Genomic DNA, 144179 nt, shown 5'->3' with positions numbered 1-144179 from the left:
TTGATAAATTAATAAAATGTCCAAAATTAGGTTATGTTTCTACTGTAAAACGTTCAAGTTCAATTTTCGTCCAAAAATATATACAAGCTATTCTTGATTGAATGCTATGAGACCCGATCAGAGAAGGCTTTTTATAGAAGAAGTATTTACAGATTGGTTCCAGTGGCGATTAATCTCTGTTAAAATTCAACAGAGTTTTGTGCAACCGGGCCTTCAACAATCAGAGTGTAGTATCACAGAATAAGCGTATTATAGAGGTATTCTCTGTAGTATTTCAAATTCAAATTCAAATTCAAATTTATTGATTCTCGAAAAAATATACAACACTTTCAAGACAAAAAAATATATATATATAAGAATCTACACCTGCAAAGAAACCCTGTGCGCAGGGTATTTATCTTCCATAACGTAATAATATCACAAAATATACAACCTATTCTCTTTCTAATAATTTATTGATAGTATCGCAGAATAAAGAAGTACTCATTTCTCTTATCTGTTATGCGTTGTTCTTTAAAAATCCATGGTAATATCGTATTCGAGCCTCACAAGTTGAACAAACATGATTATTTTCAGATCTAGAGGTCAACGTTTCAGTTGTCTTGTTTAAATGTTTGTTCGTGCCGATAGATTAATGAAAAGAAGCATTTTGGATTCACGCGTGCAAGGACTGTGCTTTTAAATTAGCTAAATACGATTTGTTTATTGACCTAAAAGCGTATAGCCTTCCGGATCGGATTAGGAAGAATGTGTGTGTTATTATAGGATACTGATCTTGAGAGTGAGAGTGAGAGAGAGAGAGAGAGAGATATTAAACAGATCTTGTGAGATCTTACATAGTAGATAGAGATAGGATTATGGAGCAAATGGAAATGAGAGAGAGATTAGATTGGTTCTTAATTCATACAAGTTACAATATCTATGATTAATTGATTGATTGTTTATATGGCTTTATTAGGACGGAGTTAGAGTTCCAGGTCGACTCTGCCACACAAACCTGGATTGATTGATTGATGAGTACTTTATTTATGTAGATTACAATATATACTGGCTTATACACTTATAGACAATAGCTTACAATACAGCAAAGTTTTAGATGAATTTACACAACATAAACTAAGAAAACAATTATTGAACTGTACAATGATATGGAAAAAAAGCAATTTGGAATAACAATACAAGATAATATTTAGATGCATCTACATAAATTGGCGGAGCTTTCGACATATCAATGTCCATTCTTCGGGAAGAATATAAAAAATATCCTTCCCAGTAACTCTCTACCAAAAGAGAGAGTGATGAGACTCTCTGGAGAGAGAGACAGAGAGAGAATGAGATTTATTGATTCATTGATTATTTGTCTCGATTAGGGTGGAGTTACTCCAGTGGAGGACTCCTGGTCCTCTCTGCTACACAACCATAGAGAGAGAGAGAGCGAGAGACAGAGAGACAGAGAGACAATGAGTGAATGAGTAAGCGAGAGAATTGATGCTACTGTATTAAAAAAAATGTATTATCGGAAGTGAGTAGAGAAATAGATACATCGAACGCACAGGTGATAAAGAAAGGTTGAGAAACAAGGAGAGAGTGATAGAGTGAGCGTATGAGAGAAGCAGAAATAGAAAGAATGTGTGAGAGAGAGAGAGAGATGTGAGAGAAAGTGAATGATAAAGCAAGAGATTTTATATTGGAAGTGTATTATCAGAAGTAGTAGAAGAAGAATAACGATGTAGATGTAGAAAAAGGAGCGTACAGGTGATAAAAAGAGAGTGGGAAACAAGGAGAGAATAAGAGAATGAGTAAGTGGGAGAATGAGAGAATAAGATAATGACAGAATGAAAGAATGAGAGAAAGAGAGAATGAGAAAATAAGAGAATAGAAGAATGAGAGAGTGTGAGAATGAGAGAATGAGAGGATGAAAGAATGAGAGAATAAGAGAGTAAGAAACAAATTGAGAAAGAGAGGAGGAAGTGACCAACGATCAGAGATCGAGGTTGCAATACACTTGTCACGCTGACTAGAGAAAAGTCAAGGGCACTTCAGTTTCAAGTCTATTGAGAATAAACTCCGGTGTTTACGATGAGAACAAATAGCCATTGATTTTACAACTTAGTGGACAGAGTTTGGATCTTTAATTGCTTCAAATTCACGAATTACGTATGTTAATCGAGGTTAAATAAGCAGAGGCAAATAATTATTTGTTCAGAGGTTTGTGGGATTACTTTGGAATTTTGTTTTCCATGTATTTGTGAATTATTTGTAATTATTTGTTAATCGAGGTTAAATCAGCAGAGAACAAATAATTATTTGTTTGGAGGTTTGTGGGATGACTTTGGAATTTTGTTTTCCAAGTATTTGTGAATTATTCATATGAATTTGGCAATAAAATTGATTTTATTTGTTGTTAATAAATTAATTGAATCGGAACTATCCCAAGTTATAAGAAATTAAACTCATCAACCAATCCGATATTTGTGAGAGGCTTTTAAAGGTTTTTCCTCTCTAATATTATTATTAGTATTATTATTATTATTATATTATTATTTTATTATTATTATTATTATTATTATTATATTATATATATTATTATTATTATTATTATCTATAAATGAAGGTAATCTCCATAAGGACAACTTTCCGTCTGTCATCAATTTAGAACTGATTGGGTCTCCAGTTTTTTTTTTTGGAGTGTGACTACAGCGTATAGTACTAGAATTTTAATTATTTGTGTCACACTCCAAACCCCACTGAACTCACAATCTTGATATTAATTTAATATGATTATAAATCTCATCTGAAAAATGAAGGTAGACCTCATGAGGACAATTTATCATCTGTCATCAATTTAGAACAGATTGGGTCTCCAGTTTTTTTTGGAGTGTGACCACAACGGTTAGTATCAGAATGATAATTATTTGTGTAACACACCAAACCCCACTAAACTCACAATCTTGATATAAAGTTAATATTGATTATAAATTGGTTATTTATGCAAGGAAAATCGAGAGTCTCAAAAAGGGTTACATCATTGGTTGAAAAAACGTATCCTATACACATTCAACTACATCAAATTGATATCTACTATGATAAGATACCTATAAATTTGAAATTGGATAAAGTTTACCTACAACCTCAGTCTCTTCTTAAAGTCGTGAAAAATCGAGCTGATAGAATGAAATCCACATTACAATGGACAGTGTTTGATCAACATTGGTGTTGCTATCCTTGTCTATCATTCGACAAAGCAGATAGCACTATCCTTATCTAACTCCGCAACTTTGCCAGATTTGTTTCCAACAATGTAAAAATAGGCTATAATTAATAACAAAGTATTCTATCTTAATCATGAACATCATTCATTGGAAATTATATTCTCTTGACAAATAAAATATAATTGATAATTTCACACAAGAATGAACAGTCTATATTAGATATTATTGAAAATATTTATCTATTATCAGAACCAAAGACCTTAAAGAGATCTTTAAGGTCTTTGATCAGAACAATATTATTGAGGTTAAGTGGTATCAGGTAGAAAGCAAAAATAGAAACAGATTGTCCTTTTTTAATTTCGACCATATGATTTTGTGATTTTTCTATGAAATCGTATGTACCATTAATGAAATTTGAACAATCTAAAAGAATAATTATTATTGAAATTTGGGCTTCCCGGTACACGAGATTGATATTTTTAGAATCTATGTGCAAAATTTGGAGATCTAAATCATTGCCGTTTTTCCGGTATGCAATCCACAAGTTGACATGTTTTGATGCGAACAAACGAACACACCAACAAACACAACCCTACTCTCTCTTATTATATAGAACTAGCCGTCAGGCTCGCTTCGCTCGCCATATCCGTCTACCACCCTTAGAGTTAAAATATTGCCAAAAGATTTCTTAGTGCGCCTCTAAAGGGCCAACTGAACATACCTACCAAATTTGAATGTTTTTGGTCCGGTAGATTTTTAGTTCTGCAAGTGAGTGAGTGAGTGAGTGAGTCAGTCAGTCAGTGAGTGAGTGCCATTTCGCTTTTATATATAGATACAGGCATAAGATATCCTCTATGAAAGGCAGTGGCAAGGCAGAGAATCATCAACGCTGTTGTCCCATCCTTCTCGACTACCATTATAACGTGGACCTCACTATAGACTTCCTGCAACAAAAATTACACATTAAAGAGCTTTTAAAACCAAAACAAACTTCTACATCCGCATATTTTAACACAAATCTAATAAAATTGCTATTAGAGGATGCAATAAAATTCTTCTCCGTGAACCAATAAATTCTTGAAAATGATCAGGTCGTCATTGAATTGAATCCAGGTTTCAAATTTAAATAAGACTGCTTCAAAAGATTTTGCTATTGGCTAGAATATTTTTTTAGTTATGAATTGCTCAAGAATTCAAATTGTAAAGTATGAGACTGTATCCAAAGAATTTGTTATTGACTAGAATGAGACAAGTATGAGACTGTATCCAAAGAATTTGTTATTGACTAGAATATATCTTTAGTTCTGAATTCACAAGAATGTGTACAAGATGGGTTTATAAGAGGTTATAAGTCTTCACTACTTTTAATTTCCGGATCAAGGAGACCCAGTCTTAGTAGGATCTTCTCGCTAAGGCTTCAAACACAAACTTATCACTGTACTAACAAACATTCCATAAATGTACCAAAGAAAGACAGACTAACTTGGTCATCATAGTTCAAGTTTTTTTCTTAATTGCCTTGAACGAACGCGATGCGTAGTTTTTTTTCTCTTGTGCGTGTGAGAAAAATTCTATTGGTGTCAAATTGATGATAAATACTGTACAATCATGCGTTATTTACTACCTGAGAAATACATAATCACATAGTTTGTGTTTGCTTAATAATGAATTATTGTTTTTTATAACATGCTATCACGTTTTTTTAATGAGAAAGTGATATTTTTTGTTTGAAGATGTTTGACTACTTTTAATGAGGTTTCAGTAACTAAGTTCATCTCAACAATGTGGCTATTTATCTTCATTCATTTGTTGTTATTTTCACAAGATATTTCTTTGCTGACTTTATTCTCTGAACTTTGCTGAACTTTTTTCATACGTGTAACACTTTGTAGAATGCATCAATGCATTCTACAAATAAATCTAACTCTATTACAGAGTTAATAGATTAATAAATGTTGTGCCTAGTAGAATTATTAAAATAAGCTGTAAGAAACATAACTCTAAGAAGTGGATAATTGGAAAAACAATGATCTTATTGTATGGTGATCTGAGTTTGTCAGGTACCTATTTCTTGTCTACCGATTTTTTAAGAGTTGTGGAGTATTTCCGTTGTGTTTCTGTATTGAACTTACTTAATTTTCAAAACTCAATATTTCATTTTGTAGTTTGTGTATTTCTGCCTGTCTGAAGTGTTCTCATAACTATGTCTTATTCTATTTGTAGGAATACTTAATAATGAAAAAAATATAAGTAATATATATATAATATAAGTGAATATATAAATGTTGAAATATATTTCACATAAAAAATAAACAAATAGTTTATGCATTGTTTTTGCTTAGAATAGTTCGCCTTCTTGCTGCTTTGTTGTGATCATAATTATATAGACTCCTTCCTGCGCTCAGGTTTTTACCTTTGCAGGGAGATATTTCTTCATAGACTAATGTAATATTTCTGTTTCTGTGAATGCATTTTTTTGAGGAAATAAATTTGATTTTGATCATAAATTCGCATCCAAAGATCCAAGTTTAGTGATAGTCATGTTATGTGAATCCATTTGAATTAATTTATTTTCAATATCATCTTTCCTTCCAAAATACTTCATGAAAATACTGATCAATCATTGTGAATACTAATAAATATTTTGTATAATTCTCAGGCGGTGAATGTTATCGTCTAAGGTTTTTTATTAGTTTCAAGTTTGTTTAGTTAATTCTTCGCCACAGTCTATTGACTAGGGAATTGTCAGATTAGTGTTCCACTCATAATTTTGTGTTTCTGTGGTGACCAAGTATGATCAACTGGTCATTGCGCTTAAAACCTTGAGGGACTATCTCAAATGCTGAAACGTATTTGTTAACAAAATTTTGTAAAATTACTGAAAAATTTTCAATTTGTAGAGATTTGAGTGAAATATTTTTGTTGTTAATTAGTTTTAAAAATCAAATTCAAAATTTTTAGTTTAGTCATTAGTTTTGAAGTGTAAATGGACTTTTTGAAGTGAAAAGTGAAATCTAACCTCATTCTTTTTTGAAACTTCTATTTGTAAAAATTTGGGAGAAGACAGTTTTGGGCTATGCCTGTTATCTTCTCCCAATCATATTTTAATTATGATTTGTGATTGTGAATAAAATAGATAAATAGATAAATATAATTATTCTTGAACATATTCCGAAATTGTGTAGTGGAGGTTTTACGATAGATAGTGTTTCAATTTTGAAATCAACAATTCATTTCAAAAGCTTTAATTATTATTATTATCATCTCAATGCTTATTATCTCAAGCGCTGAAAAGTATGTGCTTGAACATCTTCCGAAATTATATATTAATAAGATTCCTGTAATAGATATAGTGTTTCAATTTTGGAATTAACAGACGTCTGCTATAATATGGATTGAGGTATGAAAGGCGGCACAAGGTTGAAAAGCTTATAGTCAGTTGTTAGAAAATAATAGTGAGTTAATATTATTGAACTATTATTTTATATTATTCGTTCAAATTCAAATACACTGTTTTTCCTATGTTGGCAATGACAACAGCTGTTTTGTGTGTGTTAAATGAACGATGGAGATGTGTATTTTTTTACTGCCTTTCCAAAGAATAAACTATGTCGTTTTTTACTAAAGCTATCCTGTTCTACCGTAGTGCGAAGTATTGAAATTAACATCAGTTACACCATAGAGAAACATTAGCATAAGTAGATATACCATGGTACAGGGCGTTTATGTCGCAACTTTTACTGTTATCTCAAGCCTATAGTCCACGTAGTTCTCTCCTGTGAAGCTTTATGACGCAGCTAGTCTCTCATATTGTGAAGTTCGTACATTCTTATCCGGTCAAAACAGTAAAAATCGTCAATAATCGACAGTAATCGGCTTGAGATAAGAGTAAAAGTTGCGACATAAAAGCCCTATACCATGGGATATCTATTTATGCTATTGTTTCTCTATCATTATACTCACATTGATTTTTGGGAATACGATTTTTCGCCACAGATGATATTTGTCAATTTCCATTCACAACAGGATTAACAGCTGGATGGAAATTCGATGAGAACTACTATCCAAAAATTAGTTGCCAGCCCGGGAATCGAACCCGGTATCTCCCAATTGCTAGTCAGGAATGCTTACCCTTTACACCAAACTGACAATCTCTGGATAGCAGCGCTCATTTTATACGAAGCCATTGTATGAAATGACTTCGATGGCTTCGTATAAAATGAGCGCTGCTATCCACAGATTTTCAGTTTGGTGTAAGGGTAAGCATTCCTGACTAGCAATTGGGAGTACCGGGTTCGATTCCCGGGCTGGCAACTAATTTTTGGATAGTAGTTCTCATCAACTGGTCATAGCGCTTGAAACCTTGAAGGACTATCTCAAATGCTGAAACATATTTGTTAACAAAATTTTGTAAAATTACTGAAAAATTTTCAATTTGTAGAGATTTGAGTGAAATATTTTTGTTGTTAATTAGTTTTAAAATATCAAAATTCAAAATTTTTAGTTTAGTCATTAGTTTTGAAGTGTAAATTGGACTTTTTGAAGTGAAAAGTGAAATCTAACCTCATTCTTTTTTGAAACTTTTATTTGTAAAAATTTGGGAGAAGACAGTTTTGGGCTATGCCTGTTGTCTTCTCCCAATCATATTTTAATTATGATTTGTGATTGTGAATAAAATAGATAAATAGATAAATATAATTATTCTTGAACATATTCCGAAATTGTGTAGTGGAGGTTTTACGATAGAATAGTGTTTCAATTTTGAAATCAACAATTCATTTCAAAAGCTTTAATTATTATTATTATCACAATGCTTATTATCTCAAACGCTGAAAAGTATGTGCTTGAACATCTTCCGAAATTATATATTAATAAGATTTCTGTAATAGATAGTGTTTCAATTTTGGAATAAACAGACTTCTGCTATAATATGGATTGAGGTATGAAAGGCGGCACAAGGTTGAAAAGCTTAAGGTGCGTACAGACATACGCGCCGCGAACATGAGCAATTCACTTTTAATCATCTGATTATATCTGTATTTTTACAGAAACGGTAAGATACAGATATAAAAAGCTTGGCATCAGCTGATTAAAAGTGAATTGCTCATGGTCGCGGGGCGTAAATCTGTACTCACCTTTATAGTCAGTTTTACACTCACATTGATTTTTGGGAATACGATTTTTCCGCCACAGATGATGTTTGTCAAGCTCTATTCAATCCAGACACCTTAAAGAGATATAGACCCACAATGCCTATGCCTTCCCAATGATAGCTTTCACTTGAAATTGAAGGCCGCCATTGGGGTATTTTAGTACGAGATATTATATCTATATATTATTCGTAATATTATAGATTACAAAGGCATCGGTATGTAATAATCTTATAGGTTTCCCCCTCAATGGCCGATTTCAATTCCAAGTACGACACTAGCGCTGCATGTGAGTCTATGCATCTTTAAGGTCTTGATTCAATCTAATATTTATAAGGACGGCAAAATATCGTACGTCCAAAAATCAATGTTTGTAGCTAGTGGAAAATCGGATAATTTTTGTGTTTGTTCAGTCAAGGAAGATTCATATTATTTTTGTTTCTTGTGTGGATGTTGTGAATGAGCATTGTTTGCTAGGCACACGAGAATCTCCTGCAATACCTAGAACTGTATCACATTCTTGAGTATTATAAATTCATCTCCTCTGCACTCTCTCGGCTACATGATCTCCTAACTCTCTACAACGTGACTGGAAGCCTCATTAGCTGTCAACTCCGTTTGGTTTCTCCTCCTCCTTCTTCTTGATTTTCCTCTTCTTCCTCCGCATCTCCTCCTCCTACTTCTTCTTCTTCTTTTGCACCCCCTTCCACCCTCTGTTTCTATTTCTTCTCCTTTTTCTTCCTTTTCTTCTTCTTCTTCTTTTCTCCCCTTCTACCTCTCATTCTTCCCCTTCTTCTTCCTTTTTTTCTCTTCTTCTCCTTCTTCTTCTTCTTCTTCTCCTGCTTCTTCTTCTTCTTTTGCACCCCCTTCCACCCTCTGTTTCTATTTCTTCTCCTTTTTCTTACTTTTCTTCTTCTTCTCCTCTCGCTCCTTCTTCTTTCTCTCCTTCTCCCTCTCATTCTTCCTCTTCTTCTTCATTTTTTTCTCTTCTTCTTCTTCTTTTTCTTCTTCCTCCTTATCCTTCTTCTTCTTCTCCTCCTTGTTCTTCTTCTTCTTCTTCTTCTTCTTCTTCTTCTTCTCTTCTCTTCTTCTCTTCTTCTCTTCTTCTTCTTCTTCTTCTTTTGCACCCCCTTCCACCCTCTGTTTCTATTTCTTCTCCTTTTTCTTCCTTTTCTTCTTCTTCTCCTTTCGCTCCTTCTTCTTTCTCTCCTTCTCCCTCTCATTCTCCCCCTTCTTCTCCATCTTTTTCTTCTTCTTCTTCTTCTTCTTCTTCTCCGTTCTTCTTCCTCTCCTTCTTCTTCTTATTTTGCACCCCCTTCCACCCTCCTTCTTCTTCTTATTCTGCTTCTTCTTCTTCCTATTATAATCTTCTTCTTCTTTCTTCTTCTTCTTCTCCTTCTCCTTCTCTTTTTCTTCTCTTCTTCTTCCTCTTCTCCTTCTTCTTCTCCTCCTGTCTTCATCTTTCCTTCTTCTCCTTCTAGTCTTCTCTCCTGGCTTCATCTTTCCTTCTTCTCCTTCTTCTTTCTCCCTCCTGTCTCATCTTTCCTTCTTCTCCTCCTTCTTCTTCTTCTTCTTCTTCTTCTTCTTCTTCTTCTTCTTCTTCTTCTTCTTCTTCTTCTTCTTCTTCTTCATGTACAAGAAACTCAGTGCAACCACACTAATGCACCTCTATAGTCGTTATACTCTATACTCTATTACTCTATATTACAGTAACTATATCACCCATTGAGTAATATAGTTACTGTACTCTATATCTACTTGTATGAAACACACTATACTCTAATACTCTATTCTCCAATGTTGATTCCTAACTGCTCCAATTTATGCGGGAATAATTCAGTGGGAATTGCCTCGATCAAGGTGCATTTCATTAATCCCATTTGGTCAATTCAACCCAGATTCAGTTACTTCTTGGTGTGAGGAAAGGAGATCACCACATTTCTGGAATCCTCGACCATCTGGTTATAATCAAGCAATAAAGTATGTCTTTTGTCTACAATTCACATTTGAAATCTATATACTATACAATACTATACTACCACATATATTTACTATCTATATACTACTTTTCATATAATATATTGACTTTAAAGTCAACTATAGTCAATTAACTATTAACTGTATTTTCTTTATAGACGAAGCTCTTCATTGTTAGAAGAGATTCCTAAACTTATGTAGAAGTATTAAGTAGAAATAGAAATATTATGTATTCTCTACATATTATGTAGAAGAAGAAGAGGCATTATGGAGAGGAGAAGAAGGGACGATGAAGAAAAAGAATAGATGAAGGAGAACACAACATGATGGAGGAGGAGAATAGGGAGGTAAAAAGAAGATGAAGACGAAGAAGAAGAAGGTCAACAAGAACAAGAAGAGAAAAATAATAAAATGGAAAGGTGGATGATGAAGAGGAGGAGAAGGAGGAAGAGCATGATGGAGAGGGGAAGAAGGGACTATGGAGGAGAAGATTAGAAGAAGGAGAACACAACATGATGGGGCAGAAGAACAAGAAGATAAATAGAATATGAAGAAGAAGAAAAAGAAGAAGAAGAAGAAGAAGAAAAGAAGAAGAAGAAGAAGAAGAGAAGAAAGAGAAGAAGAAGAAGGAAAGATGAAGACAGGAGGAGAAGAAGAAGAAGAGGAACAAGAAGAAGGATGGACATTTATAGCATGCTACGATTATAGAGTGCTATGATCGGCAAGAAGACAGAGCTACGTCACATGTGCTGGCTTCTGATTGGTGCAATGTCACTGCCACAATGTCAGCTGGCTCCTCCCATTCAGAGGCAAGTGGGAGTTGTTTCCACCAATCACAAGTCTGATACACACTATTTGATACGCAACACTTGAGCTTGTTCTGTATCATCATTGAAGGACGGCTTTTTTGTTCAGAAGAGAAAAAGAAGAATATTAAGGAGCGAAAATGAAAGACTAAGAAGAACAAGGAGGAGAAGAAGAAGAAGAAAAACAGCGCAAAATTGCACCTGCCAGAAGCCAGTTAAGCGCTGCACACACACATCGGTATTTTGCCATCCTTATGAATTCTATCAGATTAAACGGAACTTGACAGACATCATCTGTTTGAAATCATCTGTCCAATCCAATAGAATTTAAAAGGACATAAAAAATCGTAGTACAAAAATTGATGTCGGGCTTAACTAGACTCAGACGACACTAACAAGACATCTATATAGGACAAATTATTATTACAAATAGAGATAAAAATCACAGTTCCCTTTCTGGTGAATTATTCAATCACAACATGTTTTAACATTTTTGCCATTTTCAAGTCCTGAAAAGTCATTTTAGACTTGAAAGTGGCATGAATGTTAAAACATGTTGTGATAAAATAATTCAAAAAGGGTACTGTGATTTTTATTTCTATTTATATTACAAGTAGCCCTATACAAAAAAGAGAGGACAATTATTATACTGTATTTAGTTAATTTCACAGTGAAGAGTCACTAGTTAATAATGACTAATTCCATCTCAAATATATTTCATTCACCAACGTATCTTTTCATAAGTTGATCAAAGATTTTCATAATTGATACTAAATATTCTGCTAGCTCGTTACATTTCTTCACAGCATACAACGATTTGGCAACAGTGCGGAGCTAGGAAAGGATAGAGCTATCTGCTTTGTCCAATGACAGACAAGGATACAAGGATAGCAAGCCAATGTTAATCAGTTGCTGACTCTATAACATAAATCTTACTATAGATATAGCGGCTTTATACAGAAGCGGCCACTCAGTTCTCTTGGGTCACTTTTCCCACGACTATATATTATATAGTATATAGTATATACACAGAAGAACTAACTTATTCTCTCTACATACAAATATAGTTGAAAGTACTATTTATATAGTTGAAAGTACTATACTATTATATAGCTGCTCTACTATAATATGTTTAGAAGAACAGGCCGCATCAACAAAAGGACGAGATTTCACTTTCTTACTATGGGTCATTAAACGTTGTTTTACCTTGAAGATAACTGTTTACATTATTTACTTCATGGGAGCGGTGATGCATTTTTTGTCGGTTTGTGTAATTTGGAGAGAAAAGTAAAAGCTGCCTTTAGAATATTTGAGGATCGTTCAGGCTAGTTAGAATTTAAAGATATGTTTTGAATTCCATCAGAATATTTGAGAATCTTCAGGTTGATTGGTTAGATCTTGAGAATTCGGAGAGTATTAACTTCTCAGATTGATCACTGTAGGTTCATCAAATCAATCAAATTAAATTAAAATCGAATTAATTACAGTAGATTGATCAAATTAGATCTAATTCCAATGGAATTGATGTCATCATCAATGAAATGCTGTTCAATCTCATTGAAATTAGATCTTGAGACTTTGGAGAATATGAACTTTTCAGATTGATCACTGTAGGGTGCGGTTGATTGTTATGAAATTTCTCTGTTTAGTTTAAGTGGAATTTGAAATTCAACAGGCTCTTTGCAACCGGGCATTTGTATTGATAGTTGGAACTTTTGCCATTTTGATGATCACGAGTTAGAACTGCAATAATTTGGGAACTTCTCTGGATTTTTTTTCATTACCTAAATAGAATAAGTCCCATTTTAAACTTTGAGAAATTCATGACTGTGTACTGGAATCTGAGGAGTTAGAAGGATGAAGGAGTTGAGTGAGATTTCTCAACTTCATAATGCATCTAGTGCTAGTCTTTGAATAAAACTATCGTTGACATTGCACAATAATTTGAAATTGCAAAAAAAATTTCAAACACCACTTCTATCAGACCTATATAATCTCTATTATCACCCCGCAAGCAGTAGGCAACAATTCGAAATTCTGTATTCAAATAGTTCGAACAAACCAGTTTCAAAAGTAGAGAAAAGAGCATAGAGAAAAGATATAAGAAGAGATCTCATGGTTTGTAGAATTCATTCAAAGTTTGGAAGTAACAAATTTGGTGTTGTGTATCAAGTTGAGATGATACTGTATCATATTGTGTTCATACTGTGTGGTGTTACAGTATCATTTTGTGGTGATAATGTATCATTTATGGTGATACCATAGAGAAAAGTTATCATAATAAGATATCCCATGGTTTGTAGAATTCATTCAAAGTTTCGAAGTTTTGTAACAAATTTTGGTGTTGTGTATCAAGTGAGATGATACTGTATCATATTTTGTTCATACTTTAATATGTGTAATATTACAGTATCATTTTGTGGTGATAATGTATCATTTACGGCGATACCATAGAGAAAAGATAGCATAAGAAGATATCCCATGGTTTGTAGAATTCATTCAAAGTTTGGAAGTTTTGTATCAAATTTTGGTGTTGTGTATCAAGTTGAGATGATACTGTATCATATTGTGTTTATACTGTATCATGTGTGGTGTTACAGTATCATTTTGTAGTGATAATGTATCATTTATGGTGATGCCATAGAGACAAGATGGCATAAGGAGAGATCCCATGTTTTGTAGAATTCATTCAAAGTTTGGAAGTTTTGTAACAAATTTGGTGTTTTGTATCAAGTTGAGATGATACTGTATCATATTGTGTTCATACTGTAATATGTGTGGTGTTACAGTATCATTTTGTGGTGATAATGTATCATTTATGGTGATACCATAGAGAAAAGTTATCATAATAAGATATCCCATGGTTTGTAGAATTCATTCGAAGTTTCGAAGTTTTGTATCAAATTTTGGAGTTGTGTATCAAGTTGAGATGATACTGTATCATATTGTGTTCATACTGTAGTATGTGTGGTGTTACAGTATCATTTTGTGGTGATAATGTATCATTTATGGTGATACCATAGAGGAAAGATAGCATAAGTAGATAACTCATGGTATAGGGCGTTCATGTAGCAAATTCCACTGCTAACTCAAGCCGATATTGTGTGGTCCACGTTATAATGGCAGTGAATAAAGATAGAAGAATAGCGATGACAATTCTCTGCATTAATTAATTATATTTTTACACTGTCAAAAACATATTGTCATCGTTGTGGACCTAGAAAATGATAGTACCACCGGCTTTGTCGAATGATAGACAAGGATAGCAAAACCAAAGTTGATCAAATACTGTCATTATAACGTGGACCTCACTTTGGTACTTCTTTTCCGTCAAGCTATGTGACGCTGGTAGTCTCTCATACTGTGCTGTTCTTACACTCTCACCTGGCCAAAACAGTGATAATAGACAGTTGTCAACAGTAATTGGCTTGAGCTAACAAAAAATTTGTTTGGAGTTTGGGAAATAAACTACTTTTACCATGGGATATCTTCTAATGCTATCCTTTCTCTACGGTATCACCATAAATGATACATTATCACCACAAAATGATATTGTAACACCACACATGGTACAGTATAAACACAATATGATACAGTATCATCACAACTTGATACACAACACCAAAATTTGATACAAAACTTCCAAACATTGGCATAGGATAGTAGAAATATCGTGGGCTTAGGAGGAATTCAGACTATAAGACTATGAGAATGAGGCTATCAAAAAATTACGGACGGGGAATAGCAAAAAAGATAAAGAGGGAAAGAGAAATTCTGGTCATTCAAGAGAAATAGAAAGTCCAAAATTAGGAGAGCAGAAAAGAGTATTTATTATGGGCGAAATTTACAAAGTTTACAAGTTATTATTAGCGAAGCTGAGCTACCTCTTCATCTCAAATTATTATAACATTTCGATTTATCCTCAACATAATAATATAGCCATTATCATGTCTACTCTAAAGACCTCTTCAGGATGCATAATTTTATAAATGACAAACACTTTGCCAAAGAGATCCATAGATAATTTTCACAGAGAAAAACCAGATAATGATAGCCAAAAACAAATTGAGGCAGTTGAGTAAGTTTTCGTTGATGGAAACTGAGAATCTGTAGCCCAGGATAATGATAGCCAAAAACAAATTGAGGTTTAAATCACGGCAGTTGAGTAAGTTTCCGTTGATGGAAACTGAGAAGCTGTAGGCGATGTTGAGTAAACATTACTTTTTGTTCATAAAATAGGTTACAGCGTGTCAGATTATTGTCATAAATCAAACAAAATAGAATTGAATAAACATGAAAGGAGTACAACAAAAAGTGAAATGAAAATGTCAGCTACTTTGTCATTTCATGTACTCTTTTGTATATTCTGTACTGTGGTGGTATTACATAATGTAATAGCCGGTGGTAATATTATCAATGTGACATAAATTACGATCACATGATGACATATATACTGTAGATTAAATATTGAACTGATCTTTAGGCTATGTCTATTCAAAAAATCTGGTGTGGCGCACTCACACAACTTTCCTTGCCGTTATGAAAATTGATCACCTGACGCTAGTGTACACGCGCATCTCAAGTCTACTATTCAAAGATCTGGCAGCTGGTGACAGAACAATAACGCTGGAGACACACGAAGTCTTCTATCTCTTCATAGTGAATGATTTAATAGAATCAACAGTTGTCAACAGTTTGCATTATTGAATAAAACACATTTTCTCGAATTTCGAGCTTATTTTTAATTTTAGGTGAAAATGTTATTGAACATTAATTGTAGAGATTCTCATGCTCAATCTTTTCCACTCAATTTTTTGATTAATTTTTTGTTTAAATTGCATCTGACGCCTGATAATTGAGAATCTAAAATCAAACTTTGCATAGATGGGGCGGAGCTCCTGAAATTTTCACAGATATGGGACTTGTGGCAGTTGCTAGAGCTTATCAATGACTATTTTAGGTATAAATTTGATCAAAATCGTTGGAAACGTTTTCGAGAAAATCGCGAGAAACCCTGTTTTTGACAAAATTTTCATCATTTTAGCCGCCATCTTGAATCGCATTTGATCGGATTTGTTATATTGTAAGGACCTTGAGTTCCATATTTCAAGTCATTTCGTTAATTGGGAGATGAGATATCGTGTACACAAACGCACATACACTCATATACACACACACACACACACACACACACACACACACACACACACACACACACACACACACACACACACACACACACACACACACACACACACGTTATAATGGCAGTATTTGATTAACATTGGTGTTGTTATTCTTGTCTATTATTCGATAACGCAGATAGCGTTATCCTATCCGTTATCCTAGAGTTTGCAAATCCTGCTTCATAATGTTACTGTACTGTTGCTATACTTTACTATATCCAAATTTCTATTTTCTGAATTTCCATCCAAGTATGGGGAAGGAACAGTTTTGGGCTTTAAGCCTGTTGTCCCTTTCCCAATCATCCATAGTTGAGAATGATACGAATGAAGATACATAATAATGATGATACATAAGATACTTCGTCTATGAATGTTGATAAATAAATATAAAATATTTTCATTTTCTGTCTACTGTTTCGTTCACTGTGTATTATAACTGTATTCTGCTGAGGAACTATTCATTGTAATAGATAGACTTGTGACATTTGTAAACAAGATTAGGACGCTGTACGAAATGGAACTTCCGTTGCTCCATTTTGATACGGACGTTCAATCGGTTGTATCTCCTGTGACGAATTTGTGTCATTGAACATTGCTTTCTGTATCAATCTACTGCTTTTGCAATCATATACAGCTGAACTAAACTGCAGATACAATCATCGTTGGGTTGTATTTTTAGATAATTATTTTGGTACGGAGACAATACTGGGAGATCTATTCGTCGAGAGGAATTAGGCTTAATTAGTTTATCTCTTTTTGACAATAGAAGGTCAATCACTAGATCTCTTCTCTCGCCATTAATGTCTTATTGTTTTTCTTCTTCTTCTTTTTCTTCCCCTTCTCCTTCTTCTTTCACTTGTTTTGCTTCATCTTCTCCTTTTTCTAATAGTGAAGTTGTGTTTCTTTTCTGGCTCAAAATTTTCCAAAATTACTCAATAATTCCCAATTTGTAGAGATTTGTGTGAAAATATTTTTGTTTTTGAATATCAAAATTTTAAATTTGTAGTTTAGTCATTAGTTTTGAAGTGAAAATTGGACTTTTTGGAGTGAAAAAGTTAAATCTTAACCTTATTCTTTTTTTGAAACTTTTGTTTGTAATAATTTCCAAAACAGTTTTAGGCTATGCCTGTTGTCTTCTTCCAATCATATTATATATTATAATTATGATTTGTGATTGTCAATGAAATAAATTCTTCATTTTTTCTTCCGAAAAAGATAGCAGTGATTCAATGATACAGAGGAAGTTCAAGTTTGTTGCGTATCAACTACTGTGTATCAGACTTGTGATTGGTGGAAGCAACTCCCACTTGCCTCTGAATGGGAGGAGCCAGCTGACATTGTAAGAGTGACATTGCACCAATTACAAGCCAGCTGTGACGTAGCTCTGACTTCTTGTCAGTCGATCATTATAGTCCATAATCATAGCACGCTGAGAATGTCCATTCTTATTTTTGATCATCTTCTACTTCTTTCCCCTCTTCCACTCCTTCTTCTCCTCCTTCTTCTTCTTCTTCTTCTTCTTCTTCTTTTCCTCATTCTCCCTCTTCATCATCTTCTTCCTCTTTTTACCTCCTTGTTCTTCTCCACCATCATTTGTGTTCTCCTTCTTCTATTCTTTTCCTTCATCGTCCCTTCTTCTCCTCTCCATCATGATCTTCCTCCTTCTCCTCCTCTTCCTCATCCACCTTTCCATTTTATTCTTTTTCTCTTCTTGTTCTTGTTGTTGTTCTTCTCCTTCTTCTTTTTACCTCCTTGTTCTTCTCCTCCATCATATTCTTCTATCCTTATCATCTTCTTCTATTCTTTTCTTTCATCGTCTTTTCATCTCCTTGCCATCATGCTCTTCCTCATCCACCCATTCCTTTTTCTTCTTTTTCTGTTCTTGTTGTTGTTCTTCTTCTTCTTTCTACCTCCTTGTTCTTCTCCTCTATCATGTTGTCTTCATCTTCTTCTTCTATTCTTTTTCTTCATAGTCCTTTCTTCTTCCCACCATCATGCTCTCTCTCCTCCTCCTTCTCTTCCTCCTCCACCTTTTCCTGTTTCTTCTTTTCATCTTCTTGTTTCTTCTTTTCATCTTCTTGTTCTTGCTTTTCTTCTTCTTCTTTCTACCTCCTTTTCTTCTCCTCCATCTTGTTGTGTTCTCCTTCTTCCATTCTTTTCCTTCATCATCCCTTCTTCTCCTCTCCTTCATGTTCTACTTCCTTCTCATCTTCTTCCTCATCGACCTTTCCCTCTTTCTTCTTTTCCTCTTCATGTTCTTCTTCTTCTTTCTACCTCCTTGTTCTTCTCCTCCATCATGTTGTGTTCTCCATCTCCTATTCTTTTTCTTCATCGTCATTTCTTCTCCCCTCCATTATGCTGCTCTTCCTCCTTCTCCTCTTCCTCATCCACATTTTTCTTTTTCTTCTCCTTCCACATCATGTGTTCTCCTTCTTCTTGTTCTCCTTCATCTTGTGTACTTTCCCTTCTTCTTCTTCCTCATCCGCCCCTTTCAATGATTACTATTCAGTATTAAGTAATAATAAATATTTACATACCTAATTATTTCAAACAGCAATCATAATAAACATAATAACAATACTACGAGGGACTATTCCTGGGTTAATTAATCGTTTAATACAAGAGTGGAGCATTCTCATTGCTGAGATTATGTTTGACGAGAAAATTCACACGCAACTAACTACAGTACTCCAAATCTGAACTGAACCTATTCCCAGGGAAGTGAAACTACTAGTGCCCCATCGTCCGAGTTTAAAACTAGGCTAAACTCCCAGCTGATGTAATAATGTTTATTTACTGTAACTCAGGGCAGATTCAAATTAGCCTGTTGATTTGATAGCCTACTATGGAGTGGGCAGAGAACTCTTATAGGAGGAGCTTTATCCGATCTTGCTTTCAACGTCTGCTGGGATCTAGTTTCATTAGCGAATACTAGGCTATAGTGAGGTCCACGTTATAATGGCAGTGTTTGATTAGCAATAGTCTTGCCATCCTTGTCTATCATTCAACAAAGCGGGTAGCTCTATATCTTTCATCCTTTGCTCTGTTGCCAGATCGTATTTTAGCAATGTAGAATTAATAATTGATTAACTGAATATTTGACCGAACGAAGTGAGGTCTAAGATTAAATAATAATCATCTCTATAATAATCTTCAGCATAATCTTATAATCTCAATAGCCTTCTCATAATCGCCTACACTTTCATCTTCTTAAATGCCTATCTCATATTCTGTGATGGCTATCTTTATATCGGATAGTTATCTTTTGTATTTATTCGTTCATAGGAATAATGGTGATATATATCATGGTTGAATCTAAAAAGAGTTTTGTAGTTCTCAATTATTGGTTTTGATCGTTTCTGGTATGGTTCCCCTTACTCAAACGAATTAGTTGAGACATTTTAATATGAGCAAAAGGTGAAAAGCTACTCCAGACTAGATTCACCTTTTTTGAAGCATTTGCTTCAAGAGTTGAGCAAATGCTCCAGTTTATACATACAATTTCGAGCATAAGCTTTTACTTTTGAGCAAATGCTTGTTTTTTGATGAGCATTAGCAAAAGATTTTGCTCACGTTTATTCATAGAGAATGAAGCATATGCTCCAAATTTTAGAAGTATAAGCAAATGCTCAACTTTATTCATATGACCCTATAAACCTGTATCAACTAGGTACCGTCTATAGAACTCATTGACAAGACAGAGGATCGGCAACGCTGTTCTCCTATCTTTCTCCACAGCCATTATAACGTGGACCTCACTACAGTATTCTCTAATGAAACTAGACGTTGAAAGCATACTAGATAGAAGGAAGTGGCAAGGCAGAGAATCGGCAACGCTATTCTCCTATCTTTCTCCACTGCCATTATAACGTGGACCTCACTATAGTTTGTTGATTTGATAGCCGAAGCGAACTATGGGTGTTCTATCGGCGGGAGGTGTTCTATTATGCTTTCAACGTCTGCCTGAAGCTAGTTTCATTAGCGAATACTGTAGTGAAATCCACGTTATAATTGAGGTCAAGAAAGATAGGTGAACAGCGTTGCCGATTCTCTGCCTTGCCACTTCCTTCTATAGAGGAAAACTGATACCGGTATATCTGATGTAATATTGAATGTTCTATCTAGTGAGAAATTATCAATATTAATTGTAAAAACAAATATTTTTTTCAATGATCTATAGCCGTGTCCACACTTATTAAATTTTCAACAAACATGTTTGTTGAAACAGTTTGAGCGAATTGTATCATGATTGACAAAAAATGTTTGCCCGTGGCCTGTGTGGACGCGTCACCAAACAAATTATTGTAAGTGGGGAGTACAGGTTTTTATGTTTCACAGCAAGCACTGAAAATGTTTGAAAAAACTGTAATTTTTTTGTTTGACAAACAATGATTGTCAAAACGTTTTAAAATGTTTGTCCCTGAGCTCCTCAACAAACATGTTTGCCGAACATTTGTTCAGTGTAGACACGGCTTAATGATGAATTTCCATAAAAGGGATTGAGTATTTTGTCAATTAATAATACTTCTACATTGTTGATACACGATCTGGCAACTTTGCGGAGCTAGATGAGGACATAGCTATCTTTTTTGTCGAACTATAGACACTGTTATGGAGGTTAGATAGCACTGATACCTGTATATCTGATGAATATTAACCTTCCGGCAGTCGCGCTGTTGTAAAAAGTACAACAGTGTCAGTTTTGTAGCTGCACAAACCTATTGAATGGGGTGGTGTCAGTGGATGAGTCACCTATGCATTCCAAAACTTTCCCCCCATCACTCCACTGAGTTGCAGTATCAACCGAGCAATGGTTCAGTCCTTAGGTGCCATTTAGTTGCGACAGTACATAAGTCGCACTGTGCATAAGATAGGGAAAGAGACTGCCAACGAACCAATAACACAGAATTGTTGGCTTTGCTTGGTGTACCTTATTGGGCTACAAAAAGGTAATCTTGCAAATGATCATAGGCGTAAAATAATCCAATGAGATAGAAATATTGATTATACAATTGATTAATATGTTTTGACAGTAAACAGAGTACATAACACATAAAAAATATAGGATGTTGTAAAAATTACAACACGCGACTGTTAGTGTGATTGAGTACGGCGCGACTTCCAGAAGGTGGTTAACTGTCCATTCTTGTTAAAAAAAATTATTCGTCAAGAATAAAATCATATTAAAATCTTATTGTTTCGTCAAGAAAATAAATTTTTTAATGATTAATTTCCATGAATGAGATAAGATATTTTGTTAATCAAGTATGTTTCTTCATTGTTAGAAACACAATCTGGAAACATTGCGGAGCTAGAAAAGGATGATTCTATCTGCCTTGTCAAATTATAGACAAGGATAGCAACATCAATGTTAACCAGATACTGCCATTATAACGTGGACCTCACTATAGAAAGATAAGGAATATAGGAAGATGAGGAAGATAGGAACATTGCGGAGCTAGAAAAGGATGATTCTTTCTGCGTTGTTGGATGATAGACAAGGATAGCAACACCAATGTTAACCAAATACTGCCGTTATAACGTGGACTCCACTATGGGTAGGATACCTGATGTAACAAGATGCTGGGAAAACATGTTATAATTAGTATTTTATTGGTCGTTGTATTGTTTTTAGTCAGGTGTTGGTTATTCACACTGCGATTGATTGTCAGACAAATTCACGCTTGCAGTTTTATGTTGCATGAGAACCTGGGTGAATGAATGCAGTTCGTCAATGTACTTTCCTGCACTATATTATATTTGCACTATCGTGCTAATTGTGGTAGGGTAAAGCAGGATAACCAGCCTTTGTAAATTGACCAAATGTACTTTAACCAAACAGATAAATTGAACGAGGCCCTAGATTTATTGTAGAGTGAGTTAGCAAATTCTTGTCTAAGTATCAATTATGAATCATTACGATAAAGAAATATTACGATAATTTGAGAAATATTATTTGAAATTGATTTTTTTTAATGTTGTAATTTTGAATCAAGTAATTGAATAATACTAAGTGTATTGTTAGTGCAGTAGTTTATATTTTTCTACATAAATGCGTCATTTATATAAAATAACGATAATATATGAAAAACATATGAAACAGAAAGAAGCACAACAAAGTCGATCTCAATTTCACAAATAGTATATGGCATACGTATATAAGGATAGTATATCCTATACTATTAAACGAGCAATTTCTGTTTATATGTTTAGATGTTTGGATGTTTAGATGTTTGTATTTCACCGGATCTCGAAAACGGCTCTAACGATTCTCACAAAATTCAGAACATAGCAGGTTTATAATATAAAAAATTCGATTGCTCTAGGTCTCATCCCTGGGAAAACTCGCTGAAGGAAATCAAAATGATATTAATTATTAATCATCCTTGGAAAAACAGCTGATAATAATATTATTTCGTCGACTGTTGATGATGGAAGTGAGTGAACACATGTGTGTGGGACTGTGTCAAAATTATGACTCAGCTGTTGAACTTTTGTAATCATTCAATCAGGTACTTAGTGCCGGTTGCAAATAGCCGGGTTATTTTCAATACTGATTAATTCCAGTCGATCCATCTTTTTGAAATGGTTCTGATTTGGTGCATGTGAAGTTAATCAGGATTAAAATTTAATCAGCTTTGGTGCAACCGGGTCTTTGTGAGGGAAATTTTTGCATTCCACTAGGAATTAATCTCAATTTACTTTGATTAGATAGAACATTTCTGTATGAACTATGAATGTGATTATAATATTTCTTCTTTCGTGATAAATTTTATTCCAGAGCGAAGCTCGGACCACGATATTTACTATAGTGCGGTAGGGAAAAATGTTGCCGATCCTCTAGATCATCTCTATAAACTCTGATCATTCTCTGAGAAAATATTAACTTTTCTAATAATTACTTTTTCCCTAATCTAGAGAATTAAGCCTCTATAGTGAGGTTCACGTTATAATGGCAGTGGAGAAAGATAGGAGAAAAACGTTGCTGATCCTCTGTCTTGACAATGCCCTCTATAGACGGTAGCTGATACAGGCTTATTGATGTAATATTAATTGTTCATTCCCGTTTAAAACAATCAATTATATTTCATTAAGCTGGAAATCATATTTTTCAATAATTTCATAATGAATTTTCATAATATTTTGTTAATCAATTATGAATTCTACATTGTTGCAAGACGATCTGGCAACAGAGCATAGTGAGAAAGAGATAGCGTTATCCGCTTTGTTGAATGATAGACAAGGATAGCAATACCATTTCTAATCAACATTGCCATTATAACGAGGACCTCACTATAGCCTTGATATAATAATAATAATAATATCGAGTGACCTGGCTGTCTCAGGTCTGGTGATCAATTTCAGGGCCTCTGACATGACCTAACGACTGCTTTTTAGGCAGCCGGGACCGACGACTTGACGTGTCCATCCGAAACACGGGAGTGGCCCGAGAAAATATCTTGCCCGGGCCGGGATTTGAACCCGGGCCTCTGAATCATGAAGCCAGTATCTGATCCACTCGACTACGGCCACTCGCCTAGATATCATAAAGCACAAACATCCTTCCTTACAGGACTACAAAGCTCATCTTCTCTCCATTCAAATCCCAGTTACTTTCTCCCAGTCTTTGAACCGGTATGTCACACAAGAAAGTCCCATCAAATTCTAGTTTATAGATGATGACAATGTCACTGTGAGGTTTATATATTCAAGCTACTTTCTTCCAGTTTTTATTCATCTATTGTAGTCACTTTCTACCAGTATGTCAACCTGTATGAACAAGAATTTTGAACCAGTATGTCACACAAAAAAGCCTGATCAAATTTCAGTTTAGATCATGACAATGACACTGTGCAACGGTAACATATTCAGTCTATTCTCTAGCGTGAAGCCATCCTTTTCAAATCTCCCACAATACTAAAAAGTCTGTATAGTAGTGCATATACTATACTACTAGTATAGTAACAGTATACTAGTAATACTAACCCAGTAGCTGTTTAATTCAAGTTTGCGAGCGAATCTCTAAACAGCATCTTCACTTTCCAACATGCTTTTGCCCTAAATAAAATTGGCTTTTCAATTTTGAGTTCAGTGTCACGAACGTTTCTACTTTCTAATATAGTATTCCACCTCGAGTTATCTATTTTCAAACCTAGTTTTCCAATGAAGGTTTACCGTCAATGTACCTAGAATACATTGTAATATATTCATTCTAGATACATTGGTTACTATGATTTCAATTCAATTCATTTCACCAAAACACAGAAAACAGTACAAAGATGTGATAAAGACAGTGATAAAGATGTGACAAAGATGTGTGTGTGTGTGTGTGTGTGTTGATTTACAATGCTATAGTGAGGTCCAAGTTATAATTTCTAGCTAATATATATTCTTGAACAGAACTTTGAACTTTAAATTTCCTCAGTAAGAACATATTAACCTATTTTTTCGGACACTTCATTATTTATCAAAATTCAGGAATAGAATAGTTTTGGGCTACGCCTGTTGTTCTATCCCGATCATATTCATATGATTTGTAATTATATCAACGAATAAATAAATAAATAATTGAAGTTCTAAGACGCGCCGCGAACATAACCAATTCCTTTTTAATCAGCTGGTATTTTTGCAGAAACGGTAAGATACAGATATAAAAAAGCTTGGCATCAGCTGATTGAAAGTAAACTGCTCATGTTCGCGGCGCGTCAATCTGTACGCACCTTCAGATTTGCAATGTTATTGCTTTTATTGTCTATCATTCTACAAAGCGGATAGCGCTATCTCTTTCTCGCTTTGCTCTGCTGCCAGATCGTCTTTCAACAATGTAGAATTAATAATTAATTAACGAAATTATTTATCCTTATTATGTAAATTCATAATGTTATTATTGAAAAATAACAATTCTTGCTTAATGAAATATGGTTGATTATTTCAAACGGGAATGAACAGTTAATATTACATCAATAAACCTGTATCAACTACCGTCTATAGAAGGCATAGACAAGGCAGAGGTGCGGCAACGTTGATTTTCTATCTTTCTCCACTGTCATTACAACGTGGAGGGCAAAAATGACTCAGGGCTAAGTGAAAATAAATCACATGTTCCCATAAATTAACTTGAACTGATTGTCTTGATTTATGAATTGTTTGTTCCAGACATTGAATCAATTAATAAAATGTATAATGAATTGATATAAATCATTATGAGGATTGGATTTGATTAACATTCAATAATAATTATTGATAACGTTGAATAATATTTCAACTCACTATTTCTTATTTCTTAAGTACCGAGAAGCAGACACTTATTTGAAGTAGTGAACAATATTTGTATATTTACATTTGTTTACTGTGTTGATACATCGCAGTTTGAAATGAATCAAGAAATCATCATTTTTACTTTCCTTGCCCTACTACCATAGGTAAGGAAAGTATTGCTTTCGAAAAAAAATTAAGGTACCCAAATTTCCAAATATCTATACGTTTCAAGGTCCCCTGAGTCCAAAAACATGATTTTTGGGTATTGGTCTGTGTGTGTGTATGTGTGTGTGTATGAGTGTATGTGCGTCTGTGTATACGATATCTCATCTCGCAATTAACGGAATGACTTGAAATTTGGAACTTAAGGTCCTTACGATATAAGTATCCGACACGAACAATTTCGATCTGATGCAATTCAAAATGGCGGCTAAAATGGCGAAAATGTTGTCAAAAACAGGGTTTTTTGCAATTTTCTCGAAAACGGCTCCAACGATTTTGATCAAATTCATACCTAAAATAGTCATCGATAAGCTCTATCAACTGCCACAAGTCCCATATCTGTAAAAATTTCAGGAGCTTCGCCCCATCAATGCAGATAGATTCACAATTATCAGGCTTCAGATACAATTGAAACGAAAAAAATCAAGTGGAGTAGATTGAGCATGAAAATCTCTACAATTAATGTTCAGTAACATTTTCACCTAAAATTGAAAATAAGCTTCAAATTCGAGAAAATGTGATTATTCAATGGCAAATTATTGTTGATTCTATTAAATCATTCACTATGAAGAGATAGCAGACCTCATGTGTGTCTCCAGCGTTATTGCCCTGTCACCAGCTGGCTCAAATCTTTGAATAGTAGACTTGAGATGCGCGGGAACACTAGCGTCAGGTGATCAATTTTCATAACGGCAAGGAAAGTTGTGTGAGTGCAAAGTTAGTAGACAGAAGTTAGTAGACAGTTTGTAGACAAAGTTAGTAGACAGTTTGTCTACTAACGTTGGTGTGAGTGCGCCACACCAGATTTTTTATTCATATTTTCACTATCTGAGGGTTGGAGAACGTGACTGCAATAGATAAATAAATACCGGAAGAAAGTAGCTTGAATATATAAATTGCACACAGTCATTAACAAGATCTAAATGAGATTTGATGGGACTTTCATATAATGCATGAAGTGTAGCATCGGTTTAGATACAATATTATAATGAGAATAATGTTAAAATCCAGTACGACGGTATATCTTCACTAATTCCGTTATTCCGTTAATATTATAATGAAAATAATGCTAAACTCCAGTACGACGGTATATCTCCACTAATTCCGTTATTCCGTTAATATTATAATGAAAATAATGTTAAAATCCAATTCGATGGTATTTATCTTCACACATTCAAGTTGGCGTTGAATTGTCAATACATTCGTGGTACCACTCACATATATTTTTTTTTGTGTTCAAGCTGACAGTTTTCCCCATCTTATAAGTGTGTATAACCTCACATATTCATTTATACAATAAGTACATTATCAAAATGAGAGGAAAAATAAGGTAACCTTGTGCTATTCCTCTCCCAAATTTAGATAACACATAGTCCGAAATAGGTTTAGTCTTGTAGTTCTTCAATTCACAAAATTTTCAGTTCTCAAGTATTTCCACAAAGTAGATTCTGAAATTTAGATGCTCCAAAGTGAAACATAGAAGAAATATTTCACATTATTATTGTTTTAAAATTACATTAAATTTATTACATTCCTTAATCACAACATCAAATTAATGATTGGGAGAGAATCAACAGGATAAACCCAAAACTGTTCCTCTCCCTAATTTTGATAAAAATAGTCCAAATGAGGTTATGAAAACACTTTTATAAAGATCACAAAAATTTACAGTCCAAATATACATTATACTAAAAATTTTATATCTCGGTTGATCAGAAAGATGTAAGATTATAACTAAAATAGGAAATATCCACATATTAAAAATATAATTTTGAAGAATTACCGGAAACAAACTTAATTCTTATTACATATACAATCTTATATTATATTAAAGCTTCATTGTTTTCTTTTAGACCTTTTCACATTGGAAGCTTAAAAACTAAACTTCACAGTTTCTGAGTGTTGTAAAGGTGATATTGTCCTTGTAATCCGTATACCGATGGATAAAAAGACTAGTTATTGTCAAACAAAAGATTTATTCAAAATCTAGATACCGATTTCAATTGGTTACAACATTATCAACCTCTGGTGAACTAAAACTAGAGTTAAGAGCTGCGGTAGTATTAACGGCCGAGCACCGTTATTGATGAAAGCCGTGACCTTTCAAGGTTAACGTCTGGCATTGGACTAGACAAGCTCCTCCCCAATCAGCTGTTCATTAGGATTGATTAATTTGATTGATTGATTTTGATCCAAGTGTTTTAGATCATCACATACAGCTTGCAAGGTGAATAAAATAACATTATTTTGCTGGATTGATCACGAGATCTTCCACATTCAAAGTACACACTCACTACTTTCTCCGATTTCCTGATAATTCGATGAGTTAACAACCATGTCTGTGACGTCTGCACTCATCTCCGCATTCTTTGTACAATTTCCTGCAATTGAATATTACCAATATTTTTATAATACGCTATTCGATTGAGGAAAGTAATTTCACATAATAATAACGAACTGAAAACTATTTCCCATCAAAGCAATTGTTGAGAATAATAGATTTTTCAAACACGGATGTTGATAAAAATTCGATTTGAATTATTGTTTATCGCTATTTTCTCATCTCAAGGAGGATCAAAGATGTTTTATTTCCTTGTTTTCCTTTATTTGAAAGGTTCTTTCTCTCATGACCGCTGTGTATAGCTTGTTAAAGAAATGAAGCTTCGAAATGAATGATTTCTACAGTGTATGAAGCGTATATTCGAACCTATGTTTTTGTATGAGACATGAAATTTGAAATTGTGTGTACAATGTTATCATGAACAAATCCAATTAATTCTTTATTTATGTATACAATAATTACATTATAACTAGTAGTTCTGTGAACAGTAGACTTCACGCAGTATTCTCATCCACAAGTACCTGATTGAAACTATAGACCTTATGGAAATACAGCAATAGACTGGCTTCTCCACACATCTGTGTGATCACTTGTCAGCTGATATATGATGAATAATTCTATAGTCTGATTTTTACTCTAATATTGGCGTATGAAGGAGGCTCCTTTTTCCTTTTATATTATCCTTGAAATGCAAAATTTCCAAAAACCTTGTATATACGTCGACGCGCAATTAAAAAAGGAACTTACCTGTCAAATTTCATGAAAATCTATTACCGCGTTTCGCCGTAAATGCGCAACATAAAAAATTTAAACATTAAGAGAAATGCCAAACCGTCGACTTGAATCTTAGACCTCACTTCGCTCGGTCAAAAATGACAAATTTAAATTTAAATTATAAAATTCGATCGAAAGATAATTTAATCGGATTGAACGTTGGTCAATGTTTGGAAATTGGAGGTTTTGATAAGAGTCTAAACATAGTAAAGCGTGCAGGTAAGAAACGACATCTGGAAAGAGAGATAGGAACTCACACACTGAACGCTTGCACTTGCTGGTTGCGTTCAGTGTGAGCAGCTACATACAAGTCACAACGTGTTTCTATGGCACTTTCCAGATTTTGTTTTTCGGGTCATGCATGATTCAACGTGCACTTGCACATATACGCTGTCAATGTGATCATATAAATAAATACATAATTGAATATTTATTCAATGACCAGTACATTACAGTATAACAATAATCAAATATTGAATTCAACAAAAATGAAAAACAAAAATATTGTTCAAATTCATTCGATATTCTAAGGCTAGCTTCACACGCATTCGGTTTCATTCGGTTCGGTGCGTTTTCGGTTCGGTTCAGTTCGTTACCGAAAACGAATGAGGCATGTCAGGTTTTAATTCGTACGGTTCTAATTAATTAGGTATTTTCTTCTCAAACACAGCTCTGTTTGGTTTTTCACAGTTAATGCTGGTATATTTAATATAACAGCTGGTGTTTAATTGTAAGATGTTATTTCTTGAACAACAAAATTTTAAAGTGAAAAAAATTGTGAATTATTTGAATAGTTTCTTTTTGATTATGTTAATTTTAGGTGTTCAGAGAGATTATTTTTTTAAATTGGAAATTTGTTCCTTGTTTTGACACATGGTACTGTATATACTTCATCCCTTCTCTCCATTGATGAAATCATATTGTAATATTCGTGGAAAAAAAATTCTCTCTGAGTTTTAATTGACATCTTTCATATTCTTTTAGCAAACTATTCATTGAGAAAAAAATGTTCCTTTGAACTAACAGAAATGAATTGATCATATGATTTTGACTTGGAAAATTTTGAAACAGATAATCACGATATCAGGTTAAAATAAAAACAAAAAAGGCAAGCGTGTGTAAAAGACTTTATTTTTTCCTGTTCCCCTAGCAACGAATTCAAATATGATGAAATCTATTCGTGTCGAGGGGGCGTTCGGTGCTATGCGGTTGCTATTCGGTACCGAATTCAAACCGAATCATCGTTTCACACTTATCGGAATTTGCTGAAAACGAAACGAACCGAAAGTGTGTGAAAGTAGCCTCTTGCTAGCAACGAATAGAAACCTGATGGAATTTATTAGAGTCAAGTGGGCGTTCGGTTCTATGCGGTTTCTATTCGGTACCGAATTCTAACCGAATTACCGTTTCACACTTATCGGAATTTGCCGAAAACGAAACGAAAACGAAACGAACCGAGAGAGTGTGAAACTAGCCTTAGAGTCAAGTGGGCGTTCGGTTCTATTCGGTACCGAATTCTAACTGAATTACCGTTTCACACTTATCGGAATTTGCCGAAAACGAACCGAAATCGAAACGAACCGAATAAGTGTGAAACTAGCCCAAGGGTCATAGCGAAACTTGAGGGTAGCGGAGAAAAACATGAGCTGAAAAAACTCCACACAGACACCAAGTCAAAAAATAAGAGATGTTTTTAAAGATCTTGTCTTGAAGCTTAGAGGATCTCTATTACCAACAATTACGCTTGTAATCAGATCTCTTAGTAGCTTCTTTAATTGCGAAATAATTACATGTTTCGGCATCATACACAGCAACACGCAAAGAGCAAGGTTTTGTCGGCTAATTAAAAATATGGAAACAAACAGGAAGGAGAATCCAACATCCTACTTCCACTTGCACAAGATATGTTCAGGTCGGAGAAAGCTTCTTCTCATTTTCAGGTTACGCTAATTAAACGCACCCACATATCTCATCAATCTGCGAATCGATTCTCCTGCTTTGAATATTATTGTTATTGGGAAGCTCCAGTCCCATAGATGGATTCACATAGAACTGTCATCATCTCTTATCAATTACATTGATACTTCCCATTCGATGAATGCTTCTATGGTGAGGTCCACGTAATAATGGGAGTATTTGATTAATATTGGTGTTGCTATCCTTGTCTATCATCCTTGTATCATCTTCCTATAGTGAGGTCCACGTTGTAATGGCAGTATTTGATTAATATTGGTGTTGCTATCCTTGTCTATCATCCTTGTATCATCTTCCTATAGTGAGGTCCACGTTATAATGGCAGTATCTGATTTACATTGATGTTGCTATCCTTGTCTATCATCCTTGTATCATCTTCCTCTAGTGAGGTCCACGTTATAATGGCAGTATTTGATTCACATTGGTGTTGCTATCCTTGTCTATCATACTTGTATCATCTTCGTATCATCTTTGTATCATCTTCCTATAGTGAGGTCCACGTTATAATGGCAGTATTTGATTCGCATTGGTGTTGCTATCCTTGTCTATCATACTTGTATCATCTTCGTATCATCTTTGTATCATCTTCCTATAGTGAGGTCCACGTTATAATGGCAGTATTTGATTTACATTGATGTTGCTATCCTTGTCTATCATACTTGTATCATCTTCGTATCATCTTTGTATCATCTTCCTATAGTGAGGTCCACGTTATAATGGCAGTATTTGATTCACATTGGTGTTGACTTGGAAAATTTTGAAACAGATAATCACGATATCAGGTTGAAATAAAATCAAAAAAGGCAAGCGTGTGTAAAAGACTTTATTTTTTCCTGTTCCGTAGCAACGAATTCAAATATGATGAAATCTATTCGTGTCGAGGGGGCGTTCGGTGCTATGCGGTTGCTATTCGGTACCGAATTCAAACCGAATCATCGTTTCACACTTATCGGAATTTGCCGAAAACGAAACGAACCGAACCGAACCGAAAGTGTGTGAAAGTAGCCTCTTGCTAGCAACGAATAGAAACCTGATGGAATTTATTAGAGTCAAGTGGGCGTTCGGTTCTATGCGGTTTCTATTCGGTACCGAATTCAAACCGAATCATCGTTTCACACTTATCGGAATTTGCCGAAAACGAAACGAACCGAACCGAACCGAAAGTGTGTGAAAGTAGCCTCTCGCTGGCAATTAATTGAAACTGATGGATTTTATTAGAGTCAAGTGGGCGTTCGGTTCTATGCGGTTTCTATTCGGTACCGAATTCTAACCGAATTACCGTTTCACACTTATCGGAATTTGCCGAAAACGAAACGAACCGAATAAGTGTGAAACTAGCCCAAGGGTCATAGCGAAACTTGAGGGTAGCGGAGAAAAACATGAGCTGAAAAAACTCCAACACAGACACCAAGTCAAAAAATAAGAGATGTTTTTAAAGATCTTGTCTTGAAGCTTAGAGGATCTCTATTACCAACAATTACGCTTGTAATCAGATCTCTTAGTAGCTTCTTTAATTGCGAAATAATTACATGTTTCGGCATCATACACAGCAACACGCAAAGAGCAAGGTTTTGTCGGCTAATTAAAAATATGGAAACAAACAGGAAGGAGAATCCAACATCCTACTTCCACTTGCACAAGATATGTTCAGGTCGGAGAAAGCTTCTTCTCATTTTCAGGTTACGCTAATTAAACGCACCCACATATCTCATCAATCTGCGAATCGATTCTCCTGCTTTGAATATTATTGTTATTGGGAAGCTCCAGTCCCATAGATGGATTCACTTTAAACTGTCATCATCTCTTATCAATTACATTGATACTTCCCATTCGATGAATGCTTCTATGGTGAGGTCCACGTAATAATGGGAGTATTTGATTAATATTGGTGTTGCTATCCTTGTCTATCATCCTTGTATCATCTTCCTATAGTGAGGTCCACGTTATAATGGCAGTATTTGATTTACATTGGTGTTGCTATCCTTGTCTATCATACTTGTATCATCTTTGTATCATCTTCCTATAGTGAGGTCCACGTTATAATGGCAGTATCTGATTTACATTGATGTTGCTATCCTTGTCTATCATCCTTGTATCATCTTCCTATAGTGAGGTCACGTTATAATGGCAGTATTTGAATATTTTCTTTTTGATCATGTTAATTTTGGATGTTCAGAGAGATTATTTTTTTAAATTGAAAATTTGTTCCTTGTCTTGACTCATGGTATATAAACTTCATCCCTTCTCTCCATTGATGAAATCAATAGCAAACTATTCATTGAGAAAAAAATGTTCCTGTGAACTAACAGAAATGAGTTGACCATATGATTTTGACTTGGAAAATTTTGAAACAGATAATCACGATATCAGGTTAAAATAACAACAAAAAAGGCAAGCGTGTGTAAAACACTTCATTTTTTCCTGTTCCCCTAGCAACGGATTCGAATGTGATGAAATCTATTCGTGTCGAGGGGGCGTTCGGTGCTATGCGGTTGCTATTCGGTACCGAATTCAAACCGAATCATCGTTTCACACTTATCGGAATTTGCCGAAAACGAAACGAACCGAACCGAACCGAAAGTGTGTGAAAGTAGCCTCTCGCTGGCAATTAATTGAAAACTGATGGATTTTATTAGAGTCAAGTGGGCGTTCGGTTCTATGCGGTTTCTATTCGGTACCGAATTCTAACCGAATTACCGTTTCACACTTATCGGAATTTGCCGAAAACGAAACAAACCGAATGAGTGTGAAACTAGCCCAAGGGTCGAAGCGAAACTTGAGGGTAGCGGAGAAAAACATGAGCTGAAAAAACTCCAACACAGACACCAAATCAAAAAATAAGAGATGTTTTTGAAGATCTTGTCTTGGAAGTTTAGAGGATCTCTATTACCAACAATTACGCTTGTAATCAGATCTCTTAGCAGCTTCTCTAATTGCGAAATAATTACATGTTTCGGCATCATACACAGCAACACGCAAAGAGCAAGGTTTTGTCGGCTAATTAAAAATATGGAAACAAACAGGAAGGAGAATCTAACATCCTACTTCCACTTGCACAAGATATGTTCAGGTCGGAGAAAGCTTCTTCTCATTTTCAGGTTACGCTAATTAAACGCGCCCACATATCTCATCAATCTGCGAATCGATTCTCCTGGTTTGAATATTTTTGTTATTGGGAAGCTCCAGACCCATAGATGGATTCACTTTAAACTGTCATCATCTCTTATTAATTACATTGATGCTTCCCATTCGATGAATGATTCTATAGTGAGGTCCACGTAATAATGACAGTATTTGATTAATATTGGTGTTGCTATCCTTGTCTATCATCCTTGTATCATCTTCCTATAGTGAGGTCCACGTTATAATGGCAGTATCCGATTAACATTGGTGCTGCTATCCTTGTCTATCATACTTGTATCATCTTCCTATAGTTAGGTTGTATAGTTAGTTCTAGGAAACCATAATCTCCAGATATTAGATTATTTGTCAGTCAGTACTGTATACCAATATAGACGGAAGTCAGCTTATGGTGGAAACATAATGATAATTCACTTATCTGGGTTACATGCCATCAAGTAGTAATTAACAATAACCATCATTCCAGGTCTTCATAACCGTATCAAATTGGAGGATAATACATGTGTAGAAAAGGGAAAAGAGCTATTATCTATTGAACTCTTGTTCTACCTGAAAAGCATCATGTTAGATCTTCTCTAGGAATAGTTTTGTGCTAAATTGCATGCTAGATCCTCATGCATGTTATCTTCTCATGCCACTGCTCATGCCGATATGTTTTCGTTTTTTTCTGTGATAAAACTGAAACTTCCTTTAGATAAAACTTCCAAGTTAGATAAAACTTCCAGGCCGTCCACTGGAACCGATTTCGTCCGAACTAGCATCGGCCGATATCTACTGAACTCGTCCGAACGAACCCCCAACAAGAGTGTAGAAAAGGGAAAGAGCTATTATCTATTGAACTCTTGTTCTACCTGAAAAACATCATGCTAGATCTTCTCTATCTGTATAGATCTTCTCTTAGATCTCTTTATAGGAATAGTTTTGTGCTAAATTGCATGCTAGATCCTCATGCATGTTATCTTCTCATGCCACTGCTCATGCCGATAAGTTTTTATTTTTTCTATGATAAACTGAAACTTTCTTAGATAATACTACCAAGTTGGATAAAACTTCCAGGTGGACCGTCCACTGGAACCGATTTCGTCCGAACTAGCATCGGCCGAAAACTACCGAACGATCCCCCAACAAAGAAAGTTATAGATGCTCGTCCATTGCAACAGGTTCATACGTCCGTGTACGGCCGTCTCTGGCCGTTCGGCCGTTGGATCGGACGAATCTTCCGTCCGTACACGGCCGTCTCCGGTCGATCAAGTTTTCGATCCGAATTGAATGGGACTTTCCGGCTCTATCCGGCCGAAGTCGAGCTGAAAAAACATCATCCTAGCCTTAAAATTGTTTCACAGTCTTGTCTGTTTTTGTTTTTTGAACTTGTTCTGTTTTATAAAGTTGTAACTATGGACAATGAAAACATGATAAGTTCAAAATTGTTTCACAGTCTTGTCTGTTTTTGTTTTTTGAACTTGTTCTGTTTTATAAAGTTGTAACTATGGACAATGAAAAGTTGATAAGTTTGGTTCAAGAGCATGTTCCATTGTGGGATATGCGAGACAAAAGATATCATCGTCGTGATGTTCAAAGGAATCTGTAGACAAAGATTACTGAACAAATAGGTTCTGAAGGTAAGATTATTGTAATGAATAACTAATTTAGTGGATATTTGTTTATTCAATTTTCAAAATCTCAATATAATCATTGTTTATGAAAAATTTTGGTGGCTATGATAGCAGTTAATTCAATATTCAATAGTTCAGCCAACTGCTTAACTAGACCAATGATGACCATATTCGGCCGAATTAACGGCCGGAAGATTCGTCCGTTCCAACGGCCGAACGGATCGGTTGAATACGGTTCCAGTGGACGGTTACCCTTAGACTAGGCTATTTGAAACCACAATTTTCGCGAGTAAAGAGTTCATGAAAAATACTACAATATTCAGTATCTCTTCCAGTAATTTAGCATGCTACGAAAACAACATATTTTTCTCTCTCAATAAGTTTCTATAATATTCTATGATTGGATCAAGGTATCCAGAATACAATGTATTCTAGGCACATTGAATTGGATTATTATTTGTAAATTTTTACCATAGAGAAACAATAGCGTAAGTAGATATCCCATGGTATAGGGAGTTTATGTCGTAACTTTTACTGTTATCTCAAGCCGATTACTGTCGATTATTGTCGATTTTTACTGTTTTGTTGGGGTGAGAGTGTATGAACGGTACAATATGAGAGACTGCCAGTATCACACAGCTTCAAGGGAAAGAACTAGGTGGACTATCGGCTTGAGATAACAGTAAAAGTTACGACATAAACACCCTATACCATGGGATGTCTTCTTAAGCGTATCAAATTGGAGGATAATACATGAGTGTAGAAAAGGGAAAGAGCTATTATCTATTGAACTCTTGTTCTACCTGAAAAACATCATGCTAGATCTTCTCTATCTGTATAGATCTTCTCTTAGATCTCTTTATAGGAATAGTTTTGTGCTAAATTGCATGCTAGATCCTCATGCATGTTATCTTCTCATGCCACTGCTCATGCCGATAAGTTTTTATTTTTTCTATGATAAACTGAAACTTTCTTTAGATAATACTACCAAGTTGGATAAAACTTCCAGGTGGACCGTCCACTGGAACCGATTTCGTCCGAACTAGCATCGGCCGAAAACTACCGAGCTCGTCCGAACGATCCCCCAACAAAGAAAGTTATAGATGCTCGTCCATTGCAACAGGTTCATACGTCCGTGTACGGCCGTCTCTGGCCGTTCGGCCGTTGGATCGGACGAATCTTCCGTCCGTACACGGCCGTCTCCGGTCGATCAAGTTTTCGATCCGAATTGAATGGGACTTTCCGGCTCTATCCGGCCGAAGTCGAGCTGAAAAAACATCATCCTAGCCTCAAAATTGTTTCACAGTCTTGTCTGTTTTTGTTTTTTGAACTTGTTCTGTTTTATAAAGTTGTAACTATGGACAATGAAAACATGATAAGTTCAAAATTGTTTCACAGTCTTGTCTGTTTTTGTTTTTTGAACTTGTTCTGTTTTATAAAGTTGTAACTATGGACAATGAAAAGTTGATAAGTTTGGTTCAAGAGTATGTTCCATTGTGGGATATGCGAGACAAAAGATATCATCGTCGTGATGTTCAAAGGAATATGTAGACAAAGATTACTGAACAAATAGGTCCTGAAGGTAAGATTATTGTAATGAATAACTAATTTAGTGGATATTTGTTTATTCAATTTTCAAAATCTCAATATAATCATTGTTTATGAAAAATTTTGGTGGCTATGATAGTAGTTAATTCAATATTCGATAGTTCAGCCAACTGCTTAACTAGACCAATGGATGACCATATTCGGCCGAATTAACGGCCGGAAGATTCGTCCGATCCAACGGCCGAACGGATCGGTTGAATACGATTCCAGTGGACGTTTACCTTCAGACTAGGCTATTTAAAACCACAATTTTCGCGAGTAAAAGAGTTCATGAAAAATACTACAATATTCAGTATCTCTTCCAGTATGTACCATACTACGAAAACAACATATTTTTCTCTCTCAATAAGTTTCTATAATATTCTATGATTGGATCAAGGTACCTAGAATACAATGTATTCTAGGCACATTGAATTGGATTATTATTTGTAAATAGTTGCAGTGTTTTACCATAGAGAAACAATAGCGTAAGTAGATATCCCATGGTATAGGGAGTTTATGTCGTAACTTTTACTGTTATCTCAAGCCGATTACTGTCGATTATTGTCGATTTTTACTGTTTTGTTGGGGTGAGAGTGTATGAACGGCACAATATGAGAGACTGCCAGTATCACACAGCTTCAAGGGAAAGAACTAGGTGGACTATCGGCTTGAGATAACAGTAGAAGTTACGACATAAACTCCCTATACCATGGGATATCTTCTTAAGCTATTGTTTCTCTATGGTTTTACTGTGAGCAGAAACGATTAAGTTGACTTCTGCAAGTTTGCTTTGGACTTGAGAAGAAGGAAAGCCTTCAAATGTCCATAAAAGTTAGTTCCTGTTCTTAATCAGAATGGAAACATTCGTCTCTGATGTAGAATCTAATTGAAATTCCTGCAATGACTCGAACGATGTAATTGATTGAATATACACACAGGATCAAGTGAATCAAGAATTGGGTCTAGGCTTGTTGTGAAGTCTACTTGAATCGAAGTGATTGGAATAAAACAGTGAAGGAATAATTATTATTAAACGAAAATCCCAATCAAATAATAATTTGTTCATTAATTAGCATTTGGACAAATGCAATTTCCAATTTATTTCCATCTGTAAAGTGGAGGGAGTTTCTGCAATTTATGTATTGTTCCACAATTCCGGGTGCTGTAGCTTTGCCCATCGGTGGAGGGTCACTAGACTACAAATATACTACCCGTTCAAAAACATCTAACATTTTCTAGGGTATCTGAAGCCTGATGTTTCTGCAATGCCATGAATATCACCCGCGAACCATACCTTGTCAATATGTCATTTCAAAGTCACGGAGGCGAAGCTATTGTTTCTAATAGAAATTTGATCAGAATTATTGTGGTCGGGGAACATGCAAATAAAAAATGAGAGCAATAAGATGTGTTTACAGATTGCACTCCCACAGTTTCATCTATACAGTGATTCTATGGAGAGTTGTACAGTCACTGTATTCATCAAGTTTTCAACTCAACAATTTCTCAATTGCTTCGAATATTCTCAACCTTTTATTTTCTCACACGGAAAAACTAACTCGAAACATCAAAACAAACCGTTCAGGTGAAACTCTTCACATTGCCTTGTTTTTTACTCGATATAATGAATGTAGTCTCCCACTATTTTTGTTGCATTTCGATTCGAACTAACTGAAAACCAACCAACAACAGAATCGTGAGAAAAACTACTAGAAAAATATAACCAATAACCACTTTCACTCTCATACCAGTACAACCGAAATTGTTCTTACATCCTAGACTGACAGTGTATACTGGAAACTGTGTGTTTTTCCTATAGTGAGGTCCACGTTATAATGGCAGTATTTGATGAAGGTTGGTGTTGCTATCCTTGTCTGTCATTCTACAAAGCAGATAGCGCTATCCTTTTCTAGCTCTGCAACATTGCCAGATCGTTTCAAACATTATAGAAATATAATTAATTAACAAAATATTCCATCTCAATCATTGAAATATAATTTTCTTGGTGTAACAAATAAAATTGATTATTTTGAACAATCATGAATAGTTAATATTACCAGTCACCAGTTAACAGTTAGGGCCGTTTGCACAGTGTAAGTTTAAGCTAAATCTTAAACCAAATCTGGATTTTTTTTGGTTTAAACTAAAACTCCATTTGCACAGTATCAGTTTGAACTCTGTTTTAAGTTTAAACTCTGGGAAAGTTTAAACCTCCAAAGCAGGAGGTTCAAACCAAATAATTTGGATTAACTTGACATCTTTAAAGATTTGATGGGGAAACAACTTTCGCCTTTTGTCGAAACTTTTTCGACAGGTGTTTTTATTGCTTCTGTAGACGATAATAATTATTTAGGTTATAGTGATTCATTATTTGAATGTAAAAATAATTATAATGGAGCAATTGATAGAAGTTTTTAATGCGATTGAAGAAGATGACTGCGATGAAATTTTGAAACAGAAAAATTGGACAAAGACGAATAATAAATTGAAATTGCTGGGATGATAGAGAATTTTGTTTACGGTTTTGCTTGAGTAAAGCAACCGCCAATTATTATTTGATTGAATAAACCACTTGATAGAAATTGAGACAATTTTTAACAGAGGTATTTTATTAGAAAGCATGTTTTTAATAACACATAACTGAGATATTTTGCTTCCGAGAGATTTCTAATAAACGAGAAAGACCGTAGTAGATTCAAGAGTAACAATATAACTTTTTCATCTTACATTCTAAAATATATTTTTTGGTGCCAGCTAAACATAAGTTTTTAAAAAAATTCTTGATCGCTTTTCACTTCTATTGCCGTACAGCTTTCAGCTCTGTGGATTTTGAACAAGAACATAGAAGGTACATAACCTCAATTTACTGATCGTTTGTCAACAAATAACAAATTTCCTGAAAAAATCAGTCTTCCTGATATTATAAACAATGACATTCTATTACAAACTTAACGCTAAACTAGTTTAACTTAAACTGGATTAGTAAATGCACTGTGAAAACCGATTCAAGTTTGAACTTCAGTTTAATTTAATCTGAACTTAATTTGAATTTAATTTTAACTTAATCGAGTTTAGCAATCTATACTGTGCAAACGGCCCTTAATATGGTATCAGCTATCCTCTATAGAAGTGAGAGGATCGGGGAACGCTGTTCTCCTATCTTTCTCCACTGCCATTATAACGTGGACCTCACTACAGGAACCATCCCGTGTTCTCCTGTAGTAGACCTTGGTCAGTCATCTTAACAAAAAGTAGCATTGTTCAACTAATCAGTTTCGTGTTTCAAGCTAAGATAATGTTCGCACACTTTCTCTTATTTAAAACCCATTGTTTGTCAAAACGTAGGTACCTCGCCTGTACATATTTGATGTTTGAAGAGCGTATATGAGCTCACGGTTACTTACTTGTCCCCTATTGTCTGGCTATTTCACGTTCAACTTCTCATTTTTACTTTCCTTGTCCTATTACCATAGGTAAGGAAAGTATTGCATTCTGAAAAAAATTAAGGTACCCCAATTTCTAAATTTCTATACGTTTCAAGGTCCCCTGAGTCCAAAAACATGGTTTTTGGGTATTGGTCTGTGTGTGTATGTGTGTGTGTGTGTGTGTGTATGTGTGTGTGTGTGTGTGTGTGTGTGTGTGTGTGTGTGTGTGTGTGTGTGTGTGTGTGTGTGTGTGTGTGTGTATGAGTGTATGTGCGTCTGTGTACACGATATCTCATCTCCCAATTCACTGAATGACTTGAAATTTGGAACTTAAGGTCCTTATGCTATAAGGATCTGACACGAACAATTTCGATCAAATCCAATTCAAGATGGCGGCAAAAATGGCGAAAATGTTGTCAAAAACAGGATTTTTCGTGATTTTCTCGAAAACGGCTCCAACGATTTTGATCAAATTCATACCTAAAAAAGTCATTGATGAGTTCTATCAACTGCCACAAGTCTCATATCTGTAAAAATTTCAGGAGCACCGCCCCATCAATGCAAAGTTTGATTTTAGATTCTCAATTATCAGGCTTCAGATATAATTTAAACGAAAAATTTCAAGTGGAATTATTTAGCATGAAAATCACTACAAATAATATTCAGTAACATTGAGACTCATGTCAGTTGATAGGGCTTATAAATAGCTATCCAGGGTATAAATTTGAAGAAAATCGTTAGAGCCGTTTTCGAGAAAACCGTGAAAAATATGATTTTTTAGCCATTATCCGCCATTTTTTCCGCCATTTTGAATTGAAATTTATTGAATTTCTTTCTGTCGGATCCTCATGGTATAAGGACCTTGAGTTTAAAATTTCAAGTGAATCGGTTAATTAGGAATGGAGTTATCGTGCTCACAGACACACACACACACACAGACCAACACCCAAAAATCATGTTTTTGGACTCAGGGTATCTCGAAACGTATAGAAAACATGAAATTAGGGTACCTTAGATTTTTTTGGAAAGCAATACTTTCCTTACTTATGGTAATAGGGCAAGGAAAGTAAAAAACTGGCATTTACCCTTCAGTAGTCATGTCATTCAGCTGGCATTCATCTTCTATCATGTCTCAATAACTCATGCAAACAGGATACAAAGTGAAATTAATTCATACTGATTAAAAGGGTCTCAATAATATATTGAGATGTGCTTCAACATGATGAAAATACAATAAGTGTAAACTACGGGAAACAAGAACGCGTAGATCGTCATTGAAATTTGAAGTTGAATTTCATCCATCAACTTTTTTCATACATCAAGCTTTTAATTGAAGCTAATAGACTCCTGAACTGCAACTGTTCCATCCCGATCTCTGATAATGATATGTGATATCACAAGCTTGTGAAAGATTATACACTCATTATTTTTGACATTTGAAAAAATTGATATCCTGGCCTCGGAAAAATTGTAAGTTTGGGTCTTTAACACTGCAGAGTTTAGAATGTGCAGCATGCTTGCTTATCGATAAATTGTGTATCTACGATTTTAGCAATTTAAAAGTAATTTGCCTCTCTCTTCCACAAAATTTGAGGGTGGTCCTGATATCAGGAGAGTATTTGGTATTTCATAATGAATTATTTGTTGATTATTGTTGTAATTATTCTCTCATGACTATTCTCATTTTACTGTCTCATTAGTCAGCTATCTTTCTCATAGGCTCCTCCATGACTTCATTCACTTTTCAATTAAAGTATTTTTGATTCAGAGTTCCAAAGTAGTTCTATAAAGCACTCTAGACATATCTCTACTTAGAACCAAGTGAGAATAGAAAAGCTTGTTTTGTTATGAAGACATTGGCATTAGCAGAATTGTGCATTGTTTCTTGACATATCAATCTTCAATTTTAGAATTTATACATTGGTAGACATTGATATTGAATGAAACGACTTGGCTTAGTCAAAGCCACTAATTTATCAGCTATTACAGTTTGAGATACTAGCTTAGGTTGTTACAAAAATATCAATTTCTATTAAACTTGAAGCTTGGACATTGAGCATCAGAATTTAAATATAGAGATGGTGCAGGCCTATGATTGAGCATTAGCTATTGATAAATGAAGTTTGAGCACTACTGTCATTATTAGACTAGTAACGCTCAAGTATTGTGGGTATTGGAATGTGAACCGTACTTGGGTGTGTCTAGCTCTCGGCCAATAACAGTGGAGCTCAACGTTCATTGGTCAACCAATCGTACGGCTTCCCCACACTATAGTGAGGTCCACGTTATTACGACAGTGGAGAAAGACACGAGAACATCGTTTCCAAATCGCTGCCTTGTCACTGCCTTTCATTGAGAATAGCTTATAATATATCATTTTAATTGTTCATTCTTGTTTAGAATAATTTATTATATTTTATTATTCAATAATATTTATTTTTCAATAAAAAAATAATAATTTATCATGATTGATTTTGGATACCTATTTTGATGATTGATCTTATTTCTACATTTGTAGAAAACAATCTGGCAACGTTGCAGAGCAACTAAGAGATAGCGTTATCTGCTTTGTCGAATGATAAGAAAGGATAGCAGCACCAATGTTAATCAAATTCTGTCATCATTACATGTTCCTCACTACAGTAGATTTTTATAATTTTCGTCTCTGAACTTAAAGCTGGGTTTACACCAAAGTTATTAACAAAATGTTAACAACTTAATCCTTATAGATTCTATTAGATTAAACGGAACTTGACAAACACATATGTTCATCATGATTGTGTATGATAAGTTATGTTCAATCTAATAGAATCTATGAGGATTAAGTTATTAACATTTTGTTAATAACTTTGGTGTAAACGCAGCTTTAGACCTGACATAACAACTGTAATAATCTGATTGGAATTATTCCCAATTTACGTAGAACAACAATAATTTTGTAGTGGAATCAAGATGTCAAACTATCATGTAAAAGATAAACATGAACTTTAACATCAATCCCACTTGACATAGTTTAAGGTAAAAGAGAAATAATTCAGTAGTATCATCATAACAATTTGAAGTAAATTCAGACTCCAAGGAGCTTTGACATTTTTCTAATGGAATCATTGTCATTGTCATTAATGGCTAGAGTGTTTCCCCACAAGTAATGACAGACACTACTCTACCAGAAAAATCTCTTGTAATATTATGGGAAATCACTCAAAATCATTTCCACAACACTGTCAATTTTAGATTGATATGTCATAAAACTTCACCTTTCTTACTTTTTAAATTGTGACCCACACGTTCCATGACATCATTTTTTTATCATTGAACTTTTCACTTTTCAAAGTGACCTCACTGTACCTCTTACAAAACACAATTGATTGAGAAGAGAGACTCAAATTGTCATACACTTAAAAAAAGTTCAGAATGATTAATTAATCAAGTATGAACTTTGTGAAGCACATTCTCTGATGCGATTTAATGTTATTTGATGGAGTGCTTTCTCTTTCTATCCTGAGTAATCTAGGATGACATTTTCCTTCTATCTTGAGTGGTCTAAAATGGCACTTCAAGAATGTAACGTGTTGAGTTGAGCTCGACTCTCAGCACACAAAAACACAATTGGCTCTCAATCTTTTTAAAAGGACACACTGCATCTACAATAGGACTGTTGAAGAGATTCTAGAATGCGAATCAGTGAGAAAGTAGCAGACCTTAAAAGGAGAGTTTCCTCTTATGTTTTGCTATTCATCCGTTACAATAGATTAGGCCGTAGACTATATTTAACAATTCATTCGAATAATTAGTCTGACTGAAAGTGATTGGGAAAAAGACTGGTGTTTGTTTTTTTTCACGATCAATTACTTTTTGGCTCCATAGAAAAGGTTGAATCTAGAAATTAAAGAACTTGTACAAGATTCTAGATTGGTATTTTCATTTTATGTGAACAAGGTTTCAAAATAGTAAGTAGGTTTTTGATTTTGTATTCAAATTTTTTAAATAAGTGCAATATTTCTAAAGTTTTTAATTCATTGTGATTCATTAAGAGTATAAAATCAACCTTCAAAATTTTAAATCATCATTTCTGGACCGAAAATCAAGTGACGAAGCAGTGTGTGACTATTATAACCTTATCTTTTGGACAACATTAACATTTTATCAAAACTTTTGAAGAGAAATAGTACAGGCCTAGCCTAGTTTTTCCTCCAATGTCATAATTGTATTATGATTATAGTATTTTATACAATAAATAAAAAAAATAAAATAAAAAGGTACTTTTGGAGAACATTCTGAACTTTCTAAGATGATTATTGTCAAGCCTCCCTCATTCAGTATGAGCCTGACAAATGAATGGAAATATAAGTACTGTGTTGTTATCTACGTGTAGCACAGAATAGGTACAGAATGGAAACTTGTAATCAAACGCCTATCTAACCAATGCTTTTTACATAACGCAAATACTAGACACGTCACGTGACCTTAGGAAGTTCCAATCCTGGTCTTCTGATTGGCTCGTGGCAGTGAACGAGATCAATTGATCCGGATCATTAGAGTGATCCGAACCTACCATCAATACTATTACAATGCGGCGCTTCCTAACAAGATGGCGGATTTTTGCGTCAGGGTACTAGCCAAGTTTCCATACTGTATGTATACTGTGCTAGTAGTTCTGTGATCAGTAGACCTCACGCAGTTTTTTCATCCACAAGTATCTGGTGTCACCTGTTCACCGGCTTCTTCAGGAATCTGTGTAATGCATGCAATGAATAATCCACTTATCAGCTGATTGATTATGAATAATTCTGATTAATCCTATCTTCAAAGTAGATGATATATATAGTGATATCGGAGTATGGAGGAAATTCCTTTTTCTTTCATATTATCCTTTAAATTCAAAATTTCAAAAAACCTTGTGTATACATCGACGCGCAGTTAAAAAATAAATATTCCTGCCAAATCTCATAGAATTCTATCAACGCGTTTGGCCGTAAATGCTTCAGATACATACAGACAGACGAATGAAAATCCGAGTTAAAACAAACCTCACAGCGTTCAGTCAATAAAGGGAAGAATATTGGCTTATATACGTACGTAGGGATGACAATCCCGGGACTGAATTCCAATCCCGGTATTTCGGGATTATCCAATATCAATCTCGGGATCCCGGGACTGATCCTGGGATTGGAAAAAATCAGTTTCATGCACTTTTAACCAATTGTTTCTCCTCAATTACATGTTCAGAATCAGTGTGTGGAGATGAAAAAGGGCTCATAGAGGGAGAGGATATTATTGAAATGGAGAAATACTTAGCAATACTATTAAAATGAAACATTCTATTCCTATAAATGTTTTCAAGATTAGGAGTAACTTTTTTAAAAAGCTGAACCACTACTAAATGAAGTTTTGTAAAATCAACTATATTCATATCAACTGAATATTCTGCTTATGATAGTGAAAGAGAAGATATGAGAAATAATTGGACAGAGAGTGAATAGATAGCTTGTTTATTTCTGATCTCTGAACTCTTTTTCAAGTTCTGAGTGCATTTTAAGGAAATGACATCAGCACTATTGCAAATATTTCCGTATCTAGACCAGTGAATATAGAATGTAATAGAGAATAGAATTTTAAATATAGAATAGAATTCTTAAAGAATTATTTCATTGTATACTAACTGGTCTAGACTGGTAATTGTGGTGCTGTGTAAACAGAAACAAACGTAGAGGCATAACAACCGATCAACAACCATTCTGCGAATGATGCGAACCGATAATGCCAATTCTATTTGGCCAGTACAGAGCACAGTATATTATTATGTAAATAAAAGTGTAGGCTGTGCCTGTAGAATGAATTATTCAAACACTTAGAACAATAAATTAGTCATTCGAAACTCATATTCATCACTGTAGAATTCTATAAATTGAATTGTTTTTGTTAAAATACCATTCACAATTTCAGGTTTTCTAATCCCGAAAATCCAGGGATTGTCGCTGAGAAATCCCGGGATTGTTAGGTATCAGAAATTGACCGGGATCCCGGGATTCGGGATTGACATCCCTATACGTACGGGATAGGAAATTAACGAATGATGCATCATCACGTCTGAACTACAGGACTGATTAAATTGAAATTTTGCATTTAAATTCTCAATTTACCGAGGATGGTTATGAGCGTATGGCCGTATAGTGAGGTCCACGTTATAATGGCAGTGTTGAATTAGCATGGTATTGCTATCCTTGTCTATCATTCAACAAAGCGGATAGCACTATCTCTTTCTCGCTTATCGTCAATGTAGAATTGATAATCAATTAACAAAATATTCCATCTTGATGATGGAAATTCATTATGGAATTATAGAGAAATATAATTTCTTGCTTAATAAAATATAATTATTGATTACTGGCCGTCAGGCTCGCTTCGCTCGCCATATCCGTCTAGCCAGGGGGCTCCGCCCCCTGGACCCCCGACTGGATCGTCCAAGAATGAGATCAGCAGGCTCGCTTCGCTCACCTGCATTTTTCATTTGAGCATTTTTATCATATGTTAGGACGATCCAGTCGGGGATCCAGACTAAACGTCTGGCTAAACGGATATGGCGAGCGAAGCGAGCCGTACGGCTAGTAATAATAATATTCCTAGGGATAGCTCTGATTGAAGTAGCAGTGCCCAATCAATTTTTCCGCCATAACTTAAATGCATTTCAATCTTCAACTTGGTGCCACCTAACAAAGTCAATTCAACTTAATGCCACCTGACAAAATTATTAATTTAGTTACCAGTTAACAACTGTTTCGAAGAGGTACTCTCTCTAGATTATAGTTCTATATTAACATATGGTATGGGCATTTTTCAATTATAATTAAGAGAATAAGAAGAATATACATGCTGTAAGAATATACATATGTAATTCATTTACGGTAGAAGTTAAAGACTGATGCACATCTAGAAATATTTAATAGTGACGAATTGGATATTATCCATTCATCAATTTCTTTGATCAACTTTTTTGTTATTCTACTTTGAATGAATTTAGTTGGAATGTAGTTAACCAATCTGAGTTGTCTATCGCAAACCAACAGTCTAGATCTAGCAGCTGAAAACGTTATGGATGTTTCTCTTAAACTGTAGTATGTTCTTCGTAGATGGAAGTTATCTTTATATCTATTCATATAAAGAATAATATTTTTAATGTATAACTGTTTTATTGTGAGTACACCAAACTCATAGAAAAGGCATTGCTAGGATAGCGCCTTGGTTTACCCAATATGGCTTTAATGAGATATTTTTGAACAACGTGTAGTTTATTTAAATGCGCGTTCAAAGCTCCACCCCAGGCTTTGATGCCATACTGCAGGACTTTGTGCATAGGCATAATAAATCATTTTTGCAAGCTCTAGATTTTTCAGTCTTCTGATACTATAAAACTTGTAAATAAGAAACTTGAGCCGATTACATAAATTATTTATATGTGCATCCCATCTCAAGTGAGGGTCCAACATTATGCCTAAAAATGTACTTTTTTCCGCATTTATTATTTTTGAACAATTACAAATATTATCTCTATTGCATGATAATGAATGGATACGTAAAGTCTCGTTTCTATCAGGTTGTCCTGCCAAGTTGGGTGAGAAAGTAATGAAGAGGCTTTTTTTAGAATTTAGTGTTAATGTGTGTCTATCTAGAAAGGATTTTATTTTGTTTAACCCCGATTCACTACTTTTGATTATATCATGCCAAGCGTTTCCAGTGAAAATAAGCGTTGTGTCATCAGCATACGATATTACTTCACAATCATTAATTTTTAATTTCAGTATATCGTTCACGTAAATCAGGAACAGAATTGGTGAGAGTACGGTCCCTTGTGGCAATCAGTAATCAGTTAAATACATTTTACTGTTTTTTAGAATTTGTGAACGGCCCTTTAAATAATCATCGAATAGCTTTAGTGGTATGCCGCGAATGCCTAAGCACTGCAACTTGTGTAAAAGTTTGGAGTGTGGTATGGTATCATATGCTTTACTTGAATCCAACAGCACTGCTAGGGTTTTTCTATTGTTATTGAAATTATTATTTATGATATTGGTTAGTTTGATAATAGCATCATCCGTGCTCTTACCTTCCTGAAAACCATACTGATTACCGCTGATTAAATTATATTTTCCTAGGTAATTCATTAGTCTACATTTTATTATTTTTTCCATTATCTTTGAGAAAGCACTCAATAGACTAATTGGGCGATAATTTGAGGGATCGTCTGGGTTTCCACCTTTGAATAAAGGGACAATATATGCTACTTTGAAGTGTTCCGGAAATACGCCTTCACTGAAACATTTATTTATTATGCAGGCCAGAGGTCTTGCAACAAACAAAGCAAATCTTTCAAGCATACATTATTCACTTTGTCAAATCCAGGAGCAGAGTTGTTTTTTAGTGCGTTAATTACCGCAACTATTTCATTCTCTGTAGTCGGGAAAAGAAAAAACGATGCTGGAGAAGTAGTTTCAGTAAGATTTCTACAATCCTCTGTACTGTTAATACCGCCCAGTTTATCTGCTAGAGTCTTACTGAGTTATAGAGTTATATGGTGCGTATGGGCCTTAATGAAGTAATTACACTTTTTTGTATGGATCGTATCCAGATTGAACACAGCACTGAAAACACATGAGAATCAAAAATCAGAACAATAATATCATCGTGTTTATGATATTGTAGTCACAAATACGATATTTCACAGTTTCAAATGCGAAAAGCGAAGTGAGCAAATTGGCTACGGAAGATTTGATCGAGGCACACACCGGAAGACAGGAAGAAATCTCCGGCAAGTGCAAAGATGCACAGCATTAGGCATTAGCCTACAATGAGGCGTGTCGGTCGTGAAGTTGCTGTGATAATGCACCGTTTCATCGACAGACAGGCAAATCATGGTTAATACCTGCGCAAAGAGTACTGTATACTGTACATGATTGTATCTACAGATATACCTTCTATCCAGTAATAGTAGAATCGTCTCCTGTCTTCTTCTTCTTCTCTTCTTCTTCTTCTTTTTCTTCTTCTTCTCCTCCTCATCCCACTTTTCCTCCTCCTCCTCATCCTCTTCTTCTACTTCGTCTCCTATCTTCTTTTTTTTCTCCTTCCCCTCCTCCTTCTTCTTTCCATCTCCTCCTTTCTCTTTTTCCTTTACTTTATCTTCTTCTTGTTTCACTTCTTCTCCTCCTTCTCTTCTTCCTCCTTTTCCTTCTCCTCCTCCTCCTTCATCTTTTACTCCATCTCCTATTTTCAACATCTTCTTTTCTTCTTCCCCTTTCTCTTCTTCTTCTACTTTATCTTCTTCTTCTCCTTCGTCTTCTGAGTTCTTCTTATCCTGTCACCTCCTCCTCCTCCTCCTCCTCCTCCTCCTCCTCCTCCTCCTCCTCCTCTTCTTCTCTTCATCATCTTCTTCTTCTTCTTCTTCTTCTTCTTCTTCTTCTTCTTCTTCTTCTTCTTCTTCTTCTTCTTCCTCTTCTCTTTTACCCGATTCCTCTTCATCCACTGAACAAGAAAAGCCGTGATTCAATATGATACAGAGCAAGCTCAAGTGTTGCGTATCAAATAGTGTGTATCAGACTTGTGATTGGTGGAAGCAACTCCCACTTGCCTCTGAATGGGAGGAGCTAGCTGACATTGTGAGAGTGATACTGCACCAATCACAAGCTAGCAAAGTGATCTAACTCTGTCTCAGCCGATTATAGTAGCTCCTTGTCACATTTTAAAATTCTAAATATTTTTAAAATATGGATTGATATGATAAATCCTTTATGGCGTAATAGAAAACTAATAAAGCTATCACTGTTTTATCTCTAACAATCAGAACAATCTTCAAGTCAAACATCAATATTCTATTGAAGTTTTCATTCGACTTTTTCTTCTTCCCCTCCTCCTCCATATTCTCTCATTCATACACTCTTGGAGAAGAAAAAGAAGAAGAAGAAGAAGTTGACAGGAGAAGGAAAAGGAAGAAATAGTAGGAGGAGTAGAAGGTGGAGAAGTAGGAGGAGAAGAAGAAGATGAAGAAGAAAAAGAAGAAGATAGGATACGAGGTAGAAGAAGAGGAAGGATCAGGAGGAGGAGGAAAATGAGGATGATGAGGAAGGAGGAGGAGAAGTGGAAGAAAGAAGAAGAAGAAGAAGAAGAAGAGGAAAATAAAAAGAATGAAAGAAAGAAGAATAATGAGAAGAAATCTGTAACCTCCATAGAAGAAAGTGGCTGATGTACTTTTAATATCATCTATTGGCTCTCAGAGACAACAAAAAGAGTATCGATGGTACCAGAGACAAATCATTGCAACTGTTCAAACATGATCGCTCCATGTTTATCTTGAACCGATCATTGGTCAGCTACTGAGTTATTACACTTTCTCTCCGTTTTCACGTGGCTTCTTTCTTCCATGTTTTGATGGCACTGAAATTGGAAATCAAGTGCCGTTTGAAGAGTTTTCAGCTTCAACGTTATTCTTCTGTATAATAATATCATATTGAAACATTTATCAGCTTGAAAGGAATAAATTGACATGGAAATTACTGATATATTGCAATTATTCAAATGCTAATGAATGGACAATGAATTCCCATCCATCTGTTTACCCTGTTATATTATTTGCAGTAGTGTAGCAGAAGTCGTCGGGGTGATTCACAGCATTCAATTTGGATTTCCGTTTAATGATAGCTAAAACTTACATTATTTTTCCTCTCTGAATTGAGATTATTGTGTTTGAATTTGGTTGAGCTCGTTACTCATGGTTCACGAAGAAACCGTTCCAAGTTAAGGCTGCATAATTATGCGATTAGTCAAAATAGTATCTCTATCCAAAACAATAAATCGTAGCTATTTGTATCATTTTTACTTTCCTTGCCCTATTACCATAGGTAAGGAAAGTATTGCTTTCCGAAAAAAATTAAGGTACCCCAATTTCCAAATTTCTATACGTTTCAAGGTCCCCTGAGTCCAAAAAAGTAGTTTTTGGGTATTGGTCTGTATGTGTGTGTGTGTGTGTATATATGAGTGTATGTGCGTCTGTGTACACGATATCTCATCTCCCAATTAACGGATTGACTTGAAATTTGGAACTTAAGGTCCTTACAATATAAGGATCCGACACGAACATTTTCGATCTGATGCGATTCAAGATGGCGGATAAAATGGTGAAAATGTTATCAAGAACAGAGTTTTTCGCAATTTTCTCGAAAACGGCTCCAACGATTTTGATCAAAGTCATACCTAGAAAAGTGATTGATAAGCTCTATCAACTGCTACAAGTCCCATATCTGTAAAAATTTCAGGAGCACTGCACCATCTATGCAAAGGTTGATTTTAGATTTACAATTATCAGGCTTCAAATACAATGTAAACAAAAAATTTCAATTGGAAAAGATTGAGCATGAAAATCTCTACAATTAATGTTCAGTAACATTTTCACCTAAAATCGAAAATAAGCTCGAAATTCGAGAAAATAAGATTATTCAATTGCAAACTGTTGATTCTATTAAATCATTCACTATGAAGAGATAGCAGACTTCGTGTGTCTCCAGCGTTATTGTCCTGTCACCAAACCAGCTGGCTCAGATCTTAGAAAAGTAGACTTGAGATGCGCGGGAACACTAGCGTCAGTTGATCAATTTTCATAACGGCAAGGAAAGTTGTGTGAGTGCTCCACACCAGATTTTTCTTCTGTATAATAATATCATATTGAAACATTCATCAGCTGGGGAGAAATTTACATTATTCTTCTTTTCTAAATTTAGATGATTGTGTTTTGATTTTGGTTAACCTCCTGGTTTATGAAGGTTTAAGAAGAAACAGGAGGTTCCAGAAATAGTTATTTGTGCAACTAGTGCGCAAAGTGACAGTTTGCTGCACCGAAAGAAACGTTTACGCCCGAGCCGTAGGCGAGGGCGGAATGGTTTCTTGAGTGCAGCAGAGGAACTTTGCGCACGTATTTCACATTAAGTTTTTCCTACAGTTACCATTGAATATGAAAAGTGGGTAATTATGGGTAAAATTGCCTGAATAATGTATGTGTGTTTGAATGGCGAGGCGGCTGTGTGGTGTGTGCTGTGGTGGCACTGTGCTGTCGTTGTCCTTGGTTATAATATATGACTAATAATTAGCGCGTTGTGCTTCGTTGCACCTCTGCTCACTATAGCAGCCACAGCAGTCACTGTTACCAACTTCATTTTGAGTTTGCTGCACTGTTGCTCCATATAACCTACTAAGTATTTTGCGTTGCCATGTTGCAAATCTGGAGTGCAGAAAAATTTTTCCCGCACTAGAGCGGAAAAGTGATTCTTTGCGTTCTGTAATCAGTGCAGCAATGGCCACTTTTCAACGTAACTGTAGGAAAATATAATTTTCTCATTCCTGTCACACTCCACACATTCCAATGGAAGCATATTTGCACCTTCTATAGTAGCACACAATCCATTTCCTCAAGAACAGCATAGACATACATTCTTCATGGAAGACACTTACCATAATTCGTATACACCGGGGACGCTTTTTAATAAATGTAGAGCTGTGATTCAAAAACAATCATTCTCATCCACGTCTCACTCCACACATTCAAATATATCGTATCACCTCCTAATATCGGGGCACCGAGCTTCGCTTGCTATTTTTATTTATTGATAAACAGAACACAAATCTCTAAAATTATCGTGTTTATATTATATTTTACAACTGGCTATATGTCAGCTCATGAATTTCGGGGATGCGATACTTTGATTTTCCACAGAATCACTCGCTCACTTTTTACTATCCACAGACGAAGAAAGTCTCAGCTGTTTCAGCCAAGGATGAATTATCCCTTTTATGTCGTTCAGAGAGTTTTCTCAGGGATGAAACCTAGTGCAATCGAATTTTTATATCATAAACCTACTATGTTCCAAATTTCAAGAAAATCGCTACAGCCGTTTTCGAGATCCGTTGAACATAAATAACCAGATATAAATCCTATTATATTAAGCGAGCAATTACTGTATATCTGTTTATATTTTTTAATTTCTATATCTGGTTATTTATGTTCAACGGATCTCGAAAACGGTTTAGATGTTTATATGTTTGTATGTTTGTATTTCACCGGAAACGGCTCTAACGATTTTCACGAAATTTGGAACATACAGTAGTAGGTTTATGATATGAAAATTCGATTGTACTAGGTCTCATCCCTGGAAAAACTCGCTGAACGACATTAAAAGGATAATAAATTCATCCTTGGCTGAAACAGCTGAGACCTTCGTCGTCTCTGGATAGTAAAAAGTGAGCGAGTGATTCTGTGGAAAATCAAATTATCGCATCCCCGAAATTCATAAGCTGACGTATAGCCAGCTGTAAAATATAAACACGATCATTTTAGATAATTGTGTTCTGTTTTTCAATAGATAAAAAATATCGGGGACCGAGCTTCGTTCTGGAGTACAAAAGCATAAAAAATATTACGAAAGAAGATATTATAATAACATTCATACAGAAATGTTTTATCTAATCACAGTAAATTGAGATTAATTCCCAGAGTAATGCAAAAATTCCCCTCACAAAGACCCAGTTGCACAAGCACCGGTTAAATTTTAATCCTGATTAACTTCACTTAAACCAAATCAGAGAAGACCATTTCAAATAGATGGATCTACTGGAATTAATCAGGATTTAAAATAACCCGGCTTTTTTGCAACCGGTACTAAGTACCTGATTGAATGATTACAAAAGTTCAACAGCTGAGTCATAATTTTGACACAGTCCCACACACATGAACTGCTCACTCACTTCCATCACTAACAGACGACGAAATAATTATTATCAGATGTTTTTCCAAGGATGAATAATAACTATCCTTTTAATGTCCTTCAGCAAGTTTTCTCAGGGATGAGACCTAGTGCAACCGCATCTTTATTATTATAAACCCACTATGCTCTGAATTTCGTAAGAATTTCGAGATCCGGTGAAATGGTGAAATGATGATCCTGAAAATGGAATGGATACTGATTGATACGTCTTGAAAGCCATACGCTAAATAAATAATAATCCGGTGAAATACAAACATATAAACATCCAAACATCCAAACATATGAACATAAGTTGCTCGTTTAATAGTATAGGATAACGAGCGAAGCTCGGTGCCTCAATATTATAAATAACCATATATAAAAATACAGAAATTTCTCGCTTAATATAATAGGATAGTAACATACAATCTACTTCCTCAAGAACAACGTGCGCCTACATTTTTCATGGAAGATACTGATCATGATTCGTGTAACTAATACAACAATGAATGCAATGCTGTAACGGTCAGTGTGTGGATTGTAAACGTGGCTGGAACATATTTCGTTCAAGAAACTGCACATGTAAGCCAGCATTGGCCAGGAAGTAACACATTCGACGTCTGTCATGTAAGATGTGTAAAACAACCGGTCATATCGAACAATAACATTAATTTCTCTCACAGTAGACCTACACCAATGTATGAAGAATTTCCCTGACATTAGGTAGACGTAGAGTTATGTATTCGAAAATAGTTTGATTCCTCAGCAACTTGAGAATTTTTTCCAAAACTAGTATCTATACAGTATGCCCATTGTTCAATTTGTTGCCTGAGATAATGTGATGAGCGTTCAGTAGTTTTATAACCAACTAGCCGTCAGGCTCGCTTCGCTCGCCATATCCGTCTAGCCAGGACCCCCGACTGGATCGTCCAAAAATGAGATCAGCGGGCTCACTTCGCTCGCCTGCATTTTTCAATTGTGCATGCTTCATTCCATCTGAAAGTCAAAGTACTGAGTAAACGCAGAAAAGCTGAGAAAAACTCTGATTTTGGGCGTATCTTGACCGTTATTTCAAATTCGTCCTAACACAACACTATTACACTCTAGCTGAGCTTCTGTACTGAATTTGAACAATTTCTGTTCATTTGTTCTCGATAATTCTGAGAAAAAGCAAAAAAAAAAACGCTAATTTTGGGCGTATCTTTGACGTTATTGCAAATTCCTTTCAACACAACATTGTTACACCCTAGCTGAGCTTCTGTACTGAATTTGAACATTTTCTGTTCATTATTTGTTCTCGATAAAGCTGAGAAAACGCTAAAAAACACCGGAAATACTCAGATTTTGGGCGTATCTTTGGAAATTTTTCTTAATCCGTTCTCAGTGCGCCTCTAAAGGGCCAACTGAACATACCTACGAAATTTGAACGTTTTTGGTCCGGTAGATTTTTAATTCTGTGAGTGAGTGAGTCAGTCAGTCAGTCAGTCAGTCAGTCAGTCAGTGAATGAGTGCAATTTTGCCTCCAGTACGTTCCCTTACTGATTTTGAGGTTGGCTCTCCGTGACAATCAGCCGTATTGGCTGTGAATTTTTTGTCTATGCAGCTTTAATATAATAAGATTTGTAGCCCACACATTCGTCCACATTTTTTTATCTTTACTTACTGTTTTTAAATCAAAAATTATAAATCCAAGTCCAAATTGAGTTGATTTCAACTTGTTTACAAGTAGTTCTATTCATATAGATCACAATATGGTGGTCGGGGTCGAGGCATATTGAAACTTTTCAACTTTCGACTCATAGGGCCGGTTAGATTTTAATCGTGATTAACTGGTTCCACGAGAACCAAATCAGAGAAGCCGTCTTTTCAAAAAAGCCATCTCTGATTGGTTCTCGTTGAATTAATCACGGTTGAAATTTAACCGGTTTTTTTGTGCAACCGGGCCATACTTTTTTATACGTTTTTTCAAATAGCCTTCTCTGATTGGCTCTCGTTAAATTAATCACGGTTGAAATTTAACCGGTTCTTTTGTGCAACCGGGCCATACTTTTTTATACGTTACTGCTACTACTAATACCAACGTTACTAGTAATAAACGCTCCTACTACCCGTCTTTTCACTGTTTCTTTTCTTATTTAATTTTTACTAATTATAAGCTGTTGTCAATTTGTAACTAATTAGTAATAAGCGCCCATCCTTAGTCAATTTGAATATGAGAGTAATAAGAGATTATCTTAGTTACATATCCGTGACTCAGTGGGTACAGTGAATCGTGTTAGAACATTTAACAGGATGAGGTCTTAATACTCTTAATTATCCCATCAGCAATGAGAAACTGTTCTGTTCGTGTCAGTGAGAAGACGGGCAATGCAACAATCAGTTGCTAAACAGTAGCTCAGCTACTGTGCACAGTAATAGGGCACGATCAGCCTTGACACGCCACAAAAAGGAAGTCAGACAAGAGACAAGATGGCGTTCCCGCCAAAAGAATCACGTGACCTTCCCACAGCCACTGCCTTCTTTATTGCACCGACGATAGGCTTTCCCTCACGATCCAGAAGGCAGATGACAACAGGAACATTGAGACATGGTGAGGCCCACGTTATACTGGCAGTATTAGATTAACATTGGTGTTGATATCCTTGTCTGTCATTCGACAAAGCAGATAGCTATCGTTCTCTATCTGTGCAACGTTGCCAGATAGATGAATAGATTTAATTCATTTGCTATTGGACCAAACAGTCATCAGCAACGTCAAATGCTGATATTAATAGGACCTTTGCTTTTCCTATTTTCCTAGTATATATTAATGATCTGACAAGTGCTGCACCTGATATAAGATTAATTATGTATACAGATGACATAACTGCTCTGGCAACAAGCCCCGATCACATCACTCTTGCAAGTAAATTGAAAAGTGCACTGTCAGCAATGTCAAAGTGGTTTGAAGCAAATGGTCTATCGTTGAACTATAATAAAAGCTATCTTATTCAATTTAGCTCTGCTCGTAATCAAACAGCAGTGAACAGAGTACATCTTCCAATAATTGAAGACAGTGTTAAAGTGTCCTCTTCAAAAAAATTCCTGGGACTTATTATAGATCAGAGTTTTACTTGGAAGGAGCATATTCAGGTCCTTGCAAAAAAACTAAATCAAGCTTATTTTGTAATTCTCACCCTCTCTCACTCACTAGACAAAAGCACCCTATTGGCCGTCTACTACGCATATGTCTACTCATATCTAAGCTATGGAACTATATTCTGGGGAAATTCTGTTGATAGCGGTAAAATTTTTATAATCCAGAAAAAAATAATAAGAGTCATTTGTGGATTGAGATCAAGAGATTCTTGCAAAGCATTCTTCAAAAACCTAAACATTATAACGCTACCATCTATTATTATCTATAATTGTTGGTTTTTGTTAAACAGAATTTAGATAAATTTCAATTCTGCACAGATAATCACGGGTATAATACACGTAGTAGTAGTCTCATTGCTTTTCCAGTACATAGGCACACAGCTCTAGAAAAAACTCCATTCTACTCTGGAATACGTTATTTTAATAAATTATCTGCAGCCATCAGAAATATAGATTCAATAAACAAATTCAAACTAACAGTCAGAAAAATGCTAGTAGAGAAAGCCCTGTACTCTGCTGCCGAATTTTAATTTTGTGAAAAGGGGCTGTAGTGTGTAACTTAACTTTTTGTGACTTTCATTTCCATGTGAATTTGATGAGATACATCATAGAGTGTATTTATTTATTTTACTTTCAAGGAGTTAGAACTAAGTCTTTTAAATATAATTTTGTTCCAGTATTGACATGTCACCAGTCAAATGAGTGTTACTCAAAAATTGATGTAATGTGACGATAAATAAATGAAATGAAATGAAATGGAATATTCTGTACATGTCATTTTGTATATTATAATTCTAGCTCCGCGAAGTTGCCAGATCGTTCCTTAACAATGTAGAGATGTAACTAATTAACAAAATATCTCATCTCAATTTATGAGAATGTATTATCAAAGCATTGAAAAATACATTCCCTTGACGAAGAATATATGATAGATTATTCAAAACAAGAATGAACAGTTAATATTACATCAGATATTCCGGTATCAGCTATCCTTGACAGAAGGCAGTGGCAATGCAGGGAATCAGCAACGCTGTTCATCTATCTTTCTACACTGTCATTAAAACGTGGACCTCGGGTTCAGAGTAGAACAGGAATTTACCTGAGGTCTAATGATGTGACAATACTAATCAGTCTTCAAGGAAGCTTCTCTAATTCTGTGGTATCACGTATTATCGTAGATAGGAGCTTGTAGATTATCGTAGCTTGTATAATCGTATTATCGTAGGTAATGAGCTTGTCACTTATCATTTCATCGCGTGGGTGAAGTGAGTCAGCACGTACACCAGTCTTTCAAAATTTTTGCTAACAAGTTACAAAGAGTGTCTCATCTTTCAGGATACTGTCTCACGATTAGTCTACAGTGAAGGATATAGGTGAAGTCTATCATTTTCATGTGCTTTAACATAGTTGATGAAGAGAATACAAGATATACAAGAACCTTGACTTGAATAATCTCTGGAGCCTCTTCAATAATAATCATACTACAATACAGTTATATTTTTGGAATTTCTGTCACAAAATCATCTTAATGTATCCTTGAATGTATTTATACCAGACAAGAGAAGTGTAGTTATTGAGCTGCACATATTGATTGATGCCTCTGTTTTCCTATACGGAAGTGAATACAGGTTACAGCAAAAGCTCTGGAGAGGAAGCTCAAATGAGATTCCTTCTCTGGACAAAGCGCTGTGAATTGATTATAAACAATTTTCAACATGTAATATGTTATTTATGAAATAAGACCGCCTTGAAGCGCTGGAAAATGAAAAATCGCTACACTATTGAGCTAGGATGCACGGCTAAAGAGATAAGATAATTATCTGAAACTTGAAATTAGGGACTTTGTGAGGGGGGGGAATTATCGAATTCAAAATTTTTAAAATTTTGAACATGTGATATATGAAATAAGATCACCTTGCAGCGCTGAAGAATGAAAGTCCTATACACTTTTGAGCTCGGAAGCACAGTTGAAAAGATAAAAAATCTGAAAATTGGAATGAGACTTTGAAAAAAAATCGAATTCCAAGAATTAGAAAATATTTTCAACATGTGATACATAAAATAATACCGCTTTGAAGCGCTGAGAAGAATGATGAGCCCAATCCCAGCCTGATCTGATAAAGTATTGAAAAGTTAGGTTGATTTTTAGGGTAAAAATTTTCGAAAAAAGGGCCGCTATCTTGGAACGGAGATGAATTAAAAAATTTCAAATACATATGTTTCTGCGCCTTGTTTCAAAGTACTTGTCTACCAAATTTCATTCAAATCGGACCATAACTGCGACTGTAACTGCGGTGCAAACAGACAAACGCCGATTGATTTGAAACATAAAATTCGCTTCGCTCATTCAAAAATTTGAACTGTGTTTTCAAAATTGTGTTAGAAATAATAGTTTTTTTCTTCACTATGTATTTTTGTTATTAAATGTCATAAATTCAATAAATCATTGGAGGAAGAACCTACCACAGTAATTTGATATGTGCATGATTAAATTGATCATGATCTGCAGACCTCAAAAGTTTTTGCAATACAAGTTGAATCTAAAATAATATAGATGGGTCCATGAAAATAATGTAATAATTATTGTGAAGGTCGGGTGTTTTGCAGCACAATATTGTCAAATAGTCGGGTCTCACTTGATTTGTCATATACTGTAGCCTAATATTCAAATCATCCGAATCTAGGAAGAGAGGATGAAGTACCTAACATCTAATTCCCAACTGAAAATTAACCATAATGAATCAAGGTCTAGTGTAGTAATAACAAACCAACAGAGCTCATCTTCATTGTCAATTGTCTTGACGACACAACATAATTATCACAATAGAACGTATAATTATAGTTCTTCAGCGTGAATTGAAGTTTCACTGGTTTGTTTCTAGTGGCGGCGTGAGAGGATAAAAAACTAGACTTTCCCAAAAGTTTATAAGATCACTTTATATGATCTGTATCCATATTATTTCGAACTGATATCATTCTTTTCCAGCTCTTCTTCTAGTCCTTTAGCCCTCCAGCTCTCTAGTCCTTCCTTGCTCTGGTGTTTTTTTCTAATATTATTAAAGAATGTGAATGAGTTTCCATTCAATGGGACCTCTTGTACTCTGGAAAAATCATATTCCAAAATAGTGGAATACCATTTCAACTCTCCTCTATCTTTTCATTAAGTTCTTTTTTCATTCAACTTCTCTCACTTCGCCAATTCTCATTTTAACTGAGAGAGTAAAAATCAATGTCATTACGCAGCCCTCTGTGTCATAATGGTAGCATGATATCTATTCAATCATTACTGCCAGAATTATTGTCGTATAGAGCCTGTATGTGTAAAGCTGCGTACACATATTCGTGCTTCCAACCCGCACCGAGCACGCTCCTCCCTCGTACCGCCCTCGTACCGCCCTCGTACCACCATCGAACCACAGTCGCACCGCCCACGCACCCATCATGAACGTTACGGAAGATTTTAGATCTTCTCGCGTTCCCCGGTCGAACCATTGTTGCTCGCCGGTCGATCATCAATCGCTCTGCCGGAGTGACGTTCGGTTGCGGAGCAGAGCGACAGTCTGTACGCACCTTTAGGTTTAACTTCAGAGTTCAAGTTTTACAAGCTTTTCTTGACTAAAACAATTTAACATCGTCACACGTTTAAATAATTTGATTTCATCTTTATTCTTATTGAAAAATAAAATCATCAGCAACCATCAAGCACAATATGAGATCTACTACCGTGATGAGAAACGGTGTATTTTTCATAATTATTAATATATTATTTTTGTTTTATGTTTGCAGGCATGGAAGAGTCGTGATGCTGAGGCAATTATTTTTGCTAGTCCTCGGTTTCCGACTGGCCGTTCCTCTGGCACTCAGTCATCTCGACTTGGAACTAGCTAACAGGTCAGTAAAATCACAGACGGAACACTTGTTAACATATTCCTCAAATTCTAAATATCAGTGAGGCCCCAGGTGGAGAACTCGCTCAGGATGCCGCTGAAATTCTGTCGAAAGCAGAGGAAAGAAAAGAGGAGTAGTTTATCAATTTTAGTTCATCATGGTAAGGTCCACGTTATAATGGCAGTGTTTGATTAGCAATGGTATTGTTATCCTTGTCTATCATTCAACAAATCGGATAGCGCTATCTCTTTCTCGCTTTGCTCTGTTGCCAGATCGTCTTTTAACAATGTAAAATTAATATTAATTAACAAAATATTTGATCTTAGATGTGAAATTATTGGAAAATATCATGTCTTGCTTAATAAAAGATAATTGATTATTTTAAATAAGAATGATCAGTTAATATTACATCAACAAACCTAGATCAGCTACCGTCTTTAGAAGGCATTTACAAGACTGAAGATCGGCAACGTTTTTTTCCTATCTTTCTCCACTGCCATTATAAAGTGGACCTCACTTTAGTAAGTTTATTTGACAAGAGTAAAGAAGTTTACTTAACTCATGTTCCATGATTGAGTTAAGGTCTCACCATATTACGCTACTCTACACTGAATCTATCTCCCAACATTGACAGTTCAGCTACGTTGATGTAAACGGGGATATACTTGACTTGGATTTAACATTGGGAGATAGGACGTATTTCTAGCAATAGCATAACAAGTCCATACAAAATAAGTTCTGACTGGAAGGAATATGCGGGAGCAGAGAAATGGAGGTATATCAGCCAATTACAGTGATGAATAGAGTCATAGGTAGAAGCGTAGTTGCCAATTTGTCAATTAGACTCAGTGGTTCCAGAGAGGACTACGTGTGTGTATCATTTTTGCAGTTGAACACTCACTGAAGATTACAGAATACTGGCCGCTTCAGCACGGCAACATTGCCGCTGCTGTATTCTACTTTTTTCTGCTCCGCAAATCCCTCCAAGTCGGAGCTGAAATTGTGTATGGCCCATTAGTGTGGACAGACCCCTAGGGGTATATGCACGAATTACGTTAAACTCTAAATCATAATGGTTGATAAAATATGGTCGCATTCATTTATTTTATTCTAATATAATTTATTCCGGGTTTAAACGAACAGCTGATCTTTCTCCGTTTCAACCAAGCTGGTGATTATGTGCCTTATTAATTGCATGCAATAATAATTGATAATATAGCTGACAGCTAATTTGTGATCAGTAACGATAAATTTCACTATTTTCCACACACTTTCAATGTTGTCGTGTTATATCCTCGCAAAAAAGACGGAGGATTGAGTCCATTTCGTTGTCAAAGGAGCTTGAACAGTATAATGTTTCAAACATTGAATTCAAAGTTGATAGATGAAAGTAATCGACAATAATCGTCGAACATACAAGCCACAAATGAACGGAGATCGATTCAAGCCTCCACTCATCAGAGGGAGCTTACTTTTCAGACAAGTCATCACATCAGGAAACTCTCCGATAATCTAATTCATAGCAGCTGATTTCCGACCGTCACCCTAATCAGTCAATCTGAGAGCTACCTCCCCTTCCGACTCGTCTGAAAGCGCCTTAAAAGAAACACTTCATGTGGCTTAGCCCTTGGAGTCAATAACATGCATGTTTATATTATTTATTGATTCATTCATGCAATAAGTACATCATCAAAATGATAGGGAGAGAAAAAATGAGGTAACCTTGATGTGCTATTCCTCTCCCAAATTTAAATAAGGTTACACTAAGTCCGAAATAGCTTAAGTCTTGTAGTTCACTTCACAAAATTTTTAGTCCTATATTATCGCAAATCTTCATAATTGGAATGATCAACTTTAGTTCTATTTTTCCTTAGAGCCTGCGATGACAAATCGAGCTGTGAAAGCTGGGACGAACAAGACAGCAACTGCTTGTTCAAATTTCCACAGAATATTAACTCTCTTATATTACTAATCAACCATTACACAATCCAAACTGACTTAGTCAGCGAGTGATCAACTTGGATTTTTATATTTTTCTCATGGCAAATCAAGCTGCAATGTCTGAAAAGAACAAGACCGCAACGGCTTGTTTGAATTTTCACAAAATCTTCATTTTCTTATATTATTATTCAACCATCAATCTGTCCTAATCAGCGAGTAATTAGTTTGAATTTTGATATTTTCGCAGAACGTGCGATGGCAAATCGAGCTGCGAGGGCTGGGACGACTCGGCCGCACCCCTTGCCGATTGGCGAGACCGCAACTGCATGTGCGACGCACAGTGTGCCAGCTACGGCGACTGCTGTCTTGACTCGAGGCACTTCGAGTTGGCCGAACAGCGGAGAGCATTGACGTCGTTCAGTTGCGTCGAGCTGAGACAATTTGGCGGCATCTACATGAAGACAGGTATCACATTATTCAAATAAAAAATTGAAAATTGTGACATTATAATAATATTTTTCTTATCAGAAGGCCACGGAGGCAAGAGACAACGTCAACAACTGTACATTCAAAAAAAGCATAAACAGTACCTGACTGTCACCATTTAAATGAGACTAAAATGATACTAGGAGATTATAAAAACTTAGACAAGTTTGCAACAATCTCACACGGCATTTTTACTTTCCTTGCCCTATTACCATAGGTAAGGAAAGTATTGCTTTCCGAAAAAAATTAAGGTACCCCAATTTCTAAATTTCTATACGTTTCAAGGTCCCCTGAGTCCAAAAAAGTGTTTTTTGGGTATTGGTCTGTATGTGTGTGTGTGTGTGTGTGTATGAGTGTATGTGCGTCTGAGTAGGCTACACGATATCTCATCTCCCAATTAATGGAATGACTTGAAATTTGGAACGTGAGGTCCCTACAATATAAGGATCCGACACGAACAATTTCAATCAAATGCGATTCAAGATGGCGGCTAAAATGGCGAAAATGTTGTCAAAAACAGGGTTTTTCGCGATTTTCTCAAAATCGGCTCCAACGATTTTGATTGAAGTTATACCTAAAATAGTCATCGATAAGCTCTATCAACTGTCACAAGTCGCATATCTGTAAAAATTTCAGGAGCTCTGCCCCATCTATGCAAAGTTTGATTTTAGATTCTCAATTATCAGGCTTCAGATACAATTTAAACGAAAAAAATTGAATGGAAAAGATTGAGCATGAGAATCTCTACAATTAATGTCCAGTAACATGTTCACCTAGAATTAAAAATAAGCTCGAAATTCGAGAAAATGTGATTATCCAATTGCAAACTGTTGATTCTATTAAATGATTCACTATGAAGAGATAGCAGACCTCGTGTGTCTCCAGCTTTATTGCCCTGTCACCAGCTGGCTCAAATCTTTGAATAGTAGACTTGAGATGCGCAGGAACACTAGCGTCAGGTGATCAATTTTCATAACGGAAAGGAAAGTTGTGTGAGTGCGCCACACCAGATTTTTACTCCATGCTTTTACATAGTGGCGTAATGAGTACATGCAATTCATTAGTATTCTAATAGTCTCATGAATTTTTCGTGAAAATGACACTATTTCAAAATTTCTTGTTTCCTTGTGCCACTCTGTAATAATGAATCTGTACCAAAAAAGTATTAGCCAGAGTACCTCGAAGTTCGATCTTCTTGATTGTTTCCTGCCTTTCTGTAATTCTTCTTATCCTTCTTTACCTTCTTCTTCTCCTTCGTCTATTCTCTTTTTCTCCTCATCATCTTCTCTTTAGATTCTTCTTCTCCCTAGTCTCTCCACCTCCTTTTCCTTCACCTTCTCCTCCTTCTCCTTCTACTCCTTCTCCTTCTCCCCTCCTCCTTCTCCTTAAGCTCGTTCACCTCCTCCTTCTTCTGCTCCTCATCCTCCTCCTCCTCCTCCTTCCCTTCAGCTCGTTCATCTCCACCTTCTTCTTCTTCATCATCATGTTGTGTTTTTTTGATCATGTGTCCCTCCTTTCTCTTCTTCTACATCATGTGTTCTCCTTCTTCTTGTACTCCATCATATGTTCATATTTTTCTTCTTCCTTATCATCATCCATCCCTCCTTTTTCACCTTCTACATCAAGTGTTCTCCTCCTTCATCTTGAGTTCTCTTCATCATTCTTCTTCTTTTTCTTATCCTATTCCTATTTCTATTTATTACGACAAAGCCTATCGCGATTCAATAATTGAATTACGATATTCACTCAATTGACAACTAAATCTATTTCCATTTCTATTCGGATAGGCTGCCCGCCCAGCTGAGAAAACAAGGATGAAGAACTCATGAATAAAGAACCCAAATCAAATTCAATGTCGTGTTCTCCCTCTTCTATTCTTCTTCTCCATCGTTGCTTCACCTCGTCTTCCTCATGCTACTCCTCCTCCATCCCCCCTTTTTATTTTTCTTCTCATTTATTCTTCCAACTTTCCTTTTACTACTGATTCTTTGTTCTTCTCCTTCATCATGTTGTTCTCTCATTCTTCTCATTCTTCTTCATCATGTCTCCTTCTTCTTATTCTACTTCTTCTTCCTCTTCTTCTTCTATTTCCAAATATTGTAGCAATATTCATCAGGGAAATAACAAAGCCCATCATGATTCAATTCACTAGATTGCCAACTAATTCTGATTCTGTTTCTATTTTCACAGGCTGCCCGCCCAGCTGGGAAGACAAGGCGGTACGAGCTCTCTGTGAACCGGGCGGCGACCGGGACCCCTCTGACCCCCTGGCGGCACTGCCGGTCACCAGTCCAGACACGGGACGCACCTACCGTAACGCCTACTGCGCTCTCTGTCACGGCGAGACAGCGATCGACCTCTGGAAACCACGCCTTGAATGCGCCTCACTTGGCTACACCCACAACTACACGCGAGACAAGGTCTCCCAGAACCTCTACTTCGACGACCAGAAAGACTCCTGGGGGTTACTAACTGAAGACAACAAATTCCACCCTTGTACCATTGACCCTGTGATCCCGGACTCATCCGCTTCCAAAATCCGCAGATGCCAAGCCAACACCATCAAATCCTGCGCGATAAACTGGACCAACGTGGAGGTCCGTAACCGTTGTGAAGCTTATACCTCACTAGTTTATGAAGGAAACTACGGGTTCCGGAACCCCCACTGTGCTGTCTGCAATAATGTCCCCCTCCAATACCTCCAGTGCAACAGGATATCCTTTAGAGACATCTACAACAAAGATTTTAGCCCCGTAGCGTTCACGGTTTTGTTTGACCTCACCGGAGGCAAAACAGCTGTTGGTAAAAAGAGGCCCTGCAGCGACAACCAGGTATTTGATCCATTCTTCAGGAAATGTCGGGAAATTCTCAATGATATCGCTAACAACATCAAGGATAAATACTCACATTCAGACCTAAATGATAAATATTCAGACATGAACACCACAGATGTCCTCATAATAAACAGAGATGACACCTCTAGATTTAACAATACATACCTCTTCAATGACTCCATCAACAGTGTGGAATTTCTCCAGTCTGGAGCTGATTCTCATGATGAATGTTTGAAAATCCTGCTGGAGAAGGATGAATACATCCTCGACAGGAATCACACCAACGTGTTTGTGCCAGCTTATGGGCAAACCTATGGTGCTGACAGTTTTGTGGTGAGGAAAGATGGTACCATGGAGTTGTGTATCAAGGATGACTTTGGAACAAGACTGGTGGACAAGTTTGGACCTTACATGGGGTACATCACGTTTGCAGGCCTAGGGGTCTCCATCATATTCCTTCTGCTACATCTCACTGCATTTGTGTTGTTACCAGAGTTGAGAAATCTATCAGGGAAAAATCTGGCTTGTCTATGTTTGTCACTCCTTGTTGCATACTCAACCTTCATGGCAGGTCAATTGCTTGTGGATTACCCCTGCTACATAAATGCGTTAGTTATGTACTACAGTTTCCTGGCATCGTTTTCTTGGATGTTGACAATGTCTTTCGATGTTTGGAGGACGCTGCGTCTGGCAACAGCTGAACTGAGAGTATCATCAGGGAAACAGTGGCGCAAATTCACACTGTATTCATTGTGGAGTTGGACTGCGCCCGCTATCATCCTCATCTCTTCAATGCTGATTGATTCTTCACCCAAGGATGCTGTGTCAAGAGACCTCAGACCTGAGTTTGGAGTGTATTCTTGTTGGTTCGGACAGAGAAAAGCTCTACTAATATTCTTTGCGTTACCAATAGGAGTGGTCATGTTGTTGAACATAGTTTTCTTCGCTAGTTCTGCACACATGATCTACTCAACATCCTCCACTACCCGCTTCACAGCAAGTTCGGGAACTCAGCGTGATTTCAGACTGTATGTTCGTCTGGCGTTGGTTATGGGGATCACCTGGACTATAGGTCTGGTGGCAGGGACTCTGGATATTGAGGGTCTGTGGTATGCGTTCATTGCTTTGAACACCCTGCAGGGTTTGTTTATCTTCTTGGCGTTTACTTGTACGGATAAAGTGATAAGAGGTTTGGCTGGGAGACAGGCGGATGGTCGACCTCTGAGACCTCCTTCGTTTTCATGGTCTGGGGCTTCTACTGATAGCACCCATAAATCGCATATTGGTTCAGAGCATGGGCATACTGATACTCTGTACTGATCTGAATTACTGATAGAAAATCGTTCGTTTGGTTCAGAGCATGGGCATACTGATACTCTGTACTGATCTGAATTACTGATAAAAAATCGTTCGTTTGGCTCAGAGCATGGGCATACTGATACTCTGTACTGATCTGAATTACTGATCAGAAACTGATGAAAAATTGTTTATTTTGTTCGGAGCATGGGCATACTGATACTCTGTACTGATCTGAATTAATGATAAAAAACTGATGAAAAATGGTTTATTTGGTACAGAGCATGGGCATACTGATACTCTGTACTGATCTGAATTACTGATAAAAAATCGTTCGTTTGGCTCAGAGCATGGGCATACTGATACTCTGTACTGATCTGAATTACTGATCAGAAACTGATGAAAAATTGTTTATTTTGTTCGGAGCATGGGCATACTGATACTCTGTACTGATCTGAATTAATGATAAAAAACTGATGAAAAATGGTTTATTTTGTTCGGAGCATGGGCATACTGATACTCTGTACTGATCTGAATTACTGATCAGAAACTGATGAAAAATTGTTTATTTTGTTCGGAGCATGGGCATACTGATACTCTGTACTGATCTGAATTGGTCTGAATCACTCATCAAAAACCGATGAAAAATCGTATATTGGTTCAGAGCAAGAGCATATACTGATAGCCTTCTCTCTACTGATCTGAATTGATTTGAATTACTGATAGAATATTGAGATCATGGAGCTCAATTTTTATTCCATGATTGTAATACAAATAATCATGGTGGAATACTGATCTTGATTGTAATAGGCAACTAATCATGAGCTCATAGAGTTTAAATCATGATTACAATAAAAATATAATTATAGAGAGATATAATTCTTCAATGTTTGTTTTCCATTACGAACTGCTTATTATTAAATCACTTTTTGCTATTAAAAAGAAAGACTAGCAGTCAGAATTTTCTACAATAAATAAATTAATCACTCACTGTGACAACGAGATCTTTCGGCAGGTCCGCCATTATCCTGGTTGTACAAGGCGGAGCTGCCGAAAGATCTCGTTGTCACAGTGAGTGATTAATTCATTTATTGTAGAAAATTCTGACAGCTAGTCGTTCTTTTTAATAGAAAAAAGTGATTTAATAATAAGCAGTTCATGATGGAAAACAACATTGAAGAATTATATTTTTCTATATATTTTTATTGTAATCATGATTTAAACTCTATGAGCTTATGATTAGTTGCCTATTACAATCAGGATCAGTATTCCACAATGATTATTTGTATTACAATCATAAAATAATTCAGCTCAATCCATGAGCTCAATTTTCTATCATTAATACAAATCGATTTGAAATCAGCAAAAAGTGATTTAAAAATATATTATTTTTTAGGTATTCATATTATATATTTACCAAAAGTACTCGAATTCGATGATATTTGATGGAATATACAAATCATGATTGGGATACAAATCATGATAGAAAAACAATCATTCTAAAGTTCATTAAAAATAAAGATGCAAACGTATTTTAACTATAAGTACTCAGAATGTTATATATGAATGATAAATTATACTCTTAAAAAATCTTGAATAGTTCATTCTTTACGAGAATAAGTGAGTGTATCTTTTATATTAGAAATTCATTCAGGTTACAATGCAATAAAATGAGTACCGGTATACTATTTCCTAACATTTGAACTATTATAGTCATTACCTATAGAAGAGTTATTGGAACAATTTATGATTTGAAATCAATTTTCAACTTTGGAATGTCATAATTTTCAATCTACCGAGTGCCTAATACTTTTTGATACATCGATTTGTCATGTATTCATAAATATCATGTATTAGCCAAAAGTACACGAATTTGATAGATCTTTCATTCAAGGCACCATATTATCTTAATTTATTTCATGCGAGATCCAATATTATATGGTATGTGATCAGACATCAAATTACTTATAGGATCAATTCCTATTTTTGTATTGAAATTCATGATAATATTTTAGTAGCACAGTGATATTTCATAGAATTAAATGGATCTTGTTCTACATAGAATTTCCATGATTATAAGCATAACAGTAGGTTTTCTATGATATATGAAAATCAATTACAACCACTGATGAGTCAATGCTACTTTTGAATGAATGTGATTAAAAAGTTTTAATTCCAATCGAATTGATAATTGAATGAAAAAGACTAAGAAATTGTCAAAATCCATAGAAACAAACTGTTTCTCAGAGATTCACAATGGTGTAATAACCGAAACCGGTCTTTTCAAGTAGGTATCAATGAATCTGTGGTTTTTGACAATTTCATAGTCTTTTTCATTCAATATGAATAATTTACCACAATATCAACTTCTCAACTACACAAAAAGAATTGATAATTTTTATATTCAATTTTTATATCAGTGATTACAGTTTTACACATAAATAATTATAATAAATAAATAAATTTATAATGTAATAAATAAAATTATATTACATTCGCAATGCACTTCCATGAAAAGGAAGCATGATATCAGTTTCGAAGATTGCAGTAACTTAAATTCTACTGTAAATAATAATGAATTTTTGTAATCTTCTCCTCCAGAGATTGACGTTTTTACATGTTTTAAGAATATAATTCTCTATTAAGGAGACCTGAACTTATATTGATAGAAATGATGAGTTCTAAAGAATTAAACAATATATAAAAAAATATAGCTTTAAATACATTTGCTCCACTGTTTCAAGTATGTTGTTGAAATTATTAATCTGGAAATTTAGTTTAGAAATTTTTTATTGTACAGTTTGTAAAGATGAATTTGTACCTGACTGAGATTTGATTCAATAATTTTCTATTAATTAAAAACGTTCTGATAGATGAAGATGCAACATTCATGACCCAAAACCCACACATTAATAATAAGAAGAAAGGAAAAATGAAGTGTTAAAACATGTTATTTTGGAGAAAATAATTACTTTTACACAAAATGTAAATAGCTGATGATCATTGTTGTAAATAGATGAGCTTGTACTATCTAGTTCATTATACTTTTGAAAAATGTTGTTTAAAATTTTTCTATTCACTAGCAATAAAGTACTTTTTAGATAAATGTCTACTTTTTTGAACTGAGCAGCTTGAAACCCTGAGTAGATATTATTATTAGTGGTAATAATTCATCGCCAATAAAATATGTATACTTTCAAATAAATAACGTCATATAGATATGATGCTTTTGGAGCGATAATAAGGCAGCAATAATCCACTCATCTGCAGTTCGGTAAAGGCCGGATTTTTATTGAAATTTTCAGTTATTTTTCAACTCACTGAGTTGAAATGCAGCTAACTTATATCTTCATAATAATTCATCAACTTTATTGTAGCCTACTGTAGATTAGAAAACAAGGACTTGATTTTCTATTTGTAATAATATTTAATAGCAATGCCATCTCTTATATAGTGAGGTCCACTTTATAATGGCAGTGTGTGATTTGCAATGGTGCTGCTATCCTTGTCTGTCATTCAACAAAGCTAGCAGATGGCGCTATCTCTTTCACGCTTGGCGATGTTGCCACATCGTTTATCAACAATGTAGAAATTCAACTTATTGACAAAATATTTAATCTCAATCATGAAAATTTATTAGTCTATTACATCTTTAAAAAATATATTTTCTTGACAAATAATAAATATGATTAACAATAATGAACAGTTAAATTGATCAGATATACCAGTATTAGCTGTTTGGGTGGCAAGGCTGAGATCTGGCAACCATTTTCTCCTATCTTCCTACACTGCCATTATAGTGAGGTCAACGTTACTAGTAGTTCTGTAAACAGTAGACCTCACGCAGTATTCTCATCCACAAGTACCTGATTGAAACTGTAAACCTTACAGCAATAGACTGGCTTTTCCACACATCTGTGTAATCACTTGTCAGCTGATTTAGGATGAATAATTTTATAGTCTGATTTTTACTCTAATATTGGCGTATGAAGGATATCCCATTATCAGCTATCAAAGGCAGTGGCAATGCAGAGAATCTGCAACGCTGTTCACATATCTTTCTTAACCTCCATTATAAAGTGAACCTCACTACAGTATTCGCTAATGAAACTAGTTTTAGGCAGACGTTGAAAGCATAATAGATAGAAGGAAGTGTCAAGGCAGAGAATCGGCAACGCTGTTATCCCATCTTTATTCACTTAATGGCAGTGGATAATGATAGGAGAACAGCGTTGCCGATCCTCTGTCTTGTCATTGAGTTCTATAGATGGTACCTAGCTGATACAGGTTTATTGATGTAATATTAACTGTTTATTCTCTTTTAAAATAATCAATTATATTTTACTAGTAGTTCTGTAACAGTAGACCTCATGCAGTATTCTTATCCACAAGTACCTGATTGAAACTATAGACCTTATGGAAATACAGCAATAGACTGGCTTCTCCACACATCTGTGTAATCACTTATCAGCTGATTTATGATGAATAATTCTATAGTCTGATTTTTACTCTAATATTGGCGTATGAAGGAGGCTCCTTTTTTCTTATATATTATCCTTGGAATGCAAAATTTCCAAAAACCTTGTATATAAGTCGACGCGCAATTAAAAAAGGAACATACCTGACAAATTTCATGAAAATCTGTTACCGCGTTTCGCCGTAAATGCGCAACATATAAACATTTAAACATTAAGAGAAATGCCAAACCGTAGACTTGAATCTAAAGCTGCATACACATATACGCTCTTCCAACCCGCACCGAGCACGCTCTGCCCTCGTTCCTCCATCGAACCACAGTCGCTCCGCCCACGCACCCATCATGAACGTTACGGAAGATGTTAGATCTTCTCGCGTTCCCCGGTCGAACCACTGTGCTCCCCGGTCGATCATCAATCGCTCTGCTGGAGTGACGTTCGGTTGCGGAGCAGAGCGAAAGTCTGTACGCACCTTTAGACCTCACTTCGCTCGGTCAATAATGACAATATTTAATTAAGATTGGTGTTGCTATCTTTGTCTATTTCGTTGTCTATCGTTGCTCCACTCTTTCAAAAAACTTTTCAAGGCTGCTCACCTTAACGTACAATCCCTCAGTTGCCACATTGATGAACTCAGAGCAATCTTCCGTTTTCAGGACTTCAATATAATCGGAATTTCCGAATCATTTTTGAAGCCTAGTATTTCATCAAATTTTGTTGCATTGCCTGGATATAATCTTTTCCGGAATGATAGATTAAATAAAGCTTGTGGGGGTGTAGCAATTTATGTGAAAGATGGTATCAAAACAAAGTTTTAATCACATCTAAACAAGAGTATTGTTCCAGACCAGAGTTTATGCTACTGGAATTATCCTTATCTAGTAATGATAAATTACTCGTTGGTATCTGTTATCGCCCACCAAAAATAGGTCATTTCACAAATTTCGAAAATGCCTTGCTTTCTCTAATGCCTTGTTATAACCGTATACTAGTTATGGGGGATATGAACACCGACTTGAACATGACAAATTGTAACTTTGACTTCTTTCAACTGACTACAATTTTCCAATGCCTAAACATGACTATTCTACCTCTCGAACCAACTCATCTTACTAATGAATCAGACACATTCATTGACCTTCTCATTGTTAGTGATCCCAATGAGGTTGTTCAAGCAGGCCAAATCTCAGTCCCAGCTATTTCTAGACATGATTTGATCTACTGTATACTTTCCCATAAGATACCCAAGCCAGAACAGAAAATTATCACTTATAGAGACTTCAAAAACTTTGATGAAGCCGCCTTCCTGACTGATGTGGCTCAGACTCCATGGCATCAAATTGAAGCATTACCCTCAGTTGATGACATGGTCAAGACTTTCGAGAATTGGACTTTGACTTTGTATGACAAACATGCACCTTATGTGACAAGGAGGATTAATAGAAAACGACGAGTACCGTGGATGACTGAAGACATACTTAAGATGATGGGACGTAGAGACAAAGCACATAGAAAATTTAAAAAGACATTTGACTTGGACAGTTTGATAGAGTATAGGAGCCTTAGAAATAGGGTTAAACAGGAATTACGGAACTCAAAGATTAGGTATTTGAATTCGTTTATGACAAACAATAGACAAGACTCTAAATCACTTTGGCAGGGAATAAAAGAATTCGGGCTTGGCAAACAGAAATCGAATCCACAAATTGACCTACAATTGAATAATATAAATGACCATTTCGTTTCACACTCTAACCAACGCGATGAAGTTGTCATTGCTAATCATATAGATGATCTTGAAGAGCAGGTTACAAACTTAGATTTACCAATCACTGATCAATTCCATTTCCATCCAATCTCAGAAGAAGACACTTTCAGAGCAATTCAACGTATTCATAGTAATGCTATATGGGTGTAGACAAAATTCCTATTAAATTTATCAAGAAGATGTTATTTGCTGTTTTACCAACCATTACATACATTTTCAACAAGTCACTTGAAGAAGGCATTTTCCCTGAAAACTGGAAGTTTGCTCTGGTTCGCCCTCTAAATAAAGTCCCATCACCCAATAAAGTTGAGGATTTTAGACCAATCAGTATTTTACCTGCATTGTCCAAAGTGCTAGAAAGACTCATTCATGCTCAAGTTGTAAAATTTCTAGACAACAATAGTAAGCTTCATAACTTTCAATCAGGCTTTAGAAAATTCCATTCAACTGAGACAGCTCTGCTTCGTGTCACTGATGATATAAGGTTAGCTATGGACCAAAGAAAATGCACCATCCTCACCCTATTTGATTTTTCTAAAGCATTCGATACTGTTGATCATACAGTCCTTCTGAATAAGTTGGCTATTCTTGGTTTCAGTCACAACTCGTTAGTTTGGTTTAAATCCTATCTATTAGGTAGGAAACAATGTGTATGGTATCTGTCGGTGACAAAAAGTCAACTTGGAAAAACGTTATGCATGGAGTACCACAAGGTTCAATTTTAGGTCCTCTCCTCTTTGTTGAATGATAGAAAAGGATAGCAATACCATTTCTAATCAAACACTGCCATTATAACGTGGACCTCATTATAACACAAGATAACATTACAAGAAATTCAGAGATGGTCTCCAGGAGAAACTTTTGAGATATCTGTATTAATTTACAAAATATCACCTGGTTGCACAAAAGTCTGTTTACTTCTAATCCCGATAAAATGCCACAAAAACAATTCAGAGGAGCCTTCTTCTAAAAAACCTTCCATGAATGATTTTTGTGGAATTTAATCTTGATCAAAATTTAACAGGCTTCAGTGCAACTAGGCCTGAGAATTGATTTGACTCATTTGAAAATTGAACTTTTGAACGTTTCTTCTTGAGGAATTGAGGCTCTAAAAAAGATCCTGTATTAGAATAGAGTATATCAAGTAGGTCTACCATTTTTATATGCAACTTGATTAATGCATCAATATTAGTATTTTCATATTTCATTGACCTATGCATTTATAGAATATACATTTAAAAAAATAGTATTTGATGTTATTTTTATTTTAATAGAAGTGTTAATCCTACATCATATAAAAAATTGAAGAGCTATGCTAACATCAATTTAATAAAATAGTAAGTAATCATTATAATACCCGGTTACACAAAAGCCGGTTAAGTTTAAACCGTGATTAATTTCACGAGAACCAATCAGAGGTCTTTTTGATAAGACGTCTTCTCTGATTGGTTCTCTTGGTTAAAATTTAACCGGCTTTTGTGCAACCGGCACTTTGACTCTTATTAAGTCTTTTATCAATAAGTTATAATTTTGATGGTATTCACTTTTCAAAAAGGTGGAATCATAGACCTGATTCCACACCTTTGAAAAGATGAAAGTGTTTGTATCCTATGGTTAGGTTACATAATTTTGAAAAATTATTCTAAATTTCAATCATCAGTTTTCTCACTATCTTTTTCATGGTAAATATCGTGCGGTATTCTGATTCCATGAAATTTTCCAACAAATAAATAAACTGTAAATCCTCTCTATATTGTAGAGAAAATTTGAAAATTAATCAAAGATCTAGAATTGCTTCAAATCTTGTCCAATCTACCTTAGTCAAGATTTGAGACTTAATCATGGATTTTCTCCGCATCAGTTGCTCAAATTAAGGGGGTTTCTACAAAATTTGATTGAAAATTTTCTCCATAAAGAGCCTAGCAAGGTAGTGAGTAAGAATTTTTCTCCGAATTAGTTGCTCAAATTAAGGGGGTTCCTACAAAATTTGATAAAAATTTTCCCTATATACAAGTACGGTAATGAGAGTAGTTAATAAATAATTAAATTCAGTTTAAATTATAGATAAAACAATAGGTTGAGATATAGAACTGAGATTTGTTTAAATAGACACTTTATTATATAAACATCAACAGTTACATACCAACTCTATGCATACAACACTTAATATATTCAGTCAGAATATTATAATACACTTTTGATATTCAGGGTGATATTTCAAAAGTGAAGCAATTTGAGAAACACTTAGACCCGGTTGCACAAAAGCCGGTTAAATTTTAACCGTGATTAACTTCACAAGAACCAATCAGAGAATGCGTTTTTGATAAAACGGCTTTTCTGATTGGTTCTCGCGGAATTGATCACGGTTAAAATTTAACCGGCTTTTGTGCAACCGGCACTTTGTCTCTTATTAAGTCTTTTATCAATAAGTTATAATTTTGATGGTATTCACTTTTCAAAAAGGTGGAATCATAGACCTGATTCCACTTATCTTAGAAAAGATGCAACAGTTTGTATCCTATGGTTAGGTTACATAATTTTGAAAAATTATTCTAAATTTCAATCATCAGTTTTCTCATTATCTTTTCCATGGTGAATATTTACGGTATTCTGAATCCATTAAATTTTCCAACAAATAAATAAACTGTAAATCCTCTCTATATTGTAGAGAAAATTTGAAAACTAATCAAATATCTAGAACTGCTTCAAATCTTGTTCAATCTAACTTTGTTAGATTTGAAACTTATTCATGGATTTTCTCCGCATCAGTTGCTCAAATTAAGGGGGTTTCTACAAAATTTGATTGAAAATTTTCTCCATAAAGAGACCTAGTAAGGTAGTGAGTAAGAATTTTCCTCCAAATCAGATGCTCAAATTAAAGGGGTTCCTACAAAATTTGATAAAAAACTTTCTCTATAAACAAGTACGGTAGTGAGAGTAATTAATAAATAAATAAATTCAGTTTAAAGTATAGATAAAACAATAGAATGAGATATAGAACTGAGATTTGTTTAAATAGACACTTTATTATACAAACATCAACAGTTACATACCAACTCTATGCATACAACACTTAATATATTCAGTCAGAATATTATAATACACTTTTGATATTCAGGGTGATATTTCAAAAGTGAAGCAATTTGAGAAACACTTAAGAATTACAGAAGAAGGTAAGTTACAAGCATACAGTGTACTGTTACAGTATATATTATGATTATTTCCTCAAATCATGAAATAACAGACCCGATATTTATAAAGATTTCTGTTTTCAAAATAAAGATTTACAACACTTCTAGAAAATTAATTGAGTTGGATTAACTACTTGAATAGCACAGTAGAGCAGATATTAACGTTTCTTTTTAAACGAGCAACCGATCGATCAGTTTGTGCTATTTCTATTATGAAAGGTTATGAGATCCAAATCTGCATTAAAACGAGGATTCAGCAACAGATATTGAAAGTACAAACATTTTAATTAGCCTATAGTATATGTAGAGATATCCATCAAATTAAAATTTACATCCATCAAATCGATACATTACAATTATTATTTTAAACTAACAGCTAGTTGCCTAAGGATATTCTATCATGAATTATTGGAGGAGGAGCTAATACACTACTCAAAGGATATTGGATTTGACACTTTAGCTGGCGAATACATATGATACATTTAGAAAATGAAGATTGATTTTACTACATCAATGCTAAATAAAATTGAGTGAATTGAGGAGGAACTAATACCATAGAGAAACAATAGCATAAGTAGATATCCCATGGTATAGGGCGTTTATGTCGCAACTTTTACTGTTATCTCAAGCCGATTACCTACTGTCGATTTTTACTGTTTTGACCGGGTAAGAGTGTATGAACGGCACAATATGAGAGTCTACCAGCGTCATAAATCTTCACAGGAAAAAACTACGTGGACTATCGGCTTTAGATAACAGTAAAAGTTGCGACATAAACGCCCTATACCATGGGATATCTACTTATACTATTGTTTCTCTATGCTAATACACACTACTCATTGGATGCGACAATTAAGCTGATGAATACATAATATTTATGATACATTTAGAAAATGAGGATCGTTTTTTCTACATCAATGCTAAATAAAATTGAGTGAATTGAGGATGAACTAATACACACTACTCATTGGATGCGACAATTAAGCTGATGAATACATATAATACATTTAGAAAATGAAGATTGATTCTTATCAATGCGAAATAAAATTAAAAAATGGAGTTCAACTTAAAATCCCATGATACCAGCCGGACCACACTTTTGAAAATCCTAAAATGAAAATTAGTTTAATTGAGTTTGATTTTTGTAATAATACATAAATTATATTGTCTCCTTGTAAAGCAAGAGAATTAGTTTTTTCGATTTTGATTTTTGTAATAATACTTTATGTGTAGTGAGAAGTTGATATTGTGGTAATTATTTATATTAAATAATAAGACTAAGAAAAGTTTTTATTATTAATTCGTAATAATACATTAATCTCAATCACTGCCTTCTTGAAAAGCTACATGATTAATCATGCTGGCCTCTTGTAAAGCCACATTAATCATACTGGCTTCTTGTGAAGCGACAGAAATCATTTGATTTCTTAGGATATTTATATTGAATTGAAAAGTTAATAGCTTGATATTGAAACTTCAAATATCATCCTAATAGCCTATGTTGAATCATACATAGTTCACAGAGTCCATTGACGATTCCCCGATCCCAGGACCGTGAGGAAGACATTGGAAGTAAGTAAGTGAGATAATAAGTAAGATAAATAAATATGCAAAAAATTACAACCAGTAATTTCAACGAAAAATTTACAGCTCATATTTGTCCCACCAGTGGGACACCAAGTGTCCGAACGAGTCGCGGGACATTAGTTCTTATTGCGCTCATTACACTAGGATCAACAGTTGGGACACCTGATTCTGGTGGCCGGCTGGTGTCTCACTCGGGTCACCAGCCCGGACACCAATCCTTGAGCCTCACTGGGGTCCTAGCTTGTTTTACACTGGTATCTCTCTGGTGTCCCAAGAATCTCTAGTTCAAAATAGAATAAAGTCTGTGTAGTGCTGTAGCCATGACCATCGAATAAAATATTAAATAGAAGAACTAAAAATTGTCAAAACCACAGATTTTTATCAAAAGTAGAAAGACCGGTTTCGGTTGTTACACCATTATCAATCTCTAGTTATCTGTGGTTGATGGTTTACCAGAGATTGATAACGGTGTAACAACCGAAACCGGTCTTTCTACTTTTAATAAAATCTGTGTTTTTGACAATTTTTTATCTTTTTGTTGAGTATGGATAATTACCACGATATCAGCGTCACAACTACACAGGAAAAAATGTGAATGAAATCATAAGGATCTCTAGCGGTTAAGGGTAACCATCCACTGGAACCGTGGACCTCAACCGAGTAGTAGACTGGTTGCCAATTATTGAATTAACTACTATCAAACCCACCAAAATTTTTCAATGAATATATTGAGATTTTTAAAACTGAATAAACAAATTCCACTAATATTCATTATAATAATCTTATCTTCGGATCCTATTTGTTCAGCAATCTTTGTCCACAGATTAGAAGAAGAATACCTTTGAACATCACGATATCTTTTGTCTCGCATATCCCACAATGGAACATGCTCTTGAACCAAGCTTATCAAGTTTTCATTGTCCATAGTTACAACTTTATAAAACTGAACAAGTTCAAAAAAACAAGACTGAGAAGCAATTTTAGGTTAGAAACAGTTTGTTGTCTCAGCTCGACTAGTTAGTTCGGCCGAATAGAGCCGGAAAACCACATTCAATTCAGATCGAAAATTGATCGTCCGGAGACGGCCGTATGTACCTCTTGCAATGGACGAGCATCTATTCATTTCTTTGTTGGGGGATCGCGTTCGGTAGTTTTCGGCCGATGCTAGTTTGGACGTAAACGTTTCTAGTGGGCGGCCCACCTAATAGAATAAAGTCTATGTAGCAATGGCCATCGAAAGAAATCCCCAGGATCTCTACTGGGGATAAAAATAACTCGAGTTATCAGCAACAGAGTGAACCAGAAAGGTAAACCAAGATGAATATCGATAAGACTAATTACTAAAGGGATCCATATATGAAAGAGTGGGTATCTAACAAAGAGGGAAGCATGCAATACAATTGACATATTCAATAAAAGGATTATGAAAATCAGAGGCGATAACATTTTCAAGTACGGTAGGCTAATTAACTTAGTAACAAAAGTAACTTACCAAGTAACAGAAGTAGTGGTAAGTAACTTACCGTACCACTTGTAATCAAATCACACTCAAGAAATAACTTATAATTTTCTGCTTGTATAGGATAATGTGTCTTATAATATTGTCAATTTGAAAACTGGATTAGTTCGAGAATACCTCTTAATAGTTTTCAGACATTTCTAATACTTGTTGTTCGTATTCATTGTACGGTCGCTGGAACGGGTGAGCCAGGAATCTAGCGAATGTGTTGAAAACCTGTGTGACTTTCCTGGATTCTTCTTGGAAATACGAGCCTCCTTTGATGAAGCTCAAAAGAACACTGTAGATTTTTTGAGGGTAGTTTTCGGCGCTTGCAGGATCGTGTAGATACAGTATGTCCAGAAAGAAGTTATCCGACAAAATCAGCGACTTGTAGCTTTCATCACGCCTGTTCAAGAATGGTTTGTTCATTGACGAATTGTAGATTAAGAAAAGCCTTACAATGTGGCTTGGAATCACATTATTGTTTGTGTTGACTGGTAGGGTTCCTACTTTAGATTTCACTTCTTTGAAGACGGTGTTGAAGTTGCAAATGTCTGGTTTGGTTTGTTCCACGGGTTCAAGAGAGTCAATTACAGAGCTAATCACTTGCAAGTTGCTACTAAAGTCTGATACCCACTTGAATCCACCTGGTTCGACTGTAGCGAAAGCGAATTGATGATTTTGATTCAAACTAAGTTTATTGGTTGCAAAAAGTTCCAAAGCTTTCTTGAGAGCTTCAAATGGTCTGAAATTGGTGTTGTCAGACCTACGGTAGGGTACTAGGTTAGGATCTTCTGCAATGTCAACACAAACTACTATTTTCTCGGGCACTGCAACAAACGGCGAACTGATTTCCTCATTTTCGGTGTCAGTTGATTGACTACTTCTTTTTGAATTGTAATCTAATCTTTTCATTGTAATCTTAGATCCCGATTCTGCATCTATCATAGGCCTAAACACTGGCATTGAAAAGTTTTTGCCTCAAACTGTTTACTACGAATATCAAGAACAAAACAACTGATAGCACAACATTATTAGATTAATATGATACTTGAAGAATGATTAAATTAAATTTTCTAAATATAAACACAATTTCACAATATTAAATCACTGGTTACAGAAGTTTTACTTTGTTGTTCCACACAAATCGTGCATCGTGCAAACGTAAACTTGATTGTTGCTTTCTGCTTTCTGGCCGGGACACAGCTGATCGTAAGGCCGCTCCGCTATATTACACTAGGTGGTAGGCACATTGTACATGGGTACGCAATCACACACTAAACACAAGGTTGGATCGTCTTGGCAAGGCAACAAGGCATGTTGTTTTTATATATTGAAGGTTCACGTTATAATGGGAAAGGAGAAAGATACGAGAACAACGTTGCCGATCCTCTGTCTAGTCAATGTCTTTTATAGATGGTAGTTGATACAGGTTTATTGATATAATATTATCTGTTCATTCTCGCTTAGAATAATCGATTATATTTTACTAAGCAAGAATAATAATCTCCAATAAATTTTCATAATTGAGATAATATATTTCGTTAATTGATTATTAATTCTACATTCTTGAAAGACGATCTGGCAACAGAGCAAAGCTTGAAAGAGATAGCGCTATCTGCTTTGTTGAATGATAGACAAGGATAGCAATACCACTGCTAATCAAACACTACTGCCATGATTATAACGTGGACTTTACTATAGTACTATAAGCAACAATGTCAAGACATGCGTGTAAAATACCTAGTCCACACTATTGCCAAGTCGTTGGCCAAGTGGTTTGCTTACCAGCATGGCCACGTTGGTCTAGCCATTCACACAACGATGTGACCATTTGTGGATGCTCGGCTTGTCACTCGCCTTCACTCGACAAAAATTGAAGTGTTGACAAGTGGAGGCGAGCGCTTGTCTTCATTTATATGCCACAGTACACGTCCCTCATCACTGCCTCTGTGTCTTTGAAACGGCATATTGGCAAAGAAAAGTACCTAGAATACATGTATTCTGGGTACATTGAGGCAAAGTATGGTCCGCAGAGTAATATCCACGTCTTTGAAAAAATCTCTACAGAGCTTTCTTGAAGGAAGCGCCCTACACAAAGAGATTCTTCATGAATGAGGAAGCTGCAACGTATTACCAACAATGGAAAGAGCATGTTGAATTAATGTCAGCTGATAGGCTGTGTGGTAAAAGGAAGTAACTCCAAAAAACTCCTTGTGTATCTTTCCGGATGCAACACGTTGCTTTTGGGAAGATACAATAGAGCATCTGTTGCTTATGGAAAGTTACATTGAAACTCCTTGTGTATCTTTTCGGATGCAGCACGTAGCTTTTGAGAAGATACAAAAGACCATCTGTTGCTTATGGGAAGATGGGCATACTTTAAAACCCCTTGTGTATCTTCTCGGATGCAACACGTTGTTTTTGAGAAGATAAAAGCATCTGTTCCAGCTGAAATGTATCACCAACAATGGAAAGAGCATGTTGAATGAATGTCAGCTGATAGGCTGTGTGGTAAAAGGAAGTAACCCATGAAACTCCTTGTGTATCTTTTTGGATGCGACACGTTGCTTCTGAGAAGATACAAAAGAGCGTTTGTTGCTAATGGAAAAATAGGCCCACTTTAAAACTCTTTGTGTATATCTTTTCGGATGCAACACGTTGTTTTTGAGAGGATAAAAGCATCTGTTTGAGCTGCAGTATATCATCAACAATAGAAAGAGCATGATGAATGAATGTCAGCTGATAAGCTGTGTGCTAAAAGGAAGTAACGCCAAAAAAACTCCTTGTGTATCTTTCCGGATGCAACACGTTGCTTTTGAGAAGATACAAAAGAGCATCTGTTGCTTATGAAAAGGTACATTTTCAGAAATGTTTGATGTTTTCGAAGTAGTTTTTGGGTATTATTCTATTCTAGTGGCCCTCCGCCTATTAACTGCTATTGTGCTATTGGTGCATGCAAATTTGATTCAGTATTCATGCCCTGGTACCTCCTATTTCCTGAATACACTTAATTATTTTTATTTGGTTTTTTACTTATGCTCTCTACATGCTAGCTAATATTCTGTATACTAATATTTATTTCATGCTACCTAATAGTTAGCCACGTGATCATGTGTTCTTTCACATTGCATACTGTTTTGTTGCAATAGAGCTCTGCCGAGGGGTTTTGGTCAGATTCTACGTTGCTCGATTTGATCGATCTCTAGGTCGCCGATCCCTGAATGCATATACCTAACCTCAATCTTCAAAATATTTTATATAATATATTTATTAGCAACAAATCCTTTCAAATCCTTTTTAGGTTTTTCTACCGTTTAGTCAGAACAAGCTGATGCTATCTAATCTTAATTGTTATCTATTTGGCGATATTAGCCAGTTACTTTATTTCAGACCTATTACTATTTCGGTTAGGGATTTTTATCTACCCAAATTCCGATATTTCACAAGTGCTATAATTCATACCCATGTTCCGTGCCAGAAGGTACCGTAGCATGCGTATGGGTCAGATCGCCTTTTGGTTTTTGCTTGTGTTCAAAGTAGTAGGTACCTCAGGTGAGGCTGCCTCTTATGTTGGGATGAATTTTGTTATGCCTTCCTTCTCAGATGAGGCAAGAGGTGAATGCATTTCTCAATAAAAACAAAACAATAAACATTGCCACCAAATTTTTAGGTAGCATCTATATGATTAATAATAAGGAATAAATAAAATATACCTACTGTAATAATAAGAATATGCTCTAGAATAGTGAAATCTGGTTTGGGGTCCAATGTAACTAATTCCAAGTTCATATCAGCTATGGTTAGGCTATTAAAAATGTGTACAATTCAGTACGGTACATTCCATGGAATATCCCGAAATAGCCATTGGCTACATACATTTTGGTAGCACCAATATGCTTCTTGACTGGTAGAATCTTATGTAAAATTTGATTTGGAGTTCAATGCAACCGGTTGAAAGTTCATATTATCTGTTATGGTTTCTGAGATTTTCAAGAAATAGGCTTCACACAATTCAGTACATTTCATGGAATATTTCAGAAATTATTGGAATATCAATAGATAAATTCTTGCCTATAATAATATATTATAAGCTTCACACCATACCGTACATCATTTGCTATGGATAATACGATGGAAATTAGCACTATAACAAACCACATAATTAGAAAACAGAAATTTTAATTCAATTGGAACAATTACTAATAAATGAGCACATATTTATAAAATATGTTACATCACATGAATAGGCGTTACAATATTTATACAATATTCACTATCACTTTTAGTGCCGGTTGCACAAAATCCGGTTAAATTTTAATCGTGATTAATTCCACGAGAACCAATCAGAGAAGCCATCTTTTCAAAAACGCCTTTTCTGATTGGCTCTCTTGAAGTTAATCAGTGTTAAAATTTAACCGGCTTTTGTGCAACCGGGCCTTAGCTTAATTAATCTAAGAAATGAAGTGATTTGAAGATAATGCTACACTCTTCTCTAAGCTGCAAGTATTAAGCAACCTGCACTCAGGGACAATAGTGACGTCCACTAGACTTGGACATTACTAGCGTCCACTAGAATCTCGTCTATTGTCCAAGTTCAGACACTAATAATGGCCCTTTATGCTGGCTATTAGCCACTAATGGCGGCTATAAGTGAACGCAACTATTGTCCCTGTGTGCAAGAGGCTTTATGGACGATAAATTTTCCAACATTAAAGTGAGGTCCACATTAAAATGGCAGTATTTGATTTCAACATTGGTGTTGCTATCCTTGTCTATCATTCGACAAAGCAGATAGCGCTATTCTTTTTCAGCTCCACCAAGAAGCCAGATCGCTTTACAACAATGTAGAAATATAATATTGATTAAGATAATATTTTATCTTGATTATGCGAATTTATTATTCAATCATTGAAATATATATAATCTCCAGACGAATATAGATCTACAGATGGTAATTACTGAGATATTGCAATTATTGCAATTGCAATTATATAGATGATCTATATTCGTCTGGGAGAATATCTATTTTTCAATGATTGAATAATAAATTTTCATAATCAAGATAAAATATTATTTTTATCAATTCAAATGCTAATGAATTAATTATTATTATTGAACGAAAATCCAAATCAAATGCTGTAAATCACGTCGAAGACTTCTGTTACTGCAAATATTGACAACAATATTTTGAAGTCTTCGGGGTGATTTACAGCATTTAATTTGGATTTTTGTTAAATAATAATGGATAAATCTAATTTATTATTCAACAAGAATGAACAGTTGATATCAGATATACCGGTATCAGCCATCAACTATGGAAGGCAGTGGCAGAGAATCGACAGCGCTGTTCACCTATCTTTCTTCACTGCTATTATAACGTGTGGACCTCACTATATGATCTACTGACGAAGATAGATGAAAGTCTGGAGATCATTGATGCGATGGACTTGGAACTGAAAATCATTCCACGCTTCCTAGTTCCATAAGAATCTTCGAAACTTAGCAATTTTCTATGATTTATCACAAAGTTTTCACTGAATTAGCTTCATCTCCTATGCTCTGAGTTCATGTCCAACGCCATATTGTCGAAGTTCATCTGTCGGAGAGTGTATGACGATTTCGAAGATTTTGATTTGCTCTCTGAAAAATAGAAAAACAATTAAACACTTTGACATTTTGTTCAAGGTTAGCCTTGATCATAACTCTTTATCGAAAGAATCAATGTAACTAGTTTTGTCTATGTCTACAATATTGAGTGCTAAGGAGAAGGAATTTTGTTATCAATTCGGATCTTAATCTTTCCAAATTCAAAATTAATTGTTTCAAGTGTTTGTGTTTTGTTTCAATGTGGAAATTAGTGAAGAATTGAAAAGTCGCACATAACCTTTATTTGGACAATTTATTTTATGAAATTGGGATGAGAAGAAGTTTTGGACTGTAGTCTGTTTCTTTATCCTTGAGTTGATTGTAAATGATGGATAAATAAATGAATATTGATGTATCAATTCCCAAAGAATTGATTATCATTATTATATCATCAAGAATTTATTAAAATATCTTAATGGGAAGTATCAATATGGAACTAGCAAGCCAAACAATCTTGATGTATCATTTCCCAAAGAATTGATTATCATTATTATATCATCAAGAATCAATTATCATCTCTTGATGGAAAAAGAAACATTGTAACTAACAAGTCTACAGTATTGATGTATAATTATTATCGTTCCCCATAGAATTGATAATAATTATCATTCATTATCAAGAATTGATTATCATACAGATTTATCACAAAATTAAATAGAATAAAATATTGTATACTAGCTGGCCCGGCGAACTTCGTACCGCCAAATAGTTTAAGCATCTCATGACAAACTTGAGCTGGATGCACACCTGAGGAGGCGCGATGCGGCATTTTATTTATACAAATAAATAATTATTTATTTATTTATATCCCGCAAGGGACTCCCCATCAACAAAAGCCATACGAATTTACTTTTATTTATATAGATAATTTTCCAACTGCAATATAAATGATTTACTGAAAATCAATCAATTCTGAACACCGAAGACAGCACAATTATTCGAAACAAAGCAATGTCTTTAGAGCATGTAAGTCTTTAACCTGAGGCCGCACTGCACTGAGTTTATACACACAGAAAAGTCATTTTGTTTTTGGTCTGGGCGTTTAGAATGGAATATGGGTTTAGAATATAATATGGGTGGTTATGGAGCAGCACACACTCTTGTCTAGTATCTACCGACGACTATTTCTGTGTGTGGCCAGCTCACAAATCTTCTCCCATAAGGATTACATGTAAACTTTGAAGGACCGTAGGAAAGAGTCCAGAAGTCGGTTTATAAATTTGATAGGCCATAAACCTAGTCCTGAACATAACGAACACATCTAAAAAAAATCATCAAATTCGATGCACACATAAAAAAGTTATTGAATGTCAAAATTTGAGGCTCGATTTTTATTCATTTATGTTGATCACCTTGCATTTTATCAACTCTCAAAGAATACAGAGAAATAATAAAAAATATAATATGAACTACAAGGGCATTGGGATAATAAATGCTTCCTTGATAAGTTGAAATTATAGTGAACTTTACATGGAAAGTAATAGCTTGAACGATAGTTATATAGTAAGATATTTATTGGCAAGAACGAATTGGTTTGTCACTTGGAGCAGAGACAAACTAATCTATATGAACGAAGTATTTTTTCTCTATGCTTTGAGTCATTCATACACTTTTTCTAAGATAGTCCTTATTTAAAAAATAAATATTACACTATTCTTCAGGCTTTTTGTTGGTTGAGAGACCCTTACAGGAAGTTCTCCCTTCCCTGATGTGAAATTCAAACGTCAATGGGCCCCACTCAATCCTATTATAAAATGTCACCCAGTAATACCATTTCACCTCGAATTTGTTTTAATTTGAATCAGAACTTATGATAGATCCTCGACTTGTAAGTGCCTGTACACAAATCTATATATATAAAAGCGAAATGGCACTCACTCACTCACTCACTCACTCGCATAACTAAAACTCTACCTGACCAAAAACGTTCAAATTTGGTAGGTATGTTCAGTTGGCCCTTTAGAGGCGCACTAAGAAATCTTTTGGCGATATTTTAACTCTAAGGGTGGTTTTTAAGGGTTTAAAGTTCGTCTTTTAGCATGTATATTCTTCTTCTCCCAATCTCTTAATTATAATTGAAATTTCCATATCATATGTTACTATAGAACTATAATCTAGATAGAGTACCTCTTCGAAACAGTTGTTAACTGGCAACTAAATTAATAATTTTGTCAGGTTGGCATTAAGTTGAGTTGACTTTGTTAGGTTGGCACCAAGATGAAGATTTAAATGCATTTATCGCGGAAAAATTGATTGGGCACTTCAATCCTGGGAATATTATATTACTAGCCGTCAGGCTCGCTTCGCTCGCCATATCCGTTTAGCCAGACGTTTCTGGACCCCCGACTGATATTGTCCTAACATATGATAAAAATGCTCAAATGAAAAATGCAGGCGAGCGAAGCGAGCCGGCTGATCTCATTCTTGGACGATCCAGTCGGGGGTCCAGGGGGCGGAGCCCCCTGGCTAGACGGATATGGCGAGCGAAGCGAGCCTGACGGCTAGTGTGATTATAAGCGTGAATGTATAGTGAGAGAGTTCAAATTGAGAGTTGAAATTTATTTGTATCATTATAATTATTAATCTTATAATGTGAATATTGTGTTTGTTAATAAGGGCATAAATAAGAAATAACATACTTTCAGCAGGAGGTAAGTCTTGTACTTTGATAACTTCTGGATTATTTTCAATACCAGTCCATGCCTCACTGGGATAAGCTGGTTCTCCATGTAGAGCAATATCAAGACCTGAAAATCAATATTGTAAATTAATGAATGAATGTTGATGGATTAATTATCATCAAGCTACATCAGAAACATGTAAATATAAACATAGAATGAACAATCTACATTGTTTATTCTATTATATAAATAATAGTGATTAATAAAAACATATAAATATAAACATAGAATGAACAATCTACATTGTTTATTATATAAATAATAGTGATTAATAAAAACAATATAAAAATCTTAAAGCACCCTTTATTTTTTAAAAAAACTTAAAAATAGTTCAACAACTAGTTTCGGTGATCACACGATCGTCAGATTATAAAATAAAATAAAAAAATAAAGAGTGCTTAAAGATTTTTATATTGTTTTTATTAATTTAAATAGTAGCCCATGTGAATGGAGTGTTTTTATAATAATGATTGTATTTATGAATGTGTCCTCCTCATTATTGTAAGTTGAAACAAATATATCAGCTAATATAAATAAAGGAAGCCGCTATTTTATCTCTGACGGGTCTGAAATCTATTGAGGTCTCTATTCAATTTGAACGTTTTCATTGTAAAATGAATTTTGTTTTGTGGAGAACTTAATGAAGTTTGGTTTGAGTTGATTTGAGTTAGGTTTTACTCAATCCACCTATTATCAGAGTTTTATTCAATAAGTTTAATTCATAGAGAAAATATAGCATAAGAAGATATCCCATGGTATAGGCACAGAATAAGTACAGAAAGGAAACTTGTAATCAATCGCTTATCTAACCAATGCTTTTTACATGACGCCAATACTAAACACGTCACGTGACCTTGGGAAGTTCCAATCCTGGTCTTCTGATTGGCTCGTGGCAGTGAATGAGATCAATTGATCCGGATCATTAAAGTGATCCGAATCTGCCATCAATACTATTACAATGCGGCGCTTCCTAACAAGATGGCGGATTTTAGCGTCAGGGTACTAGCCAAGTTTCCATACTGTATGTATACTGTGGTATAGGTCATTCATGTTCAAAATTTCAGGCCGATTTTTGTCAACGTATGCCAATTACTGTCTATTATTACTGTGTTTTTGAAGCAGGAGTATGAGAACGGCATAGTATGAGAGACTACCAGCGTCACAGCTTCACCAAAAGCAACTACTAGGACTATCGGCTTGAGTTAACATTGAATATTAGAACATAAACGCCCTATACCATGAGGTATTTTATCTTCTTATGCTATATTTTCTCAATGGTGTCACCATAAATGATACTGTATGACCACAAAATGATACAGTATCACCACACATGGTACAGTATCAACACAACATGATTATCATCTCAAATTGATACACAACACCATGATTAAATTTCATTCAAAACTTCCAAACTTTGAATGAATTCTACAAACCATAGGATATATTCTTATGCTATATTTTCTCAATGGTGTCACCATAAATGATAATGTATGACCACAAAATGATACAGTATCACCACACTTGGTACAGTATCAACACAACATGATTATCATCTCAAATTGATACACAACACCATGATTAAATTTCATTCAAAACTTCCAAACTTTGAATGAATTCTACAAACCATAGGATATATTCTTATGCTATCTTTTCTCCATGGTATCACTATACATGATACATTATCACCACAAAATGATACAGTATCATTTCAACTTGATACACAACACCAAAATTCGATACAAAAATTCCATACTTTGAATTTTTGTGTAGTTGAGAAGTTGATATTGTGGTAATTATTCATATTGAATGAAAAAGACTGAGAAATTGTCAAAAAACCACTGATTTATTGATAATTAGAAAGACCTGTTTCGGTTATTACACCATTGTCAATCTCTGATAAACTAAAACTAAATACAAGAGCAGCAGAATTTATACTGGTAGGCGAGTACTGCTATTGGTCGAGGGCATGAACGCCTGCCATTGGCCTAGAGACAGTCTCCTCCCCCTCAACGGAGTGACAAAATGGCGACTTAAGCAACAGAATCGCCATGATAATAAAATTTACTTTGAGTACAAAATAAGAACCAAGAAAACAAGTGTGAAAGATAATAAAACAAATATGTAAATGGAAAAACTATTGACTAATGTATGCTTACAATTTTATGATAAAACTAAATTCGTAGTGTTGTACTGGTTGAAATGAATCTGGTCATTTAAACTATACTGGGAATTTTCCTTAATTACTCTTGTTATTTCTAAAGCCTCTAGATATTCAAAGATCTGCCTTTGTTATTAACATGCAGAAACTCAACATTCTCCTTAACTGTGAACTTGTGATTATTTGTTATCAAATGTTCTGCAAAGTTAGATTCCCCATTTTGTTTATTCCAATCTCTGATGTGTTCTTTAATTCTACTTTTGAAACTTCTACCAGTCTGACCCACGTAACAAGCATTACAATCATCACATTTAAGTTTGTACACCCCACTTTTATCCCAAATATCAATTTTGTCTTTACTCCAGCTAAATAGACTATTTAAAATCGGTTTGGTCTTGAAAGCAACATGAAATCCATTCCTCTTCAATTCCCTACCTATTTTATCAGATACACGGCCTAAATATGGGATTGTTATCCAAGTCGCCTCCTCACAGTTTGAGCCTACAAAGCTAGAATTGATTGAAATTTGTCTATTAATTTCACTCAATAATCTGTCCACCATACTTTCTTCATACCCATTTGTGACAGCTATCTGTTTAATTTTAGTGATCTCAATATCAAAGTCATGATGGCTCATAGGTATTGTTAGTGCTCTATAGACCATAGGTCTATAGACCTTTCAATAGTATGGTCTATAGAGCACTAACAATACCTATGAGCCATCATGATTTTATTATCATGGCGATTCTGTTGCTTAAGCCGCCATTTTGTCACACCGTTGAGGGGGAGGAGACTGTCTAGCTAGGCCAATGGCAGGCGTTCATGCCCTCGACCAATAGCAGTACTCGCCTACCAGTATAAATTCTGCTGCTCTTGTATTTAGTTTTAGTTTATCAGAGATTGACAATGGTGTAATAACCGAAACCGGTCTTTCTAATTATCAATAAATCAGTGGTTTTTTGACAATTTCTCAGTCTTTTTCATTCAATACTTTGAGTTCTAGAAACCATAGGATATAATTATTCTTATGCTGTATTTTCTCTTTGGTTATACTATATTTCTAAAAATGTTATTTTACGCTACCTTTAAGTTCGTCATCCTCGGATACACGGAAAATTCCGACGGATTTCATAAATCCGAAGAGCAGTATACTGGTAAGTGCTGACCATGCACATAATACTAGCACCCCGAACAAGTTATTTGCCAGTTGCTGTAAACATACAGAATACAGCCAAATGATAACAATTTCACTAAAATAAGTGACAATGATAAACAAAATACATCATAGAAACAAATACAACTGGTGAGCCCCCGGGCTGGAGAACAACGTTAGTAGACTGTCTACTAATTTTTGTTGGAGAATTCTCATGAGCTAATATGATTAAATCGAATTTAAAGATAGACAGCTGAATAAGGAATGTCGGCGCCATTAACTTTATTTAAATTAACTTTATTTGAGTTATTTTTGGTAAATTGAATAACTTTCTTGAAAATTGATATTTTCAGCAAATTTTTGTTTTACTAGATCAATAATACCATGTAGAATCTATCCTCTATATCTCATGGATTTATCTCTTACAGAACTTGAAATGTTCTGTCCCAAAAATTCAAACTTTAGGCGCTCATATCTCAAAAAGTAATGATCGGAAAAAAAATGTTTTCCTGTGATAAACAAATCGAGAAACTTTGAAAAATATAAACAGTAGAAAGTTTATTTTTAGCCTTTGCACAACCTTAAAGGAAAGACAGTCCTTGTGATAGCTATCAAAACACAAGTCAACAGTCAGCTGGATCCAGATGTTCAGTCACTACAGTCCTGTTGTTATATGCACTTTCAACAAAGACCTTGAAGATTTATAAGGTCTTTGACTTTCAATGTTATTATTATAGCCTGCAATATCTACAAAAAAAAGACGAAGGAGTGAGTCAATTTCGTTGGCCAACGAACTTGATGTGTGTAATTGTTCAAAGAATATGTAGGCTGTTTAGAATTTTAAGATGATTGATTAATCTGTTTAGAATTTGAAGATGATTGATTAATAACTCAATAGAGATTGAGCTAATAACTTAATAACTATTAATGAAGTTGATTAATGAAAGTAGGCTAAATGGTTTAATTATTTAAATAAACAAAGCAACTAACCCACAAACTCACAGAGGACAACTTCTCGATACTCTCATCATAGGAATAACTATCGCTCGATCACACTTCGCTCGTTCAAATATTTTATAATTTGTGTTTCTCTATAGGAAATTCATTATCATTCATTTTCAACTCGATAGATATTCGGATATTCGAAGATTAAAGATTTGATATAGAGATTTAATATAATAATGTGCATATTATTAATCTACAAAGTATTTTGTCTATTTCAGAAAAAAATGAGAAATATAAGGAATTTTGGACAATAGCCTGCTTTTTCTTATTTCTGAATATTGTATTCGTCTACCTCATCCAATACAATGAATATTATGCAAAATATTGAATCAATTATGTTTTTCTTTTACTGTTTTGCAACTCTCACCAGCGGGCAAAGACTTTCTTTTTGCTGGTGATACCTAGATTTTATATTTTATTTTAATTTTATTCAAGTATGTGTATGAGTAATTATGTTTATTTAATTATATTTTTAATGATATGTCATATCATATTATAAAGAGTTTGTGATAAAAATAAAAAAATGGAAACCTGTATTATAAATGGATTATCCATAGTCCAATTTGAATTGCTAAGAAATGAAATAAATTGAAATTATTGTGTGATGGGAATAGGAATAACTTACAGTTCTTGCGGCATTGGTAAATCCATAGACAAGTCCCCCCTTGGCGAATATGGGTCCGGATAGAGCTCCCCAAAAACCCCCTCCCAAGTGGACGGCAACTGCATCTAGGGGGTCGTCAACTGAAAAAATACAAAAAATATGTTTATCTATTGAGTATTTTGATAGGGCTTTTTAAAAATGTAACAGCTATACAAGCAATTATTTGAAATTGAACAAAAAATATAAAATCATAACAGAACATATAAAATACTTTAACAATGCCTAAACAACGGATGAGTTGATCACACTTCATAACAAGAATATATTTTAATTCATTCATTAATAAGAAATACGGTATAGTCTACTAGTGAGCCCTTGAGCTAAAGAACTTGCTAATTCCAGGGTATTGACTAATAATTATTCATTATAGCTAGGTATGTATCCTGAGGTAAGATGTTATAACAAAGAAATACAGTTTTATAATATGAAACATATTATGCAAATTTTTATTCAACAATACAAAGAATATATGCAACTGACAGTGTTGATGATGTACAAGAATCTGTTTTGATCATGCAGCATAAATAGGATGATGAAATGATAATATTCAATTAAATGTTTCACCAAGTGTTTCAATTGTGATAAATATGTTTCAAACATCACAAAATATTCCAAAATCATTATTGGATGATTGTGAACATTCATAGTAGAATTTTCATTTACCATTTTCAGAAAAATTGAAAATTTAAGGTCAGTAAAATCATTATTGGATGATTGTGACCATTCATAGTAGAATATTCAGTTAGCCTTTTTCAGATAAATTGAAGAATAAGGTACTTAGCGGAGGAGTAATTTTTTTACCTTTCAAAGCGTACATTAGTCGACGAATCGAGAAGAAAATGAAGCATGCGCAGAATCCAGATAAAATAGCTCCCAAAGATGAGAATGTGTCAGCACTGCCACATACGGATACCTGTCAAACAATTTCAACTCTCACTTTAAATAAATAGATGAATGAAGAGCAACTGAAGTTTATTCACAAATAGAATTAGATGGGAAGTAATACATACATAGTAATATCACAATAACAATTTTGGCTCATTATGTGGAAAAAAACTGATTATTCACCATAAGGTGAAAATATATTGATTAATTTGATGAAAATGTAATATCTCGGGTAGCTAAGATATTAAAGAATTGTTTTCACCAAGGTGTAGACGTGATTAAATAAAGCTAAGGTTTACTCTATGAAAATTGTTATATTTAAGCATTTGCTCTACCAAATTTTACATCAATTTCGGGCTCTATTCTGGCTGCCTAGCCTAATACAAAAAAAACATTGAATGAGATTTGGACTGTTACAATAAACAAAAAACAACCTATCGTTATGCAAAAACATAAATAAACATAGTTCGATCGCCCCGTGTCATTAGAGTAGAATTAATTTTGGGACTCACCCATAATGTAGACGTCGAAGAAATCCATTAGGTGATGATTTGGTGATCCAGTTCCGAAAAGAATTTGTGTCCGAGTGCGCTCCGCTCGCTTCAACCGTTAAAAGAAGAGTGCACGGAAAGAATGCAATTTTTGTCTCAGGTCCGACTCTTCCTAGGCCTACACGTGGAAAACTAGACTACGGCAGGGGGAAGAAGAGCCGGAAACTGTTGATGGGACGAGTGGATGGAAACTATCTTTCCCAGGCTGGGATGCAAGCTAGGCAGTTCCCAACCCTGAGAAAGATCCTCACCTCGTCCATCGGTTGAAAAAAATGCAAGCTTTCCGTAGCCTATGCTAGGCAGCCAGCAAATAAAATATTACGTTCTAATTTCACAAATTTCAATAATACTATTTCAATTGCTTCCATTACATCACCCCCTCCCTAGAAAAAGGGCGCACTAGGATTCCCGCGGCTCCTCCGGATCCTGGGTGGGTGGTGTAGAGTCCTCTGCAACATCCATTGTAGAGGGCTGCTCTGCTGATACCAAAGCATCCTTGCTCTGGGCTGAGTGGCGGTGGCGGTCCCAGATCAACCCTGCAGCCAGCGCAGCGACAGCAGCAAGGGTGGCTCCAAAGGCGAGTGCTGAGGTGAGCCACCAGCTCCACCCCTCAGCATTGGGTTGTTCTTCCAGGGATGTCAGATGGTGTAGCAGCTGGTCAATGGACACCTTGTCTACCCCAAGTTCACCAGGTTGCAGGCGACCCTCGGTCTGATGATGGTGGATGCCCTCCAGTATCCGCTCTCTAGTCATGCCTGGGATAGTCAGCATGAGAGCAGGAGGCACACTAAGGAGTGCCAAGTGCTTCTGAAGATTGAGGTGCCCTCTGGCACGAGCTGATGGTAGGATCTGGTAGTGTGACGTACTCAAGGTGCAGCCAGGTGTTGCCTTCATGTGTCCAGTTCCATGGAGTGTCAACTCATGTACAATGATCTGGTTGCCCTGCTGACATTGCGAGACAACCTGCCGCTTGGATGCTACACTGTAAATCCAGGTGTCATCTTGATCATTCCAGACCCAAGTGTCTGCTGGGTCGGTGGCAAGCACAGTCAGCTGACACTGTTGTTGAGCTACAGCAAGGTCATTCAGGAACAGTGCACTCAGGCAGGATGGATGATGTCGGCTGTAGACTGGAGTCATCACGGAGCATACAGTCAATGGCCCCGCTTCACACTGCTCCAGTTGTTGTTGGTGGATGACTGCAAACCGAGCCCGATCAGGTGTCATCAGCAAGCGGTGGGCAGGCTTCAGCTGGTATTGTACCATCAGCTGGGTCTGGTTGTCACGAACTGGCAATGCAAAAGCCTGGAAAAGTTCAAATCTCCGTCCAGGAGACATTAATGGCACCGTCACAATCAGTTTTATCAAGCCACCAACGGATACAGCACGCACTCTCATGATATTGTAGTACAGATAAGCACTGGTGGGGTTCGTCCCAAATGGCAACTCCAACCCATCTGACAGGCTTGATCGAACTTTTTCCAGAATATTACTTAATTCAACAGGAGACAATAAATTGATACTTAACCTACCATATGACACTTCATTAATAATCGTTATTAGTTTTCTTAAATCTAACAATGCATTACTACTTGCTAATCTTAAATTCTGTAGGGCTGAGGATGTGTTAATATAGATATTCAAAAGTTCTTCAATCTTAACCACCTTTTGGTTAAGTTTCTTTATTGCAGAGACTATCTCATTAGTGTTCTTTGAACATTCCCTTGCAATTTCAACCAGCTCTCTACTGTTTTCTGCCACTCTGCAACTTAAATGTCGGGTCAGGGTCAAGTGATCCTTCTCCACATGAATGAGTCCTGCAGTTTGAGTTTGGAGTGCTTCCTCGCTGTGTTTCACTGACTGCAGATCCTCATCTTCTGCCACTCCAAAGATTACACGAAGAAGTTTTCCTCCCGCATTGATCAGCCCCCTTCTTCCCCTTCCTTGGTAGAGAAGATCCATCAGGGTTCGAATGGAGTCAGAGATGTCATCCTGCATATCGCTGATGCTGCTGAAGGCTTGCTTTTGAATGTGTAGTGCAGGCATTTTTTCTGAAGCAGTGGTGATGGCATTCTGCATTTCTTGGGTCTGATCGTGTAGTTGAGAGAGTTCGTGACTGATTTCAGTGATGTTGATAACTACCAGGATCCTCCAATAGTCACCTGTCATGAGGACATCTGCTTTCTTCTGGAACCATACTCCTTGTGGATTGATGATCTCTCCACATGATAGGCTGATAGCACCTGCAACTGATGAAACAGCTGTGTCCAGTCTTGGAACGGGTTCATGTTCTGTTAGTAAACTCATCTGTACAGTGTCCTTGCAGTGTTAGATATCTGACCCTGATACCCTTTTCTTGCCACTCAATAGTTGCATTCCTCAGCCCAGTTATTTACAGCAACTTAATACTATACCAACACAATTAATCTTATCCTTCTAATATTAACCAATACGATTTGTAATCAAAACATCCAGAGAACAAAATACACCAACTGTCAATGGCTCTCCATTGAATATGAATATTTCAAACAACAACTAAACAATAAATTCTTAACCTAAACTCACATGAATCTCAATTACTAGATATTGTAGCCGATTACAAAAGGCTCCATACACATCACAGTTAAACACAAATACATCAACAGTTCAAGTTCCTTAAAATTAACATAGATTTCTAACATTTCAACATTAAATTCATCTTAGATGTAACTGCATGTGATCCTTCTACTAGTCCTTGTGGGCTTACACCTTCTCACTAAGGATTCATTAAACCTCTGATCAAACAATGCTCCACTCAGCTATGCTTCAGGACAGACACACTTCCTCCCTGCCAGGCAGCCATGCTCCTGCAGTTCCAGACAGCTGTGCTTCCTCTCGACCACATACTGAGGAGTCTCATTTGAGCCAGTGACTTCTTCACTTGCTCCTGATTTCCCATGCATACCCTAATGCATGTTGTAACCTGCGCACCCTAGGCAGTTACCGTTGCACACACCCCACGTGTGACTCCCTTGAGGCACCAAACAATGTTACTTCAGATGGTTGATTATTGATCTTTGATATGCTAGATCAAGAGATCGAAATATTCTTCTCATCTTGGAATTATCATTAACTTGGTAACTTCTGTACTCATTAGACCTCATTGCAAATGACATACAACATACAAGATAGATCTATTACAATATGGGTCACATGACAGCTACACTTGAATACTTTTGTTCAATTCAATTAAAATCATCAAAATCGACACATTACAAATACAGTATACTATAAATCAAGTTTTGGTTCTACTCTATTTCTCTTCATGAATATATACACACTTCTTGTTACCATCAGCTGTCCCAGGGCCAAACGCAGTCTGCAGCAAAGAATTTCCTACTCAATCCAGAAATTCTCTACCCGACCTTGTCTGGTTAGGTTGCTGACCTTGCTCGACTCCTTGTCACAATTGGGGATCGGGGTACTTCCCGCACTCTCTCATCTGGGCTGTAGGGAGGGTCCTGATTCTCATCAAATACAGGGCTGGGTGGTTCTTCCTCTTCTTCTCGAAATTGCACCTCTTCTTCTCGAAGATTCTCCCTCTCTCGCTCATCCTCCCCAGGAATTTCAGCTGGTGAGTATACTTGCTCCCACCATTCATCCTCAGAATCTGGGGCTCTATATTCCACCTCTTCCTCTTCCTCAGGAGTTTTATGGGAGCTGGTTGTACCCTTAGCTCTCTCTTCAATCTCCAATGTCTTCTGTGAGTCCTCATTAACATTATCCAGGGGATCTGCTTCAGCCTTCTCTCTCTTATAGCAAGGCTTCAGCCTGTTCACATGAACTACCATCTGTCGTCCATCAGGCAACTTGATCAAATAGTTCACAGTTGACAGCTTCTCAGCAATGGCGAATGGACCTTTCCATGGCAAATGAAATTTAATTGAATCACCTGGTTTTGTTGCTGGGTCATGGAGATACACAAGGTCTCCAGCCACAAATTCCCTCAACTTTCTTCCTTTATTGGCAATTTTGGTTCGCTGTTCTGCCATCCTGGTAGATCTCTTGTGAGCATCCTTGTATGCAGTTGCTAGCCTCCTTCTCAAGTCGATCAGATGTTCTTCCACAGTGGTTCCTTTTACCTCTTCTGGAAGGGGACAGCTTGCTGGAAGGATGATCTCACGGCCATGGAGTAGGTAGTGTGGGGAGTATCCAGTAGAAGAGTGTGGTGTTGACCTATAGGCAGACAGGGCATAAGGCAGCCATCGGTCCCAATCTGTTCCATCCCGCTGAACAAAATGGGCCATGGATTCATTCAAGGTTCTGTGTAACCTTTCCACTCGGCCATTCCCTTCTGGATGATAGGCTGTTGTTCTCAACTTCTGTGTGCCCAGTTGTTTGCACACTGCTTTAAACAGATTTGACAAAAAGTTACGCCCTTGATCACTTAATAGTCGGCCAGGCACCCCATGTCTTGTTATGATGTGGGTTACAAAGACATGTGCCACTGTTTCAGCTGTCTGATCTACTACTGGAACTGCTTCTGCATAGCGGGTGAAATGATCAATAAAACTGATGTAATATTTGTTTCCTCTCTTGGTGGTTGGTAGAGGGCCTACCACATCTACAGAAACTAGATCAAATGGATATTGGGGCTCATCAGCTGCTTGCAAGGGTGCCTTCAACAAGATTGGTGTTTTTCTCTGTGAACATTTGTGACACTCCAACACAAACTTCTTCACCGCTTCTCCCAGTTTTGGCCAATAGTAACGTTTCTTCACTAAACTAGCTGTTCTTTCTTGTCCTGGATGGCCTGCCCAAGGGGCACAGTGATTCCAGGCAATTGCTTTCTCTGCAAGTCTGCTTGGCATGGCAATTGCCAAGCCATGCCATGCCATGCGCTCCGACTCTTCCTAGGCCTACACGTGGAAAACTAGACTACGGCAGGGGGGAAGAAGAGCCGGAAACTGTTGATGGGACGAGTGGATGGAAACTATCTTTCCCAGGCTGGGATGCAAGCTAGGCAGTTCCCAACCCTGAGAAAGATCCTCACCTCGTCCATCGGTTGAAAAAAATGCAAGCTTTCCGTAGCCTATGCTAGGCAGCCAGCAAATAAAATATTACGTTCTAATTTCACAAATTTCAATAATACTATTTCAATTGCTTCCATTACAAAAAGTATTGTTCGTCATGGACAACAACATTAATTATTTCAAGTCTTCAATTATATATGGAAAAAATAAGAATTGATATTCCATATTTCAAAATGCAAAAGAATATCTAATAATTAAATAAAAATACTAAGAAATTGTCAAAAACCACAGATTTATTGATACTTAGAAAGACCGGTTTCGGTTGTTACACCATTGTCAATCTCTGATAAACATGTAGCTGAAATATTCATTCATTGGTAGTTCACTTACTACCTACACAGTTTACTCCCAACGTATGACGACTTGTATACTCTGTGGAGAGTGATTCATCATCTAACATCTCCACAGAGAACTAACATCTCTGAGTTCATCAGAGATTGACAATGGTGTAACAACCAAAAACGGTCTTTCGAAGTATCATTAAATCTGTGGTTTTTGACAATTTATTAGTATTTGTTTCATTTAATATGAATAATTATCACAATATCAACTTCTCAACTACACAAAAAATATCTAATAACGTTGAACAGAATAATTGCTATCATCAATTCCGAATTCTTCTGCTAGATATTATAAAATATGGACTACAGAATATTAATCTCCACAGAGTATACAAGTCGTCATACGTTGGAAGTAATAAACTAGGTACCTGCCGTCAGGACGTAACACCATAGAGAAACAATAGCGTAAGTAGATATCCCATGGTATAGGGCGTTTATGTCGCAACTTTTACTGTTAACTCAAGCCGATTACTGTTAATTATTGTCTAATTTTACTGTTTTGTTGGGGTGAGAGTGTATGAACGGCACAATATGAGAGACTACCAGTGTCACACAGCTTCAAGGGAAAGGATTACATGAACTATCGGCTTGAGATAACAGTAAGAGTTGCGACATAAACGCCCTATACAATGAGATATCTACTTATGCTATTGTTTCTCTATGCTAATATCGACTACAGAATTACTCTCCACAGAGTATAAAAGTTGTCATACGTTGAGAGTAAACTGGGTAGGTAGTAAGTAAACTACCAATGAATGAATATTTCAGCTGTATGTTTATCCTTTATCAGTATTCTCACACATGAAAGTGACCGGTACAGTTCAACAACATCAATATTCACTCTACAAACTTTATCAATGATACACTATTAATAGTTGATCCTTTTTAATGTAATTATATTTCTAGGACCTAAATTCTTTAATATTCTTCCAGATGACATCAGAAAGCTACAAATCTCAAGAAATTTCTCAAACAAACGAAGAGTTGGCTATGGCTTCATTCACCATTAGAAGTAGACCACTTATTCAAAGTAGTGAGCTGAGAAACACATTTATTTATTCCATTGGCAATTACAGATCATAATTATAATACATATAATAATATGATTGGGAGAAGACAACAGGCATAGCCCAAAACTGTCTGCTAATATGAATCTAATCCATTATTGAATATGAATTTCAGTGAAGAATGGCCTTTTTACTAAAGTTACTTCTGTATCCTGTAAAGTTCAACTTTTGCTTTGAGCTTTGATCTAAAAACATTGTTTTTCTTCATCACTGTTATGTCTCATATTTTATTTTTCTCCTCCCTTGTCATGAATTATTATGTTGATGCAAAAATTATACTGGTGATTCTTCTCCTCATTTTTTTCGCAGTTTGAACTACAAATTCATAATATAAGTATATTTGATGAGAGGAAATGCTTCAATCAATCAATAAAATTATATGATGATGGTGATTGAATGTGTGTGTGCGCGGGTGTGTTTGTGAGTGTGTGTGTAGGCTTTTTCTTCTCTTATATCGCTTCCTAATTAAACCTCAACTCCTGTTCACGGACAAGGGCTTCATGAAGCACTTTGTGAGCAGTAATTGTTTACATTATTATTTTTTATCATACATGATGGTATATTCTCCCAATATTTGATTTTGTATTTTGCTATTTTCAATGTAGCCTATAATTATTTGATGTGTACCGATGTGAACAATAAAACTTGATTTGATTTGAGTTATCAGCTCTATCTCAAATGAACTTTATTCGACAAGAAGATTTATCTTATCATGATTTTATAATGAAGTTTGAACTACCATTCCGGCCAGGATGCCGTTAAGCGTGTAGGAGAACGACCAGACGGGTGACCCGACAACTCCCGTTCGGCAAAGTGTGAGAGCCACCACTCCAGCTCCGCTGCCTCCCAGGATTGTGTTGGTGATGGTCCGCGCGATGGTCTCACTGTCACCAGGATGGCTCATGTGACCCAGAGAACCGCCGTTGAACGCCAGAAATCCAGAGATCAGAAGCAGACCGCCGAGTCCTGTGAGCTGACAAAAAATTTCCATCAACTACTGTTTATACAGTATATTTGTAGGATTACATGGAGATTGAATATATACAGATCGAGTCATTAATCAATTTGATCCATATCTGTAACCACGTTATTTGCAGTTCAAAATAGTTTAAATGCTTCAAATAAGTATAAATTGAGTGCTTCAGTCAATTGATTATTAATGCCATGTATTGATTGGAAACCTGCACGTTTTATTGAAATTTTACTCACTGTATTCTTCATCTCTATATTGTATTCTAAAGGTGCGTACAGATATACGCGCCGCGAACATGAGCAATTCACTTTTAATCAGCTGATGCCAAGCTTTTTACTTTCCTTGCCCTATATTACCATAGGTAAGGAAAGTATTGCTTTCCGAAAAAAATTAAGGTACCCCAATTTCTAAATATCTATACGTTTCAAGGTCTCCTGAGTCCAAAAAAGTGGTTTTTGGGTATTGGTATGTATGTGTGTGTGTGTGTGTGTGTGTGTGTGTGTGTTGTGTGTGTGAGTATATGAGTGTATGTGCGTCTGTGTACACGATATCTCATCTCCCAGTTAACGGAATGACTTGAAATTTGGAACGTAAGGTCCTTACAATATAAGGATCAGTCACGAACAATTCCGATCAAATGCGATTCAAGATGGCGGCTAAAATGGCGAAAATGTTGTCGAAAACAGGGTTTTTCGCGATTTTCTCGAAAACGGCTCCAACGATATTGATTAAAGTTATAACTGAAATAGTCATCGATAAGCTCTATCAACTGCCACAAGTCCCATATCTGTAAAAATTTCAGGAGCTCCAGCCCATCTATGCAAAGTTTGATTCTAGATTCTTAATTATCAGGCTACAGATACAATCTTAACAAAAAAATTCGAGTGGAATAGATTGAGCATGAGAATCTCTACAATTAATGTTCAGTAACATTTTCACCTAAAATTTAAAATAAGCTCGAAATTCGAGAAAATGTTATTATCCAATTGCAAACTGTTGATTCTATTGAATGATTTACTATGAAGAGATAGCAGACCTCGTGTGTCTCCAGCGTTATTGCCCTGTCACCAGCTGGCTCAAATCTTTGAATAGAAGACTTGAGATGCGCGGGAACACTAGCGTCAGGTGATCAATTTTCATAACGGCAAGGAAAGTTGTGTGAGTGCGCCACACCAGATTTTTATAACTGTATCTTACCGTTTCTGTAAAAATACAGATATAATCAGCTTTTTTATAACTGTATCTTACCGTTTCTGTAAAAATACAGATATAATCAGCTGATTAAAAGTGAATTGCTCATGTTCGCGGCGCGTATATCTGTACGCACCTTTAGAATATAATAAAGAGATAAAGAATACAGTGGGTAAAATTTCAATAAAACATGCAGGTTTCTAATCAATACACGACATTAATAATCAATTGAATGGAACACTCAATTTTGAAGTTTTTCAATAATTTATCATGGAACTAGATTTACAGATGGAAATTTCCGGGCTGACAAATAATTTTTGAATAGTAGGCGCTCATCGAATTTCCATCTAGCTTTTCACCCGGTTGTCAATATTTGCAGTAGCAGAAGTCTTCGGGGTGTATTACAGCATTTATTTTTGATTTTCGTTTAATAATAAGAACTAGATTTACTTTTCCTTTGAAATCACTGAAATATCCAAGGTAACAGAAAAAAACGTTTACTAGATGAATTTTTTAGAAATCTCAATGAAGTACAAACGAATAATTACAACAAGTATTCTAATAATGAGATTTTCACTTATGCCAGTGGTTTCATTTCCACCTCTTGTACCTTTATTTTGTTGATAGAATGTAAGTAAACTAGATTAAGGTACATTATCCTAAATTAATGAAGTGATTTTCACTTATGCCAGTGGTTTCATTTCCACCTCTTGTACCTCTATTTTGTTGATAGAATGTAAGTAAACTAGATTAAGGTACATTATCCTAAATTTTGTAATTGTTGAATTTTGTGTTGGAAATAAATTTGATTTGATTTGAATTCAATAGACTGTTCATTTATTCTAGTTCTGTATTTAAAAACTTAGATTAACCTATTAGAAGATGAAATGGATTTGAATATATGAATATCGGTATCTTCCAAGAAGATAACTGAATATAATTGGAAAGAATACGATTTTTCTATTAGTTTTCATCTACTCTACATTATCTTATTTCTAAGTTGAAAAAATTCTACTTTTATTACAGTTATGTTGTGTGGTATTTCCCCATGATAAAAACCCCAAATATAAATTATCGATCTCTATAATTATATCTATAAGAATATAGCATATTCGAGTAGATACTAGTATAATATTGAACTTATATAATTTATTCATTATATTTTTATTTATTGCTGTCTCAAGTTTCATAATACGTTTTATGAACTTTATCAATCATGTTTCAATACAATAGAAAATTATTCCGATAACATGAAAAGCATCGATTTCTATTATTTATTGAATGGAGTCAAGTAAGCAACTCTTACCAAGAGATACTGCTTTAGAATTTTGAAATGGATTCATGATTTTACCTTAGAACGTTTCAATTCCAATCCCTTAGACAGCTAGGGGAAAAAAATTCAAAGGTCAATCATCTATCAGATTTCCTACTTCAAGCTATTGAATTGTTGATCATCATAGTATTAATGAAGTGAAGCTTTTCTCAAGATAATGGGCTACAAGTCTATCAGACGAGAAGACTGTAAGACTCAAATATTTGATGAGAAATTTCTATCAAATCTGTTTTTATATCACCTAAATCTGTAGAACAAACAATCCCTAGATTGTTCAAAGGCAATACGATAGTATAATATCATGATGCATTTGATCAATTTTTGAGTAGCTTGCTATTGTTCAAAAATAAAATTATCGGCATCATTTTGAAGTAAATTTTTCTTCATTTAATTTTCTTATTTATAATTAATTTGTCAAGTTGAATTTCAAATTCGATTTGTATTTTGAAATTATTAATGTAATGGAAGCAAAATGGATCATTGATCTGTTGCTTCCTCATATTCTTTTTTTTAATAAATAAATAAGTTTACAACTCTTGGTAGTTCCATATTTTTTAAAATGTATGAATTCAGGGCTACTTTATTGTATTTATAGAATAGAATTATAGTACCCTTAAAAAATTAATAAAATATTAAAATACGAGAATACAGATTGTAATGTAACTAAGTTACTGGTTTTGGTGATTTCGATTTTTTATAACCTGATCTGAATATGGTGTGATCACCGAAACTAGTAGTGTAACATTATAATTTGTATTCTTGTTTTTTAATATTTTATTAATTTTTTAAGGGTACTATAATTCTATTTTATGAATAAATAAGTGTCTTTTTTGATGAAACATAAAGATAAAACGTTTAAAATAGTGTGGAGTGTCTACTCATTTCATTAAATTTGCAAGAGTCAGAGCTTAATACAGATAAATACAAGTGAAATAGCTGCAATATTGTTAATCAATTTTAAGGTACCATAATAAAGGATTGTTCACTTATTCTATACAATCAGAGCTTGCAACAGATGAATAAAAGTGTAATACCTGTAATTTTGATTATCGAATTGAATAACGTATCTTAGTGGATTGGCCAATAATTTCGTTGGCCTTTTTCTACTTGTAGTTAAGTTCATTCCTCGCCAAAGTCTATTGACTGTGGAAAAGTTGGTAATATTGATTACAAATCTGAACGTACCATAGTGGAGTGGCCAGTAATTTCGTTGACCTTGCCGTCAGCGAACCGCCCGGTGCGGGGACCAATGAAGAGCGCCCCAAAAAAGGAGGCGACCCCCGCCAGGGCATGTACCACCCCGCTCCTGCGTAGTCCTTGTACCCCAACTGGGCCAGAACCCCCTCATCGGTCCAAGCCCAGTGAGACGCCACCGGGTAGACGAACCCTGGAAACCACAAATGCAAGTGATAATTATTATAAAAAATCAAAATTTCTAATGAATAAATACTTCAGGCTGAATACTCACTAAATAAATACTTACTACGCAGCCTAATCTGAAAACATAGCACAGTAGATCATCTACAGTTTGATCATCAGTAGTAGTGCATCTGTAGTTGAGGCTGATAAAGATATTCTATTCTAAGATATTCTATTCTAAAGATATTCTATTTTATTCATTGTTCTGCTACGGTGCCCTTGATAAAAGATGCTGTCTTGACGGCAAAACACAAACTGGAGGAGTTCTGAATTAAATTATCAATGAATTCACCTCACTAATTATTATTAATGAATAAACCTTACTACAGTCATAGATTTTACTATGGTACTACTATAAATGATACAGTATCACCACACATGGTACCTACAGTATCGACACAATATGATACAGTATCACCACAAATGATACAGTATCATCTCAACTTGATACACACAACACCAGAATTTGTTGCAAAACTTTGAATGAATTCTACAAACCATAGCATACCTTTTTATGCTATCTTTTCTCTATGTTATCACTATAAATGAACAAAATGATACAGCATCATCACACATGATACAGTATCAACACAATATGGTACAGTATTATCTTAACTTGATACACAACACCAGAATTTGATACAAAACTTCCAAAATTTTAATGGATGATTCTACAAACCATGGCATACCTTCTTATGATATATTTTCTCTATGGTATCACCATAAATGATACAGTATCACCACAAATGATACAGAATCAACAAAATAAGATACAGTATCATCACAACTTGATACACAACACCAAAATTTGATACAAAACTTCCAAACTTTGAATGAACTCTACAAATCATGGGATATCTTCTTATGCTAGGTATCTTTTCTCTATGGTATCACCACGCTTGATACAGTATCACCCCACATGATACAATATCAACACAATATGATACAGTATCCTCAACTTGATACACACAACACCAAAATTTCAAAATTTGACACAAAAGTTCCAAACTTTGAATGAATTCTAAAAACCATGGGATATCTTCTCATGCTATATTTTCTCTATACTACAGCTGACCTGAGAACGTGGCACAGTATAATATGATGTACACGCTGTAAAATAACACCGTTCAGTTATGGCGCCCGTTATAATAGTGGCAGCAAATACAAACTGGAAGAGTTCTGAATGAAATTATCAATGTACCCTTACTATCAATAGTATTTATGAATGAACCTTACTACAGCTACTATCGATGAGTATTTATGAATGAATCTGACCTGAGAACATGGCACAGTATATGATGTACGCGCTGTAATTACAACGTTCAGCTACGGCGCCCGTTATAATAGTGGCTGCCGTGGCGGCAAACACAAACTGGAAGAACCAGTGCGCCATGACGTCATCCTGGAGACCGTAGCCAGCCCAGTGAGTCGCACCAAAGTAGGCCGTCCCCTTGCTGTAGGCCAGGCTGTATCCCACTAACCAGTAGACCAGTGCTGCTATAACTGCAATAATAGATAATTAATTACTCATCAATGTAAAAACAAGGAAGATCGAACTCAGAGGAACAACCAGTTCACATCAATTAGCTCTAGTAGTTCTTTCTGATTTCTGAAGTCTTTTCAATGTTCTTAGTGCATTTCAGGGAAATTTTATCAGCATTATTGCAAATATTGCGCCGTCTAGACTGGTAATATTGTGGTGCAGTGTGAACAGAAACAAAGGTAGAAACATAACTGATCAACAACGATTCTGCGAATGATGCAAACCGATAATGCGAATCCTATTTAGCCAGTACAGAGTACAGTATATTATCTATAATATGCATCTGTAGGCTGTGCCTGTAAAATAAATTAGTTGAACACTTAGAACAATAAATTAGTTATGCAAAACTCATATTCATCACCGTAAATGAATTCTATATTGAATTGTTTTTAGAAAGTTACGATTCACAATTTCAGGTTTTCTAATCCCGAAAATCCCGGGACTGTTAGGTATCAAAAATGGACCGGGATCCCGGAATCCCGGGATTGACATCCCTAAATGCGATTAACGTGCGAAATTAAACCTTAGAGACTACGGGATGATCTTTATTTTTTTCATATCAAGTTGTAATCCTATTATATTAAGTGAGCAATTTCTGTATATCTGGTTATTTATGTTCAACGGATCTCGAAAACGGCTCTAACGATTTTCACGAAATTTGGAACATAGTAGGTTTATGATATAAAAATTCGGATTGCACTAGGTCTCATCCTTGAGAAAACTCGCTGAACGACATTAAAAGTTTAATTCATCCTTGGCTGAAACAGCTGAGACTTTCGTCGTCTGTGGATAGTGAAAAGTGAGCGAGTGATTCTGTGGAAAATCAAAATATCGCATCCCCGAAATTCATAAGCTGGCGTATAGCCATCTTAGTATAATGTTTAATATAAACATGATCATTTTAGGGAATTGTGTTCTGTTTATAAATAAATAAAAATAACGAGCGAAGCTCGGTGTCCCGATATTTGTTATTAATAATCACAAATATTTTTAGAACTGAAAATTTGTTTCACAGCTAGGTTGTTTATAAATTTTTAGTAACAGTTGTTGTTGCTTTTGGGAAGCAGGTTATTGTTTTTATCTTCTGTTGTTGTAATGTATACAGTAGTCAATATTCAATATCTGGAAGATCGTCTATTTTATATTGTTTTACTAGTACAATTTTTTATGTCTCGGTGACATGTAAAATTATTCCCCCATATACAATGAATGATATTTTAATAGCTATAAATCTGTGCTCCTGTTATTTTTAATGATTCTATATCGAACTATTTCATTTCAATATCAGTGCTATCTCCAAGAGTCGAAGAGGAATTGAAATCAAATCAATTGTGTTGATGTTATTGTAATTATAATTTATGTTTTGATCGTGTGCAACTCTTTGTATGGGCGCATGGCCCTTGTAACAAATAAAGCTTATTTATTTACCATTTACTCATCAATGTAAAAAAATGGAAGAGATTTGTAACATCTGATACAACTCAGAGGCAGAATCAGTTCACATCAATTTCACCAACAAGAAACTGAACTCCTAGCATAATATTACGAGACTGACTGACCCTGGAAACAAATATAACGATAAAGAATTCTGCTGATATAACTACAGAATTCAGCAACATATAGGACACTGTTCTACGAGAAAAATCCAATCAATATGAGCCAAAAAATGATTAACTCCCTGTCGCACCATCTGAAAGATATTGACAATTGGGAAAGGAACAGTTTTGGGCTTAAAGCCTGTTGTTCCTCTCCCAATCATTCATAGTTGAGAATTATATTGTATCTATCAATGTAGAAATAAATAAATAGAGTGCAGCTCAAGAAAAAAATTGGAGGACTGGTTGGCTGATTACATGAACGAGTGTTTCTATGACATGAATGACTTTTTGTTGAGATTTTTTCGTTTTGTAATATGTGATGATTACCAAACAATTTAATGGTTGTACATGCAATGAGTAAAATCACTCCACTTATATGGGCTTCTTTATTCAAATTAATTAAAACATTTTAAAACATTTCAAAATCTTTAAAAACACTTTTAAAATGTTTTAACAAAAGGTTACTGCAAGTTTTATATCGTTTTTATTAATGCAATGAGTAATAGATTCAAATTCAAATAAAATGAAGAAGAGTAAGATGATTCTTGACAAGCAAAACTGGAATATTGGCAACAATCACATGCCAAATGAGATGATAGAGCATCAGTATTCAAGAAACCCATCCAGATTCTAAGCACATCTTGAATTTATTTATTTATTTTTTCTTGTTACACGTGTCTGTTGTAAACTGGCCGATTTCCAAAAGTGAATTCGATAATGTATGTGAGAAACTCGCATTCGCTTTTATAAATTATTGGACATTGAATACTATTCATATTAAATAAGGAGGAGCATAGTTTTCTCTACTTGAGTTGAATAAACAATAGAATACGAAAGTGATCTCTTCAAGGTCAATTCAAATTTTAGTATTCAGAGATGACCAAACTCAACATCATCAAAATTAAGATTTGAAATAGAATATGGGATATTATTTTCAGCAGCCTTATTTTCTCATTTACACAGTATGAGAGTTCTAGAATTACTTGAGACATTTCACTAATCTTTAAACTATTTTTAGTATAATAATATAACATATTTTTAGATGGATTTTTGGGAGTTTATCCTATGAATTCTGTATCCTACAAAATTAAGATTTCAAATAGAATATGGGATACTATGTTCTAGAGCTCAACTTTTTCACTTACACAGTATGATAGGTCCAAAATTTCTTGAGATATTTCACTGATCTTTCAACGATTTTTAGTATAATAATATAACATATTTTTAGATGGATTTTTGGGAGTTTATCCTAGAAATTTTGTATCCTACAAAATTAAGATTTGAAATAGAATATGAAATATTATTTTCTAATGCTTAACTTCCTCACACAGTATGATAGCTTCAAAATTAATTGAGACATTTCACTGATCTTTCAACTATTTTTAGCACAGTATAATAATATAACATATTTTTGAGAGTTCATCCTAGAAATTTTGTATCAACCACACGAGCAGTCGCGTGCTGTAATTTTTACAACATCCAATTTTCCAAGTGTTATGTACTCTGTTTACTTTCAAAACATATTAATTAATTGTATAATTACTTTTCCATCTTCTTGGATTATTTTACGCCGATGAACATTTGGATTATTACCATTCCATAGCCCAATAAGGTACATAAATCAAAGCCATCGATTCTGCGTTATTGGTTCGTTTACAGTCTTTCCCTATCTTAATGCACAGTGCGACCACAGAATAAAAATATGTATTTACAATACAAATATGCTGTATTTATATTACAAATATGCTGTATTTATATTCTGTGACAAATAGCTGTATTTATATTCTGTGGTGCGACTTATGCACTGTCGTGACTAAATGGCACCTAAAGACTGAACCGGTTGATACTGCAACTCAGTGGAGTGATGGGGGAAGAGTTTTGAAATGCATAGGTGACTCATTCACTGACACCACCCCATTCAATAGTTTTGTGCAGCAAAAAAAAAACTGACACTGTTGTACTTTTTACAACAGCGCGACTGTCGGAAGGTTAAGATTTGAAATAGAATATGGGATATTATGTTCTAGAGCTTAACTTCCTCACTTACACAATATGATAGCTCCAAAATTGATTGAGACATTTCACTGATCTTCCAACTTTTTTTAGTATAACCTATATATTTCTAGTTGTAATTTCTGAGTGTTTATCCTAGAATTTGGAGGATCTCAAATCCAATCCTTTGTTTACACTTTCTCGTGTATGGTAGCCTGTCAATATTGCTTTTATGAACAGGGGCCTGTTTCATAAAAGTTACAAGTCCTGTAATACAGGAGAATCACCATTCCAATTACATGCTCAATATAGCCGATAAAATCAGCTGTTCCTGTATCACAGGACTTCTAAATTTTTATGAAACAGGCCCCAGTGTCAATAAAAATGACAAAAATTATTATTGTTTTATTATAAATTATTGTCTTCCCATGTGAACTAAATTAAATGGAAATGAGAAAAAATAGTATTATTCTCAAAATAGTGTGTGAATTAAGTTATCATTTACATAACCTCTAGACTGTGTATTCCAAATTAAGGTTTAAAGCAGTTTTGGGCGAATGCCTGTTGATTTTACCTGCATTGTATCTATTGTCTATGAATAAATAAATGAATATACTCACATAGGTCCAGCAGATTTTTCATCAATATGTTGGTGACATTTTTGGATCTAACACAGCCAGCTTCGAGGCAAGCAAAACCTGCTTGCATAACTGTAAAATGAAAATTGAGAATTAAAACATGGACATTATTTTTGTGAATGTTTGTAAATTGTTGTAAATGAAAATAGATTCCCTGAATAAGATTATATTTTCTTGTGCTAAGAAGAAGCAGCTTCTATTACTGTGGTAGTAGGTTATTATAAAAGGTTGATGTTATATTATTTTTGAAAGTCAAGAGAATAATACCATAGAGAAACAATAGCGTAAGTAGATATCCCATGGTATAGGGCGTTTATGTCGCAACTCTTACTGTTATCTCAAGCCAATAGTTCATGTAATTCTTTCCCGTGAAGCTGTGTGACGCTGGTAGTCTCTCATATTGTGCCGTTTATACACTCTCTCCCTAACAAAACAGTAAAATTCAAATTAGATATCCCATGGTATAGGGTGTTTATGTCGCAGCTCTTACTGTTATCTCAAGCTGATAGTTCATGTTATTCTTTCCCGTGAAGCTGTGTGACACTGGTAGTCTCTCATATTGTGCCGTTTATACACTCTCACCCTAACAAAACAGTAAAATTCGACAATAATCAACAGTAATCGGCTTGAGATAACAGTAAAAGTTGTTTTATATTTTAATAACACTATTTTAGTTGAACAGGAAATAATCATAAACATCGTTGTTCAGACATCTTGTTTATTCACTCACGTTCAATGCCACCACTATCACATCTCCATAACAAAAGTTGCGACATAAACGCCCTTTACCATGGGATATCTACTTACGCTATTGTTTCTCTATGATAAAACTTAACAATAAAAACCATATAAATGAAATAATTTTATTTATTTTGAATGAATGAATAGAAATATGCATTTCATTTTAAATAAATAGAATTATTTTACAATCTTCAATATTATTGATGGGTGAATGACAAGTAAATGACAAATACTCACAGGACACAATAATGCCATTCATAAGGAGGAACACATCATCCACATTTTTCTTCAGATCTTCAATCTGATCTTGAAGTGCAGTCTCGTTAGTGGCATTCAACATCGTCCTGAAACAATAAATAGTACAGAATTAGGAACATATTTATGCTGAGGACATGCTCTAGCTCAAAAACTTGAAAATGCATGTATGAATCAATTATTCTATTTTATTTGTTCCTGCCACTGCCTATACATACGACATAATTATACAAATACAATTAATATAATTATACACATTATACAAAACAAATAATGGTACAAATACAAATCTAAATAATAGAAATCTGGTGTGGCGCACTCACACAACTTTCCTTGCCGTTAAGAAAATTTATCACCTGACGCTAGTGTTCAGGCGCATCTCAAGTCTACTATTCAAAGATCCAAGCCAGCTGGTGACAGGACAATAACTCTGGAGACACACGAAGTCTGCTATCTCTTCATAGTGAATGATTTAATTGAATGAACAATAATTTGCAATTGAATAATCACATTTTCTCGAATTTAAAGCTTATTTTCAATGGACAATAACGCTGGAGACACTCGAAGTCTGCTATCTCTTCATAGTGAATGATTTAATTGAATGAACAATAATTTGCAATTGAATAATCACATTTTCTCGAATTTAGAGCTTATTTTAAATTTTAGGTGAAAATGTTACTGAACATTAATTGTAGAGATTTTCATGTTCAGTCTTTTCCACTTGGAATTTTTTGTCTAAATTGTATCTGAAGCCTGATAATTGGGAATCTAAAATCTAACTTTGCATAGATGGGGTGGAGCTCCTGGAATTTTTACAGATATGGGACTTGTGGCAGTTGATAGAGCTTAACAATGACTATTTTAAGTATGAATTCGATCAAAATCGTTGAAGCCATTTTCGAGAAAATCGCGAAGAATCCTGTTTTTGACAACATTTTCGCCTTTCTATCCGTCATCTTGAATTGCATTAGATCGAAATTGTTCGTGTCGGATCCTTATATTGTAAGGACCTTAAGTTCCAAATTTCAAGTCATTCCGTTAATTGGGAGATGAGATTATCGTGTACACAGACGCACATACACTCATACACACACACAAACACACACATACAAACCAATACCCAAAAAAAAACACTTTTTTGGACTCAGGTGACCTTGAAACGTATAGAAATATAGAAATTGGGGTACCTCAATTTTTTTCGGTAAGCAATACTTTCCTTACCTATGGTAATAGGGCAAGGAAAGTAAAAATTGTGTTGATTTATGAGAATCAAATGTTGAATATTCCCTGCAACTTGCATTGATGATGTCGTGTATAGCTGGACAACAACCTTGTGGAATATCCAATTATGAGAATTGAATTGCGAGTTGACCATCTTCCCGCAGAGATAGCCTACACACACTCACACAAACTCACACATACATTCACACACACACATATACATTCACACAAACACACATACACATTCACACAAACTAACACTTATGCACCCTCACAAACCCCCCGACATTTCTAATTTATTAAGACCGTTTGATAGTATGAACAGAGGGATGTTTTATCTGCTGTAGCAGTTTTAATCATACTCTCTCACATATCTTTTTCTTTCTCTCTTTCCATGTCTCTGATTCTCTATTTTACTATCTTCTTTCTCTAGCACTATCATATAGGTATACACATTACATCTCCTTTCTCTTTATAATTCTTTATTCCACCATTTCATCGATTTCCCACTTCTGTTAATCAATCCTCCTTCTCGTTTTGTCTGATTGTCTCTACTAGGAACTTTCCTTAAGGTGCGTACAGACTTTCGCTCTGCTCCGCAACCAAACGTCACTCGAGCCGAGCGATTGATGATCGACCGGGGAGCAAGAGTGGAACGCGAGAACAGCTAACATCTCCCGTAACGTTCATGATCGGTGCGAGTGAAGCGCGGGGGCGGAGCGATTGCAGAGCGATGGCGGAACGAGGGCGGAGCTTGCGCGGAGCGGGTTGGAGGCGCGTATATCTGTACGCAGCTTAACACTTCATCTTTCTCACTCAACTAAGCTCTAGTTGCAAGTTCTATGTAGCCCTCCCTGAAGTCCTACTGTCAATGAACACTTGGCAATGATGTGGTTCATGGTTTGCTCCTGACCACATTCACAAAAAGGGTAGTACTAGGCCTACCCTCAAGCTTGAATTTCATTAATAATTTGACAAATCCTTATACCCCTTTCATAGGAGATTACTGGATGAAACATATAACTTTTAAAAAATGATTAATTATAGTGTTCTCCTGTGAAAGTTCATTAGAAGAAAGTGTTGTAATCATAGAGTGTAATAGAAGGCCTACCCTCGAATCCAATTTAAATTTATCAATCATTGTGTTCCCCTGTGAAAGTGTAGGAAAGAAAGTGTTGTAACCACAGAGTGTAATAGTAGTCCTATCCTCAAATCCAGTTTGTCCTGTTTGAAACAAATTATAGGGCTGAAGTATTCATTTGATTTCGCACTTGTCTTTAAATCGCTAACCCAAATTTTCACAAACAGACACGCACGTATATTTCAGTACAATATAATATACTAGCATGACAGTTGGCATGCATATAATTCGCAAATTTCCAAACATGATTTAGGAAACATCTCATCTCGTGTGTCATGCTATTCATATTGGACGACAAATTACTCTGTAATAAGGTTGTTAAGTGAATGTTTGCAAAGAGAAATCTGCTAGAATTTTGTTGTCGTATTCATTACGGGAATGAAGTTTTCACACACTATTCATATATTGGATAAGTTGATGATGGATAGTTTAGATGAGAAATTAGGCTACACTATAGTAAGGTCCACGTTATAATGGCAGCATTTGATCAACATTGGTGTTGCTATCCTTGTCTATCATTCGACAAAGCAGATAGACCTATCCTTTTCTAACTCTGCAACTTTTCCAGATCGTTTTAAAAATGTAGAAATATAATTAATTAACAAAATATTCAATCTTTATTATGAAAATGTATTATTTAATCATTGGAAGAAAACTTTCTTGCCTAATAAATTATAATAGATTATTTTCAACAATAATGAACAGTTAATATTACATCAGATATACCGGTATCAGCTATCCTCTATAGAAGGCAGTGGCTAGGCGGAGAATCAGCAACGCTGTTCTCCTGTCTTCCTTCACCGCCATTTTGACGTGGACCACATTGTATATTGAGGAGTATTAATACTATATTGAGACACACTGGATGATTTAGTTGACTCTCTAGAAATAATACTCCATTAAAAATATAAACTAGTAGTTCTGTGAACAGTAGACCTCACGCAGTATTCTCATCCACAAGTACCTGATTGAAACTATAGACCTTATGGAAATACAGCAATAGACTGACTGGCTTCTCCACACATCTGTGTAATCACTTGTCAGCTGATTTATGATGAATAATTCTATAGTCTGATTTTTACTCTTAATATTGGCGTATGAAGGAGGCTTCTTTTTCATTTTATATTATCCTTGAAATGCAAAATTTCCAAAACCTAGTATATACGTCGACGCGCAATTAAAAAAGGAACATACCTGTAAAATTCATTAAAATCTATTACCACGTTTCGCCGTAAATGCGCAACATATAAACATATATAAACATTTAAACATTAAGAGAAATGCCAAACCGTCGACTTGAATCTTCAGACCTCACTTCGCTCGGTCAATGAAAAGTTAAAAGGCATTATCCTTCAAAACTCCAGTGACATTTAATGAATAATGAATTTATTGCCAAATACAAGAAATATTTTCACAAATAAAAATAATCATTAAATTACAATATTTTTTACGTGACGGGAAAAAGAAGCCTTGAGCTCCAGCCACGAGTTCTAGAAATAAGAAATACATTTTTTAATCTAATAACAGCAGTACAAATTATACAATTCTGTTCATGGATGATAATTTATGGATGCTGAATTTAATCAATAATCGATTACTTGATAAACAAAATATAGATGCACAGAAAAATAATATAAAAATTGTCGAGTTTTGATAACTGATTATGTATGTGTAGGCCTACTATCTTGAAGAATTAACAAAATCAGCATTTACCATGTCTTCCATGATATTTATTTACAAAAACAACACTGCTATGTAGAGGCCCATATAACATTGTAGACTAGTGGGCTGATAATAAATTAATAGACTGCTTGGTCTTTTCTCTTTTCAGAAATAATAATATTCCGCTCAAAAAGGGCTTATAATGTAAATAAAATTTGATGTTTTTTTACTTTCTAGAAATAATATTCCGCTCAAAAATATTCAACGAAAAGTTGAAGAATTATCCGTTAAAACTGCAATGAGATAAATAAGTCATGTGTGTTTTACCTTGCAAAATTATCAAAATTATCAAGTCATGAGGCTTTTTAGACTTCAAAAATATTTATCTACACAAAAACATTGTAACATTGTAGAATAGTTTACTGATAATATAGATAAACTCAATGTTTTTCTTGAACATGTGGATATTCAATATTTTACATTGTTATCAACTCTGTAGTTCTTGACATAACGACGTTTATTATGTCCACTTCAGCCTGCTTTCAAGGTTGAAGTCAACCCAGATATTATCGGATGCATTCTTGAAATGACAATAAACATTTGGCATATGCACGTCAAGGCAAAAATACGGAACTGGAGTTTATAAATATATGCAGAATATATGGCGGAAAAGATTAGCAAACTCTTGACCATTATAATAGAGTTCAACAGCCTTGATAAGTCCGGTTCATTCTGTATGCAATAATCTTGTTTATAGCAAGGATTATAGTTTCTGTAGCTGAATCTACACTTCATAGTTATATTACTAATAGAAGATTTGAATGTTACAATGTTTTTGTGTGAATAAATATTTTTGAAGTCTAAAAAGCCTCATGACTTGATAATGTTGATAAAGATAATGGAAGAGAGAAAGGTCATATATTAATGGAGGCTGAGGTTCAAGTTCGTAACTAAAACAAGTTTTCTGGGTAGTAGAATAATTTGAGCACACATTGGTCCATGTTAAATTTGAGTTATTGAATGAAAAAAGACTAAGAAATTGTCAAAAAACCACTGATTTATTGATAATTAGAAAGACCGGTTTCGGTTATTACACCATTGTCAATCTCTGATAAACTAAAACCAGATGGTCCTAAACTAAAGACCATAATATGGTCTTTCTTATTATCAATAAATCAGTGGTTTTTTGACAATTTCTTAGTCTTTTTTCATTCAATATGAATAATTACCACAATATCAACTTCTCAACTACACAAAACGTTAAATTTGAGTTGTTTCCATTGATTCATTTCCAGTACCGTATCTATAGAGTTTAAGCTTATAGTCTTTTTAGGGCTACTTTTAATACAAATAAAAATATAAATCTCAATATCCTTTTAAATTATTTTGTCACAACATATGTTTCGGAAATTAATTCAATTTTCAAGACAGTAATGGCATTAATTTCCGAAACATGTCGTGACAAAATAATTTATATTCATATTATTCATAGTTTAAGCTTACTTTGAAAATATATTTTAGCGAGAAAAGTAAATTCGTATGGCTGTTGTTGGTGGGGAGTCCCTTGCGGGAAGGTCCCACCGCCTGAATATATAATTTAAGCCGTCAATGGGCCTTACGACTGTCATACTTCAGCTGGGACCGACAGATTAACGTGCCCATCCGATAACACGGAAATTTTAGCGAAATTAGTGAGCATCTACTGAGCTATATTGTATTCTGTATGTTGTGTTGTGTCTGAAGGTGCGTACAGACTTTCGCTCTGCTCCGCAACCGAACGTCACTCCAGCAGAGCGATTTATGATCGACCGGGGAGCAACAGTGTGGTTCGACCGGGGAACGCGAGAAGTTCTAACATCTTCCGTAACGTTCATGATGGATGCGTGGGCGGAGCGACTGTGGTTCGATGGTGGTACGAGGGCGGTACGAGGGAGGAGCGTGCTCGGTGCGGGTTGGAAGCGCGAATATGTGTACGCAGCTTGAGAGTCAGGTTCAGTTCTTAAGTATTGCAGTGTGTGTATTAAATATTTTATAAAATAATCTTGATTTTTGGAAAAATATGATATGAGATACCATGATATGCTTGAGTATTGTTGATGTTATTTACAATTATCATAGTACATGCTCAGCCTATTTTTTCATCCAATGTCATAATTATATTATGATTATATTAGTGTTTTGTAACCTACAATGAATGAATAAATAAATAATTCATTTTATTTATTGTATTTATACAATAAGTACATTATAAAAATGATAGGAGGAGGATAATAAGGTACCGGTAAGCTTGTGCTATTCCTCTCCCAAATTTAGATAACACATAACTTAGTCCGAAATAGGTTAAAGCTTGGTTTACACCAAAGTTATCAACAAAATGTTAATAACTTGATCCGGAACTTGACAAACACTTATGTTCATCATGTGTTGATAAGTTATGTTCAATCTAATAGAATCTATAAGGATCAAGTTATTAACATTTTGTTAATAACTTTGGTGTAAACGCAGCTTACGGTAAGTCTTGTAGTTCTACAATTCACAAAATTTTCAGTCCTCAAGTATTTTCACAAAGTAGATTTTCAAATTTAGATGCTTCAAAACTAAACATTATTTGAAATATTCCACATTATAACTAATTATTATAAAATTTATATTATAATAAAATTAATATCATTCCTGCAAAATAAATAACTTTGTAGAGAATTTTCATCACATTATAATTCTTCTCTTGCAAATCTTGTTAGATAACTGAAGTGTTAATATAATAATAACTGAAGAATGCATAAATCAATAAATGAATGCAATAAAGTATGATCATCAAGGACATAAATATAGTCTCAACCTAAGATTCTGTACAATTATTATTGTAAATGAGACATATTTGTAAAGGAAACCTGTTGTCTCCATTGTGAGAAAAATGAATAAATAAATTCAGAAGCTGAAATATGGATCCCATAACTTTACTTCAAGGCAGACCTAATGGCTTTGAGAGTTTTTATTTGAATTCAGACTAATACACTCGTTAATAATTGTGTGTAACAGAATAATATAGTCATTAATACTATACAATTATCATAGAGTACAGTGTTGAATCCAATGCAATTGAACTTTGAAAAACTGAGTAAAAACTTGATTGCATTGGGAAATGAGTACAAAACAGTAGCCTACATTGAGAGGAAACAATGTGGGGACCGCTTAGAAAAATAACAAAGACCTGTGCACACCACTGAGGTTTTTTTCGACGACCTGACAAGTATTATACTGTCAGATATATTTAAGTTATAATAATGTAAAATATTTCTTCTATGTTTAGTTTTGAAGCATCTAAATTTGAAAATCTATTTTGTGAAAATACTTGAGGAATGAAAATTTTGTGAATTGAAGACTTAACCTATTTCGGATATGTGTTATCTAAATTTGGGAGAGGAATAGCACAAGGTTGCCTCATCTTTCCTCTCCCTATCATTTTGATAATGTACTTATCTTATAAATGAATAAAGAATAAAGATACATCTTATTCAGAATTATAAAGATTATTATATTTCATTCTACTCAGTTCAACTAATCACTACTACTACGCCACTACTTACAAATCAATATAGTAGACCTACTCACATTCACAGGTATCCTCTCACAGTAGTAGCAGAGATGAATGGATGAAGCGTAGATCCTGTATCATGGAGGTTATTCTGTAAACAAATGCCAAAAATTCTAGAGTCTAGAATGAACACATAAAAAAACCACAAAAAATCAAATTTAAAATTTCTAGTTTAGTTCTGGACTGAAAAGTGGACTCGAATCTATTCAAGTGGATAGCATAACCTATCATTTTTATTCATTCATAACTCTACCTTCATTGTATTATCATTCATCTCATTATCGTCACCTAGGCTTAAAATACTTCTAGAAAGTCGCCTTTGTAAAATAATAAATAATAATAAATAACAGTCGAAACTTTGTTGCTATGATAAAATAGCCTATTCTAGATTGTATCATACATTGTAGAGTACAATTAGATAATACTTTTCAAAACTGAGGAGCCTGTCTGAATTTACTCTATAAACAATTGCCAACAAAAACTAGGATGGAAACAACATGGTCAAGAGTTTGTTGCAATAATGAATAGCCTAGATTGTATGAAATAGTCTACATTGTAAAGTGCTATTAGACATAATAATGCTCTTCAGAATTGATCAGACTTGGTTGACTCCATAAAGAAATGCAGAAAAATACTGGAATTAAAACAGAAGAGTCAAAATTGTGTTGCTATAATGAATAGCCTAGATCTTATGTAATTATGCTAGTCTACATTGTAAAGTGCTATTAGACATATAATGCTCTTCAGAATTAATCAGACTTGGTTGACTCCATAAAGAAATGCAGAAAAATACTAGAATTAAAACAGAAGAGTCAAAATTGTGTTGCTATAATGAATAGCCTAGATCTTATAATATTATGCTAGTCTACATTGTAAAGTGCAGTTAGATAATACACTCTTCAAAATTGATCAGTCTGAGTCTACTCCATAAACAAATGCAGAAAAATACTAAAATGAGAGCATGAAAGTAAAAATTCTGTTTCTATAATAAATAGCCTAAATTTATTGTTCTTAATAGTCTATAATGTAAAGTGCAGTTAGACAATACTCTTCAAAATTGATCAGTCTGGATTGACTCCATAAACAAATGCAGAAAAATACTAGAATGAGAACATGACAGTCAAAATTTGATACTATAATAAAATGTTTTGATTTTGTGTGATAGTCTACAATGTAAAGTGCAATTAGATAATACTTTTCAAAATTGAGGAGTCTTTCTGAATTTACTCTATAAAAAATTGCCAACAAAATCTAGGATGGAAACACATATAGTGTAAAACAGTCAAAAGTTTGTTGCAATAATAAATAGCCTGGATTATATATTATGATAGGTACTGCACATTGTAAAGTGCAATTGGACAATACTCTTCAAAATTATTTATGACTGATTATAGAAATAACTGATTTAGAAATAGCTTAGATTATATATGATAGGTAGTCCACATTGTCAAGTGCAATTGGATAATACTCTTCAAAATTTATGTTTGATTTTACTCTGTGAACAAAACAAAATGCTAGAATGGAAACATATAACAGTAAAAATCTTGTTGCTATAATAAATTGCCTTGATTGTATTTGATATTCTACTTTGTAAAGAGCAATATTATTAGATAGTACTCTTCAAAATTGATCAGATAAACTCAATAAACAAATGCAGAAAAATACTAAAATGAAAACATAACAGTCAAAATTTGATACTATAATAAAATGTTTTGATTTTGTGTGATAGTCTACAATGTAAAGTGCAATTATATAAAACTTTTAAAAATTGAGGAGTCTTTCTGAATTTACTCTATAAAAAATTGCCAACAAAATCTAGGATGGAAACACATATAGTGTAAAACAGTCAACAGTTTGTTGCAATAATAAATAGCCTGGATTATATATTATGATAGGTACTGCACATTGTAAAGTGCAATTGGACAATACTCTTCAAAATTATTTATGACTGATTATAGAAATAACTGATTTAGAAATAGCTTAGATTATATATGATAGGTAGTCCACATTGTCAAGTGCAATTGGATAATACTCTTCAAAATTTATGTTTGATTTTACTCTGTGAACAAAACAAAATGCTAGAATGGAAACATATAACAGTCAAAATTTTGTTGCTATAATAAATTGCCTTGATTGTATTTGATAGTCTACTTTGTAAAGAGCAATATTAGATAGTACTCTTCAAAATTGATCAGATAAACTCAATAAACAAATGCAGAAAAATACTAAAATGAAAACATAACAGTCAAAATTTTGTTGCCATAATAAATTGCCTTGATTGTATTTGATAGTCTACATCGTAAAGTGCAATTAGATAATAATTTTCGAAATTGATATCTGTCTAAGCATACATACAGTAAGTACCTACTTTTAAAATTATGATCAATCATGAAGCACACACAATAAAATAAAGAAACAATGGCGGAATTCGCTTGCATGCAATAAATGATACTCGAATGTCTCTGATATTGTTTATTTGTTTATAACCCACTCTGAACTTGAAACTATTATACTTGAGACCTTGAGGTGGCGGAAAATTGATATTATCCATTGAAAACGATACGTTAATTGGGAAATTGGAACCACGTGTTTCTTATAATTTTATAGACTTTTTAAAACGTGGTCAATTGCATAATTTATGAGGATGTCGATCCATATTTGAGGGCTGACATGCATGGAATCAATACTCAACAATGCATGATTCAATATGAATAAAATAATAGTCTATAATATATTATTTATAAATAACATAATTAATCTTTATAAACATGAATAGGATAGAATAGAATACAATAGAAAATCTTCATTTGTCAAACATTAAAAGTATTAATGAAAATAGAAACCTGAGTATACTTTTGAAGTTATTTAGTCACAAGATGTCTCGGCTATATAATACCATTATCAAGTGGCATTTATATGATATATAACTTGATAGAGACATTATATAGCAGAAACATGTTGTGAATAAATCATTTTAAGATGGGTACTTAGATTATATTTTCATTTATATTGAAGAGTAGCCCTAAAGAAAAAAGACTAAAAGTATAATTCATTCATTCATTTATTGTATAAATACTATAATCATAATACAATTATGACATTGGAGGAAAACTATGCTGAGCCTGTACTATTTCTCTCCAAAAATTTTGATAAATGTTAATGTTGTCCAAAAGATAAGGTTTTGTATATATGATAGTGTGAAAATGTAACTGTGAAAGATACCTTTTGGAGATGTGGGCCTACTAAGCAGTTGTATCTACATCCAAATATCTAGGTACTGGTTTATTACCCTACACAAGCTATGATAGTTCTCGTTTACTTGAAGATCATATCTTCTTCAATTGATTCTATTCAATAATTTCTCAAAGGAAACATATATTTAATAGGTTACATGATCTTCTTACATGATGGAAATTCCAAATGAAGCGGGATTTTCACATATCAGTTTCAGATACCGTGCCCGGTACAGAACATAGTTATTTGTGCAACTAGTGCGCAAAGTGACAGTTTGCTGCACCGAAAGAAACGTTTACGCCCGAGCCGTAGGCGAGGGCGGAATGGTTTCTTGAGTGCAGCAGAGGAACTTTGCGCACGTATTTCACATTAAGTTTTTCCTACAGTTCCATTGAATATGAAAAGTGGGTAATTATGGGTAAAATTGCCTGAAATCCATCAAATGTTTTTCTGTGTAATTTTATTATTGATAAAAACCTTAATCCTAAAATCCTAAAGTACTCATTGTCGTTGGTTATAATATATAATGAATAATAATTAGCGCGTTGTGCTTGGTTGCACCTCTGCTCACTATAGCAGCCACAGCAGTCACTGTTACCAACTTCATTTTGATTTTGCTGCACTGTTGCTCCATATAACCTACTAAGTATTCTGCGTTGCCATGTTGCAAATCTGGAGTGCAGAAAAGATTTTTCCCGCACTAGAGCGGAAAAGTGATTCTTTGCGTTCTGTAATCAGTGCAGCAATGGCCACTTTTCAACGTAACTGTAGGAAAAAAATTCTTCCTTTGGTTCAAAGGGGACTATATTCATACTCGCTTCACCGTGCCGAGTGGAAATAGTCCCATATTAGAATTCATGAGAAGAGCACTTTCACTAAACATCAACTATATTAAAATTCGAACTCTTAGATTTCTTCAGATCAATATTATCAACTACGGATTCACTGTATATTATAAAGCCTGTGAATTTCTATCATTATTCATGGTGTCAAATATTTTATCCAGACTCTAGAATGTTTTATACCCAACAAACAAGAATCACTGGGACTTGTTGGGTCAAGTTCTTTGATGTAAAACAACAGTATTGCAAGTTGAGAAGGATCTTGTTAGATCTATGTGATAATCTAAGTTATCTAGACCTACATTAAGAGTCTAAATATATTTAACTATAATAGATCCAAATATATTTGAATCTATGAACATAAAAGCATAATTTGTGATTGTAATGGGGAAAATGTAAAAAAATGATTTGTGTCAGTGATTACTCAGTGTAATTATTCTCTCATAATGATTGATTGCATCATTCCACAATAATTTGTCCAATAAGAAGCCTGTGAAGACCTACCAAAGACACCGATAAATTGAACACCGATGGGACTATCACAAAGTTCAGTGGATAATTAAATTTGGATCTTGTGCTAATTATTATTATGACTTATCTTTGATAGAAGTGCCGCTCATATTATTGTGAACCATTTTCTATAACAATAATTATATTCATAAATCTAAATTAATGCATGCGATAAAGCATAAAGAAATTAGCAACAATCTCATTATTTGCCATTATCAACATTAAGTAGGCTAATCATTGTAATGTTTATAGCATCAATTATCTCTAATGATACGTTACTTAGCATTTTTTATAGATAAAGCAATTAATTTCAAAATAATATGTTTCGAAGCATACATAGGCTACAGTAAGTACCTACTTTTAAATTATGATCAATCATGAAGCACACACAATAAAATAAAGAAACAATGGCGGAATTCGCTTGCATGCAATAAATGATACTCGAATGTCTCTGATATTGTTTATTTGTTTATAACCCACTCTGAACTTGAAACTATTATACTTGAGACCTTGAGGTGGCGGAAAATTGATATTATCCATTGAAAACGATACGTTCAATTGGAAAATTGGAACCACGTGTTTCTTATAATTTTATAGACTTTTTAAAACGTGGTCAATTGCATAATTTATGAGGATGTCGATCCATATTTGAGGGCTGACATGCATGGAATCAAATACTCAACAATGCATGATTCAATATGAATAAAATAATAGTCTATAATATATTATTTATAAATAACATAATTTAATCTTTATAAACATGAATAGGATAGAATAGAATACAATAGAAAAATCTTTATTTGTCAAACATCTAAAAGTATTAATGAAAATAGAAACCTGAGTATACTTTTAAAGTTATTTAGTCACAAGATGTCTCGGCTATATAATACCATTATCAAGTGGCATTCATATTATATATAACTTGATAATGACATTATATAGCAGAAACATGTTGTGAATAAATCATTTTAAGATGGTTACTTAGATTTATATTTTCATTTATATTGAAGAGTAGCCCTAAAGAAAAAAGACTAAAAGTATAATTCATTCATTCATTTATTGTATAAAATACTATAATCATAATACAATTATGACATTGGAGGAAAAACTAGGCTGAGCCTGTACTATTTCTCTCCAAAAATTTTGATAAAATGTTAATGTTGTCCAAAAGATAAGGTTTTGTATATATGAATAGTGTGAAAATGTAACTGTGAAAGATACCTTTTGAAGATGTGGGCCTACTAAGCAGTTGTATATCTACATCAAAATATCTACTGGTTTATTACCCTACACAAACTATGATAGTTCTCGTTTACTTCAAGATCATATCTTCTTCAATTGATTATATTAGACAATAATTTCTCAAAGGAAACCTATTTAATGGATCACATGATCTTCTTACATGACGGAATTTCCAAATGAAGCGGGATCCCCACATATCAATATCAGATACCGTGCCCGGTAAAGTGAAAATATCATTCCAATGAGTTGTAATGGGACTATATTCATACTCGCTTCACCGTGCCGAGTGGAAATAGTCTCATATTAGAATTCATGAGAAGAGCATTTTCACTAAACATCAACTATATTAAAATTCGAACTCTTAGATTTCTTCAGATCAATATTATCAACTACGGATTCACTGTATATTATAAAGCCTGTGAATTTCTATCATTATTCATGGTGTCAAATATTTTATCGAGACTCTAAAATGTTTTATACCCAACAAACAAAAATCTCTGGGACTTGTTGGGTCAAGTTCTTTGATGTAAAACAACAGCATTGCGAGTTGAGAAGGATCTTGTTAGATCTATGTGATAATCTAAGTTATCTAGACCTACATTAAGAGTCTAAATATATTCAACTATAATAGATCCAAATATATTTGAATCTATGAACATAAAAGCATAATTTGTGATTGTAATGGGGAAAATGTAAAAAAAATTATTTGTGTCGAAAAATTACTCAGTGTAATTATTCTCTCAAAATGATTGATTGCATCATTCCACAATTTGTCCAATAAGAAGCCTGTGAAGACCTACCAAAGACACCGATAAATTGAACGCCGATGGGACTGTCACAAAGTTCAGTGGATAATTAAATTTGGATCTTGTGCTAATTATTATTATGACTTATCTTTGATAGAAGTGCCGCTCATATTATTGTGAACCATTTTCTATAACAATAAATTAATATTCATAAATCTAAATTTAATGGATGCGATAAAGCACAAAGAAATTTAGCAACAATCACATAATTTGCCATTATCAACATTAACTAGGCTAATCATTGTAATGTTTATAGCATCAATTATTTCTAAAAATACGGTACTTATTACTCTTTAATAGATAAAGCAATTAATTTCAAAATAATTATGTTTCGAAGCAGTTCTTCTCTTCTACTTGAGGTAGGTACTAATAGACTAGTGGAACTCAAATATATAAAATATTAAACCCAAGATTTAAACACTCACTAATCATTACTATTGATGGTTATTTAAAGAACAGAAATAATTATTATTTGAATACGGCACCTATTCTTCATTTATGATTTTGATACTTTAGACTGGTATTTGAAGATCTGGGAATAAACTTGTTTTTACAGTAATTTTGAAATAAATCAACAAGTATCGTACCCTTTTGAAACATAGAAATTACTGTAATAATCGCGAAGTACAGTACTTTCAACTTTATTTTATTTCTCACATTTAAATTTTATTTCAAGTGAGTGAACAAAATAAACACCCTTTTAAAACACTTCATCTGTATTTTGAGAACATGACCACTTTAACTTTAAGGTCATTTTCAAGTGTTAAGAAAAAGGTACCTTTCACATATATTTGGAGTAACCCTAGAAGATGCCGTACCTGATTAAATATAAATTTCTCAAAAGGTACATTAGTTGATTCATTTAAAAATATAAATACCCCAGGGAGATACCGTAAATAGCATGAATTAACATAAATATTCCAGAAGGTACATTGGTTGATCTATTTTGAATTATTAAGTAGCCCAAGAAGATACCGTACATGAATAGATAAATAAATATAAATATCTCAAAATTCGTTAGCTTACCTTGTCCGATAAGGAGGATGCCAGATGCTGTCTCCTACGATGACAAGGATATCTGATGCCTCCTAATTGATGTATGATGTATTTCCACAGAAGTCTGATATGTGATGTCTTCCTACTAATGTCTGACGCCTCTTAACTGATGCTTAATGTCAGATAAGGTTCCCCACTTATGTCAGATATGTCTCCTCACTGATGTATAATCTACTATGATGTCTCATTCACTGATGTCTGATTTAGGCCTAATCTAAATCTGATTTTGGCTAATCTGCTGATGTCTAATTGACTGTCTGATTTACTGATGTCAGTTGTCTCCTCACTGATGCCTGATGTCTCACTACTGATTTATAATTTATTTATGTCCTATTTACTGATGATGTCAGTTGCCTCCCTACTGATGTATGATTATCTCCTAACTGATGTATGATAACTACCAAATGATGTATGATATCTTCTAACTGATGTATGATAACTAACAAATGATTGTCTAACTACTGATTTATATTTTTTTGATGTCCTATTTACTGATGATGACAGTTGTCTCCCTGCTGATGTATAATATCTCCTAACTGATGAATGATAACTACCAAATATATATCCTAACTGATGTATGATATCTCCTAACTGATTTATGATAATTACCAAATGATGTATGATGTCTGATGTAACTTATGATGTCTAATTCACTGATGTCGGTTGTCTCCTCACTGATGTATGCTATCTCCCTACTGGCGTCTGATGTCACCCTACCAGTGTCCAGTGAGAGAATGATCCCTTCCACACGGCGCGAAAGTCAACAAGTCAGTGACAGAACCACGCGCGCGCACTGCCATTATTTTCCCTCCACAAACACACTAACTTATTTTCCCCACTACCACAAACACATGTTTTTGGTAGAGAGTTAGTGGGGGAGATATTTTTAATATTCTTCCCAAAGAATGGACATTGATATGTCCAAAGCTCCGCCAATTTATGTAGATGCATAACAATATGATTATTATCTATAGTTATTATATTACAAATTGCTTTTTCATATAATATACAGTTCAATAGTTATTTTCTTAGTCTATATTATGTAAATTCAACTATAACTTTGCTGTATTGTAAGCTATTGTATACAAGTGTATAAGCCAGTATATATTGTAATCTACATAAATAAAGTACTCAATCAATCAATCAATCAAATCAATCAATCAAACACACAAACAGCTGAAACTCGTCGTTATTACAATCATCACAGACGCTTTTTGAGTGGACACAAGCAATCTCTCAACTAAATGAACTAGCATATAATGGCGGTCAGACAAACTTATGTTCTCCTCACCAAAAACTACACAACATCTGAAAGGAATTGAAAATATACAGTGTATTGTACACATTTGAGACTCATGAGCTTTATATGTATTGTGTATCTGCCATACGCTAAATAAATAAATAAATAAATCTCTCAACGAGGCTGTATTCAGCATCTATGCGTATAAATGTATTCACTACAATCCTATAATATTAAGCGAGCAATTTCTGTATATTTGTATATATTTTTATACATTGTTATTTATGTTTAACGGATCTCGAAAACAGCTCTAACAATTTACACGAAATTTGGAACATAGTAGGTTTATGATATAGAAATTTGGTATAGATTATAGATTCATATTATAGATTATATTTGGTATTGATATAGATTTACACGAAATTTCGAACATAGTAGGTTTATGATATAGAAATTCGATTGCACTAGGTCTCATCCCTGGGAAAACTCGCTGAAGGACATGAAAAGGATAATAATTATGCATCCTTGGAAAAACAGATGATAATTTCGTCGTCTGTCGAAACAGAAGATGCGTGTATGGGAGAGAGACAGAACTATTTCCAGCTGTGTAATCAATCAGCGAGAAATTTTATCTAGCTAGACAATTTAATCGACTTGATCAACATAATATGATTTGTTGACATGGCATGATAATCCTTCTCAACTAGAATATATAATAATTTTCAAAGTTGATCATTATTTGACAATTTCAAGTGATTAGGCTAACTAAAGCATAACAAATAATATCCATAGATTCATAACATACGCTATCAATAGAAACGAATAAAAAAATACTAAAGCATAACAAATATTTCTATGGCTGCTGTATAACTCACGCTATCAACAAAATAAGGAACAAATTAATAGAATAGGCTACCTAAAGCATACCTAATAATGTATATCTATATAGATTCATAACACAAGCCATCAATAGAAACAAATATGAAAAATAACTGAAGCATAAAAAATATATCTATGGCTGTATACCACACGTTATCAACAGGTTTATTAACTCACTACCGACGGCGAGTTGAGAAACGGACAATCAATGAATCAATGCCAGACTATTCAACAGTTCGACAAGCCATAATTATTAACACAGCAGCTCTGGCAATTATTGGTGAAATACGGTGGAATTATACATGGAGGTTATTCAAAGTAATTAGTTCAACATTCGACATTTTGTGTATATTCTCCCATTTCACAATCCCCAATCTATTTCAATGGGAATAATTTTCAGATTTGTTTTAAATAATGCTACAAAACTGAATTGGAGAGCTCTGTAATTGCGGACATTGACAGTGTTTGAATGCGTCTATAGTGAGGTCCACGTTATAACGGCAGTATTTGATTGACATTGGTGTAGCTATCCTTGTCTATCATTCGACAAAGCAGATAGAGCTATCCTTTTCTAGCTCTGCAACGCTGCCACATTGTTTTTTACTTTCCTTGCCCTATTACAATAGGTAAGGAAAGTATTGCTTTCCAAAAAAATTAAGGTACCCTAATTTCAAGTTTTCTATACGTTTCAAGGTCCCCTGAGTACAAAAACATGATTTTTGGGTGTTGGTCTGTGTGTGTGTGTGTGTGTGTGTGTGTGTGTGTGTGTGTGTGTGTGTGTGTGTGTGTGTGTGTGTGTGTGTGTGTGTGTGGTGTGTGTGAGTCTGTGAACACGATAACTCCATTCCTAATTAACCGATTGACTTGAAATTTTAAACTTAAGGTCCTTATACCATGAGTATCCGACAATAAGAAATTCAATAAAATTCAATTCAAAATGGCGGAAAAAATGGTGGATAATGACTAGAAAACCATGTTTTTCACGGTTTTCTCGAATACGGCTCTAACGATTCTCTTCAAATTTATACCCTAGATAGCTATTTATGAGCCCTATCAACTGACATGAGTCTCATTTCTAATATTATAGCAGGAGCTCCGTAATATTCTTGAGAAAAATGGCGGATAATCACTAAAAAACCATGTTTTTCACGATTTTCTCAAAAATGACGACCGATTTTTTTCAAATTCATACCCTGTATAGTTATACAGGGTGATTCTTAATTATGGTAAAATAATTTAATACGTGATAGTAGAGGTAAAAAAAAAGAAAAAAGTTCTTATAAACATATATCCATAAACGCTTCATTAGCGAGCTATACAGGGTGAAAGATTTCGCCCGGAATTCAGTTCCTCTGGTGAAATACACCGATACTGAATTGTTTGGGGACTAGTTTTTGATAAACTTTTGCTGGATTAATATGGAAAAATATCTGAAAAATTGAATAAAACTAGTCTGGAAGCTGTAGTTTGAGTAGTTTTTGAGAAAAAAGTTGAAATATGCAAAAATCTAAGTAGAAAAACACAGACTTCTACGTTTGATGCCCAATAACTTTCTTTAATGACCAGTAAAGAAATAATTTTTTGCAATAAAAACTGTAGAGAATTTAATTCTGGTAAGAATTATGTAAGTTGTGTAAACTAAATTCAAATAAAAGTAGAATAAAATGTATTCTTATGTAGTACATTACACCACGAAAATTTGCTGTTTTATGAGGAGAGAACTAATAACTCATAGGTTGTAGCTGATTGCAAATAAAACATGGATTTTAAGAACAGCTGATTCATTTTGTTTTAAAAGAAAATATTTGAAAGAAATTTTCAGCTGAAAATTATTTTCAGAAATATTGTAGCTCATTGTTGAACAAAACAACAAACTGTAAGTTAGGCCTACTGTAACCGTGCTGTGTTTTTTGTTTAATCTATTAACCAGTTATTTGTAACCATTTCACTTTGCTTTTGTGAGAATCATGCATGATGGAGCTCCAGCACGCTTCAGTGTTGCTGTTTGTGAACACTTGAATCACAACTTTCCAAATCAATGGATTGGCCGAGGTGGGCCAGTACCATGGCCAGCTAGGTCACCAGACTTAAATGTAGAAATATGACCAATTAACAAAATATTTATTCTCAATAATAAAAATTTAACATTCAATCATTGGAAAAAAACATTTTCTTGACGAATAAAATACAATTATTGATTATTTTCAACAAGAATGATCAGTTAATATTATATCAGATTGTACCGGTAACAGCTATTCTCTATAGAAGGCAGTGACAAGGCAGACAAATCGGCATTGCTGATCTCCTATCTTTCTCCACTGCCATTATAACGTGGACCTCACTATGAATTGGAGAGTTCTGTCATTGACAGAGTTTGAATGCGTATAGAGATCGATGGGTGATTGGAAATTTTGTTAGAAATAATTTGACTGTCGTTAAGATTTATATTCTAGATTTATATTATTATTTTATGGACTCAGCACAAGAAGGCATCGAAAATTGGAAATAGAATAAGTTGAACAAAGAAAATGTTAAAAATGTTGAAATTGAGTTGAATTTAAATAGAATTTATCAAAGAGTAATTTGAATGCTGGACACAAATTATTTTATTTTAAAATTGAGTTGGAATTAATTAAAGATTAAATAAGAAATAATTGAAGATTAAATAAGAAATAATTGAAGATTGAATAATAAAAAATAAAAGGTTGAATAGGTAAGAATTTAAGATTGAATTGACTACTGGGCATTGACATGTCTCAAGGGAAACTTGACCATCTCAATATTTCCCATACTCTTAAACGAGCAACATCTGTTTATATGTTTAGATGTTTGGATATTTAAATGTTTATATGTTTGTATTTCACCGGATCTCGAAAACAGCTCTAACGATTCTCACGAAATTCAGAACATAGGAGGTTTATGATTCAAAGATTCGATTGCACTAGGTCTTATCCCTGGGAAAACTCGCTGAAGGACATTAAAAGGATAATTATTATTCATCCTTGAAAAAACAGCTGATAATAATAATTATTTCGTCGTCTGTTGGTGATGAAGTGAGTGAGCGAGTTCATGTGTGTGGGACTGTGTCGAAATTATGACTCAGCTGTTGAACCTTTGTAATCATTCAATCAGGTACCTAGTGCTGGTTGCGAAAAAGCCGGGTTATTTTCATTCCTGATTAATTCCAGCAGATACATCTTTTTGAATTGGTCTTTTCTGATTTGGTTTACGTGAAGTTAATCAGGATTAAAATTTAACCGACTTTTGTGCAACTGGGCCTTTGTGAGGGGTATTTTTGCATTACTCTGAGAATTAATCTCAATTTACTGTTATTAGATAGAACATCTCTGTGTGAATGTTATTATAATTTCTTCTTTCGTGATAAATTTTTCATGCTTTTGTACTCCAGAGCGAAGCTTGGTCCCCGATATTTACAGTTTATACGATTGCATTTCGTGTAGTGCTAAATAAACTGTTAACTTGGATATTTTTTACTTCTAATTTTATAATTATGAAGTGAATTAAGAATGTAAATACCGGTACTGATAATAACAATTAATAGGTACGGTACTAAACAAACTAGAATAACACGATACCCGCATGCTGAAAGGTAGTAATTAACATCTCAAAAAGAAATAACTGGTATCACACGAGATGTCATTTAAACAGTATCTCCAATCCTGAGAATGAGATAGTTCATCTTAATCGTGATCCATATGATATAATCATTTGTATTTTTGTATCAACATTATTAAAACTACAGATGAAAATTAAAGAGAAATCGCAAAAATCTGGTATGGCGCACTCACACAACTTTCCTTGCCGTTATGAAAATTGATCACCTGACGCTAGTTTTCTCGCGCATCTCAAGTCTACTAATTCTAAGATCTGACCCAGCTGGTGACAGGACAATAGCGCTGCAGACACATGAAGTCTGCTATCTCTTCATAGTGAATGATTTAATAGAATCAACAGTTGCCAACAGTTTTCAATTGAATAATCTTATTTTCTTGAATTTCGAGCTTATTTTCAATTTTAGGTGAAAATGTTACTGAACATCAATTGTAGAGATTTTTATGCTCAATCTTTTCAACTTGAAATTTTTGGTTTAAATTGTATCTGAAACCTGATAATTGGGAATCTAGAATCAAACTTTGCATAGATAGGGCGGAGCTCCTGGAATTTTTACAGATATTTGACTTGTGTCAGTCGATAGAGCTTATCAATGACTTTTCTGGGTATGAATTTGATCAAAATCTTTGGAGCCGTTTTCGAGAAAATCGCGAAAAACGCTGTTTTTGACAACATTTTCGCCATTTTAGCCGCCATCTTGAATTGCATTTGATCGAAATTGTTCGTGTCGGATCCTTACAGTGTAAGGACCTTAAGTTCCAAATTTCAAGTCATTCCGTTGATTGAGAGATGAGATATCGTGTACACAGACGCACATATACTCATACACACACACACACACACACACATACTGGAACAAGGTAGCATACGGGGAGGTGAGAAATGAACATACATTGCGGGGAGGCTGATTTACACACATTTACACACATGTTGGAGACTTAATTTTTGTTTTAGAAAGTATATTAATAAGTGTTCAATACAGTTGCAACTTTTTTTTTCTGTTAACTTGAAAAAAAAATTACGCATTAAACCTACAAAAAGGGGAGAAATGTGTGTACACTTTCACTGAACAAACCGAGGAGAAATGTGTGTACACTTCCACTGCACAAAGCGGGGAGAAATGGTGTGTAAACTTCAAACCCACATTCCGGGGAGGAATTGTGTGTTTAGTTTAACTTACAAAGCGGGGACAAAACCGGTTTTTAACACAAGTTCTGGCTGCAACACTTATTTCGATATTTACTATTCTATTTGATCATAGAATACAATATCGTATGGGTCTTCGAAAGCCAACATGCACGTTGATTTTTGTACGATTGTTTTTTGCCATCCTTATGAATTCGAATAAGTGCAACTTGTCAAACATCATCTGTTTGATCTAATAGAATTTTATAAGGACGGTAAAAAATCGATGTGTATGTAACTGGCTTTTACTAAACAGGCTTCACGAATTACAATACGATAATAGGATAGTTGATACAATACATGGTTTTAATTCAGATTCATTCATTGATAGAAATAAAAGGAGATTCCGGTGTCGATAGCATCGAAGTCGCCAGGCTGGTCTGGATCATTTATGAATTTCTCAGTATGCAGTATCCACTCAGCAGCTCTTATACAAACACAAACATTAGTTTCGTTTTACTTGGAATAGTAAGACATTATTTCATTATGTCCATTATTACAATAGATCAATTCAGATCCAGTTAGCTGTTAGAGTAATATAATGTAATTACATTCTATACTCACTGTTCAGATCAGCACAATGTTTATAGCCTACTGTATGCAGTTAGTATAGAATGTTACATTCACTGACTGCATATTTATACTGTGTAATAGATTTTATTGATTGTTGCAAAGATTTTAAGTCAATGATTCAACAGGAAATCCATGGTAATATTCAACGATTTCAACCTAATGAATTAGATTGTTGTATGACAAAATTGAAATCCCGACAACGTAAATAATTCAGTGAAGTTAACTGTACAAGGTTACTTTTTCTCGTATTTTATTGAGTGATAATGGGAGATGATTTCTGATTCCATATTTGGATTCAACCTTTTGAAGTTTGAAACTTTCAAAGCTGGAATTTTTTTTTAAACTAGAACTTTTAGGGCCGGTTTCCGAGCTCAGGATTTAGCTAAGTCCCAGACTCTAAACAGCAATAGTCAGAAAATTGGCTTTCCAAAAGGTCAGCTTTTATAATAGAAGTCTTAGTTTTTATTTTCTCATTTCTATAATTGGAAACGTTTTTCCTTGACGGAATTAGACATTCCTGAATAATTCAAAATAGCTGAAACTTTACACTATTTTCTCTTTATTTTATTTTGTGTTCAATTTTCTAGTTTTTCGAGATTTAATTCAAACGTGACTATGACAATGACTGCGACTACGCCCCGTCTTGGAAAACCAAATTTCTGACTCCAGCTGTTTAAAGTCTTGGACTCAGCTAAATCCCGAGCTCGGAAACCGGCCCCTAATGTTTTAAAATGTTCATGTTTGAACTTTTCAAGAGTGTTTAAAAGCTTCTAAAAACCTTTACCTGTGAGGCAGAAGTATTATTATCTTAGTAGGTACATTTTTACTAAACATAACTTTATGATAATGTAAAAGCTATATTAAAAAGTGCTGTAACTCCCTTGTTTTTGGGTATTTTCGAAAATGGGACTTACGCTTTAAAAAATTTGGGGTCGCTGAATCCAAATCCGAATACTTTGAGAAAAGTAATGAGTCATACTCTGAGCAAACGCGTCTGAAATTTGAGATCCCCTTGTGAAAGCCTTCGAGCTGCGAAATATGAAATGATCTGAAATATGATCTTCAGGAGACGGGATTCTGCCGTGTGAAACTAGCCTAAGAAAAACACGACGGCCTTGTTCACTCCCCCCACCATGACTTCTCAGTAGCTTGACCCTAACATTTACATGATCCTAGAAAGTAGTCTACACCTATGTTCACAGAATAATTCAGAATAATGTATCCTATTTGAAAGAGTGGATGCATGCAAAAAAAACAACTTTCAAAGATCCATGTTCATCAAGCCTTCTGTTAACTGCAAGAGATATTCTGTATCTTTGTGAGTATCTTTGGGAGGCTCCTTTTCCTTTTATATTATCTTTGAAATGCAACATTTTGAAAAACTTCGTATATATGTCGACGCGCAATTTAAAAAGGAACATAACTGTTAAATTTCATGGAAATATATTGCCGTATATCGCTGTGAATGCGCAACATATAAACATAAAGAGAAATGCACAGCCGTCGACATGAATCTTAGACCTCACTTCGCTCGGTCAATTATATACAGTGATGTCGGAGTAATGAGGGATTCCTTCTCTTTTCATATTATCCTTAAAATGCAAAATTTGAAAAAAACCTTGTGTATTAATACATCGACGCGCAGTTGAAAAAGGAGTATTCCTGCCAAATCTCATATGATTCTATCAACGCGTTTGGCCGTAATCGCGTTACATACAGACAGACAAAAGCCAATCGAGTTGAAACATAGACCTCACTACGTTTGGTCAATGAATAGCGCATTAGCATTTTTCTCATGTTATCTCAATCAGTGTCGTCGGTATGCTCTTCAGCCTACCCGCAAGTGGCACTAGATTATACCTGGTTCCAGACAATTAATGCATTATCAATGATTCTCAAATGACATAATTGGAAATGATAGTCTATCATATCCAATCTCTTCTTGGAACCAATCCTTTAATTGAGAAACAGACTCTATTCTGGCCTGGATTGAATCAAGGGTTTGAAATGCCAAGTAATAAACCTAAACTGCCTGACAGGTATTTAATATATAATACAATATTCCACTTACAGTTTTCCTACCAATTCTACTACTGATCATTTAACATTCAAATAAACATTCCAAGTATGGATATAGGCTAATTAGTACTGGGATTCGAGAAAGTACACGTTTCACAGTGCCTCCCAACTGTAAATTCCGATGTGGTCCTCGACATTATTGCTTGTAGGTGAGGGAGTACATAGAAACATTTTTTTGGGAACCCCTGGTCTACATTGCGTTTTCGCTATTTGTATTTATTTAAAAAAATAGAGATTCCGGAACTGCTATACCATGAGCTTCCTGATAGTGATAGAGTACCGTACTCCATTTTATGTTGCATTGTTGAGAAACTTTCAGCTACCCAAATTAGATTATTTAATAATATGAACTGGAAGGACTCACTACTCACACAACTCTGATTCCTCATTCTTTATCTTATCCAAGATACCCTATCCTATCAACCCTCCCTATCTGAGAAGTACACCTTTTCCAACTGTATTTGAGAAAGTATTAATTGAGAATAGTCATTAGTATTTGAGAAAACGTCAGATGTAAATGAGAATAGTCAATTGCATTTGAGAAGTCATCACTTGTAGTTGAGAATAGTGAATTTTATCTGAGAAAGTATCATTTTAACTTGAGAACAATAATTGAATAGAATAGAACAGAACTTTATTTGCACTTCTTTCAACATTACAGAAAATGAAAATAATACCTCCAATTCAATTCAAACTCAACTAAATTTCACAAATAAATTGAACAAGCATTCTTTTCATCATAAATAAAAGTTCTTTAGGCTTAGCCGAGGCCGTCAGCCGAGTAGATAGATTTCTTTATTATACATTATACCAATATTGAATAATTATTATTGTTCTTGTGATTACATAATTCACTCAATAATTATTTCTCCCTATCATTCCTATCCAATTCCTCCTTCTTCTCATACCTAACTATTTCTCGTAATTATCATAACTAAACATTGTAACTCAACTTTTAAAAAGCAATTCACACTCTTAAATTCACCCTCTTAAGGGACCTTGTATGCGTCAATGTGGCTGGACTTATAAAATATACAAACAACATAATTATTAACTTCACGAACAAAAAACAAAACAACAACTCGCAGGTATCTGTACTCATTCACTGTTTCAATAACTTCATTCCATAGTACCACTTCTCTCTTTCTCCCAATCGTCCTCCTCTTCTGAAAACTACAATCTTGGATTTAGCCATGTTCACTGTGAGATTCCACCTTATGCAATATCCCTTTAACTTATTTATCATTGACTGCAGATGTCGAGGATTCTCAGACAACAATACCACGTCATCACAATATAACAGCGAATTTATCAGCCTCTGCCCAACATAATATACCTCCACCAATAACATCACTCAAATCATTCAAAAATAGTGTGAATAGCAACGGGGAGAATACGCATCCCTGTTTTAATCCTTTTCTGGTTTCGAAGTATTCTGTTAAGTTACCCTCCACGCCATGCCATACAGGAGACTTCGTATTTCTATATAGACTCCTCAACATCGCAATAAATTTAGTCTTCACTCCCAATTCACTCAGTTTAAAAAATAAAGCCTCTCTGTCCACACTATCGTAGCCCAAAAAGAAACAGTACAACTTCTTTGTAGGTCTATTCAACGTTTTCATTACTATATTGAATAGAACAAAAATATTATCAGTAGCCGAATAACCTCTCCGAAAGCCACACTGATTCTCTTTAATAATCTTTTCTCTTTCCTCCCACAACTGCAACCTTCTCAGTAAAATAAATGAAAATACTTTAGCGACAGCATTTATAAAAGATATGGCTCTATAATTATTCACTTCATTAGTATCACCTTTTTATGCAATGGAAATATAATTGAACGTGGAAACCCTGTTGGTATCTGTCCACCTCTGACGATGGCATTGGAAAAAATCAAAATAATCTCTTTGTAATTTTTTGACGCATTCTTGTAAAACTTAGCAGGAGCTCTGTTATCACCTGGAGCCTTATTGTTGCGCATTGTCTTGAAGGCACTTTCCAATTCATTCATATCAATGTCTTTGTCAAGAGTTTGATCTTCAACATTCCTCGCCGCATAATATGTGACTACCCAGCAAACTGATCCAAACACTCGTCTGAAGTGTTCAACCCAATCCTCAGCACTCACAGTTCCCGAAATCTTGAACTCTCTACACTTGAATTTCTTTATCAGAGCCCACAAATCACTGGAATCCTTGACTCTTCTGAATTGTTCTTTTATATCGCTGTAATACGCTTGCCTTTTACTCTTACATAGCAGTTTGTATTCCTTTACTACCTTCATATAATTTTCTCTCACCTGCTCCGAATTTGATTTTCTAAACACATTCAATAGGCTGAACACTCGCTTTCTCATAACCGCACACTCTTTGTCGAACCACTTTTCTCTCCATCCTTCTCTCTTTCTATCAGGTTGGGGCACATAATTTGCAGCTCTATATACAAGATTATTTAATACTTCATAAGTCTCTCCACTACTCTCGGGAAGACCATTTATTTCTCTACAAGCATTGGTGAGTTTAGATATATATTCATTCTTCCTCGCTTCCTTCCATTTCAACTTCGGTAAGAGTGGTAAAATTGTGCTCTCTCTTTCTAGAGTAACAACCGTGATTAGCGTAGCTTCAATTGGGAAATGATCAGATAAAAATTCTGGCACAATAGAAAATTTTCCAACTATTTGCGCTAATTCGACAGCCATGCAACATAGATCTATTACGGAAGCCCCTCTGCCTATAAAAGTAAAGTCTCCCCACCTATCTCCACTTATCCTTCTATTCATAATGATGAAATTAAAAACCTCACAGAACTCCAATATTTTCTTACCTTTCATATTAATCACCTCATCCTTTGACTCTTGCTTATTACTCAGTGCATTTCCCAATTCTATTACATCTGTTAATTCCGACATGTCCTGTCCATTTCCTATTCTACCGTTAAAATCTCCAATTAAAATCATATTATTTCTATTATGCTCTTGCACTATCATAAACTCCCATAATGTATTGAATTCTCTCTCCCATTCCATGTCTCCTCCACCACTCAGGTAAATTGGAACTATATAATATTCATCCCGTTGTCCTGCATTCATGTGAATAACTTTCCTCTCAAGCGCATCGATTACCTTACAAAAACTCTCTATTCTTTTACTAATTTCTATTAACTTTCCTCCCTTTGCTCTACCTCAGTTTGATTCTCCAACTGCGAATTCCCAGTATAAATTGTAATCTGGAAAACAGTTTTCAAAATACAATTGCTTTCCTCTTTCAACAAACGTCTCCAATAGTACAAAAACATCATAATTACAAATAAAATTATATACTTGAACAATCTTACCACTTAATCCAGCCACATTGTACGCTACTATACTCAACTGTCCCTTCTCACACGGACTGACGGCGTTATCTCAGCGGTTGCGGTCTTCGTCCTCGCCGCCTCGCTCCTCCTCATCACACATGCTCCCGCTCACGGCCCGCATCACACTCTCATCGAACATGCTCCCGATCTTCTGCAGCCCATCCTCTCCCTCCGAGACCAGTCCATTCTCCTCATCCAGCGTGAAAACCCGACTATTCATGATTAAACGATCCACTTCAACCGATACTCTCCGCTCACTCCCGGAACTTGTTTCTTCAACTCGCCAAGCACCCGGAAAAGCTTTGATCGTCGTTTTCTTGTGTCGAAAGCAAAGTCTTTATGAATCACAAACTGTGTACCCTCCAGCTTCTACTGTTTCTCGTGATGAAATGGATGTCCTGATCGTCCGGAAAATGCGCAATGATTGGCCCGTTATCTATTTTCTTGCCCAATGCATGTGCTCGATTAACCCAGGTACCTGCTCGTGCCCCCAAATGACTCACACAAAAGTCTTTGACAGTTCTCACGTAATCCACTGTTGCACATTCATATTTCAGCCCGGGAAAAATTATATTGTTCCTTCTCGATCTATTTTCAAAATTTTCCATCTTCCTGATTATGAGATTATTCTGAATTTTTTGAGCAACAATTTGATTTCTTAACTGTTAATTCTCGACAGAGAGTTTATTCACTTTTTCAATTAGACCATTTAAATCCACCTTTGTAGCTAGCAGCGCGAGTTTTTCATCCATAGCCTTACTAAACCGCTTTTCAAAACGGTCAAATAGTGATTCAATAAAGTCTGAGTTCACATTACCGGAAGCTTTAACACTTGGGTCTGGAGCACGCTTTTTCTGTTCCATCTCTTCGAGCTCAGGCGAACTTTTAGCACGAGGACTCTTCTTAGCACTATCGTCCGGTGAAAAGTATTGTTAGATACTGTTCTTATTCATTCAGCTTCGAATATTTCGATTCACTTGAGAACAATTTCACAAATAAAAAACAAATTGATAATTCAATTTATTACGAAAGAACTTTTAGCTCTAGGTCTCTTTTTAGCACTACCGTCTGGTGGATACTGTTTTTATTAATTTAAACTTTGAATATTTCGATTCACTTGAAAACAATTTCACAAATAAATAACAAATTGATAATTCAATTTATTACGAAAGAACGTTTTAGGTTAAACATGCACTAAATGAACCGATTAAGCACGACCCGTCCGGAAACTTGAGATAAGAGAGCAAAACAATTCTGCGACCGCTCCGTTCAACAGCTCACTATCAACTTCTAATTTGAGAACATACGATTTGAAATCGAAAAGTTGTCAGTTGTAATGGGGAATGATTTAAAAAAACCAATACTTTTATTTTCCATAACTGTACTCATAAAAAATAATATGATAATATATTTTATATTCAAATGAAACGTTTAGTTTTTAAATAAAAAATATTTTTGAGCCCCAAAATCCATTGGAGAGTTACCGAATTGCTTGATCAAGAGATTCAATTGATTGATGATAAAGTTCAATTGCGCCGTGAACATAGAGAATTTGATCTTCATCAAGTTCAAATGTTTGGAGACAAAAGTCGTGTTGCCAATACATACATAGAAATGATTCTCATTAATCATTCGTGAACAGTACAGGGGAAATAATTGAGGAGTTGGGTGGAAAAACGACCTGAGTCAAAAAATCAAGTTTTGTGTAAATTGAGTTTGAAATATTTAGTACACATCTTCATTATTTCATCAGAATGCAATATTCTTGCAAGTATTTGAACTTTATTGATCTTTTTATACTATTTTCAATGCTATTATTCATAATTAGCCAGTAATCCAAGGCTAACTGATAATAATTGATATAAGGTGTGTTGTCTCAGGTCGTTTGTCCATAACCCTGGTTGTTACATGTTCAGAGGTTCAATAAAATGATGAAAAACCTGTATCAAGAGTAGTGATAATGATAATATATTGCTCATGATATTGGATAATTAATAAGTAGGTAATAAAGATCTAAAAAATGTCATTTAGAAGTGAACAATTGAAGATGATATTCTCTTCTTGAACACGTTTCTTCCCATAATCAAGACTCTGGAATGTTACATGGTACTGTTCTGATTTTCGGGAAATTCATACACCCAATGCTTTCAGCATCGGATTCTTCTTCAGGAGCGTCTTCTTCATTATTTTCATCATCTAGAGGATAATTGGTTCCCTTGGATGTATAATGATCTTCTTATACCATTCATTTGGTAGAGAGTTAGTTGGGAGGATATTTTTAATATTCTTTCCGAAGAATGGACATTGATATGTACAAAGCTCCGCCAATTTATGTAGATGCATTACAATATAATCTTGTATAGTTATTCCAAATTGCTTTTTCCATATCATATACAGTTCAATAATTATTTTCTTAGTCTATATTATGTAAATTCATCTATAATTTTGCTGTATTGT

At 34.8% G+C, this 144179-nt stretch overlaps 3 protein-coding genes across 5 annotated transcripts in view; 1 reads left to right on the top strand and 2 right to left on the bottom strand.

Annotated features, from left to right (window-relative positions):
- The window catches only part of LOC111061963, a 157621-nt gene extending 86482 nt beyond the window's left edge, over window positions 1-71139 (top strand). Inside the window, exons 1-4 of one of the 3 annotated variants that reach the window (XM_039436891.1) lie at window positions 61375-61479; window positions 63665-63882; window positions 66094-68022; window positions 68089-68203. In XM_039436891.1, the coding sequence (XP_039292825.1) occupies window positions 61391-61479; window positions 63665-63882; window positions 66094-68022; window positions 68089-68123 (2271 nt within the window). In that variant the 5' untranslated portion in view covers window positions 61375-61390 and the 3' untranslated portion in view covers window positions 68124-68203. Of the gene's footprint in view, window positions 1-61374; window positions 61480-63664; window positions 63883-66093 lie in introns of those variants that run through there. The other 2 variants (XM_039436889.1, XM_039436890.1) reach the window with 2 other exon arrangements.
- Window positions 71140-80662: 9523 nt separating this feature from the next.
- LOC111056727 (BRISC and BRCA1-A complex member 1) lies at window positions 80663-81758 on the bottom strand. The gene has a single exon (XM_022344122.2). The coding sequence runs from the start codon at window positions 81519-81521 to the stop codon at window positions 80694-80696; it is 828 nt and encodes a 275-aa protein (XP_022199814.2). The 5' UTR covers window positions 81522-81758; the 3' UTR covers window positions 80663-80693.
- Window positions 81759-84720: 2962 nt separating this feature from the next.
- LOC111060255 (putative ammonium transporter 1) lies at window positions 84721-129548 on the bottom strand. Its single transcript, XM_039436882.1, is given in 13 exon segments — window positions 84721-86198; window positions 88844-88951; window positions 92127-92253; window positions 93827-93945; window positions 94667-94778; window positions 102521-102754; window positions 106464-106576; window positions 106579-106665; window positions 107973-108200; window positions 112451-112540; window positions 113447-113553; window positions 121101-121174; window positions 128744-129548. Coding segments are annotated over 12 exon segments (1422 nt in total). The 5' UTR covers window positions 121103-121174; window positions 128744-129548; the 3' UTR covers window positions 84721-86103.
- Window positions 129549-144179: the final 14631 nt, after the last annotated feature.

This window comes from Nilaparvata lugens, chromosome 10, assembly GCF_014356525.2.
Source record: "Nilaparvata lugens isolate BPH chromosome 10, ASM1435652v1, whole genome shotgun sequence".
Lineage (NCBI taxonomy): Eukaryota > Metazoa > Arthropoda > Insecta > Hemiptera > Delphacidae > Nilaparvata > Nilaparvata lugens.
The sequence above is the reverse complement of the archived record's forward strand: the minus strand, read 5'-3'. Positions and strand labels throughout refer to the sequence as shown.

Bases quoted from the DNA above. Each gene is read 5' to 3' on its own strand.
- LOC111056727 (XM_022344122.2), bottom strand. From the start codon at position 81,521: ATGCCAGTGTTTAGGCCTATGATAGATGCAGAATCGGGATCTAAGATT.